The 144,179-nt window shown below is 36.7% G+C and overlaps 3 protein-coding genes and 1 long non-coding RNA gene across 4 annotated transcripts; 2 read left to right on the top strand and 2 right to left on the bottom strand.

Annotated features, from left to right (window-relative positions):
* Window positions 1–38,285: 38,285 nt before the first annotated feature.
* Window positions 38,286–45,212, top strand: LOC127557356 (interleukin-18-like). The gene is made up of 4 exons (XM_051990704.1): window positions 38,286–38,373; window positions 38,918–39,043; window positions 42,001–42,137; window positions 44,964–45,212. Exons 1-4 carry the CDS (start codon window positions 38,286–38,288, stop codon window positions 45,210–45,212), a joined length of 600 nt encoding a protein of 199 aa, XP_051846664.1.
* A 20,177-nt stretch (window positions 45,213–65,389) lies between these two features.
* Window positions 65,390–74,935, bottom strand: TEX12 (testis expressed 12). Its single transcript, XM_051986986.1, has 5 exons — window positions 74,838–74,935; window positions 72,189–72,270; window positions 68,881–68,995; window positions 68,729–68,780; window positions 65,390–65,650 (listed from the first exon to the last, which is right to left on the bottom strand). The coding sequence occupies exons 2-5, from the start codon at window positions 72,249–72,251 to the stop codon at window positions 65,506–65,508; spliced, it is 375 nt and encodes a 124-aa protein (XP_051842946.1). The 5' UTR covers window positions 72,252–72,270; window positions 74,838–74,935; the 3' UTR covers window positions 65,390–65,505.
* A 12,379-nt stretch (window positions 74,936–87,314) lies between these two features.
* On the bottom strand, window positions 87,315–91,482 carry LOC127554998 (uncharacterized). Its single transcript, XR_007952117.1, has 2 exons — window positions 90,788–91,482; window positions 87,315–87,678 (listed from the first exon to the last, which is right to left on the bottom strand). It is a non-coding gene; the product is annotated as an uncharacterized LOC127554998 (long non-coding RNA).
* LOC127554992 (interleukin-18-like) lies at window positions 90,486–107,107 on the top strand. Its single transcript, XM_051986980.1, has 5 exons — window positions 90,486–90,678; window positions 99,425–99,523; window positions 100,538–102,519; window positions 103,397–103,533; window positions 106,500–107,107. The coding sequence occupies exons 3-5, from the start codon at window positions 102,354–102,356 to the stop codon at window positions 106,713–106,715; spliced, it is 519 nt and encodes a 172-aa protein (XP_051842940.1). The 5' UTR covers window positions 90,486–90,678; window positions 99,425–99,523; window positions 100,538–102,353; the 3' UTR covers window positions 106,716–107,107.
* The last annotated feature ends 37,072 nt before the right edge of the window (window positions 107,108–144,179 follow it).

Raw genomic sequence — 144,179 nt, 5'->3', positions numbered from 1 at the left:
TGTAACCAAGCCAATATTTACTTAAAATTTTAGATATATTTACTTAACCAGAAATGATGACATTTATCCTTGTTCAATGTTATCAATATTTAGATTATTAAATGCTGTCAGCTCAATAATCTGAAGTTTGAAGGTCTGACAGATGATTCCTCTCGGAATCAAGGAAACAAAGCATTCTGTTCTAATCTGCCTTTGGCACCAATGTTTAACATTCAATTACGGGAGAGGGCACCTATTTGTCAATGCTTCCCAACCTATGATGTAATCCTTTGTAACCAAACCAATAAAAACCGTATATCTTTCCTAAATCTTTAGCCCTTCTACTGCGAGCTTTCTCTCTTTCCCTCCTTTCAGTGGAATTGCTCATTCTCATGAGAATTTATTAATAAACAACTTTTCTGCTTTCTACTGAATGATTTCTGAGTAGTCATTTTGGGTAAGGGTGTTCACAAATTGCATATGTTTAACCTGTACTGAATTACTTGCTGTCTAGGGGAGGGAAAGGATGAGAAGTGAGAGAGAAAAATTTGGAACACAAGATATTACAAGGGTAAATGTTGAAAACTATCTTTGCATGTATTTTGAAAAGTAAAAAACTAACATTTTTAAAAGTACATCTCATTCTTCAACCTGAGCCAGTCACCATTCTGTTTGGAGTGGGTAGAATTCTTCATCAAGAATCCCCTGGAATCGTGGTTGGTCATTGATCTGAGAGTGTTTCAAAGTTGCTTATTGTTTCAATATTGTCATCACTGTAAATAACTCATATGGAAATATGTTTTACATAATGGTACATGCATAAATAGTGAATTTCTTGCATTCTCAATGATACAGGAGGAGAAGGAGGGAATTTGTAACTAAAAATTTTTTAAATGAATTTTTAAAATTGTTTTTACATGTAATTGAGGAAAAAATAAAGTATTAAATGAATATCCATATTGTTATCACTGTAAAAATTGTTCTGATTGTATTCACTTTGCTTTCTATTACTTCATGCAAATCTTTTCAGGTCTCTCTCCCTTTCATCAGTTCTTACCACAAAATAGAATTTTTTTCAGTTGGTGACCTCATCAGTTCCCATGGAATTAATTATCAACTCATCTTGTCTATAACTCATATTTCTCCCCTAATCAAATGAAATATTTGTAAAGCACTTAGCACAGTGTCTGAAACATAGCAGGCACTTAATAAATCCTTCTTCTCTTCCCTTTCTTATATATCCTCTCAATCCATCGCATTCTGGATGGCCTTTCAATCTCTCAGATTTACAACCTCAATGTCATTCCCAATTCTTCACTGTCATAGCTACCTACAAAAACTGAGGCAGGGAAGAGGAATATAATTTCTATTATTAGAATGAGGTATTAAACTTGTTCTATTTAGCTCTAAAGGGAAAAATTAGGGAAATATGTTTTTTATTAAACATAAAACAGAATATCCTAACAGTTAAAACAAACCAAAATAGAATGGGCTGTCACAAGAAAAAGTAAGTTAATTTCTCAAATGAGATTAGAGTAGTCATCTCTGAGTTCTCTCATAACTGGAACTCTGTTAGCCCAATAATTTTGTACAAGAAAAAATTTTTTACCAAAAGAAATACCCCAGATCCTTTGAGATATTTATTTCTCATAGTATTGGTATTCCTTTAATTATCTCTCCTTGACAAGTAGGAGGACTGGGCTAGAGACTCTTCCTGGAGGAAAGATTGGTCCAGTCATCTAATTATAGTCTTCATCCACGTCACGAGGCTTACTTAGGCTCTCCGGAGAACTTAGTCCATTACTTGCGCAGAAGCCTGGAGGAAGGTAAAAGTCTCTGAAGATCCATCTATCCAAGGACACAAGGTAGGGCCAACCATTCAATACTTAATGGGTCTCAATGGGAGGATGTGTGGGGCAGCTAGAGATACTGAGCTGGGGATACCAGGCTCACAAGAGTCCATGAATTGTGCATCCAGACAGAGAACTTAGTCATCTACTTGCTCCTCTTAACTTGCTATCAGCTATCTGTTCCTTAAAGATTCTTGTCCTACTCCCTGTCTTGCCAAACTCTTGAGTATATCTAGAAAATACTGTTTCCTCCTCTGTTCTGGAAACACTAGGCGAGCAGTGAGGATTCTAGATTCATAGATTGTTAATGGTGGAAAAATCTAGTCCAAATCTCTGATTTCATAGATGAATCAACAATTATGGTCAGAGAGACCATAAAATCAGAGAATTTACAACAGGAAGGGACTTCAGAGATTAAGATTATCTAGTTTAGCCTCTTGTTTTACAGAAAAGAAAACTGAGGTCCAAAGAGGTAAACTTTCTGAGGAGAGCAAAGATAGTAAGTGACAGAACCCTTCCTGACTGGGGGATTCTGATGGGCCAGCATGCCTTTTGCTTTAACCTCCTAGGGAAAAAAAAAATCAGTTAAGGTGGAAACTTAAGCACATTAGGTGCTTAAAATATTCCCCAAGAATGTTAAGGCTGTCTAGATTAGTTGGAAATAAGTGCTTCTCCATTCCCATACCTAAACCATTCTCAACAAACTCTTCCAAAGCAGTCCAAGTCCTCACAACTCCACAGAATAATTCAAGAATGGCTCCATCATTATTACATCCTTATGGATCCTGAGACTTCCAGGATTCCCTTTCTACAGCAGGAGCTTCTATAAAGATAAGTCAAGGTGGAAGAAGTGGCTCCTGTTTCATACATTTGTGGGTGCCCTCTTATTATTTCAGAAAGAATATTTCATCACTGCAGTTCTAGGGAGGCTATACATAGCAGCTTTAATGGCACAGTGAGCCTATGAGTCAGGAAGATATGATTTCAAATCCAGTCTCAGGTACTAGCTATATGACCCGGGGGCAAATAACTTAAATTCTGTTTACCTCAATTCCCTCATCTGTAAAATGGAGATAATAACAGCATTTAGTTTCCAGGGTTGTTTCAAGAATCAAATAAAATAATAATTGTAAACTGCTTTACACAGTTACATAGTAACCATTACATAGATGTTAGCTATTATTAACTAAAAAATTTATTTTAAAAAAAGGACCCAATTATTATTATAATTATTTGGCCCATTCTGATCTGATATTTTATTTGGGTATTACTGAAAATGACCCAGAGAAACCCAAATAAATTCAACTGAGGCAGAAACTTCTACTGATCTAGATTTTCCCAAAACTTTACTTTAAATGATAGATTTTATTTCTTATGTGAAACTCTTACATGTGTTTGAGTGGTCAAAATTTTTTTAAGTTTAACTAGGAAACATATTCTCTCTCTGCCAAAACAATGTATTGGTCTGACAAATAACTAAAATTTTTTTCTAGTCTTTCAGAATGAAGGAGAGCTACACCAGATAACAAATATGAAGAAAACACTATAGAGCCCTGATCTTTATTTCTTACTCACATATTGAGAAACAGAACTATTATAAAATAAGCAAATTGGAACGGAAGCCCTAAGTTCAAATTCACAATCATATATTAAATACCTGTTATATATCAGGATCTGTGCTTGGCACTGGGGAAGCAAAGATATAAACTATATAGTCCCTGCTTATCAAGTTTTTTATTGGGGAAAACAATTTACAAGAAAAATGTATGCAAAGTAATCTTTCAGGGAAGGGCACTGACAAATGGGGCTATCAGATGAGGTTTTCTATTGGAGATAGTGACACTTTACCTGAGTTTATAGGGAAGCTGGGGATTCTAGGAGGCCAAGAAGTGAGAAGAGAATTCCTTCCAGACATGAGTGAAAACTTATATAAAGGCCAAAAAAGCAGGAGGTGGAATGGCATGAATAAGAAATTGGCTACAAAGACTGTTTAGCTAGACTATATATTGCAGAGATATTGCAGATTCAATTTCAGACCACCACAATAAAGTGAACATCACAATAAAGTGAACATCACAATAAAGCAAGTCACAAACATTTTTCTGTTTCCCTGTGCATATGAGAGATAGGTTTATACTATATTATAGTCTACTAAGTGTGAAATAGTATTATGTCTTTTAAAAAAAGTATATGCCTTAATTTAAAAATACTTTATTGCTAAAAACAAAAAATACTAACCATCATCTTCAACAATTAATAATCTTCTTGCTTGTGAAAGGTCTTGTGTCACTGTTGATGGCTGCTGACTGATCAGGGTCGTGTTTGCTGAAGGATGGAGTGACTGTGGAAATTTCTTAACAAAAGACAACAATACATCAATTACTTCTTCTTTTCATTTGAATACATAGAGGCAATGGCAGAGTTATCAAATAACCTAATTACAATACTATTGTGACTTAGGAAATAAGGAATCTAGATAGGAATTACAACATTTATTTATTTTGTCATGCCAACCCATAAAGGTGTGGGTCATAGCATCCCAAAATAATTACAATAGTAACATCAGTGGAGGAAAGATGAAAAAAATAATAAAATAGAAAATTATTTAAAAAAAAAAAGAAAAGAAAGCAGAGAACACAAGAAAACCTACAAGGAAGTAAAGGAAAGATGGACACTGAACACAATGTATAGTATTCATTATAGAGGCTTCTTGAAATGGAAATTTATTTTTTCATTTTTTGAATCTTCTCTTATATTTTACTGTATACATGACAATGTTTGTTTTTTTTTTGTTTTTCTATTTTGTATTTAAATTTTAAATAAGTTTTTAAATTTTAAAAAAATTAATAGAATTTAATAACAAAAAATTAGTTACATCAAAGATCCCTGATCACAAATCACCATAAAGACACAATAATCATAATGAAAAAGTTTGAAATATTGCAGGAATTACAAAATGTGACACAGAAGCACAATGTAAGCAGGTATCGTTGGAAAAATGGCACCAATAGACTTTCTTGATTCAAGGCTATCATAAACTTGTTATAATTTGTAAATAAAATAATTTGTAAAATAAAAACAAAACAAATCAGAAACAATATCACCAAAGTTCAATAAAGTAAAACACAATGATACAAGGTACACCTGTATAATATTAGTGAAGGGAAGTAATATGCCAAAGCTCTGGAAGGGGTAGTGTTGTGTCAGATGTGAACATTATTTTAATGTAAAGGCAAGATAGAGCTTCTTGAACTTCAGCTGAAAAATGACCGTGTGAAAGACAGATTGAAGAGGGGAGAGCCTATAAGGAATTAGAACAATCAGATACTATTACAATACTCTAGAGGGGTGATAATGAGAGTCTGAAATAGGGAAAGGGATAGTTTTATGAATGGAGGGAAGAGGATGGATGCAAAATATATTGTGGAAGTCAAATTGTAAACTGATTGACTGTGATGAGGTTGAACAAGAAAGAAGAGTTGGGATAATTATAAGGTTTCTAACCTGGGTAACTAAAAGTTGTAAATGTCTCAACAAAAATAATTAGGAAGACAGAAGAATTTGGAGATTAAGAGAATAAATTCTATTTTGGATAAGTCGATTTTAAGATACTTATGAGATATCTGATAGGAGATGACTAATAGGCAGTTGATAATTCAGGACTGGACATATCTGATTTTGGAAATAAAACTGCATCAAGAATGGATCAGGTTACATATATGCAGGTCTATACCTGTATTCATGAATTGCTTTATAAATGGACCCTTGACACGTCATATTCAACATATCCAGAATCAAATTATTGAGGTGTGAGATACCTTAACCACAATGGGGGTCCCTAGGCCAGTGTCACAGATTTTGCAAAAGAATTTGCAGTCGCAGTCTCCAAGCAAGATTTGGCAAAAATGGGTTTATTTTCGCTGAGCTGTCTCAGTGGGCTAGTTCCTAATTAGGAAGTTAGCAAAGATTGGGAAACAGAGTCTTGATTTTAACTTTCTATGGCTTGGGGCTAGGGAATGATGAATTTACCAGGTCACTAATGAGTGATGATTATTCCCCAGGCCAAGATCTACAAATGAATTGAGGGTAAGGATTATTGTGAAAGTTTCCAATGGGAACCAAATAGGAGGGTGGGGAAAGAGTTGAGATTCAGGTAGGGATCATTTTAAGAATTTCCCCAGGCCATGTGGCCTACCTTCCACAAAAATCAGGGGGACACAGAGTCCTATTACATCATTCCCCCCTCAAGCGGTCACCTCCAAATTCATTTGGAGCAAAGAGTCAGAGATCTGATGTCCCTATGCTCAATGGGGGTTCAGGCTAGGAGGGGAAGTGTGAAATCGAAGATGGCAGCAGCACTATCTAGGGGAGGTTGAGTGACCAAGTCAGCTGTCCCATGATTTTCAGACTGAATGAGTAATTGGAAGTTCATAGCTTGGAGCCTAAAGGAAATAAATCTCACAAGCAGGTTAAAAATGGGGTGGTGTCCAGAGTGGAGATGGAGACATCTGGGAATGCAAATAATGCATCAGGCCCCATCTGTGGGCTGCCTTGAGGATGCTGATGGCCCACCCAACACTCCTCAATGACCCCACTACCCACAGAGCTCCCTAACTGAAAGGCTAAGAAGTTAACTACAGGCAATGACTACTACAGTCACAGAACGACTATCAAGAAAAGTAGGAGAGAAAATGCTAGGAGCAAAGTTCTCATTCTTGGAGTGGGAAAAAGTAAGGAAGAAGACTAGAGTGAGAGAAAGAAGGACACAGACAATTTCATCCTTCTTTCTCCAGAATGGTTTCAGGGGTCCTGCGGAAGAGGAGCTTTAAGTCCTCTATGGGTTCACAGGAATATTCTGAAATATCTGAAGTAACAGAAGCAGCATTTTTAATCCTAGAAATGTGAAACCAGCTGGGGACGCTTCCAGTTTGAGCGATGGACGTTGGAGTAGACAGAATGACCTTATATGGGCCTTTCCTTATACTCAGAGGGTCAGCACCTTGAGGCTTCCAAGATTTCAAGTACACCATGTCCCCTGGATCTATAGGGGAGGCAGTCTGAGCATGAGCATCTGTGGGTTTAGGGAGATGCTCCTTTGCTTATTCAGAAAGGGCCTTCCGGACTGCCCCAGCTGTGTGAGAAACTGCGTGACGTGATGCTGTTCTGGATCTACAAGAATGTCAGAGGTGAAGAAGGGCCTCCCATACAGGAATTCAAAGGGGCTCAGCTTATTGTTCTCCCGAGGTGCTGCACGGACTCTAAGAAGCCCTATAGGAGATTAGTCACCCAGTCCTCTCGAGTCTCCAGACACAATTTAGTCAGGACTCACTTGAGGGTGTGGTTCATTTTCTCCACCTTCCCAGAGGCCTGAGGACCCCAAGCAGAGTGGAGGTGGTAAGTGATTTTGAGGGCTTCAGCTACATTTTGGGGTTACCTGGGAAGTGAAGGCCGGGCCATTGTCTCTCTGTAAGGAGCTGGGCAGGCAAAAGGGAGGTATGATCCCTTTGAGCAAGCACTTTGATTCCCCCTGAGCTTTCTCAGTCCTGCAGGGAAAAGCTTCTACCCAGTTAGTAAAGGTGTCAACAAAGATGAAAAGCAACTTGAAATCTCCGCAAGCCGGCATATGTGTAAAGGCTATTTGCCTGCGTCAGGAGAGGGGGAGGTCTAACAACTCCTTCAGGATTTACCTGGGCACAAACTGAGCAGATCTGGCAGACCTTCCTGATCGTTTCTCCCAGCTTGTCATCAGGGAAAATGTGTTTCACCAGGGATCGGGGAGCATTTCTTCCTACGCAGGTAGCTTGGGGAAGAACAAAAGTAAGTTTCCACACACTTGCCTTGGGGATTAAAAGTTGGCTTCAAGGGGTTTAAAACCAGCTAGAAGGAGAAAGGCTCTGCCCACTTCCTTCTGTAATGGCTTGTTCCTGTGAGCTATAGGAAGGGGTATAAGAATCAGGGAGCTGGGGGACTAAAGGTGCCATGGTCAGGGGTAAATGGGCAGCAGCTCGAGCAACTGAACCTGCAAACCTATTCCCCTTGACCTGAAGTGAAGGTCCCTTCTGATGTCCTTTACAAAACATGACTGAAACCTCTCTGGGTTTGTGGACAGTTTGCTTTCAAAAGTCCCTTTTCTTTCCATATATTCCCATGAGCATGAAAAATATGAAAAGCATATTTGGAGTCCGTATAGATGTTCACTTTTATTCCCTTCCCCAGTTCCAAAGCGCTGGTTAGGGCAATGAGTTCAGCCTTCTGGGCAGAAGTCCAGGAGGCAGTGACTTAGCTTCAGGGTGCCATTGAGGGTCACCATGGAATAACCTGCCTTTCTTTCCCCATTTTCAAGAAAGGGCGACCTGTCTGTAAACCATTCACCATCTGGGTTATCAAGGGGAATGTCACTTAAGTCAGGTTGGCTGGAGTAGACAGAATGCAAAGCTTTCTCACAATTATGAATGAAGTCTCCTGACTTGAATGTAGTCAGGGAGTGGCAGGGTAGAGTGTGACACACCCGGAGATACAGGTCGGTAGTATCTATTAGGAGAACTACCTGCCAAGCCTCCTACCCTCAAGCCACTGATGCCTTTTTGCTTTGAAAATACTCTGGGTGGGAAGTTAAAACCTTCAGTGGCTACCCCAAGATGAGTTTTGAGGCTTCTTCAATTAGAAAGACTGTAGCAGCCATTGCTCTAAGGCAGGAGGGTAGGGAAACTGAGTCCAGTTTCTTTGAGAAGTAGGCAACCAGTCAGGGGTCAGGTCCCAGAGCCTGAGTTAAGACCCCCAGGATGCCTTTCATCCATATACAAAATAAAAGGCTTTTCTAAATTAGGGAGAGCCAGGACAGGGGCAGAGGTCAGTTTGGCTTTTAGGGTCTTAAAAGCGTGGCCTGATCAGGGCCCCAGTCAAGGGGAAAGTCAGGGCCTTAAATAAAATCGTAGAGGGGCTTGGCAATTATCCCAAAATTAGGTATCCAAATTCTGCAGAAATCAGCCATGCCCAGGAAAGTACGCTTTGAAGCAGGGTCTGTAAGGCATAAAAAGGTCTGCTTTCTCTCCTTGGGGGAGAGGTAGGGAGAAAGAGAAGTGGGGATAAGGTTATGGCCCAAATATTTGAAAAACTGGCAGGCAATGTGGGCTTTCTGTAGCCCCTAGAGGCCAGAAAATTAAGAGTTTTTAATGGCTGCATCTAGGGAAGCCTCTCTGGTGGGGCTGCAGTTCAAAATATCCACATACTGGATGAGATGGTTATTAAGCAGCTCCAAATCCCTTAAATCTTTAGCCAATGCTTGTCCGAAAATGTGTGAGCATCTCAGAAGCCCCAGGGCAGAACTCTCCATTTAACTGATGGTGATACTCCCCTGGCTTCACCCACTCAAAAGCAAAAAGAAATTGTGAGTCCTTATATAAGGGTTTACAGAAGAAGGCATCTTTAAGATCTAGAGTGGAACCACTTTGTGTCCCCTGGGATCTGGGAAAGGATAGTATAGGAATTGGGCACAATGGGGTGAATCGGAATAACTGCTTCATTAACTACTCTGAGGTCCTGTACCATATGAAATTCCCCATTCAACTTTCTAACAGGGTGAATTGGGTATTGCTGGGAGGCTCAAAGGGAACTAAAAGTTTGCGCTTAAGAAATTTCTCAATCAAAGGCTGCAATCCCTCCTTAGCCTCTGGCTTTATTGGGTATTGGTATTTATGGGGGAATATACTGGGGTCTCGCAGCTTAACTAAGGTTGGGGGGGACGTGAATGGCTTACTCAGGGATTCCATAGTCCCAGACAGAGGAATCTCTTCTCCCAGATTTCAGAGGGAATATGGGAAGGCTTTGAAAGAAGCAGAGAAAATTGAGTCCCCAATTTCACCATTAAGTCATGTCCCAATAAAGCAGGAAAGCAGGAAAGGAGGTAATAATAAGAAACAAGTGTTTAAATAACAGGTCACCAACCTGGCAAGACAGAGGGAATGTCTCCAAACAGTTTTTAAATTTTCCTTCAATCCCCATTATCTTATGGGGGAAGAGGCGAGTGAGACCAGAATATTGGAGCAAGACAGAAAGAGAGGCCCCTATATCAAAGAGAAATTCAGTGATCTTACCTGCTACATCTGAGGATACCCGGGATTCGGCTGTCGTGATGGAGCAAGGGAGGACCTGGCCAAACCCCGGCCCCATCACTCCTGGTCCTGAGGAGACCAGAGGGCAAGGCCTGAGATGGACAGTCTCTCCTCCAGTGCCCCTCCTGCTTGCAGTCAGGACAAGAACGGAGATTTTCCTCTGAGGACAGTTGCAAGCTCAGTGGCCCTCTCCATTGTTTCCCAGATATAGAAGCAGCTAAAATTTGGGCCTATTCATTGTTTCTTGCTTGTTTCTTGTTTCTGCGGTCTTCCTCCTCTGCTGCCGCTCAGTCCCTTTATTAAAGACCCCAAAAGCCTTTTTTCACAGTTGGGTCTGGGGAGTTTGAGAGCCCAGGGCTAATTTCTACAGCTTCCTCTGTGTATCTGGGGCAGATTGGTTAATAAAATGCAAGCTGAAGACAGTGGTCCCTTCTGAAGGAAGTGGGTTCCAGATTAGTGTATTTTCTTAGAATTTCTACACGGCAGCCCTGAAAGAGGGCAAGATTCTCCCAGCAACTTGAGTAACTTTCTATGTCTGTCATAATTAGCCTGCTTCTTAATTCCCCTCTTCATATCTTCAGTGAGTCAGGGTAAGAGGTGATCCCTTCTCTATCACTACTTCCTTCCTGGTAGGGAAGGGGTCCGAGACAAGGACAGCAACAGTCCCTGAGGGGTATCTAGTAGAGAAGGAAGATGTAGCCATATCATCCCCAAACTTTTGGGCCAGATCCCAGATTCTCTTTTTCTCCTTTAGGGTACAACAGGAGATATCATTAACATCTCCCCAGGAATGATCAAATTGGAAAGCAATGGCCTTAAATCCCTCAATATACTTGGTGGGGTTCTCAGAGTAATGGCCAAGTTTTTCCTTAATCCGGGAATTTAAAAAGGTACCTGTCTCCTGAGTGTCACTCCCCAACAGTCTGCTATTTCTCTCAGGGGGCAGAGGTAGATGAATTGGGATCCTGAGGAGGAGAAAAAGGGGTCCCACTCCTTGTATGACAAGAACTGAGAAGTTGGGGCTGGGAAGAATCTGGTTCAGGAGATGAGGGGGATTGAGTTGGACCCAAGGTCCTGTCTTTGATAACGGAGTAGTTCTAGAAGGGATTCACAGGCCTCCTGATAAGGACTGCATGGGGGTGCAGAGGAAGAACTCTGTGTCCCTAAAGCAGTGGAAAGGAGGGGGTTATTTAAAAGATTAGTATCTAATTTTGATTCCCCTCCAGTAAATTTTACCAGCATCCTGCAATGCTGTCTTAATTTAGGATCTTGAAACAAGGTCATGAAGGCTTGAACATAGGATACTTCAGTCCATTTGCCTTGCCTTCAGCAAAACAAATCAAGCTGCTGGATAGAGCTATGGTTAATTGAGCCAGTAATTGGTCATTTTTCCTGGTTTCCCAAAATATATTGAGGCCAGGCAGTATTGCAAGAGAAAATGAGTTTCTTAGTTTTGAGATCTTTCAGACCAATTTGTCTCTGTTTTTTAAGAGACAACTTAAGGGGAGGGATAGACAGAGAGGTGGATTGTCCCACTTTGCCACAAGTATTAGATTTTCCAAATTCTATAGGGCCCCAACCTCTCAGGTGACAAAAGTTCCCTGGTTAAGGGTACTTCTGATAAAAAATGCAGGAACTCTGAGGCTAGACATTGCTAGTCAAGGCAGTCTGCTGAGCAGAGAGTTCCCCAAAACCCCAAACCTATCCAGGTGTTTGGGTTGTCCTTTGCTATAGAACAGAGACAACAGAGGCAAGATAAAGGTTTATCTTGGCCAGGAGAGTGTAAAATTTTGGGGATTCCCATATGGACCGCCAAATGTTGAGGGGTGAGATACCCTAACAGTGATCGGGGTTCCCAGGCTACTATTGCAGATTTTGCAAAAGAATTCACAGTCCCAGTCTCCAAGAGAGATTTGGCAAAAATGGGTTTATTTTCACTGAGCAATCTCAATGGGCTAGTTCCTAATTAGGAAGTTAGCCTAGATTGGGATAAAGAGTCTTGATTTTATTCCCTTTCTATAGGTTGGGGCTAAGGAGCAATCTCCAGATGAATTGAGGGACTAATTTCCAGATCAATAATGGGGGGGTGATTATTCCCCAGGCCAAGATCTCCAAATGAATTGAAGGTGAGGAATATTGTGGGAGTTTCCAATGGGAACCAGGTAGGAGGGTGGGGAAAGGGTTGAGATTCAGATGGGGATCATTTTAAGAATTTCCCCAGGCCAAGTAGCCCACCCTCCACAAAGATCAGGGAGATATAGAGTCATATTCCATCATAACATTATCTAATTCAGGACAAAATTGTAAAAGGCAACTTTAGTCTTGACATCTCCAGTCTTTCTTTTGTGAGTCCTTTCTTCCCCTTCAGTGATTCTTTAGACCCTTCTCCCCTAAGTTCCTTGTACCCTCATACTGCCCTTTCTTGTTCCCTTTTTAAATGTTTTGTTGAGTTTCCTTTTTGAACAACACTGTCATTTCCCAATAATTTTCTTGTTAAATTTTCACAGTAGGCATTTATACACCATCTGAAATCTATAAATCGAGACTTGATTTATTATTTTATTGATTATCTAAACTTAACAAAATGTTAATGATATAGACTAAAGTTAATAGTATGTGTGTGTGCACATTTTTAGTTTTTTGTTTTTTATTTTTTCCTGGAAAACCCAGTTGTTAAATCCTTACTAGCAGACCTTTGAATTGCCCTATAAACATTGCTTGATCTCATCAAGAATATAATAGAAGGGGGAGGATTCTGGAAAGATGAAAGTAGTAAGTCAGAAATTTTCAAGCTTTCAAGACTTTTCCCACAACCAGAAAAAAATTTATACTTCTTGGCAAACATAAACCAGTGAAAAATAAAGAATACCTGGGGGAGAATAAGGGTTCTCCTGGGACAACCCAAAAAAACTCAAAGAAAGACCCCAAGACAGAGGTTTAATTAGGTAGAACAAAGAATAGGATAAGGTGGGGTAGGAAAGGATATTTAGATTTATGGCTGTGGAACAAGGTATATAGATTAATGGTCAAGGGATTAGGCAGGGTATAGAAAGGTGTGTAGAGTTATAGCAGCAGAACAAAGTGTGCAGAATAATGGGAGAGATAAAGAGGGGGAAAAGATAGGAGAAAATAAGAGAGGGATTCATAAGTGAGAGAAACTTAAATAATAGTGAGGCAAGTTAAGAAGTAAAATTAAGGTAGTAGAGTTAATCAGCATAAGAAATATAACACGACAAGGATCAGAAGTAAAATTTATTAGAAATAAAAAGTAGGGTTAATAATTGACCTCAGACTAAGTGAAACAAAGATTCAATCAAGAAAGAAATCTACATTATATGTCAATCTATTGGAGTCCAGCTCCTGTAGTGATGAAGGATGTGACAACATACTGGAGTCTCGATTATGGACTCTTTGAAGTTTATCGATCAGAGAGACAACTATATATACCTCCAATGCTCATAGGTTTGATACAAAGTACACTCTTTTAAAATTTCTATCGCCTAAGAAAATCTACTATGACGTAAATGATTAAACCCCTTAAACCCCAGATCTTGGTTGCTTAAACAGAGATGTAAATAGTTGAGATACATCAGAGTAAAATTTATTATACCATTATCTCAGGTATCTTTCTCCCAAATATCTTTAGTTTCCTTGTGGACATTCTTTCCTGTCCTAAGTTCAAAGGTTTAGCTTTTAACCAAAGAGTAGTGTTTGCATTTTGCTTCATTTGCTAGATTATTAATTTATTATATTGACAAGCAGTCTCTGCTATTCTAATAAGGGAGTTTTGGTGAGCCAAGTTACTGTAAGACTCAAAGCCTGGAATGGAGTCATACCCCCTGGCCCTCTACAATTCTTCCCTTTTAAAATTTAAAATGAAGTCTATGGAATTTGGTTCTCATAGTTGAGAATGATTGCAGAACATACTTATTAGCACAAAGAATCAGTAGCAAAATAAAACATGTGAGAGGAACAAAATGCAAAAGCATAAAGGTCAGATTATTTACAGGATTTATCTTTTTAACTACTCTAATATTTGGTTAGCTACACTATCAAGATCAATTCCATGGACACTGCTTCTTGCCATGTTTTTTGCTAAAAAGTTAGCTGTAGTTGAGATTTCAAATTGTTCACATGATTCCCTAATCATATTAACGATTGTTCCACTAAGTTTAATTCTTGTTTTAACTCATAATCTATATTAATTTGTCCTAAAAAACTTATGATATGCTTTTTGCTGATTTATCAGTGAAGTGAGCAGTCTGAAGTTTTTGTAAGAGCTGTAGCACTTGCTGTTTTAGCATCTGTTAGAATTCCATCAGTGATTATCCCATAAATCTCTTCTACTCCTACTATTTTCTAATTTTCTTTGATTTTTGTCTCAAACCTATTCACTTGTTGACTTGTACCAATTGTGATTAATCTTATTAGACATTATCACACAGGATGGATGTTCCATAATAACCATATGTATGGAATTTGACAAACATTTGAATAGAAGTAAAATGTTGGAATAAAATACAATTGTAACATTTTACAATATATCCTTATAACACATTCATGATTTGGATTCTAGTGCCATTCCTTAAAACAGTATCTGTAGTTAGAAATATCTGTGGTTATTTTTAAACATGCTGTACAGTAAATCTCTGAGGGATTTAAAAACATCATGTAATCCCATATCTGAAGAGTGAAAAATTGTGCCATTCTAAGTCCCAAATACGTTGTAACAGGAGACCCATCCAGAGACTGGATACTTTGGGGTCCATTCACCAATCAGTTCCAATTCCCCCCTTTAAACAAATGGGGCTCAAAGCCACTTGGGTGCCAGGGGGATGATCTCATCTTCTGAAATCGCTTTCTGCTGGGAACAGGTATAGATTTGAGTCATTGCAAGGTCCCATCTTTTTATGGAGGGGGTGACAAGTTTGGACTGAAGTGTCCAAAGGTTGATTTAACTCCTTGAAGCTGGCCAATGCAACTGTAATTGACCAAAATCTAGAATACAAAACAATTCTAACAAATACAAGTTAGGATGATCTGAGATAAAAAGACAAGTCCACAAGGCCTTCTATAAGATGTACAAAGAACAATGTATATGGAGCAGTAATGTTCATACAGTATATACCAATTTTAAAGATGTTTCCGTTTTAGTTTCAAATGAACAATAAAATAACAATTCATTCTTATGGACAATCATGTTAATTGTTCTTACATTATTTTGGAAACCTATAAAGAAGTTATTTCACCAAATATCTATATATCTATAACAAATAGATGACTAAGCCAAATACTCATTCATCAAATTCTTTAGGATATATTGACTACATATTTTCCTATTGAAAACAAGAAGATATCATATACTTGAATTCGTGTTGACCATTTGCTCTTATCATAGGAATTTGTCATAAAAGGAAAATATGGAGGTATGAAATACAATCAAGACTGATTTTTTCAGGCTCAGACTGACAGCACACACATGACAAAATAAAGCTTCCTTAGTTTAGATTGATATTTAATTCTAATAGTTTTACTTTATCAGACTCAGGAATGATCAAGTATGGAACAAAGAAACAGAATTGGGAAACTGAGTCAGAAAGATCTCACTTTGAGCAAAAGCCCCCAACTTTTATCCTATTAGACTCCTATTTGTTCAGGGTCACATTTCTCTAATTAGCTTATGAAATTTCTCTCAAGTGGTAGGTTACTGTCTTAATGATCAGTCAATCAAATTCAAAACTCAGAAATAATATATCAGTTGCTATCCCAAGAAGTTTTATCAAATTCTACTAACTGCAACTTAAGGCTAGATAAATTATCTCTTTTGCCAAAATTCACCAAAAGTTTACCAAACTTAAACACCTAAAAGATTGTTTAACTTGTTTCATATGTTAAACTCATCCTGGTGTAAAGGATTGATCATTAAATGAACTTACAGAATTTTTGCATATAATTTCCTTATTATATATGTTACTATATCTCTTAAACAGGCTCTTTTCTCAGGACTGATACTCTTATCTATCCTGAAAGTTTAAGAAAACTGACAAATTTAGAATTAAAAGGTTGGGCAGTGGTCCCAGGGAAGGATTTGAGCTGTTTATTGCCCAACTCCCACCCTTCATCGTGTTTTGATGAGCTATGCTGTATACAGTAATTATCAGATTTGGTTTAATGATAACAATAGCTCCAAATAACTTAGTTAACAAAAAATTTTTTTTTTTCCCGAGAATAACCAAATAGTTTTTGTTGTAATTTTTCTATTAATTTTCTAGTGGCAGTGAAGCACACCTAATTCCTTAATTTACATTTACAAAATAATTTGAGATAGGATGAACAAGGCTAAATAGACTTTTCACCTTCTTAATAGTTGCCATATTTATTCTGTCTCCAAACTGCTGATCTGAGAATCTCTCAGAGATGATTTTACATTATCTTAAATAATTTTACTTTTTTGTTTAGAGAGAAAGCAAAGCAATGTATGTATGTATGTATGTATATATATGTAGATACATACCTGTACTCACACACATATATATGTATACAAATATTTTTTGTTAAGCTAAAACAGATTTTTGAGATTTATATGACTTTAATTCATGAAATTTCATGAATATCAATGAAATGTTCCTGACAAACTGAATTTCCATTTTGAATATTTTCCATTTTTATACAAATCATTTTTCCTTGGTGAGCCAGGAAAGAATTAAGATGTAATTTTTTTGTGTTTGGACCCTATGAAGTCTGATTCTAGATAATTCAAAAGCAGGCTGATGTTTTGACAGTTTTTAAGTTAACTGTGAATTGCTTTTTGGTTTTCCTAAAATTAATGCAAATAGATTATAATTTATATACTCTCATAATGGACTTTGATTAAAGTTTCTTTAAATCACTTTTATCATCATATCTCAAATAACAAGTATATATATTGCATTATGCATATTTTCTTTCTCTCCCTCTTATTTCTTCTTCAGATCAGGGGAGGAAAAAGGAAAAAAAAAAAAAAAGAGATTCCATACACTATCTTCCTAGACCTAATGAGGCCTAGTTGAATTTGCTTAATATAATTTACATACCCAAAAAATTATATTTCTCAATATTAGCACTGCATATTGGTCACATCTAAAAACTCATAGAGTTATCAAAATATGGAGCAATTTAACATTCATAGATCATTTTTTTTTTGTTAAGCAACAATCAATATTAGTTCTCTTTACAAATCAGAAAATTGGTCAGATATAAATTAATTTGCCAGAGATTACATAGCTAGTCCATTTCTATAACTGAAATAAAGAACGATGAATTTACTAAAAAAGAAAAGATGTTGAGTGTCTTGCACACTCCACGCTGCCATGCTGAGCGCCTCCAGGAACATTCAGATCCTTCTCAAGCAATGGCTGGACAGAAGCTGATTGTAGTTGGGGTGGCTGGAGACAGGATTCTGAGGATGGTGGAGTTGACCCCCACCCCATCTGCATTCCTCAAGCTTGGTTGAGACGGAATTTTTTGCAAAGTTTTTGAGTCTATCATTATTCAGGCTTTTTCTACAATACTTTAACATATGAGAGAAGTTAGGAAATAATGATAAGGAAAACAATAAGGCCATCAGCAATTCCTTACTCCCTCCTGGAACAGGAAATGACTCCAGACAAAATAAGATTCAAAGAAAAGTTAGTAAAAATCGCTATTTTCTTAATTGTTGTTTTTGACTAATTTCCAAATTCCATAATCAATTTTCTCAAAATTCTGATACTTTTACTAAGGTGTTTTGCTCATGAAACTTTTGGGAATCTGTAAGATATTATTTTAATTTTATTTTCTAATCACTTTTTCTGTGCATTTTTTCAACCTTTGGCCAGAGTTTTAAATTCATAGAGAAAAGATTAGAATCTTTTTCAGGAAATTTTTCAGCATACAAACAACAGCACAGAGATTTTTCCTAGCTGGTTACCTATCACTCTTTTCAGATAACAAATTTACACACATGTATGCTGTGGACATTCTGCTCAGAAACAAACATAGACGCAAACAAAAATGACATGGAAGAGAATTGTCCCAACTGTGTATAATGTCATAAACTTGAAAAATAAAAACCATCTTATCCAGTTATTATCACTTGTACAAACATCAACTATTCTTTTACCTATTCACACACACAAAAAAATTACTGTTAAAAAATCTTTTAACCAACAGAATATTTAGGATTTGGACTGTTTCAAAAAACAGCAAATTTGCTATCTGAAAAATATTAAGAAGATCGAGAGTGATATACAGTGCAATAATAATTGCATAAAACTCCTACTGTGTATTTTCAAATAAAATATTAAAAAACATATTTAGTAATAGTGTTCAAAGACAAGGGTAGGAAGACAGATCTTAAATGAAGTTTTCATTGTTTTTTTTATGCTAAAGAGGGTTTTCACAAAAAAAGAGATAAGGGTCTTTTTAGGTAAGCAACAAAGGTTTGGTATTCCTGGGTCATTTTAAGTTTAGGGTTTTTTTCAAGCTTCTCAAACCCATCTTTCCAGGGGATTTAAGACACATTCTACAGTCCAGATAGATGAAATACACATACAAAGAGGCTAACTTTTGTTAGTCAGTTATGAAAATATCCACTGATGCCTAGTCACAAATTGTAAAATTAATAGCTAAAAAATATTATCAATTGGATTTTAGTACCTATTCAATAGAACTTGCCAATCATTAAAGCTCTTTGAATCCATATCACCACCATCTGAAGGCAAACAGAAAAGCCCTTTTGAGACTGGTATAAATATACCCATGCTATCCAAGTATCAAGAATTTATTGCTCCTCTCATTGCTTGCAACTGATCTCAACTTACTTGGTAAGATTTCTTTTTAAATTTGGATTAGGCTATCTTTATAAAATTTGAAATAATTTTGTCAATTCATGTGTTCTAAATTTCAAATACAGTTTTATCCAATTAATATCCCTCTCTAATCCCTGATTATCATTTAGAGTAACCAAATTATCCCCTTCAATTTCCATTTTAGAATTAACCTAAAATGAGTGATAGATTGCATCCAGAATACCTCCTTTCCTATGTTCCCCAAAATTTTCATCACCCCAAATTTTTTATTTTTATATACATATTTTTAAATGTTTATTTTTGTGCTTTTCTTATTTTTGTAAGATATTATTAATACTGTGCTATTTTTCTCCCCCTATATATTTAATAAAAATTACCATAGTAAGAAGTGATATAGCAAAGAATACACATTTTCTTAAAAATTCAAAATAACCTTAAACCTTGGCAATGTCTGTAAACTGCATCCTAAAATAAGACCTAGCATATCAGAAGGAAGTGGACTTGAGTGGGTCTCTAGTGGAAAGAAAATATATTTCATGTTAAGTTTTTCTGATTTTTTAAGCAGTTCCTTGAAAGGTGGAAGTAAGGTATTTTTATTTTTCCACAGTTAATGCCCCCTTAAATTAGTATTGCCATTTTTTAAAGGCAGGTTGCTTCTTTTTTTTTTTAATTTTATTTTATAATAACTTTATACTGACAGAATCCATGCCAGGGTAATTTTTTTTACAACATTATCCCTTGCACTCATTTCTGTTCCGATTTTTCCCCTCCCTCCCTCCACCTCCTTCCCTAGATGGCAAGCAGTCCTTTACATGTTAAATAGGTTACAGTATATCCTAGATACAATATATGTTTGCAGAACCGAACAGTTCTCTTGTTGCACAAGGAGAATTGGATTCAGAAGATGAAAATAATCCGGGAAGAAAAACAAAAAAGGCAGGTTGTTTCAATGGAGTTTTAAATTGCCTCCCTTTACTGATTTAAAAAAAAAAAAAACAAAAAAAAAAACTGGCTAATGTCTTTTAAGGAGCTAAAAAGACTATTTGTACTTTGAAAGGAATAGACTTTTCTCTTTCTTTTAGTTCTTTTAAGTGTTTCCTGAACTAGTTCCCTAGGTATAAGAATTTGACTTTTTTTTTTGGGGGGGTCTGTGTCTATGAGAGAAATCCAAATAGAAGCCTAGGGGAGGGGAGAAGGTGCTACTTCTTCCCCTCTTCCAGCATTTATACTTCCAAGTCTCTGCCTTCCTGTCTTCCTTCAAGGTACTGATAAGGTAAAGTAAGGTACTTACTTTAAGGATTTAAGGGAACTGTCTCTGAGAGTTGGAGAAATACACCAAAATAGAAAATACAGAAATTGGAAAATCTCCCAGTCCTTTTCCTTTTAATTAATTGATATTTTCAGATACTATTCTCAGTCCCTGCTATTTGATTGATTTTGCCTAATTCTGAATTCAATATGTATACTATATCAATATCAGCTGGACAATAACCAATATTATAAACTATCTTATATATATATGTGTGTGTGTATATATATTCTTATATGATATCTGATATTTTATATTCTTTATTTATTTGATATTTGATATCTTTCCCCTGTGTCAGCTTGGTGATAAACTATTTCTAATGACAAATTATTTTCAGTGATCAAGTGCCTGTTGGTGATCACCTTTTTTTTCCACTTTATCTTCACTTTTTATTATTTAATTCCCCACTTATCTGAATTGCACACATGCGTCTAAGTGGGCACCCTTCCATGGAAGCTCTGTTTCCATCCCCAGTTTGGCCGCCACTGTGGGGAGTCCAGCTCCTGTAGTGATGAAGGATGTGACAACATTCTGGGGCCAGGCAGAAAAAGTCAGATCAGAGAGACAAATATATACACCTCCAATGCTCATAGGTTATACTCTTTTAACATTCCTAATTAAACCCCTTAAGCCCTGGATCTTGGTTGCTTAGACAGAGATGTAAATAGTTGAGATACATATCAGAGTAAAGCTTATTATTATGTCAGGTATCTTTCTCCCAAATACTGTTAGTCTCCCTGTGGACATTCTTTCCTGTCCTATATTCAAAGGTTTAGCTTTTAATCCAGAGTGGTGTTTGCATTTTGCTTCAGTTGCTAATTATTACTTTATTATATTGACAAGCAATCTCTGATATTTCAATAAGGGAGTTTTGGTGAGCCAAGTTACTGTAAGACTCAAAAGCTGGAATGGAGTCCTACCTCCTGGGCCTCTACATCAGCCATATAGTTTTAGACACATGTTTACATATTGTAAATACATCTGTATATATATGTATGTGGGTGTATGTGTATATGTATGCATGTAGGTGTTAATATATAGCTATCTGTATGTGTAGGGTGTGAATATATATATATAATTTATATATAGATATATTCATGCTTGAGGGAGGTAAGGAGGATGAAAAGGGAAAAAAATAAAGTAAAAAGTGCCCAGCAGAAAACAAAAGTATAACCTACAAGGAAGTAAAGAAAAGATGGATAGTCATGAATATAATCTCTTGTATTATTATATATTCTTTCTTGAAAGGGAAATTTATTGTTACATATTTTGAATCCTCGTTGATGTTCTGCTGGGCACATGACAATGTTTTGTTCTGTTTTTATTTTCCTTTTCTGTCTTTCTTTTTCTATTTTGTTTTTTCTCACATTGTATTTAATGTTAAATAATTTTTTTTTTTTTTTTTAAAGAATGCATTGGAAGAAATTACCTCCAGGCCCTAATTTGGTTACTGTAGACTAATAATAATAGTAATAGTAATAACTGGCACTTTAAAATAGTAGCAAAGTATTTTACAATCATTATCTCATTTGAGCTTTACAAAACTCCTGGGTATGAGATTTACTTCATCATCAGTCCTCTAAAGTTGATTCTGTCTGTTTTTTTCCTAAAGAAAATATTTACTAAATTAATTCAAACTAAGGCATGAGACACAATTTTGAAACTCAAATTGTTGCCCCTCGAACCTATGGGATGAGAGAAATAAGACAATTGACAATACAACTAAATGAATTCTTAAACTAATGGAAATTATGATGATATTCTAGGCCTAACACATCCTTTATTTTCACTGTATTTCTCTGTCATCTTTGTCCCATTCTTTTCCCTTACCCATACCTATTAGTGACAATGTCTAATTCATTCATTTCCTAAAATATCTCCCATCTCTCATTGCATTCCCATTGATCTCACCACCCCACCTGAATTGTTACATGGTCTGTTTGTTGATCTTCTAATCATCCTGCCTACTGTTGCCAAACCAACTCTCTGATTTCGTAACATTTTTCCTTTCAAGATCTTACCTATTTTTATCTTCTACCTATTGGCAAAAGTCCACACTTCCCACTCTGGCATTAAAAATTCTCCAAAACTTAGTCTCATCTTATTTCACATTCCATTCCAGTGAGGTCTAGAATGTCCATTTCTATCCCCTTCCCATTTGAACATTATTCATTCTCAACTCGGAGCCTTTGCTCACTCTTATCATGCTATTCACTCTATCTAAACTCTCCTACTTTCTACACCATTTAAATCCTACACCATTTAAATCCTACTCATCCTCCAAGATCTAACTCTGCCCCCGTGGGCTGAGGCCTTTTTGCAAAACAGAATAAATATCCTGATAAGGAGAGCGCTCAGGTATTTGATTCATCTTTTGAACCCACTAAGTTTAAGACTTAATTATTTAGTCCATAGTTCTAGATGTGAGGGATGTAGAAGACCCTTACCCAAAATGATTACTCAGAGATCACTCAGTAGAAGGCAGAAAAGTTGTTTATTGAAAACCTCCGGAGGATGAACCGTCCCATCAGGAGATAAGAAAGAGAAAACCCGTAGTAGGAGGGCTAAAGAAGTAGTAAAGATACATAGCTTTTATACAAGAAATTACATCACAAGTAAAAGAGCATTGAGAAGGGAGGGGGAGGCATCTAATTGATTGTTGCTATTTGGGGAGATTGGAATGGAAGGTTTCTGTTTCCCTGAAATCTCCTGATTTCTAGGAAACAGAAAGTCAGGCCTTCAGGCTTAATCAAGCAGACAGTGGTCCAGCTAATAGACTAAATATCGATAAATGTCAAATACCAATAAATGTCATCAGCTCAGGTTAAGCAAATAAGTAAGCTGGCCAAGGCTCAAGTAGATATGAGCCTGCACATATTATACAGGTCATAAGAGAAACACAGAAATAATAAAATACAGAAAAAGAATTCATACATTCCTGTAAGTTCTTCACCTTATCTATTCCCCACATAGATAACTGTCTCATTTAAGACTAGGAATTCTCAAACTCCCTTTGATTTCTCATACAAATGAAAGAAAGGGAAGGGTGGAGGAGGAAAATGAAATCTTAAGTTGAGTCTTTCTGAATCATCACTCTCCATTTCAACTCTCTGTTTCAAATTTTTACTTTTATTATGTATGAAAGGCTAGAAACAAGCTGCTAGGTTAGAGACAGAATAGAGGACAACTAGACTAAGAAAGCTAGAACATGGAGGAAAGAAAGCAGATGATTGATTACTGAAGTAGGATTCTGGAGATGGGAGAAAATTGAATCAAGAACAAGGACAAATAGTTTTGCCTTAATAAGGAATAGGGAAATCTATTCTGAGACAAGAGTGAGGGAGGTAACATGGACATCCTGTTGAGAATGTGAAAAAATAAAAAATGGGTTTTGAGGAAGTTTTAAAGTTCCAAAAACACAACTAAATTAACTAAATTTTACACTGTTGCTTTTCAATGTCTGTCTATTTATAATTATGTACACTCAGAATTGGTTGAAGGACAAGACTCAAAGAGCAAAAATTAATGGGGCAGCTGGGTTGCCCAGTGGGTAGAGACTTGACCCTGGAGTCAGGAGGCTCTGAGTGAGTTCAAATCTGGCCTCAGACACTTATTAACTGTGTGGTCCTGAGCAAGTCCTGTTTGTCTCAAGAGAAAAAAAAAGAAAGAAAAAGAGTAAAAATTTTGAGAGAAATGTTAACAATTCTTAAAGTAACTATAACTATCTCTGTTCTGTCAACATTTTTAGAAATGACTTTGTGTGGGTCAGAAACCATTTAATAAAAAAAACTGGAGAGATCTCTAGAAGCAAAGCACTTTATTATACATTCTGAAGAGAATCGGGCGTCCTACCCATCGAGCAGACAATCGAAGGGTGGAAGCACCGTAGGGGGCAGAGTCAACACTTTTAATCTCTAACGCAAATTCCCCTCCCACCACTGACCCTCATCCTTATTGGCTGAGGATCTTACATTCTAAACGCGGGAACTGCCCAAGAAATTGAACTTAACCAATAAGTACATAGTTGCCCATATTTGGTTGAAATAGGGAGGATAACAAGAAGGGGACTTAAGTATGTCCTTAGGGAGATAACAGGGAGGAGACTTTAAGTATGTTCTTGACTTAATGCTTAAAGTCCTTCAAGCCTACTCAAACTTTGAAATAGAGGAAGCCTTACTCGATTTTTCACAACTGTCTTGAAAGATCTCGCCTTATCTCGTTCAGCTTGAATCAAGGTACAATAAATGGAGCTTTGAACTCAAAGTTAGGAAGACATGAGTTCAAATAGGATTTCAGAAAGAGTATGACCCTGAGCAAATCACTTAACTTGTTTTGTTTCCTCATCTGTCAAATAGACATAATCAACAGTACTTACTCCTGGGTTGTTTTGAGAATCAAATAGGACAAAAATTGTAAAGCATTTGGCATAGTGTCTGGTATATAGCAAGTACTCTAAAACTGTTAATTATCTGGACAACAGAGTGAGGATTAAAAATATCTAAACAGGAATGAATGTAACAAAAATCAATGGAAAAAAGGTTGAATTTAAAAGACTACCCTGGCTTGAAAACATCACTGCAAAAGTACAGAATGTATGAGACAAAGCTAAACAACAAATTTCATGGGGAAATTATATACATATATACAAACATACATATATACATATATAATTCATCAGTGTTGTCAAGGAAACAAAGAAAACAAACATCAACAAAAATTTTGCCTTTCTCAATCTATATTAATGATTGCATCATGTCCAGAACAAAGGTTATAGTCACCTAAGTATTCTACTTTGATTATTTCTCATCAGTGAAACACTGTCAAGTTTCCAGGATAGTGAAGAAAAACTATTTTATATTAGTATCAATTGAAGAAACTAAGTTATATTTTATCTAGATAAGAGACTACTTAGGAGAAACATGGCAGTCATCAATTTGAAGGCTTGCCAGAGATAATCAGCTTATTTTGCCTGACCCCAGAAAGATAAACTCATGTTCAATGTAAGGTAAACCTTGCTGACATGCTATCCAAAAGTAGTTTGGGCTACCTTGGAAGGGGGGCACATTGTCTCTCACTAGGGGATTCCAAGCAAAAATCAGATTTGTCAGGGAAACTGCAAAGGGAATACTCTTGTTCAGATATGTGTTCAAAGTTCCTTTCTAAGATGACTTGTACCCCAAGTTACAGAGACACTGCTTATTATGGCATGTTTATTATGTACATAGTTGAGAACTTACTTATAAGCAGGGCCAGCCCTAGTTATCAGCAGCTATGACACTGTAGAACAGCCAACACCTGTGTAAAGTAAAAATTCCCCTAAAGATTCCCTCCCCACTTACCTTTTGTTTCCCTACCAATCTGAAGAAATACCACCTTTCTCTCATCTCTAATCCAAATTTCCTACTAATAAGTGAGAGTAACATTGACTGAGTCATTGTTATAATACACATGTGACCCAAGTCCTTCCCTCTACCTAATTTCTCCATTACTGTCAAGGCTACCACTATCCTCCCAATCACCCAGCTCGACTCCTTACTCCCATCAACCCCCCCACTCTCCATATCTAATCCTTTGTCAAGTAATGTCATTTCTTTCTTTGAAACAGCTCTCATATCCTGCCTCCTTCTCTCTAACACTGCTACCATCCAGGACTCAATAGTCCAGTAGCCTGCTGATGACTCTCTCTGACTCAAGTCTCTACCCACAATAATTCATCCACTCAGCTATCAAACTGATCTTTCTAAACCATAGGTCTGGCCTGTCATCCCACTAATTCAACAGGTTTCTGTGACACCCTATTATCTCAAATCTAAAAGGTAAAATTCTCATTTGACTTTTAAAGCCCTTTATAAACTGGATTTTTTTTGCCTTTTCAGTATTCTTAACTCATCATCTTCATGTAATCTATGGTCCAGAACATTGGCTTCTTTCAAGTTCCTCAAACATAAAACTCTAGCTCCTGCCTGTGAGCATTTTCACTGATTGTCTAAAGAAAAACTCTCTCTTAGCCCATCTCTACCTCCTTGCTTCCCTGTCTTCCTTCATGTCTCAGCTAATGTCCCATTTTCTGTAAGAAGCCTCTTCAGGTCTCCTTATAATTAATGCTTTCCCTCTGAGACTACCCTTAATTCATTCTGAATAGATCTCATTTGTATACTGTTTCTCCTAGACCAGATCAGAGATTGTTTTTTGCCTATGTATCCCCAGCACTTAATATAGTATTTAGTATATAACAAGCACCCAATAAAAGCTGATTGACTGGATTAAAGATCTTTTAGCCTCTCTTGCTGACTTATCATCATGACTTGGTTTATGTAATTAAACTCTATGCTTTTAGATATATTCTCCCTATGCTTGTAATATCGACCTCCAAATCTTTTAATCTTTACCTTCTTTCAAGATTCAATTATATGTTACATCCTATGGGAAGATCTAGGTCCTCTAGTTGTTGTTGTCCTCTCCAACCTCAAATTGATCAAACCTTGATCCAGAAATATTACTAATGATGATCTTAACTTTGGTGGTCTGTTGGTATATATAGATATGTTGACAAGAACATTGTTCTTCATAGGAAAAGTAAAATACTTACCTATACTTTTTTTGAGAAGCAACTGGGGGTCACACAGCTAGGAAATATTATCTGAGGTCACATTTGAACTCAGGTCTTCCTGAATTCAGAACCAGTACTCTATCCACTGTGCCATCTAGCTGCCCCCATCCTTACCTATTGTATAATTACTATGATACTGCTATATTTTACTCTAGATCTGCTCCTGGCATAGATGCTCTTACATGAGGCACCTTTATGGCACCTCACAATTTGGCTAAAGATGAAGATGACTGGTAATATAAGAAAATAGTAGTGTGATACCTTAACAGATATGATTTTATCAATGTATTTCTTCCAGTCATATATTTCACAAGGTAGATATAATATGTTGCTTAAATTATTGTTGAAGCTTTGCCAACTTGGTAGAATCCAAAGCTTTCAATCCACTGGAATAGATTGGAAAAACCTAGTGTTATATTCACACCACAATGGAGCATCAGAATAGGACTTTGGAGGTGGAAAACAGTGAGTCACTGAAATCCTGATTCACATCCGGGTATTGTCACTGTTTTTAATTCTGTATCACATTAAGTATGCCATGTCCCCTCCCTCCAATCATTAGCTTATGTATTTGAAAAATGAACAATTATTTATCAACCAACCTACATTTATTATTCATAGTGTCATTGAAACCTTTTTATGAACACCTTTTGTTTTTACATCATCTTCATTTCTGAATAGATTTCTTCTTTCTTTTTCTGATGAGCCTAATAACATTTAAAAAGAATGGAAGAGTATATGGTTCAGGAGAAAGAATATGAATTCTAGAGCTGAAAGACTCAGATTTAAAATCTACATTTGATACTTTCAAAGTGAACTTAGATAAGTCACTTGAACAACTCTGGACCTTAGTTATCTCATCTATAAAATATGGCCTCTGAAGTTATTTCCAGCTCTAGATTTTTATCTGTGATCTAACAGTTAGTATACCTTGTATCCCATAGCCCCACAGAAGACATCAACAAACATTCAACTAATACTTATTAAGCACCAGGCATTAAAGTAGGCACTGGACAAATTATTTGTTCACTAAATGGGGGAGGAATGGCTTGGACCCACCTAAACTGATGGGATTTAAAGTTTTAGCTTCTCTCCCAATAGAAAGAAAGAGTACATGGTTTTAGAATGGAAATGAGACTGAAAAACAGCCTTTGAAAGGAGAAAACCCAGCCCGGTCCCAGACTCTAGCCTGTTCTCAGGCTGGGCAGAGGGCAGAGGCAAAAGCTCCTCTGTAATTAAGCATCATCCTTAGACCTCCAGGAAAAGGTCTGAACAGTCAACATTGCTCTTTATACTAAAAGACACAGAGTTCCAACTCAGCAACCAAGCTAAAGAATCTTTATGGTCAACAAAAAAGCAATCAGATAGCGGACCCTTCTTTGAAGGGGACAGGAGGAAAAGATGACAGAGTGAAAAAGTACACAGTGAGCTCTTCCCACAAATATGTTCTCTCCTATCCGGAAAATGCACCGGCATCCTGGCAGGACAATCCAGACAGCACACTGAGCCCTTTGTTCAGCTCAATTTGGCCCAGGGAGACTGATGGGGAAGTCTGTGGACAGTGTGGATGGGCAGGTTACAGCATAAAGCAGGTGCAGCAGGCTGGTTCCCAAGGAAAGAGAAGGTCTCCACCCCATCCCAGGGCATGATGCTATCGGTCAGCTTTGTCACCCACTGCTTAGCCCCAGGGTAACCTGCTCGTTTGGGAAGGCTCAGGTATACACAGAGGAAGCTCAGAAGCCGGTGGCAGTGGCAGCAGCAGTAGTTTGTCTCAGACTTAACAGGCCCCTTCTGAGAAACAAAGCAAAGAGCAAACAAAACAACAACAACAAAAGGGAAACTGCTGTTCTCTGGTCCACACTCAGTCCCCACAGACCTCTCTCCGGACGCAGGTGGCTCGCTCCTCACAAATCCATTGGAAATGGCCTCAATTACCTCACTGCTGAAAAGATCAGAACTGATTAATGTACACTCTTGTTGTTGCCATGGCAATGATTTCCTAGTCCTACTTACTTCACTCAGCATCAGTTCATGTAAGTCTCTCCAGGCCTCTCTGGTCGTTTCTTATAGAACAGTAATATTCCATAACATTCATATACTACAACTTATTCAGCCATTCTCCAATTGATGGGCATTCACTCTGTTTCCAGTTCCTTGCTGAAGGTAGATTTGAACTCAGAAAGATAAATTCTTGACTCCAGACCTGGCACTCTGTGAACTATGGCGCTACCTACGGGCTCTTGGTAGCTTGTTCATTAGACAGGAACAATGAGTACAGTTATCCCTTTCTCACTGGGATTTTCCCTATAACAGTCTTGATATATCGTGCGTTGGTATAAAAAGGCCAGCAGATGACACAGAATTTGACCAAATAAATTAACCCAAATTTTACAACAAAGTACTGTAAGTAACCCATAAAAGAAAAAGAAAAATCCTGACTTCTTCTCTGATAAGAAGGGAGGATTAAAATTTTTTACTTGGTGTTTTGGGATTACTGGGGTACCGTGCTCCTAACCCCCATCATGTGGGAAGGATAACTGTAATTTTGTTTTGCTTGATTATACGTGGCTATAACAGAGATTTTGTTTTTCTTGCTTTCTCAATGAGGAAGGGGAGAAAAATGGGAGGAGAGAAGGTTGATCTTTGAAAAATAAAATAAAATTTAATTAAAAATAAAAATAAAACTACAAAATGTTATTTTAAAAAATTTCAAGGAAGCACAAAAGTATGCTACACAAAGATAAAAATTAAACATTCCTTGCTCTCAAGGAGCTTATAAATAAATTCTACATTGGAAGCAATTTGTAGATACATATGTATATACTATATACTAAGTTTTTTCAAGGAGAAAAAAGCACTAATGATTGGCAGAGAGAAGATTCATAAAAAGGTTTTACATCTTAACTATAAAGGTCTGAAACTCTGAATAGGTGCACTGGAATCAGACAACCGAGAACTTAAGGCTAATTATTTATTAGACAATACTCTATTAGCATATGCTTGGAAAATGGTCCTTCCCACTATTCTGTGCTAGCATGATCTTTTGGTATATACAGATAATTGTAGGAGGGATTAGGGGGTTAAGTAAAACAAGCTAGAGTCACTTTTGCAGTGGATGAGGAGAAGGGAGGTTGTGGAGAGCTTGTGTCCATTTCCCTTCACTTCTACCCCTAAAGACCAAGAATAAAGACCAAGGACTTTTGCTTATCCTGACTCTGGCTGACTCTAAAGCATCCAGGATGCTAACCCGAACCTCACACTTAACATAATGCTTAGCATTATATGCCTAGCATAATTATAATAAATATTTAATAAATGCTTTTTGATTGATTAGTTAATTCATTTTTTAAATGCCTTTGAACAAAACTAGAGATTCCAAAAGGCAAAGGAGGAGAGGGTGAACATTCAGGCACAAGACAGTTCAGGAAGAGGAACAAAATAGAAGATAGAATGGGAAAAGAAGGAATTCACATCAAATGTTTCAACATTCTCAATAAAAAAGAAGCAAAGTCCTTAGCCAAGAAAAAAGGGACAAGAACATTTGAGACAATTGAAAAAAAAAGAGAAAGCTTTTTAAAAGTTTTTTGTGGGGAGATAATAAATCAATTAGAGATCAATAAAAGAATTACCTTGCTGAACCAGGGACCAGTTATGGATGGATAATATATATTTATAATGTTTCTCATCAGCATCTACGACTTCCTTCACGTCTATTCAATAGTATTTAAGTAGAAAAAGAGGATGCAAATGGTGAGAGTGATCAAGGACTGAGATTTAGAAACAATGATAGCACAAAAAAAGACACAGCATTTCAGAGTAAATGACAATATATAGATAAGATAATTAACTATTGGGTCAATATTGGTGAAAAAGGGAAATGAAGTCAGAGCAATGGTCTAAGAAAGTACTAAGGAATGAAGAAACAATGTGGACCAAAAAAAAAAAAAAAAAATGTGTTGATGAATGGGGCAAAGAGCAAGACGGAAGGATCGGAAATTGAGATAAAGGATATCAGAGTTTTTAAACAGAGGAGTTGAACTTGTGAATATGGTGAGATTAATGTGTGTCCAACCCCACATGGCTGATGTGGAATGAAGGGGTAGATTATGAGATTAAAACAGTTTGAGGAAGTATTAGTATAGATGCTGGAATTCTTTAGTATGAGGATAGCTGGGGAGAAGAGGATGATTAACAAGGTACTGAGCCTTCTGAAAAAAGAGGGAGAATGTTCTGATTCCTCCAGAGTGATGTGTTGCAGAAAGGAAAGCAGACATGCTTTGTATCCTGAGGGATCCTCTTCAAAACAGCCCTCCTTTCTTTGAGATTTTGGCTCCTCATTTCCAGTTCAGGATCTGAAAATAGGGCTAATAACTATCCTACATTTTCACAATGCTTCAAGAAGGTCACTGTGGGCCCAATGAGCACCAGCCACTCTCACAAACCTCCTAGACACCCCAAAGCTAGCCCTGCATGTAGCTTTGACCAGACTGGTCCCCTTTGTGACTCCATCATCAATCATCATGTCCCTAAGACTGAACTGTGGAGCCAGCTTCCCATCTTTTCTGGGAAAGCCATCATCGTGGGTAATCATGGTCTTTGGGGAAGCATTTCACTATGAAGTCTTCCTTTTGCCCCACTATCCTAACTTGAAAGTCTTGAGAAAGTAGCCACTTTGACAATTAAAGATTCTTATCTAGAAACTGATCCTAAATGACCTTGTCAGGCTGAGTAAGATTGTGAGCTGTCAGACACTTAATAATCTCCTTTAGATGTCCACCGAGGTCACTTTCTCTTGTTTTCTTTCTTTTCTGTAAACCTTCCATCTAATGGTTGCTCCCTCTCGAAATCATGTCCTTTCACTATAATGGCCTGATGCTCTAGAGAGCTTATTAATAGCCCATAGTTACTGTCATATGTATCCTTAGGCTGTAACTCAGCCTTTTTTTTTTTGTTTGTTTAGGCAATTGGGATTAAGTCACTTACCCAGGGTCACACAGCTAGGAAATGTTAAGTGTCTGAGGTCAAATTTGAACTCAGATCCTCCTGACTTCAGGCTGGTGCTCTATGCACTGAGCCACCTAGCTGCCCCACTAGTATTTTTTTGCTCTTATAAATAACTGTTTAAAAAAGACCAACTAAAGACCACAAAGCATTCTGTGGCCAAAACAGGGTAGGAATGAACAAACACAGAAAAAGAGATGGAGAGATTGAGAGAAGGAAAGGAGAGAAAAGCTATTGAGAGAGGGAAGGTGGGGAGAGACAGAAAGAGGTATGGAGGAGTGGGGGATGGAGAAAGAATGAGAAAGAGAAGGTAGAATAACATGGAGGAACATATACAACAATCACTATAGCCTAAACTGAGTGGAAATTGTTGATGCTGTGAAATTCAAATACCAATTTTAATACTATGAAAACTTGGATATTAATGAGGGATAATAGTAAAGGGAGAGTCTGGTATCAACAGTGGGGATCAAGGAGCAATCAAACCCTCTTCCCAGAGCTCAGATGTGTGGGGATAAAGGCACAGGCAGTGATGGAGAGGAGGACCACAGGTGTCCTATGTATTATCAGATAGGAGCCAGCTCTCAGTGAAGACTAGCAAATAGAAGGAGGAGATGAAAAAAAAAAAAAGTTCAGTATAAAGAGAAATCTGATGACTGTTTTAGATGGCACAATGAAAAAAGTGGTCAGGCAAACCCAAAGACCCCAACTTTGGGGATAAGAATTCATTGCTGGGAAAATTGGAAATTAATACGGCAGAAACTAGGCACCAGACCTACACTTTACACCATACAGAAAGATAAGATCAAAATGGGTTCATGACCTAGGCATAAAGAATAAGATTATAAATAAATTAGAAGAACATAGGATAGTTTACCTCTCAGACTTGTGGAACAGGAAAGAATCTGTGACCAAAGAAGAACTAGAAATCATTATTGATCACAAGATAGAAAATTTCAATTATATCAAGTTAAAAAGCTTTTGTACAAACAAAACTAATGCAGACAATATTAGAAGGGAAGCAATAAACTGGGAAACCATTTTTATAGTCAAAGGTTCTGATAAAGGCCTCATTTCCAAAATATATAGAGAATTGACTCTAATTTTTAAGAAATCAAGCCATTCTCCAATTGATAAATAGTCAAAGGATATGAACAGACACTTTTCAGATGATGAAATTGAAACTATTTCTACTCATATAAAAGAGTGTCCCAAATCACTATTGATCAGAGAAATACAAATTAAGACAACTCTGAGATCAGATTGGCTAAAATGACAAGAAAAGACAATGACAATTAAGTAGCAGGGATGTGGGAAAAATGGGACACTGATACATTGTTGGTGGAGTTGTGAACTGATCTAACCATTCTGGAGAGCAATTTGGAACTATGCTCAAAAAGTTACCAAACTGTGCATACCCTTTGATCTAGCAATGTTTCTACTGAGCTTACATCCTAAAGAGATCTTAAAGAAGGGAAAGAGATCCGTATGTGCAAAAATGTTTGTGGTAGCCCTTTGTGTAGTAGCTAGAAACCAGAAACTGAGCAAATGCCCATCAAGTAGAGAATAGCTGAATAAATTATGGTATATGAATGTTATGGAATATTATTGTTCTGTAAAAAATGACCAGCAGGATGAATACAGAGAGGCCTGGAGAGACCTATGTGAACTATGCTAAGTAAAATGAGCAGAACCAGGAGATCATTATATACCTCAATAACAATACTATATGATGATCAGTTCTGATGGAAGTGGATATTTTCAGCAATGAGATCCAATTCAGATCCAATTGGTCAGTGATGAATAGCACCGGCTACACCCAGCAAAAGAACACTAGGAAATGAGTGTGGACTGCTTGCATTTTTGTTTTTCTTCCCAGTTTATTTTTACCTTTCTAAATCCAATTTTTCTTGTGCACTGGGGTTGGGGGAAGGAGAAAGTAAGAAGAGAGATTAATCCAGATAAGTATTTCTGATTACAATCAGGTCTGCAAGCTACTGGCAGCCTTCTCTCATTATATGGTAGCAATAGTCTGATGTGTCATTTAGTGGGCACCCACCTGCAATGACTTCATGTCTCACTTGTCTGGCTCCCTGATTCCTCTACCCAGCACTCCTTCAAGTTCAAAGTCAAAGACTGGGACTCCAAGATGAAGAACATCCTAGATTTAAAACAACAATAAAACCACTCTTGCTGGCAGGGCAGAAAGCAAAGTTTCTCAAGTCCCCCAAATCATCCCTGTATAAGGTATAGAGAGATAAAGCAGAGAGTAAGCTCAAGATATCAGCTCTTCAAAGATACAGGAAGGGAGAATTAAAGGCACAAGTAGAAGGGATATATTCTTAATTTTTAAAAAAAGCATGATGAGAAGGGAGGAGTATATCTTAATGGAGGAAGGGAGGGAGAGAAGAAAGAAGAAGGAGAGGAAGGTAGGAAGGAAGGAAGAAAGGAAGAAAGGAAGGAAAAATTTTTGTAACACTTACAATGAGCCAAGCACTGTGCTAAAAATTTTCATTTTATCCTCATAACAATGTCAGAAGATAGGTACTATTATTATTATTCCTATTTTACAGTTGAGGAAATTGAGACAGATGGAGGTTGGTGACTTGCAAATGACTTGTCCAGAGTCTCACAAGTAACGAAAATATATGAGGTTGTATTTGCATTGAACTCTTTCTGATTACAGGTTCAGTCAGTGTTCTATCTGCTTCATCACCTAACTGCCTTTGATCAAAAATTTAGAGTTGGAAAAAACCATCTAATACAAATTCTTCATTTTTACAGATGGAGAAACTGAGCCCCTGGAATGTTAAATGATTTGCTCAAAGTCACTAAGTAGTGAACATCAGCAGTGGGATTTGAAACCAAGTCCTCTGACTCTACAGTGAGGATAGAGATATATGGAAAGCTAGGAGATGAGAGTTAAAGAAATTTCAGAGTTATGTATGGATTATGCAAATGAAACACTTCTAAGGAGAAATCATGGCCATAAATCACAGAGCATGACTGAAACAGAGTAAATGGAAATTAAGGAGGATGATAAATGGGAATCTTTCAGCAACCATTCCCCTTCATATATCTCTATTAAAAAAAAAAAAAAAAGCCCATGGAAGTATTATAAGTCTTTTCCAAGGAGAAAAACCCATGCTAATTTATATACAAGATGAGGAAAATGTTATCCTTCCCCCTCTCCTTCCCTTTTTTGTTTATTACACTTAATTCTTGTTACAGATGTGAAACAAGAGGTTCGTAAGGAAATCCTCTGAACAATTTAAGGAATACCACCCCCCCCAAAAATCCAAAAGCCTGATGACATTATAAAGCCATGAGCTTTTGTCAAACGAAGGTACTTCTATTGATCTAGACACAGGCCCTAGAGTCTTGCTGAGAGAGGACACAAGGAACTCTTTGAATTAGTCACCAATTACTGAGGCTATTTCTTAATGATTAGTTGACTGAGGTCCAGGAGAACAGACCCCAGTCAGAGAACCATCCTCCCTGTGGTCTATGAGACCTTGGTGCCAATTTCTCCCTTGGGTGACGAGTGGACAGATTTCTGGTTCTGAAGTCAGGAAGGTCTGATTAGATACTAGTGTGAACCTGAGTAAGTCACTTAATTTCCACCTGCCTCAGTTTCTTCAACTGTATAATGGAGATCATAGTACCATCTATCTCACAGTGCAACTGTGGGATCAAATGAAATATTTGTAAAGTGCCTAACAAATAATATTCATTTAATAAAAGCTAATTTCCTTCCTTTCACCTTCCTTGGGTTTCCAGACCATAGTGAAGGAAATTAGGGAGAAGGGGGATTGCTCGCTGCCTTCCTTTCAGAGCACTTTTATAGAAGCACTTGGCAGGGGGAGACTTGATTTCACGAAGACCAAGAGGAAAGTTTGGAGGCACTGTTCCATATGAGAGGAATTTTGAATTCCCTTTGCAGTATGATCACAGAACCTGGAATCCTAGAAAACAGCACCAACTTTGAGAATGGCCTCTTGGGCAAATCCTAGAATTCTTCAGTCAGGTTTCATTATTCAAGGGAGAATTCTTCACAGTAGCATTTCTCAGAGGAAAAGAAGACCACGACCAGGAGGATCCTGTAGCTGGAGGGAAAAAATCATGACATAGAAGAAAGGAAAGCTGTTCCTTGGCACCCTCCATAATATTGCTAGGAGTTGTTTTTAAGTCTTAAAGGTCCAACATGAAGGGGAATATTTATTCAATGGAAAGTATCTTTACTTTCTTAGGGAACCTAATGAGCAATTTGAATGTTTTCTATTTCTTGTCTTTATTCAGGCATATTTGTGAGATCCTTGTGTTTTGTGCATTTTCTATGGTGGAAAAAATGAAAAGCAATCTCATATCTGATTTTATTATGTTCAATCATTTTTCAGTGGTGTCTGACTGTGACTCCATTTGGAATTTTCTTGGCAAAAATACTAGAAAGGTTGGTCATTTCCTTTTCTACTTCATTTTATAAAAACTGAGGGAAGCAGAATTAAGTACCTTGCCCAGGGTCACTCAGCTAATAAATCCCAGATTAGATTTAAATTTAGGTCTTCCAGACTCTGGGTGCAGTACTCTATCCACTGCAAACCTAGTTGTTCCTAAAGCACACTGGTAATATATAATTAATGTGTACAAGGGCATCATACAATACATCAGTAAATATGACATCAGCATTGCTTTTGGGGCAGTTACATTTTTATACCTGGCAAATGCTGTTGCAGCCAAGTAAATGTCAGCCCTTGCCACTTATTGCAAGGAGACCAACAGAACTGAAGTCATTGTGAGCATCTGCAGGTTTTATGTGGTTGGATCACTACCATTCTCTGGCATAAGTTGAGACTTACAAAACCATTTCCAGTGTGAAAGGGGCAAACTCCAGCACATATGAATACAGCTCTCAAAGAGTTAGAAGATTTACCCCATCTTCTTTAAAAAAAAAAAAAAAAAAAAAAAAAAAAAAAACAGCACTCCCTTTTTCAAGGCAGCAATAGTCTGCCTTGGCCCCAGCATGGGTCCGAGGAAACAGAGTAGGAAGTGCCAAAGATCTTTATCTGGAAGAGGAATGAATCCAACAGACTTGACTGACAGCCTAACATAGCAGCAGAGGACATGTGTACTGTCCACTTCAGGTCTGGTCTTCATCAGCTTGTTTTTTCAGTCATGTCCAACTCTTCGCGACCCCATTTGGGGTTTTCTCGACAAAGATAGTGGAGTGATTTTCCACGTTCTTTTCCAGTTCATTTTATACCTGAGGAAACTAAAGCAAACAGAGTTAAATGAATCACCCAGGGTTTAATAAGTATCTGAGGCTGAATTTGAATTCAGGTTTTCCTGACTCCAGCGACAGCACTCTATCCACTGAGCCACCTAGCAACCCCTCATCAACAGCAGCCCCCAATGAATTAGGAAGACATCTGAAGGGAGTGGGGGTGACTGGAGGAGTGAGAAGCCCTGGGACACAAAAACAAATGAGCAGAGTAAATGATCTCATAAGTGGGCCAGTGATGGATGGCCAGGGTCCTCCTTTAGCCAAGACTATAGATAAGACACTACCTTTTTGCCTAATCTCTTCTTTACTTTTGAAGCAAAAAAACTATGCTATGTTATGGAGTAGCAAGTTCTTTCTGTTGCTGGAGATTCTGATCATCCTCCTCACGAACTGCTTTCCTTTGCTCTCCTTCCCATTATAGCACCCAGTTGATAGGATGAACTTATTATTTCCAAATCACCTTCTTCACACCTTCCCTACTCATGAGTTCACTCCTCCGGATTAGTGACTGTGGCAAAATAACTCCACCCAATTTGGGACAGGGACAGGACTTGATATTACATTTGTAATCATGGCAAAAACAGGTACACTCCCACCAAGTGACTCACCACCTTAGGTGAGAAAGAGTGCCCAAAGAGGCTAAATAATTGTACAATGGACTTCATTCTGTAAGAGAATGAACTCTTGCAGCTCCCTTACAACCTTTAAAATCCTGTGATTCAGTTAATGTTTAACATTCCTTCCTTCCAAGTAAATAGCAAGGCTATTAGCATAAATGGAAGAAAATCCTTAAAAGGAAGCTAGTGTAATATAGAATATTGGTCTTGGAGTCAGGAAGTCCTGGATTCAAATTCTTCCTCAGACACTTACTAGTGACCATGAAGAAATGACTTAAACCTCTTGTGCTTCAGTTTCCTCATCTGTAAAATAAGCTGGAAAAGGAAATGGCAAAACACCCCAGTACCTTTGCCAATAAAATCCCAAATCAGATCATGAAGAGTTGGACACAACCAAAATGACTTAACAATATGAATAATAAGTTCTTTTTCTTTTCCTAATATATTAACTAGCTACTATGTGCAAGGAATTGTCCTGGGTGCTAAAGATTTGTTTAAAAAAAAGGAAAATGAGGTACTCCTTGTTCTCAAAATATAATGGGGTATGCAGGATGAAACACATACAAAAATAAGTTTGATACAGAAGAGAATATGATAAAGAGAAAGGAGGGAACAGTAAGAGAAATATGAGGAAGGGAAAAACTGGGAGGGGTACAAAAACATCACGAGAATCTTGTTAGCCTTCCACTAGGTTCAACGATGGCAGCTCCAACTAACTACCCAGACCCTGCCACAGAAGTGACTCCTGAAGCAGACCCTAATTCTCTCAAGATGATGACGCCAGAAGGTAAGTAGCCCTTTGTGTTTATTTAAATATAAGAGAATTCTATGAGATCCATCCACATCTATTCCATCAGGACTGTCTTAGGCTTGTTATGGGAGGAAAAAAAGAGTTTATATACAATGTTACTATTATATGTAAGCTAATAATGATCATCACCATCAAAAAAACATGCATTAACTACAAAATGTCTAGATTCTAGGCACTATGCTAAATAGAAATCCAAAAATAAAAATAAAGACCATTTATTACAAAACTTCTAAATTTTGTCCAATCCCTGCCTTCTCATAGTTAACATTCTGAAGAATGATAAGCTTACTAATCTTGTTGGCGGAATCTATAAATATTAAATATATCCCTTAAAATGCACTTTTCTCCCTAGTCATAGTTTTCTTATCAGTTAAAAGAAATGAAACAACTTTTTCCCAGTTTCTTTTGGAAAAAGGAAATTAATGACACTAGAAACCTGAAGTCAAAGGGAAGTTTACTAGTACAGACCTTACTCTCATTTATATGGTGTATGTTGAACTTGTGCATTTATTTAAAATAGATAAACCAATATACATCAAGATCGAGGAGCCCCTTTGTATCATCATACGGAATATAGAAAACCGAGTTCTCCTGCTAAAAAATGATAGCGCTGTATTCGAGGAGATGACTGATGGTGAAATTTGCGGTATGTTTTCTGTTTAAACCACCACACCATAGCAGAAATATGAGAATCCCAGAGCTTGAGAAGATCTTCAAGATCATTTAGTCTAAATTCTCACCTTACAGATTTAAAAAAAAAACCCTTTCTTAGAATAAATATAGGTATCCTAGTTCCCAAACAGGATGAGCGATTTGTCCAAGATCATATAGTTCATGAAGGAACTGGAATTAGAAAACCAGATGTCCTGTCTTCTGAATTCATGCTCTCTCCAATGCCTTGAAGAGACAGCATGGGGTAATGTGGAGGGTATGGGATTTGGAGTCAGAGGCTCAGAGTGTCACTTACTGTTCTTGTGACCCTGGTCTTAGTTTCCTCATTTGCAAAATGGATGGCTTCTAAGATCCTTTCCAGCTCTGTGAGTTGCCTTAATTTTTCCCATTCCATTTCAAGTCTCTAAGTCAGGGTCTATGAACTTTTAAATTTTTATATATATATATATGTCAGGGTCTATGAACTTTTAAATTTATTTATATATATATATATATATATATATATATATATTCTGATAACTATATTTCAACATAATTATTTTCCTTTGTAATTCTAAGCATTTTTTTATTTATTTAAAACATTATTCTAAGAAAGAATTCAGAAGCTTCACTAGACAGGAATCCATGACTCAAAAAAGGTTAAGAACTACTTCTTTCCCAAACCATAAAAAGGGACATAAGTAGATAGGATCCAACACTATTTATGACAAGCTGCAAAAAAAAAAAAAAAAAAAAGTTTACCATGTGTTGTCATATTGTTTGCTGTCTTGGGGAGGGAAAAAGTAAAGGAGGAAAAGAGAAAAATTTGGAACACAAAGTCTTACAAAAATCAATGCTGAAGTCTATCTTTACATGTATTTGGAAAAATAAAATACTATTAAGAAAAAACCTTTTAAGTAAAAAAAAAAAAAAACAGTAAAGGTTATCCTTTTTTCCCTTTATTTATTATTGGGGACTTTATTTAGGAATCTGGAGTTTATACATGCAGATCATTATACAGGATATGTATTGTGGGTGTTCAAGAAAAAGACTTTGGAGAAAGAACCTACTCAAAACTCCTCACAGTACTGAAGAAAGTGGCTGGAGCCTAGATCTGGGAGAGTAAGAAAGAGCACACATTACATATAGATATGTGTGTGTGTGTGTGTGTGTGTGTGTGTGTGTGTGTGTGTGTATGTGTGTGTTGTCGCCTTTTATTGCAAAGGGAACATCTGGAGGCCAGGGACCATGTTTTTGTCTTTCTTGTATTCCTACTGCTTAGCACAGTTCCTGGAATGTATTAAATCCATCATAACTACTTGATGACTATCTAGCATATATATACATACATACATGTTTGCATATGCATTTAGGTACTACACACATATATATTCATGTACACATGCACATACATATGTTATAATATAAGCTCAATGAAGGTAGGAACCTTCATTTTTTTAATCTTTAAATCTTTCATTTTTAAATCATTAATTATTCTTTTAATCTGTGCCTAGAATATAAAAGCTTGCTGATTAATTGGATAGCATGCAATTTACATCTTTATCAAAGTCATGAATTTATATATTTAACCTGTCCCTTTAATTTGACACTGATCACATTAATCAACACTTTTTGATTTTTACTTACCATTATTTTAGCTGATTGCAAAACCAACTGGTCATAATTCTGCCTATCCATCTTATCCATAATGATATAATAAGAGACTTGTCAAATAAAATAGGAAATTAAGATATTCTATACTACAGCATTCTTCTTTGTATAATGATTTAAGAAAGGATAAGGAAAGTGAAGGAAAACATGAATTTGTTAAACACCAAGCACTATGCAAAGCCCTTTACAAATATGAACTCATCTGCTCCTCACAACATCTCTGTGTGATTATCCCCATTTTATAATTGAGGAATTGTATTAGATTCCAATGAGCAGATTGAGTTTGAGTGACTTGTCCAGAATCACATAGCTAGGAAAGGCTGGATATGAAGTTAGGTTTTTCTGACTCTAAGATTGAGATTCTATCCATTGCACTACCTAGCTAACAAATAAAGAAAGAGGATTCAATTTGGCATGACTTTTAAATGAATGTAAATTATTTTCTGTATATCACTGTTCTCTTTTAAGAGTTTAAAAGCCTTCTATTTAATAATATATCCTAAAATTTTGCTGCTTTCCATCTTGTAAAACATGGTCTCTGGCCTCAAGAAGCTCACTTTGCAATTAAAGACAGTATGATGTAAATAGTGATATAGATAGATAGATAGATAGATAGATGCATAGATATATATAGATATACAGAGAGAGAGAGAGAAAGAACGAGAGAGCACGCTCTGACTCACTCTCCCAGATGGAGGTTCTAGCCCTGTTCTACAATACTGTAAGACGTTTTGAGTAGCTTTCTTTTCTAGAGCCTTCTTTTTGAATACCTAATGTCGTGCTGGATATGAAGTCAAGAAGACTTCAGTTCGAATGTGGTTCACAACATAGCATTTTCACTCTTTTTGTTGTTGTTTGGTTGCAATTTATTTTGCTTCTCTCTTTTTTTTTTACTTGTTTGATTTGATTTTTCTTGTGCAGTAAGATAATTGTATAAATATGTATGCATATATTGGATTTAACATATATTTCTACCATGTTTAACATATACTGGACTACTTGCCATCTAGGGGAGGGTGTGGGGGAAGGGGAGGGATATTGGAACACAAGGTTTTGCAAGGGCTAATATTGAAGAATTGTCCATGTAGATGTTTTGAAAAATAAAAAGCTTTAACAAATAAATAAATAAATAAAATGAGGTGGTTAGACTTTAAAAAAGAAAAGACTTCAGTTCAAATCCAGCCTCAGACACTATTGTGTGACCCTGAACATGTAAAAAACTGCTACATTAAAAACAATTATTTCAAATAGAACTCTAATTTTATGAATGTTTATCCTCAGACAATGCATACCAGACTCATTTTATAATGCAGCGTTATAAGGACCCTGACCGTACACGTTTGTTAGCAACCATCTCTATAAAGACGGCAGAAAAAACTTACACTATGTCCTGCAAAGACAAATCCGTTTTTTTTAAGGTAAGACCACCCTTTCATTTGTTCTTAGTTTCATTTTGAGGAAAATCTTAGCATTTCCTATTCTCCTCTAGAAAAGGAGGAGCAAGATGCAAAGTTAAAGAGCAATATTAGCACCCATTTCAGCACTAGAACCATCTGGACAAATGGCCAACACATTCATCACAGGGTACATGTACTCAAAGTTGCTGGACTATTTTAGGGAGATAATGCTATGTAGTAGAAGTTTCAGGAATTAATCTTGCTTCTGATTATTAATTTTTATTTGGGGACTCATTTACACATTAGCCTAAGTTAGGGATAATTAGCAAACTAAATGGGCCACAGAAGAATGACATGAACACAACAGAACACCGATATGAGGTTTTTTGGAGGGCCTCCTCTTTTAGATTAGCAGCCATAGCAGCCAGGTCCAGATGTTGAAAAGCTGTGGGCAAATCCTATTATGTGGTTCTCCTTCCTTTCCCTCTCAAGCTTTTGATTCAGGGGAAATGGAGATGAGATGAATACCAAGATTGAGCTTGAAAGGAACAAGAATAATGACAGCTGATATAATATCTCTATAGATCTGGGAGTTAAAAGGCATTTCCTATTAATTATCTTATTTGGTTTTCCCATTGGTATAAGAAAACAGACACAGACTTTTAGAACTAAAAAAGGAACTTAAAAATGGCCTTGATCAAGTCCCCATTTTACAATGACATAAGAATAATAAAAGCTGATTTTTATAATAGCACTATAAGATTTCCTAAGGACTTAAAATACCTTATTTCATTTTAACCTCACAACAAACCTATGAGGCTAGAAGAAAAAAGTGTTTATTAAATGCCTAGTGTGTACCAGGGTCTGCACTAAACACTTTACAACTATCTCATTTGATCCTCACAACAATCCTGGGAAGTAATTGCTATTATTATCCCCATTTTACAATTAAGGAAAATAAGGTAAAAGTTAAATAACTTGCCTAGAATAACAGAGTTATTAAATGTCTGAGACTGGATCCAAATACATCTTCCTGACTCTTCTGGAACTTTATCCACTGCACCATTTTGCTGCCTAGGAGAGATTATCTCCATTTTACAAAAGAGGCTCAGACAGTTCTGAAGTATCACAGATAAGACTTGGACCCATATTCATCACTCTGCATCACACTGCTTCTCTGTGATTTAAGAACTCAAAAGTAACAGTTTAGAGACTTATCTAAGGTCCCACCAGTCTGCTGGCTGGTCCAATCACTTGAAACTTATACCACATGGTGAACTGCTGTGCCACTCAAAAAGTACAGCTAAAGGGAGATTTCTTGGAAGAATGCAGGGATAAATAATGCCTCTGCAATACAAGGGAATGGACTGATTGTATGTATTTCTGGGTTCTTGTCACTTGATTTCAAGAAGCCACACAAAAATCTGTTTCTTTATCTTATAAAAACCTTTGCACATAGATGGCAGAGCAACTATCCTCTTCCCTTCAGTTTTATCACATAAAATAAAGTCATCATCCAAAAATAAGTAAGACCAGCTGCCCCATTCTTTGGATCCTATTCAGTTTCTAAGACACTATTCTCTAACAACAAGAAGGAAGGAAAGACGACTATTATATTTCTTCCCCCAGCCTTTTTATTTTATGCATTTAAAAAAACCATTCTGAAAAGGGATCCATGGACTTTAGCAGTAGACTGCCATGGCACTATAAAGGGGAACAATCCCTGGTCTAGAATATAAGGGAAAGTCTGTGAAGAAAAAAGCACCCACATAAAAGAGCAAGACAACCCCAGACTAACTTCCTCATCTTATTAATGAAGAACCAAAGACTGAAGAAGAAAATTGCCCAACGTTATAACAAAAGTCAGAACCAAAGGATTAGGGCCAAGATTTATATTCCACCACATGGGGCAGGAAGCCCTGTGGTTATAAGTTGATTCTTGTCTCCAAGCACTGGGACATAGAAGGTTGCCACAGAATTTCCCAGTGATCTGCATAACCTAAGATAACTAAGTCTCTTGTTGTTTGTCCTTCTTTCTGGAAGAGGCCATGACATCAGGGAGGTGATGCTGTGACATGCAAGTGAATAGGAGTTAAGTGAGGGAGGGCTGGGCAAGGTCACCTGCCTCACTTGATCCTCCAGAGCCATCTGGTCCACATATAGATCAGGATGACTGCAGATGGTCCTGGATGCAGTGGGAGACTTGGACTTTAAGCTAAGGTATTCAACAGGTCTCAGTTTGACTGAGGCAACCTCCCATTCAGGGAGCAGCAAGATCATGAGGACTGTACCTGGGCTGAAGGATGGGGAGCATTGAGGGGCTCTGACTCCTGCCAACAAAGGATCCTTCTATGAAGGGACTATTGTCTGCCTCGGACCAGATAAGGATCAGCCAGGTGGGAGAGGGGAGGTTGAGCAGTCCTAGAAACAATCAGGAACAAGAATGCCCAAGAGACTCTGCAAGCAGATGGAATCATGCATGGCTACAATAGTACTCACATATGTGAAGGCTTTTTTCCCCTAGAGAAAACTCCAGAGATTCTTAACCTTTTTAGTACTATGGACCCCTTTGGCAGTCTAATGAATCCTATGGACTCTTTCTCAGAATAATGGATTTAAATGCATAAAATAAAATTCATAGGTTTGCAAAAGAAACCAATTATATTAACATAAAGATGCAATTTTTTCTCATTCAAGTAGACAGACTCTAGAAATCTATTCACAGACTCTTGAATAGTAAATGATCCTTGTTCTATCCTTGGCCCATTGTGATGACTATGTAAGAAACTAAGTCCTTCAATGGACTCCCTTAACATCATCTTGGATGTTTTCTCTTTACTTCTCTAGGAAGAAGCTGCTCCAGACACCATTGTTGATGAAAAAGATATCTTATTCTGTATAGAGAGTCTCATTGGCTATACAACCAAAAAGCATTTTAAGTCTTTCTTATACCCACAATACTATCTGGCATATGAGAGAAAAAATGTGATGGATTTACTCATTTTGAAGTATGTTGAAATAGATGAAGACAAAGACAAACTTACAGTGTTCTCGACCCATAACTGTAAGAAATTTGGTCCAAAAAAAAGACCCTAAAGACAAGTTGGGGGTCCTTAACCAATAAATGTCAATTTAAAATGTCCTTAAGCCATGTTCAATTGATAAATGGTCAAAAGATATGATCTGTGCCCAAAAGACTATAAATCCACGTACATCCTTTGACCTAACAACACCACTACTAGGCATGAATACCAAAAGAGATTTTTTAAAAAGGGAAATGACCTATAAGTACAAAAAAAGATTCATAGTAGCTCTCTTCTCAGGGCAAAAGAAAAATTGGAAATTGAGCAGATGCCCATCAATTGGGGCATGGCTCAAGAAAATATGGTATATGTTTGTGATGGAATATTGTTGTTCTATGGATGTACTGTATACAAAGTAATAGCAATGTTCTGAGATTACAAGTAATCTATTATAATAAGTATATCAATTATATAATATATAATAAGTAATCAGTGATTAGTAAATGACTTTGCTATTCTCAGCAATACAATGATCTAGGACTATTCTGCAAGATTATGATGAGAAATTCCATCCATACCCGAGAAGGAACTGATTGTGTCTGAACAGTGATTGAAGCATTCCCTTTCTTCCCCCATCCCTCTCTCTCTAACTTTATTTATGTTGAGGGTTTTTATCATTAGGGTACGCGATATTTTCTTTTACAACGTGACTTTTATGGAAATGTTTCACATAACTTCCCATGCTGTTTCTTAATTATGTGTAAGGATAAGAGAGAGAACCTAGAACTCAAAAAATTTTTTAAAATGTAAAAAAATTGTTTTGCATGTAACTGTGGGAAAATATTAAGTAAATAAATCTAATAAAAATGTCTTTAATCAAAAAGAAATTATATATTTTACATAATTGCATGTGTATAACATATCTGATTGTTTAGCATCTCAGGAATGGGGGAAGAGAACGATGGAGGACTAGAATTTGGAACTAAACACTTTAAATAAAAATGTTGAAAAATTGGAAGTAAAAAGAAATTATATAAATCAATACTTCTGGGAAAATTGGGTAATAATATAGAGGAAAATATATTTAGACTTTTATGTGTGGCACTAAGTACTAGTACTAGAAATGACTAATTTAATTTCAATTGTATGTAATATAATTTCAATTACATGTAAATAGGAATAGTAAGGCTAAGGAATATGCTCACTGAGCTAACAAATATCAGAACGAGAACATAATTCTGATTACAATTCCAGTATTGTTTCTACTGCAGAATCCTATATCTCCCAAAACTAGCATTGCTCATCTTCTTTCTAGAAGTTAAAATGCAAAGTTGCCTAAAATCCAAAGAAACTGAAGAGACCTAAAGAGACTCCCAGACACAAAGAAAGTGAGCCCTACCTCTCTCACTCTCACACCTAGGCATAGGACATTCATCTCCAGCAATGAGAAGAAAGTCCTATAACCAGGTCGCGTCGTTGGGACTCAGGTTATATTCATAAGTGTTACTGTGATAGAAAAGTAATACAGTCTCCAAGGAGGAAGGAAAGAAATGATAAGTTACAGAGAGAGAGATAGTGTGACACGTGCAAAAGTGTTTGTGGCAACTCTATATGCCGTGGCAAGAAACTGGAAACTGAGTGACTGTCCATCAGTGGGAGAAATGGCTGCATAAGTTATGGTATATGAATGTTATGGAATATTATTGTTCTGTAAGAAATGATAAACAGGATGATTTCAGAAAAGCCTGGAGAGAATTACATGAACTGATGCTGAGTGAAATGAGCAAAACCAGGAGATCATTGTACATGGCAACAAGAAGACTATACAATGATCAATTCTGATGGACATGTCTCTCTTCAACAATGAGATGATTCAGACCATTTCCAATGACCAGCTCCAGTGATCTTGTGATGAAGAGAGTCATCTACACCCAGAGAGAGGACCATGGGAACTGAGTGTGGTTCACAACACACATTTTCACTCTTTTTGTTGTGGTTTGCTTGAATTTTGTTTTCTTTCTTGGTTTTTTCTTTTTAATCCAATTTTTCTTGTGCCACAAGATAACTATATAATATATATATATTAGATTTAACATATATTTTAACATATTTAACATGTATTGAATTACCTGCCATCTAAGGGAGGGGACAAGGGAAAGGAAGAGAAAATTTGGAATACAAAATTTTATAAGGGTCAATGTTGAAATGTAAATTAAAAACTTTTTTAAAAAAATAAAAATTAAAAAATAAAATAAAAAACAAAGATAATGTGACAATATATGTTGGTAACGGGATATAAATAATCCAGATAGCTCCTACTAGAGCTTTCTCTGTGAAAAAGTAGAGTTGCAAGTAATTTTTACTTACCTTAATGATTAATTTTTTTTTTACGTTGGAGGGAAAAATTCTGGACAGGATTATGACCATTAATAAGGAACCAACTGCCAAAATATAAATAAATGACAGAAACCTTAAAAGGGAAGAACCAGTACACTTTAGAACATGGGATACAGATAAGCTTGGGAAAGTCAAGCATTTTCTTCCAAAGGCATCCCTCAACAAACTCTAGAGTACTAAGAAATCAGATTAAAATGTCATTGGAAAATGTTTAACAAAATAAATAAAAATACATTAAACATAATGTTAATTTGTGTTTTTTCTCATACAATATGCCAAAGGTAAGGATCTGTTTCTATTTGAGTTTGGCACTAATAGTTTACCAAACACTTCTGATTTTTTTTTCCGTCTCATATTTCATACTCAACTCTCTGCCCACTGAGCGGCTGGGGAAGGGGAGAAACGGGAAAAACCTTCATAACAAATAGAGATAGTCAAGCAAAGCAAATTTCCTTACTTTGTTCGAAAATGTATATCTCATAATACATTTTGAGTCTATCACTTTTCTGTCAAGATGTGGGCAATCCAGAGCTTCATCTTCTGTCTTCTGGCACCTTGATTTGTCATTGAATTGCTCAGAGCTCTCAAGTCTTTCAAAGTTACTTTTCCTTTATAATGTTGTCACTTAACAAATTATTTCAGAACAAGAGACAGAGTCCCAAATCTTACCGACATCTCTAATATAGTAAGCTGAAGAAAGACATGATACAGACTGAGAGGCTCCTCTCACTTTCTTCCTAGAATCTTTCTCTTGCTTCAATAACCTGAAGAGGTTAGCAATATCTCCATCAAAGCTGAAGACTGAAGAACTCAGGATCTCTCTTCTGTCTTGCTCTCACCAATTTCACTCTGCTCCTTGTGCAGACATGGTCATTTATTTCCACCAGTGAAAAGAGCATGAAAAGAGCATTCCATAACAATGGCTTTGGAGCTTAAATTACATTCTATTATATTCAGCCTTCATTCTAGTTCATTGAAGAACATATTTAATCCTGACAATTGATGCACTGGAAATCCCAGTTTTGTGTCACCTGTAAATTTAATAAGCAAGCCTTATGTGACTTAATACAGAACACTGAAAAAAATGTTGAATAGGCAAGAATTCTGTTGCACAGGGGTAAATCTCTCTCTCTCTAGGCTGATGTCAATCCATTCATCAAGTAGTCATTCAATCACTTCTGAATCCACCCAATTAAAAAATAATTCAGCCTACATCTCTCCATCTGATTCTAACTACACAAATATTTTGAGTAATTTTATCCAATAGCTAGCTAAAATCTAAATATGCTATGTTTACAGTTATTTCTCTGATCTAGCAGTCTTATAATGTCCCCAAAAAAGGAATTGAGATCAGTCTTATCATAACTGACAGTTCTTGATGTTCATATCTGGCCTCATAGGAATCACTACTTTCCTTTTAAGTGCCCACAAATCATCTTTTTAAAAGTCTGTCCTATAGACTGGGCTTTGCTTAGCAATTCAGTGATCCAAGGTAATACCAATAAACTTTGAATGGAAAATGCCATCCATATAGAGAGAGAGAACTATGGAAACTGAATGCAGATTTCTACCTTTTTTTCCTTTTTTTTTTTCTTGTGAGCTTTCCCTTTTGTTCTGATTCTTTTCTCCCAACATGACTTATATGGAAATGTTAAAAAAAAAAAATGAATGTACATGTATAATCTAAATAAATGGAGAAAATAAGGGAAAAAAATCTGTCCTAGAATTTTGTCAGCGATTGATGCCAACTTCATTAACCTAGATTTTTATGAATCTACAATACAAACATCAAATTGGAAGAAGGAAATTGATGATGAAACAATATCTGTTGAAAGTTTAGGAAACTGCATATTTTCACTTCTAAAATACTTCTCAGTTTCCTTGTGACTACTTAGAACACTGACAACTCTGGAGTCATATCTATAAATCCATTCAGTAGTTTGCAAGGCACTGTGCATTGAGAATTAGATGTGAGTTCAAATCTTAATTTTTAGTTACTATTAGATGACTCTGGCCAAGTCATTTCACTTAACTGAGTCTAAATTTCCTCATCTATAAAATGAAGTGAATAATACTTGTCTAATCTACCTCCTAGGATTGTTCTGAGGCTCAATGAGATCAAGTACTTATAAACCTTAAAATGTTAAATAAATGCTAGTTATCATCTTCATTATTCCTACTTCTGTTGTTCTTTACCCAAATGCTCTTTGCCATGCTTTCCTACCACGAGTGTTTAGATTTCATCACATCCTAATATTCAATGTTACCCTCACTTTCTCCTTTCCTATTTCCTTTTACTATAATTACCATTAGACTACTATTATAATTAATTCTAACTTAAGAGTTTCTTATCCTTAGAGACTCTCATATATTGTTATTTTCCTGTAGGTATAATAAAAATGTCATCCCTTTCTTCCACTATTTGATTTCACCAGGTTATAATCTAAGCTTTTTCTACTTATTGTTCATTTTGTTGTTAATTGATTTTTAGATAAGAATATCAATAAACAAAAATATTTGTATAATGAACTCCAAAAATCCATTCAAACACTAACACTGAACGATTATTTGGGCCTATTTCTTTACAAGTTTAGACATTGAACTTTGGAATTCAATTACATTTTACAATCTTTCTTTAAAAATCAGTTTGATATGGAAATATTTTATGTGATTCTACATGTATAATTGCTACCATATTGCTTGCCTTCTCTGGATAAGAGAGAAGTTGGAGAATTCCAAAAATTTGAATCTCAATTTTTTAAAAAAAGGAATGTTAAAAAATAATGTTTAAAATATGTAAAAAAAAAAAAAAATCAAGCATAGCAAGGAGTTCAATCAGACCTTACAAAGAACAACACTTGATAAACTGTGCTAGAGCCCTTGATTAAAAATGTATTCAGTTATTTTTCAGTTGTGTCCAACTCTTCGTGACCCCATTTAGGGTTTTCTTGGCAGACATCCTGGAATAGTTTACTGAAAACCATGTCATTTGAAATAGTTCCTTTCAAATAAAATTATCATCTGGCTAGTCCTTCAAAAATAAATGCCAAGTTGAGTAACCAGTGGGTGAGTGGGGGAATTTGTTGGGGGATGAGGGAGAAAGAAATATGAAATAAATTGAAAACAATCTTTTCCTAGAATTCCTGGAGACTTACAACAGAGTTGATAAGACCATATATATGTATCCACAGAATGATCCAGGAACAACATGATGCATCTGTGAGTAAAAAGTATGGTAGAAATGAAGTGTTATGTATGTCTGAGGAGACACTGAGGAGTGCTTCAAAATATGGGTTTTCAGCCCTCCAACATGAGTTTTCAACTGTGGACCTGGATCTATTTTCTCCAGACAGAGATAAATAAAGTTTTCCCAATGTAACCTGAAAAAACAGATAAGGAAAATGGGCTAATTTCCAACTTCTAGGTATAGGATAGAAGGCACCAAAATTCAATTCAATTCAATCCAACAAACATTAATTAAACGTCTATTATGTATGAGAGGGCAACTAGGCATCTCAGTGTATAGCATGATGGACCAGAAGGACTCATTTCCCCGTGTTTAAATCTGTCCTCAGTAGCAGTGTGACCCTGGATAAGTCACTTAACCCTGTTTGCCTCAGTTTCCTCATCTGTTAAATGAGCTGAAGAAAGAAATGGCAAATCAATCCAAATCTTTGCCAAGAAAACCCCAAGTGGGTCACAATGAGTCAGATATGACTGAACAACAAATTACTCATGGAAGGTAGATAGGGAGGAAGGACAGGAGAGCTGGAAGGTTCCTTTTTCATTGGCTTGCTCAGTCACACAACCACTTAATGCTTTAGACTATTCTTTAAAACTAGATTGCACAAAGAATGTTTGTGGCAGCCCTCTTTGTAGTGGCCAGAAACTGGAAACTGAATAGATGCCCATCAATTGGAGAATGGCTGAATAACTTGTGGTATATGATTATTATGGAATATTATTGTTTGGTAAGAAATGACCAGAAGGGTGATTTCAGAAAGACCTGGAGACACTTACATGAACTGATGCTGAGTGAAATGGGCAGGACCAGGAGATCATTATATACTTCAACAACAATACCATATGATGCTCAATTCTGATGGACGTGGCCCTCTTCAACAATGAGATGAACCTAATCAGTTCCAATGGAGCAGTAATGAACTGAACCAACTACATCCAACGAAAGAACTCTGGAAGATGACTATGAACCACTACATAGAATTCCCAATCCCTCTATTTTTGTCCGCCTGCATTTTGATTTCCTTCACAGGCTAATTGTACACTATTTCAGAGTCCATTCTTTTTGTACAGCAAAATAACTGTTTGGACATGTATACATATATTGTATTTAATTTATACTTTAACATATTTAACATGTATTGGTCATTCTGCCATTTGGGGGAAGGAGGGGAAAAATTGGAACAAAAGATTTGGCAATTGTCAATGCTGTAAAATTACTATGCATATAACTTGCAAATAAAAAGCTATTTAAAAAAAAAGACTGGATTGCACATTAGGCAATACAAATTACAAATTACAAAATTACAAAAAGGCATTGGTAGAGAATTTATTTCTCTGAGATTTTCCAATCCCAATGAAAAATGGCAATTAGAAACTTATAAAGACAATAAAAATAGTGGCATTCTATATTACATTCACAGAAATGATTTTTTTTTTTTAAAGATCATGATGTAGAAGGTATTAAGTATCACCAAGTGAAAAAGGGGTTACTAGTGTGGCCAAGTATGGGAAACTTTCTGCTACCTGTCCCCAGCATAAGCCCGGGAAGAGGACATACAAGTGGCTGGGCACAGAGTCCCAAGAGTACATCTGAACCCCTGCCTCTCTCTACTGCCTTGGCTTGCTTCTAATTGCCCAATCTGGGGTTTAAAAAGTAAAATCATCATCATTCAAACATCTCATTGGTCTATCAGAATTAGCCTCTATTTCTCACAGATCCGCTTTTTTTTCAAACAAGCATTTATTAAGCACCTACTATATGCCAGACATTGATAATGATAATAGCACAGTTATATGATCTTTATTGTGTGCCAGGTACTGCTAAGCACTTTATAAGTATTATTTGACCTTTGCAACAATCCTAAGAGATAAAAACTGTTATCTCCATTTTACAGATGAGGAAATTGAGTCAAACAAAGATTAAGTGACTTGTCCTGAGTCATAGTCAGTGTCTTAAGTCCAAATTTAAATGAAGCTTTTCCTGATCCCAAGTCCAAGGTTCTATTCATTGTATCACCTAGCATTTTATTCCTTCCCAAAATAAATGACTCAAAAGGAAAACACGCATTCGCATTATAGTCTAGAATATAATTACTGAATGAAATTGGAATTTTAAAAATAGTGTTCTGACTCTTGGTCATTTCAAATTCCATGAAAAATGTAAAAATGTCCACTCTCCCCATTTCCAATCTTCAACCATGCAAGTGACCTTTCAATAAAGCTCAGTCCCATGTTCCACTTTCATGGTCAATAAGGAAAAGGGAAGAAATAGTCTCAGCATCCATGGCTCCCCACGACATGGGAAGCAGTCATTGGAGAATTCTGGGTCTGAAGCCATCTTGGTCTTCCAGGATGGGTCTCCTGTTGTTTACCTTAGGGCAATTTCTGTTCAGCTCCCTAGACTCTTAAATCCTCCTGACTGCCATCTTTATTCCAACTCATTGTATAATATACCCTTAAACTGACCTCCACCCACAACTATTCTATCTCTAGGTTCCATGAGGCCAAAATTTCTCTCTGACCAAGGTGGTCACACAGAATGACCTTCCTTTCTTAGTCCTTTTGCCCCACTCCCCTTAAGCCTATTCTTATTCACTATGCCCCTTAGTCCCTCCACCTCTTCCTTCCTAGACTATTAGCCTTATGATAGCCTCCCTCCTTCTTAAGTTTTAATCCTTTGGTTCAAAGTTTATTTTGAATCCCCTATCCTCTTTCCTGTCTAGGATGGCTCACACAGCTCAGTCTTTAGATGGCTTCTCCTTTTTATTTCTCATCAGAATAGTTTTCATTTGTGTTATAAATTCCTCACTCTTGAAAGTTTCCCATTCCTTTTGGCTAACTTTCCTACATGATTTTCGCCCACAAAATCCTCCTCATCTTTTCTTTGAACCCTTTGATATCCATTCTCCCAAAATCTAGGACATAACATGTTGTTTAACCTATATTGGATTGCTTGCTGTCTAGGGGAGGGGGAGGAGGGAAAGGAAAGAGAAAAATATAGAACACAAGGTTTTGCAAGGGTGAAATTTCAGCCGATGCTCAACTTTTTCCAGCATTACAAATTCTAAGAGACAGCAGTTATTTCCCTCTGAAATTGCCATTCATTTCCACTTCAGCAACCATTTTTTCCTTGTTAGTGAAATCCAAAGTAGCAGTTCCCATTTTCACTTCTTCCATCTTTTAAAGAATAAAAACAATCATTTTAACAAGTCAAGAATTTAACAGAACTCTCTTTTTGGTAAAGTGTTGGAAATGGCTAGAAAACCACCATTACCTTATCATGAGTAAATTAGGTTTATGATGCTTTCTAAATTCCTCATCCATCTTGTCCTCCTGTCCAAGTGGTCTGTACTATGTCATCGTGGTGTTCTGCTTGTGTGTCTTATGGAATGATAGAATTTAGGAGTTGGGCAATCTTGCCCAATCTGTACACAAAAGGGGAATTCCCAACAACTGGTATTTTATAGCTTCACTGAATTTTTACCATGTTTCACTCTTACCCACATCCTTGAATTTCCTCACAGTTGTAAATTGACCCTATTATATTATAGATAAAAATCTATTCTATTCCAACTGAATAGGTACACCCTCATCAGAGGTCCCATCCTACACCAGTCTCATTCACACCTGTAGAGTCAAATATGTTTCCTTGCTTTAGGATCTCTAAGCATATTTAATTGCCCATTCTGTGGAATTCTTCTCTCTACCCACATTTTATTGCTAGGTCCCTTTTTGAGCATAATCTCCTACAAATTACTGGGCATTTCTACTGATCTTTCTATTCTATGTCTGATACTTCCTGTGACTGTGTAACACGGTCTTGAGTCAGGAAGGATTGGTTTAAGTCTCATCTCTAAAATATCCTGATTTTGGGAACCCTGGGCACATCACTTAATTTGTCAATCAATGCCCGAGCCACTATGATGTACCTCAATTTTTTTTAATTTAAATGTAATTGTTACATTTTAAGTTCTAAACTGTCTCCCTCCCTCCCTCCTTCCCCACCCCACATTAGTAGGCCACCATTTGATACAGATAGTGATAAAGATATATAAAAAGCCATACTATGGCTTTTTTGAAAATTTATTTATCATTCTTTCTCTGGAGATGGATTGCATCTTTCTGCATAGATCCTCTAGAGTTGATTTGAGTATAATACTCAATAATTTAATTTTTCTCCAAGCAATATTGTTATTACTGTATACAACATTCTCTTGGTTCTACTTATTTCATTCTTAATTGTAAATCCTTCCATGTTTTTCTAAAACCAACCAGCTCATCATTTCTTATAACACAGTAATATTACATCACAATGATATATTACAACCTGTTTAGTCATTCCCCAATTGATGGGCCTTCCCTCAATTTCTAATTCCTTGCCCCCTACAAAGAAAGCTGAGATAAATATTTTAGAACATGTAGGGTTTTTTGTTTTCCTGGTCACTTTAGAAAGAGATCCAATAGTGGTATTACTGGGTCAAAGGGTATATACAGTTTTATAACTGCACATAATTCTAGATTGCTCTTCAAAAAAGTAATGTCCCAATTTTTTTACATCTCCTCCAACATGTCATTTTCACTTTCATTTTAAGCAATCTGTGATAGACATGAGATGTTATTTCAAAATTGCTTTAATTTGTATTTTTCTAATAATGCTTTAGAACATTTTTATGAGAACATATATAGTTTTGATCTCTTCATCAATAAATTTCCTCTTCATATCCTTTAACCATTTGGCAACTGGGGAATGACTCATTCTTATAACTTTGACAACGTTTTCTATATATTTGAGATATAAGACCTTTATCTGACAAACTGACTACAAAAATTACCACCACCCCCCCCCCAATTTTCTATTTCCTGCCGACCTTGGCTATACTAGTTTTATTTGCACAAAGTCTTTTTCATTTAATGTAACTATATAAAAGTATCCATTTTATATATCACAATGCTATCTCATGTATTCATAAAATATTCTATTCATAAAATTTTTCTAATTTCCTTCTCTTTTTATCTATGGTACATATCCATTTTGACCTTATCTTGATAAATGATATAAGATATTGATCTATGTCCAATTTCTGCCAGACTTGTTTTCCCAACATTTTTTACTAGTGAATTCGTATCCCAAAAGCTTAAACTATTATGTTTGTCAAACAGATTACTAAAATTGTTTTCTGTTGTTTATTCTATTCTATTGATCCACCTTTTTATTTCCTTAGTACCAGATAATTTTGAGAATTACTATTTTACAATATATTGCTAAATCTCTACATTTTTTCCTTAATTCCGTTGGTATTGTTGAGCTTTTGTTCTTCCAAATGAATTGTTACTAATTTTTTTAGAGCTCAATAAAATAATTTTTTGCAATTTAGTTGGAATGACATTGAATGAGAAGATAAGTTTAAGCAGAACTGTTATTTTTATCATATTGGCTCTACCTACCCATAAACACTAAAATATTTATCCAATTATTTAAATCTGACTGTATGCAAAAATTATTTTATAATTATGTTCATGTAATTCCTGAATTTGTCTTGGCAAGCAATATTCCCAGGCATTTTATTCTGAGTACAAATTATTTTATTTGAAGTATCTCTTACAATCTCTTCTTGCTGGGTTTTGCTGGTGATAGAAATGATGACTTATGTGGATTCATTTTATGTTTTGCTATTTTCTTCTCATTGTTTCAAATAACTTTTTAGTTGACTAAGATTTTCCAAGTATGCAATGCAGCTACCTCAAAATTAATGCTTTACAAGTAATCAAAACCATCTGTTACTAACTAAGAAATAGAGTGGTAGTAGATTAGTGGAATAGGCTAGATACACATGACACAATAATCATTGGTTGTAGAAATTCTGTTTGATAAACCCAAATGTTCTACCTTCAGGAATAAGAACTCACTATTTGATGAAAATTGCTGGGAACACTGGAAAATAGTAACATATCAGATTCAGGATAGACCTACAGTTCACACCCTATAACAAAATAAGGTCAAAATGGGTACATGACTTAAACATAAAGGGTGGTACTATAAGCAAATTCAGAGAGTCAGATCTTTGAAGAAGGGAGGAATTTATGGCCAAAGAAAAACTAGAGAACATTATAAAATGTAAAGTAGATAATTTTGATTACATTAAATTTACAAGGTTTTGCACAAACAAAACCAATACAGCCAAGATTAGAAGGGAAACAAATCCGGGGAGGTGGATTTTACAGCCAATGTTTCTGATAAAGGCTTCATTTCTAAATATATTTTTTAAAATGACTCATTTATAAGAAAAGACATTTCTCAATTGAGAAATGGTCAAAGGCAGCAGGATGAATACAGAGAGGACTGGCGAGACTTACATGAACTGATGCTAAGTGAAATGAGCAGAACCAGGAGATCATTATACACTACGACAACGATATTGTATGAGGACATATTTTGATGGAAGAGGATTTCTTTGACAAAGAGACCTGAGTTTCAATTGATAAATGACGGACAAAAGCAGCTACACCCAAAGAAAGAACACTGGGAAACGAATGTGAACTATCTGCATTTTTGTTTTTCTTCCCGGGTTATTTATACCTTCTGAATCCAATTCTGCCTATGCAACAAGAGCACTGTTCGGTTCTGCAAACATATATTGTATCTAGGATATACTGCAACATATCCAGCATATAAAGGACTGCTTGCCATCTAGGGGAGGGGGTGGAGGGAGGGAGGGAAAAAAAAAATTGGAACAGAAACGAGTGTCAATATAAAGTAATTATTAAATAAAAATTAAATTTAAAAAAATATGCTAAAAAAAAAAAGAGAGAAATGGTCAAAGGATATGAACAATTTTCAAATGAAGAAATTAAAACTATCTATAGTCATGTAAAAAATTCTCTAAATTAGTATTGATTAGAGAAATGCAAATTAAAACAACTCTGAGGGAGTACCTCATAGCTATCAGATTAAGACGACAGTCATTTTGGAATCAAAAAGGTCCTTCTCAAAGCAGCTGAAATTTGCTTCAATCCAATCATCGAAGCCACTGTTTACTGAACCTTTTTACAATACATTTTTTGAGAGCTGAACAGGGAAAGGGTTGTATTTTATGCCCTCCTAATGCTGCCTCCCTCTAATTCTCTGTCATTTTGTGTCATAACTGACCTCTGATGTGATGACTCATCTGAAATCTGGCCCTTGTTTGAGCTAAGATATTCAAACTGTGGTGCTTCTCTGTTCAAGAAGCCTCATCATTCTATTCTGTAAGGGATAGCATTCAACCCCCAAAACCCAGATTAGAAATTAAAAATGTATTAGCTTATATCAGTACTAAAATGTTCTGAAAATATTAAGAATCAGGTAAATATTTCTTTTATAAAAGAAAATGTTATAATTGTATTTCATTAGTAAAATATTTTTTCTCTATTTCTTGGTTTTCTAGAAGGCTTAGTTAAAATTTCAACTTCTGAAAGCTTTTCCCTCAGTCTTCCTTATACTAGCCTTTCCTCTAAGATTATTGGTAAACTAGTCTGTATTGAACTTGATTAAAGACAGTTGTTTACATATGTTTACTTTTCATTGTAAAGTGAGTCAACAAATAACATTCAAGAACAACAACAAAATAAATAATTTGCAACAAATAACTTCAAAAATCAATCAGCACTTTTGAAAAAGTTATCATGGAGCAAACAAATAGAAAGATACACAGACAAGGGGAAAATATCAAGCTATAAAACTGAACAAATATCTTCATTTGATTAAAAAAAAAATTCAAAGCATTGTTTCCAGAAGGCTCCTATTAAAATGAAAGCCTTAACAATTTTGGTGCCCAGGACAAGGTACAGAAAATATATCCTCAAGTCACTAAGTCAATCAGCATTTATCATGTCTTACTATGTATCAGACACTAACTGATGCAGGAATTCAGGCCTCAGACCAGTAAAGGTTGTATGACCTTGGGCAGAACACTTAACCTCTCTTTCTCAATTTCCTTAACTATAAAATGGGGATAATTATGATACCTACTTCCCACAATTATTGTGAGAATCAAATTTAGCACAGGGCATTTAATAAGTGCCCGTTTAAAAAAATAAATAAATAAAGCACTAAGTTAAGCACTGGTGATAAAAAAGAATGGCAGTTCCTGCCCTGGAAAACTATATATTCTAATAAGGGGAATAAATAACATGTACATACAAGATACAGATAGTAAGTAGTAGATAGAAGGTAAGAGAGTCTCTTTCCTTTCAGAAGATGGGATCTGAATTGAATCTTGAAGGAACCCAGGAAAAATAAGTTAATACATAAAAAGAAGTAATAAATAAATTTATTTATATAAGATAAATTTGTGTAAAATGGGAGATCCTATGTCACAAATTCCTGTTTAAAAAAATCCTGAAACACCCAGAGGCCTTTGATGGGGAGACTGCTACCTAGGAGGAGGCATTACTAGTAATTCCCCTGGAACTTACTCGTAAAGTAATTCCCCTGGAGTCCAAGCCATTTAGACCTACCAACTGAATGTTTTAACTACTTATTCTTGCTAAGTGCTAAGATAAATTATCTCTGAGCTTCTTGAAAAGAACAAGCGATTTCAAAATGTAAATTACCTCACCCTAGTGCACAGGCAGCTGCTACCTAGGTGAAATACTGAATAAAATGATATTCAGATTTAGAAAAAGTTGACTCAAATTCTTATTAGATGATCAACTCTAGGGAAATCACTTAATCTTAGTTTGCCTCAGTTTCCTCATCTATAATATAGATATAATCACAGCACCTACTTTCCAGAGCTGTTGATGGGATAAAATTATAGCATTTGGAGGGAAGAGGAATGGAAAAGGAACTGCTAATAATAGGGCTCAGTCCTGGGAGTTTGTGAATGTCTGGTGAGCCATGCAGTAAATCTTTAACAGTTACCCAACAGTGAGACGAGGCTTTTCAAATTGTCTTCTGAGCCTACATACAAAAGCCTCTAACTCATTTAGTTCTTCACTTTGGCTGTCTATGCCCAGGTGAAAAAAGAAGCTTATTCTATGTCTCTGGAAACTAGTGCCTTCTCCTCACCGAAATAATTTAAAGCCAGCACACATGGCTTTTCTGCTGCTTCAGTCCTGTTAAATCTGTTTTTTCTTGCTTTGAGCAACACTAGGGATGGAAGAGATTAGGTAGTAAGTATCAATGATAAGATTCCTACCCAAGTTCTCTGACTACAGAACCAATTCTTTTTCCACTGTATCATGTGTGCTCCTTCCCAAGACTAAGCACGTAGTAAATAGCTCTTCATTCTCGAGACTGTGTCCCTCAAAAAGCCTTAGGAGCAGAAATTGTTTTTGCCTTTCTTTGCATCTCTGCTTAGCAGTGACCTGGAACATAAAAGGCACTTGACAAAGGCATGTTGACTAGACTTCTATACAGATAATTCTTAAATGTAAATCTCTGAATCACTCTCAATTTCAGGCCTACATGTCCAATTGCCTGCTAATCTTTTCTACTTCACTTTTCCATTACCATTTCTAACTCAGCATGTCTAAAAATGACCTCACTTTTCCTAAATCAGTCTACTCCTGATTTTATTTCTATTCACAGAGTTTTATCAAATTTGTATCATGTCATTCCTCTACTCAAAAATCTCTTCTGCCTAGAAAAGAAAATTCAGACTCCTTAATTTGGTATTCAAGATATTTCACACTCAAGAGCCCAATAAAGCTCTTCACCTGATCCTTAAACTCCAGCTAACCTACTCTATCCACTTTTTCCTGAAACACTCTTATACTTCCATATGTCAATATATGTTTATTTCATTCTTCCTAGGAATTTCATTCATTCCTAGGGAAATGCTATTTCCCTACTCTATGCCTTTTAAAATTTCATTCTTTCTTTAAAATTTCATTCTTTCAAGGCCTAATTTTTATCCTATTCCAACTTTTATCCATCCTGACTGCCCAGTCCAAAATGATTACTTTCTTTAAAATCCTGTAGTTCATATTGCCTATACTTTATTTGTCACTTATATATGAACTTTTTTATGATTAGTAATGGGAGTTACAGATGATAAACCTAAGGAGACAAGTCAGGTGCTAATTATATAAAGATTTTAATACTGATCTATAGAGATTGGATTTCTAGCTTGTAATAAATTAGGAGGTATTTATCATTTTATGATCTGTGGCTAATTATTTCACATTTCTTATTTCCTTGCTAGCTTATAAACTTTGAGAACAGAGGCAATGTCTTCTATTTCTTTGTATCCCCCATAGTACTTAATACAGTGTCCTACAAAGAGAAGATAATAAATATTTCTTGAATGGATTATTTTTAAAATCAATTATTTCATCAGTATGATCAGTATGAGAGTAATCTCTCTCACATGTAAAAAGACAGTCTTCATCATATGTTGTGGCCAAAAAAAAAAAAAATCAATCTTTTGTGATCAGCTTCAAGGCAAATATCTTTACCTGATTAACAAAGACTGAGCATTATCTCCAGCAAACTACTATTAAAATCAGAACCTTAGCAATTGTAGTGCCCAGAACAAGATGAAGGAAATGTACCCCTTAAATCAGTACATCAATTAGCATTTAACAAATGCTTACAATGTACATGGTAATTAAATGGTACAGCTGCTACAGCTCTGGACCTGGAGTCAGAAAGACCTGAATTCAAATTCAATCTCAGACATTTACTAGATGTATGACACTGGGCAAGTCTCTTAACCACTATTTGCCTCAGCTTCCTCCACTGTAAAACTGGGATAATAATACAGGGTTGCTGTGAAGATCAAATGATACATTTATTTTTAAAAGTAAAAATTTGCATAGTACTTGGCCCAAGTCAGCTTTCATTGCCCTCCTAGGCCTGGCTCTTTACTTCCAGACTTCAAAAACTTGTTTCTGCCATTGTCCCCTGCTGAAACTTTCCTTAATGCCTGAGGTCTCCTCTTCCTAGAACACCCTAAGCACCCCTGCAGTCTTCTCAATCAGTAATCTCCCTCCACAAAGTCATTCCCCTTCTATTGGTGAATTCTTTCTGGAGCATCTACTTTCTAAGGGGTCCAAACCACTGCCCAGTCCTATTCCCTTCCTGAGCTGGGTACTTACTTTGAAACTTCAAAAACATCCCAGCCCCTTCACCCCTCTACTCTTCCACCTCCTTGTCTTTTCAGTTCCCTTTGTGTGCTTTCTCCCTCTGTTGGAATGCAAGCTCCTTAAGGACCTTTCTTTTTGCTTGTATTTATATCCCCAGTCTAACACTGTTTTAAGTGACACATGGTGAGCACTTTATAAATGCTTGTTTTCTTCCTCCCTACTCAGATGCTACAGAAAAAGGCAAAAAAAATGAAACAATGGAGATTTAGTGAGTAAATAATAGGGTGAGAATATCCAAGAATCCATGTAAGCAAGGGACAATACTATAGCATGAGAACCATTACATCAGTAAAAATCCTTTAATAAATAATTCCTCAATTTTGTGAAATATCCCCACCAGGTAATCTCTAACTTTGCACCTCTTAATAACCTGTTGAGATACTAGAGATAAAGGTGCACTCGATTTCAAGATCCAGTTTACTTCAACCTCTACCTTATTCTACCTGCCCCTGAAAAAACAGTGAATAATGTCACCATGTAGACTGAAGTCTCAAAAGACCACTCAGCCCTCCCTGAAACATTCTTATCCTTAATGAATCTCTCCCACAAATTGAGAGAAGCAAAATTGAGTGAGGAAAAGAGTTGATCAGGAAGGAAACTGAGAAGGGTTATTTACAGAAAAGGCTTCACCTATGGCAAGGAATTCTTGAAAAATCATATAATCCATTATCATGCATTTCAATCATAAAAACATTGTTGTACCTCCAGAACATTATCAGTAAAAATAATGCTTAACCTCTCAAGCATTATTTTTAATAGATTCAACTGCACCATTTTCTACATTGCAGAATATCAAAATCAAAAAGCTGAGGCCTAATGGATTAGCCACCCACCCTATGAATTAAATTCTGTCATCATTCAGCTTCAAGTAGGTCTATTAGACCTGATCTACCAGCAACAGATTTTTTAAATGCCGACATACAAACTCAGTTGTCTGCACTCTACAAAGGCATGCTTAAAGGAGTCAGTGTCTAACGGGTTCCTATATCTTCGTTCTTGCCTGTAGGTTTTTTTCCAGCAAAGTTCAATGGGAAATATCCTAACTTTGCCATGATAGCCTAATGGCAGGTTCACAGAGGCCTATTCAAAACCTCATATGCTATCATTCTGGACTACTGGCATATCAAGTCCTTTGAAACATATACCAGGGCTAATAACCTCATGGACAACATTGCTGCAACCCCTGCCAAAATCCCTCTGTAAGTCAAGAATCCTATTCTGACATAATTCATACCCTAAGTGACCATCACATTTATTTCTTTTGAAAAAGTATACTGATGAATGTTATGGAATATTATTGTTCTGTAAGAAATGACCAGCAGGATGAATACAGAGAGGATTGGCACGCATTTACATGAACTGATGCTAAGTGAAATGAGCAGAACCAGGAGATCATTATACACCTCAACAACGATACTGTATGAGGATGTATTCTGATGGAAGTGGATTTCTTCGACAGAGATCTAACTCAGTTTCAACTGATCAAGGACAGACAGAAGCAGCTACACCCAAAGAAAGAACACTGGGAAATGAATATAAACTGCTTGCATTTTTGCTTTTATTCCCAGGTTATTTATACCTTCTGAATCCAATTCTCCCTGTGCAACAAGAGAACTGTTCAGTTCTGCACACGTATATTGTATCCAGGATATACTGTAACCTATTTAACATGTATAGGACTGCTTGCCATCTGGGGGAGGGGGTGGAGGGAGGGAGGGGAAAAATCGGAACAGAAGTGAGTGCAAGGGATAATGTTGTAAAAAATTACCCTGGCATGGGTTCTATCAATAAAAAGTTATTAAAATAATTAAATAGATTTTTTTTAAAAAAGCTGGAAAGGCTTCAAAAGAAAAAAAAAAAAAAGAAAAGAAAAAGTATACTGATAAGAGCAGGGCAATACCATATGAAGAAAGTCATAGAAATGTATACTGAAAGAGTCACAGAGTATGGAGCCCAGGTCAATGTAGTTATCTTTTGCAAATGTGTTTTCTTAAAATAAATCTTGTATTAAAGTTCAACTCTTGACTGCCTCATAATTGCTTCTGTCACCTCTAGATTAAAAGCTAACCAGTCAGTACTAGGACATCAGAAGCACAGTATTTTGCCCACAGTATATGGAATAAACAAGGATAATTATCACTGTTTGAATGTTGCCAACTCCTGAAAAAAAAAAGTTCATGAACCTCTAAAACTCTACAAATATCGCACAAACCACAAACACAAGACAAAACAGCCTAAGAGGTCATTTTCTATTCATTATATCAAAATTATGCTTTCATATTAATGCCCAAAAGTCACATATAGTTAATATAAGTGCCCCAAAAGTTGGTAGAGTCAGTAAGCTATCAAGGGTAAAGGGTTTGGGCCTTTCACTAAAAGCCAGAGCATAATTGGTCAGAGTATTAAAAAGGCTCTATATTAATGATGGAGTTTTAACTTCCTGCCCTTCTTCTTAGCAAATAGTTCCAGACTCTAGCAGAAGAGACAAAGGTCCAAATAAGTCCAAATAATACCATACTTTTTCTAAAATTCCTGCAAACCCAACATTTCTGGCATTGAGAATAAACAGATCTAATTAGCTGATATTGGTTCTTCCACACAATTATATCACATATGTAGAGATATGTTTAAAAAAAAAAAAGATTTCTTTTTTTTGTTGTTGTTTAGTCAAGAGGGAACATAGCACAGCAGACAGAAAAAATTGGTTTCAAATCCCAAGAGATGTGCCAAAGATCACACAGCTTGTGCCAGAACCAGAACTTAAACCAGTACTCTATTCAGGGTAGAAGAATGCGTAAGATCTGTCCAAAAATAGAATGAATTTTTTCAGAAGTATTATATTCACTTTTCAAGAAGAAATCAAATATCAAACATATGTCAGGAATACTGTAGAGAGAGCCATATGTAGTAGATGACCTCTAATATTCATTCTATCTTTATGGAAGATTATGATTTTATGAGAATTATTTCAGTAAAACACATGAATTTAAAAGCATCTTTGCTAAGTCATATACACTAACTACTAATGAAAGCAAAGAGTGTTCCTAAATAACATATGGAACTCAATTTTAATGTGTACTTTGGATCAACTTTCTAATAAAGCAATAACAAGAAAATAAACCATAAAACACATCTTTAAAACTGTCCCAAGAAAACTGTCAAGAAAATGATACAAGTTGAAAGAATTACACAAATATGATGAAATATTATCAGATTCACTTTCAAACTGGTTTGTGTTCATTTATCCTGAGAAGTCCTCTTTAAAATGATAGAAGTTTTAAGACAAACAGAAAATTACCCACATGTGATTAAGCTAACAAAATTTTACATTTTTATGAACTATGTCAGTTATTAACACTTCAAGATAAAAACCAAATATTTGAAAGTGATACCTAGCTTAAAAGCTCTATCAAATCCAACAAAAAAATCTTGAATATTCCCTTTTATAAATGAATTATATACATTTTCTATAACTATAACTAATTTTAGGAGATGAATATTATATTTTCAAAGCACATATTATCATTTTAAATATACAATAGATATGGTGTATAAAGAGCTTGGTATTTCATGTTATTTTGCATATATATTTCATTTTAGCTTTGCAGAGTATTTGCAATCATTGTGAATCTTTGCCTCAGACTTTCTCTTTTTTGTTTCAGAAGATTTTCTAAAGTACTGGCTTCTTTGAAGATTGCATCAAACTCTTCAATGTAAGAAGCATCCACTGCTGCTCTCTCACTATTAAGGAAAACAAACCTAAAATTAAAATATTATAAAACCCAATCATAATCAATTTTGATGGATTTTTTTAATATGTTGCTTACACATTTCTTTCAAATATCTTTCTGTGATAAAGACAATTCCATAAAAGTTACTTTGTTTTCTTGACACTTTAATAAGTATATACTCTAAATTTATAACTTAATATTAATATTTGTTTTACACATTCACATAAACAGGCATGTTATTTGATAGTTTATATGACTATCCTGTATTTGATACCAAATTATTAAAGTACTCTTGAATTTTTCTGAATACATTTTTAAAGATTTAAAATTCAAAAAACTCTAAATGTCTTTAACAATTCAAAAGTATTTTTCTTAGAAATACCTACATATAACCAAATATAATTCTATTTAGCACTAAACTAGGTCAAGATGGATCAAAATCCCAGTTTCTACCACTTATTATGTGACTTTAAGCAAGTTACTAAATCTCTGAACTTTGGTTGCTCAAGAATAAAATATGGAGTCTGATTTGATGACCTCTGAAGTGCTAAAGTGCTATAATTTCATAAATCAAAGATTCAATCCAGTTAAGTAGAATCGCTAACAATGGCACCAAATGGAGGATAGCCCAAAAGCTACTCAATCTGAATTCACACAGATAACTGGTTACAAATTGGTAGTTTTTAGATAATAGTACCTTCTTTGGTTCAAGCCACCATTCACAATTCCAGTTTAGCTGAAAATCTCTGATATGTAATCTAAGATGTGAGTTTTCAAAGAATATATGCATTTTTTAAAAAATTTAAGGCACTAAAACAATAAAAGAACAGAGAAAACAAGATCAGTGCACACACTTGGGTGTCATACCCAAATAATGAAAATATATATCCTCAATGTCATTCTCTGGCATGGCTGTACCAGAAATCTGGAAAGATCCACTCATATAAAAGCTAAATCTCAAAAGCATCTGTAACTCTCCACATTACCAGGTGTAGCAAGGAATCATCTTTCTCATTGAGTATTCTTCAATATTATAGAAGCTGGCAAAAAGGTGTATTCTATTGTTCCCCTTCCTGAACCAATTAAAATGACAATTTCTTGCCACAAAGATTCAGTTGCTGTCCTAATGCAATCATCCTAAGGCCCAAAACACACAATCTTTGGAACTGAAGTCCCAGGAATATCAGGATTCTTCTTGAGGCCCAAAGCTTCCATCAATCATGTATTTATCAAGTGGCTACTATGTACCTCAGTGCTAGTAGGCAAGAGTCCTATTTTTGTCTTAGTACTTACTTAGCACAGTGACTGGCACATAACAAGTACTTTATAAATGCTTGTTTATTGACTAGGCATAACAAAACAAACAAGAAACTATCCCTGTCTTCAAGGAACTACCATACTAGTAAATATAAGTAAATGTAGGCAATAAAAAAGCAAGCAAGGTAACCTTGAATAGGAAGGCATTTTAATGAAAACCTGGTCAGGCTTCCTATAAAAGGTGGCACTTGAGCTAAATTTGATGCAAGCCAGGGACTTCAAAGGGCAGAGGAGAGAAGGGAGAACATTTCAGACTTGGTGCAGACTGCTCAAAAACACAAAGAAAAAATATGGGAGCATCATGTGTGAACCACAGAAAGGTGGCCAGTATAACCAGACCAGAGAATGTGTGAAAAGGAGTAATAAGTAAGGAAAATTGAAGAGGTAGAAAGGTAAGTTGTGAAAAGTTTTAAACCCCCTCCCTTCCCAAAAAAAGTAAGCAAATGAAGTCAGAAGTAAGACGTCATTGACGTTTACTGACTAGAGAAAATACAAGGTCTACTACAGACCTACAATTTAGGAAAATCACTTTGGCAGGTATAAGGAAAATGGATTATGTAGAGAAAGGAATGAGGTAAAAAAGTCCAATTAGGAGGCTATTAAAATGATACAGACAAGAGGTGATGAGGGCCTGGACTAAGGTAGGACTATGTCTATAGACATAGAGAGAAGGACATATGCAAGGTAGATTTGGATACAGAACCAGGAAGGTTCAGCAACTTAACTGGGCATGTAAGGTAAGAGTGAGGAATTAAAAATAACACTAAAACAATGATCCTAAGTTATCGTAAAGACAGTGGCAATCTTAACAATAAACTGGAAAGTTTAGGAGATTTAGGGATTTGGGGGAAAATCTGTTTGGGTCATGAGCTTAAAATGCCAATTGGGCATCACTCAAGATGTTCAATAGGCAGTTGACAAAACAAGACTGGAGTTCAAGAGATACTGGATATATTTAAGAGTCATCTGGGTAGAGATTACAATTTAATCCATGGGAGCTAATGAGGTCTACAAACAAGAAAGTGTATAAAAGAAAAAGGGACTCAGCATTGGTAGACATGCTCTAAGAAGTGACATGAATGATGAACTAGGAAAAGAATTTGAAAAGGAACAGTAAGATAGACAGGAGATTTACATCTTGAAAACCCAGAAAGAAATGACAGTCCAGGAAGATAGAAGTGACCTCCAGTATTGAAGGGTAGAGAAAAGATAAGACAGATTAGGATGTGGTTTGCGAAAAAGCCATGTTTAGTTTAGTCCTAGTCCCTAAAATGTGTCTCTATCATTGCAATGATGCTGGAAAGTTCCCCTATGGTGGCCATTTAGCAGGATTTTTGTAGATTCTCCACCCCCTCATGCTGGAAACCAAGCTAAAATTCATTTAATTAAAGCTCTTTTTACTACTATATTTTGTTTTTCATCCTGTTGTTCCCACAAATCAAACCCACAGGCTATTTGGATCACTTAAAAAGAATATTGATGTTAATTCATTAGTTGAAAAGGATTTGTCTCCCTCCCACTTTACATCATCCACAATCCAATAATGTCCTAAAAAACATATAGTCTCTGAACATCATTAACTTCCCACAAAGAAAAGGTATGGTAGACCTAAGGCTTCCAGATCCTTATGATAAAAATAAATCTCCAGTCAATGTACCAGTTATTTCTATTAACTTTTCAAAATAAAGCTTAAACTTAGTTATTAAATCAACATGCATTCTTAGACAAAAGGCTTTTCCAATCTATTAATTTATATATTAAATGTACTTGCCTTAAAATCTGTGCATATTTAGTCAACAGTAGATTAATCTCCTTGTTCATATCTGCTAATTAAAAAGGCAAAATTTTGAAATTACACCTTTGTACATAAAATAAATTGCTCTTTCATTCTACTTTTGAGAAAGATATGTATTTATACATCACCATTTAAAACTTTCTCCAGAACTTCAGCTTTATAAAATGATGGCATAGCACTTTCAGAAAAAGTAGAATCTGATTTTGGAAGGGAAGACATTTGTGGACTCATTAAAGTTTCATTCTATTAAAAGAAATAAAATAAGAGAGACAGTAAGATTCCTAGAACTACTATCTATACATATAAAACAAACTATGAAAAAATAACTAAGGATAACAAATTTTTTTCTGCAATACAAAACCACTCTATTAGATTCAAAGGAACTGGAACAGCCCTTAATTTAATCCCTTTATTCTAGTAACTTGAAAATTCCCTAATTTACAATCGTGGAAAATTTTAAATAACAGGAAGATTAAAGCTCTATATATTCATTCGTATTTAAGTTTTTGGTATCTGGTATTAATAGCTTTATAATACTTTTACTTGAAAACAAATATACCTGATAAAATCTATGGTTAGTTCCACAGCATTTCAATACCAATAGTCATTTATAAACCTACTATACTTGTAGAGACTAATTGTAATATATATCCCACAATTTTTACAATGGCAAAAAGTTCCCCAAAAATGTTCCTCAAAAACCATTTGGATTATTATTTTCAACATATTTTAAAATTATTTGGGTGAGTTAATGTCCCACAGCTCAAATCCTAAAAGGCCTTCAGATACTGACTCTATTCTTTGTCTAGATGTTTGTTTGCAGATGAAATTGTTGAATACATCAAACCCCAGAATACTACAGGTCTTAATAGATTAAATCTGTAATCACTTAAAAATGTTCAACCTAACAAATCCAAGAAAAGTAAATGAGGAAAGCCTATGACTGAAACTAAGATGTGGTTGTTTGGGTAGTCCCTTATCTGTGTCCATCAGTACAAATCTGGGACAGATATTACAAACAGATTATAAGGTAAGCCCAGAATTGAATAAGTGGAAGAATGAAGGTTGAATTGTCTTTGCTAAAGTCAGTGGTACTTTCAATGTAATTTGTAAGTTTAATTCAGTGTAAGTATAATTTGCAACTTGACACTGAAAGCCAACTTTTTCCCATATTTTCCCATAATGGTGTACAACTGTGAAATGTGGAATATTACAATAAAAACTACAGACAATAATATAAAGGACAATGAAAGGACATATTTTGGGTTTAAGCAGGCTACATCAAATGACCAACAACTATTTGCAAAAGAAATAACAAAAGGGATATCATACTAAATGTGAGTGAAAAGGGATGTGGGCAAGTAATACTGTAAGAGTGAGAGGCATTAGACTTTACAGTATGAATGTGGTATTGATAAGAATTGTACAAGATACACATGAGTAATAGGTTTGAGGAGTTCCCACAAAGATGAGATCACTGCTCTACTAAAGAACTAAATTGTGGCTTTGGATCATGCTAGTGCTTAGAAAACAAAATTTACATAAGAAATTAATGTTTGGGAAATCATAAAATTCAGAATCAAAAGAGGTCTTCAAGGACAAGGTTTAACACTCTCATTTTATTAAAGAGAACACTATGGCTTAAGAGATTTGATTAAATGGTTTGCCAGGGTAACACTAATTATGTCTGGAGCAGGATTTGAACAAGGTCTTCTTGGCTTCAAGTTCAGCTCTTTAACCAATAAAGCATGCTGGTTGGGGTGCTTAGCTTTTGAATGTAAAGTTATGAAAATCTAGATATCAATTTAAATTTATTTATAGGAAGAAATCTAAGTAAATGAAATGTGAAAAATGGTGCTCCTCAAGGTTTTGCAAGGATTATCCGTGCATATGTTTTAAAAATAAAAAAATTTAATTAAAAAAAATTTACAGCAACCTTAAAAAAAAAAAAAAGAAGAAGAAGAAGAATTCACATACTATAATGTCAATAATTTTTTTAGGCCAGATATATATTGGATGATAGAAGAATTAGGAAGCTGCTGAAGAAAGTAAGGACTGGTTATACATGATTCTGTATCTCAAAAGTAAGAGTAAAGTGGAAAAGAAGAGCGACATATCCAAACAATATTTTAAAGAAAGAATAAGAAAGTTTATGGGTTTGAGAAAGCAATGAACAATGTCACGTTAAGAATTCTTCAAGACTTTAAACCTGGACAATAGGAGAATGGCAGTATTAATGACTGATAGAAGGATAGAGAGGCAGAGACAGAGAAGAGAGGGGGAGAGACAGGAAGACAGACAAAGACACAGAAACAGACACAAAGAGAGACAGGGGGATACAAAGAGATGAAAACAGAAAGACAGAAATTTCAGAGTATTTTTGAGATCTACTGAGATTTTTCATACTTATAAAAATCAAAGATTCAAAAGTATGAGACCTTAAATATTACCTAGTCTAATCCTTTCATTTACAGATTAAGATATTTAAGACCTTAAAATCACTTGTTCAGGTTCATAAAGTCATTTCATTGAAGAATGGAGCCAAGAGTATCTTGAATTCCTAACCCCTGAAAATGCATGATCACACACTATCTATCTTAGTTATTAATTTATGAAAGAACAGGTGATAGAGCATGATATACTAACAGTACATCTTGTAAACACAAAGATAAATCTTTTCAATATAACAAATAAAATATTTCAATGGGGGCAGCTAGGTGGTGCAGTGGATAGGGCACCAGCCTGAAGTCAGGAAAACCTAGTTCAAATCTGGCCTCAGACACGTAACAATTCCTAGCTGTGTTAGGTCAAGTCATTTAATCCCAATTGCCTCAGCAGCAAAAAAAATAAAAAATAAAAATTTCAATGGATCAAATGTAAAACAAGAGGACTGATGCTAAGTGAGATGAGCAGAACCAGGAGATCATTGTACACTTCGACAACGATATTGTATGAGGATGTATTCTGATGGAAGTGGATTTCTATGACAAAGAGACCTAACTGAGTTTCAATGGATAAATGATGGACAGAAACAGCTACACCCAAAGAAGGAACACTGGGAAACGAATGTGAACTATTTGCATTTTTGATTTTCTTCCCGAGTTATTCTTACCTTCTGAATCCAATTCTCCCTGTGCAACAGGAGAACTGTTTGGTTCTGCAAATATGTATTATATCTAGGATATACTGCAACATATTTAACATATATAGGACTGCTTGCCATCTTGGGGGGGGGGGTGGAGGGAGGGAGGGAAAAAAATGAAACATAAGCGAGTGCAAGGGATAATGTTGTAAAAAATTACCCTGGCATGGATTCTGTCAATACAAAGTTATTATTAAATAAAATAAAATTTTAAAAAAATGTAAAAAAAGAAAAGAAAGAAAGAAAAAGAAAAAATGATACTCCTTAAAAAAACATATGATTAACTGTACTCACCTCCATCTCTCTTGGGCGCTTACAACTTTTATTCTCTGCAGATTTCACTAGCTGACTTGCCATAGTATCTCATACACAATTTCTGTAAAGTCAAAAATAATGCCTAATTTAGATGCAAATTATCCCAAAGCTTAGATCACTGAAATATGAAGGTCCTTACTAAAAAAATCTGAAATAGAAATATTTTTAAAACTCTACACTTTTTAAAAGCTATAACAAAGGACTAGGCACATTAGGTACCAAAATATGTTATAAGGAATTTGATATCACAATACTGATGTTTAAAAAAATCATTTTTGTCTTGTTTCAAGAGTGACTCATATAATTCTCTTATCTTCTGAGAATCAAAGAATCTTAAAAATGAAATAACCTTAGAGATGATTTTCTACTCCAAACTCCTCAATTTTAAATTAAAAAAAAAAAAAAACTAAAGTTAAATGAGCCAGTCAAGGCCACAAAGCTAGCTAATCCAGTGACACAGATAAAATTTTTTAAAAGTCTCCTTATCTCCTCATTGAATTCTATTTCCACAACTACTTTCAAAGAGTTTTATTTTTTTTTATTAAAGATGAATTTTCTCTTGCAATTTTGAAGTTTCTTCTCCACACAAAGGTGTTAATTTATTTCTTCTGGCAATTTATTTACAGCACAGTCATGCCCTCAATTTATGTATTTACCTATTGGGAGATCACAAATTCTTAGCTTTAGAGCTAAGAAGAATCTTAGAAAACAACTAATCATGCTCCCTTATACTGCAGTGAGAAAACAGAGGTACAGGTATTAACTGATTTGCCCATTGTCACAACAGAAATTAGTAAGAGCCAAGTCCTGCAATTTTCAGACTCTATCAATTGTACCCCACCACATTTCAGATGAGAGACACTTTAAAATCTGTCTTTTCACTTTTCTTATTCTTAAGCAGACTAAGTTGTTTATATTTGATATTCTTAAATATTAAAATAGAAAAGATTCATAATATTCAATATAGCACTCAATTACTGTTTGTTCCTTTAGACATTGTTTCCTTGCTCTAGCAATCTAAAAAAAAAAGAAAGAAAGAAAAGAAAAGAAAAGAAAAAGTAAGAAGTAGCGACTGCTGGGAGGCAAATTAAGATTCCTACATTTGCTCTCAGAGTAACAGTGGTATTTAGTGTCAGGAAACATTAAGTCACTGAGTCTAAGCCCAAAAAAGTTGGGGCTTACTATTCTTTCTCTAAACATTCTGTCTTTTTCCATTTCCCATATTTACTCTCCCTTCCCCTTCCTGAGTAGGCAAAATGGTGCAGTGGAAAGGTAACTGCCATTAAAAACAGGAAAAGAAACTATAAGAAAATACTCATAGTTACCAGACTTAGAGTGGCAAAAAAAAAAGTTCCAAATTCACCCAGCTTATTAATTATAATACATTAACACAATGGTATGGTATCAAAAAATAGTAACTATGAAGAATACAAGGAAATTCATAAAGGTCTGGTGTCAGCTAGGTGGTTCAATGGATAGAGAACTGTGCTTGAAGTCACAAAGATCCAAATGCAAATCCATTCTCAGAGACTTATAACTTTGTTACCTTGGGCAAGTTAGAACTTCTGTATGCCACTGGAGGAAAAAAAAAATAATAAACTGCTCCAGTTATGTTTGCCAAGAAAATCCCACAGATTTCCAGAAGTCACTAAGAACTTTACAACTGAAGCAACAAATGGTCTCTGGAAGATCTGGGTTCAAATCCCATTTCTGGTGATTGGGGAAAAAAAAAGAGAGAAAGAGAGAGAGAGACTGAGCTTTTTTATGAAGCTTCGACCCTTTCCAAGTCTAACTCTGTAGTCCCGTATCCTTTAGAGATGAAAACAGTTCAATCAGAACGACAGATACAACATTCATTTTTTTTAAAGTAATACAGACCCCAAAGTTGGTACAACTTCAGGTTGGTCTGAAGGAAAAACCCTATCCAAAGCAATTTTTCAACGTGGTCTGTGTACTTCTTTAATTCTCCCTTAGAGGCTGGGGCAGATTTTCACTTTGTTTTATGGGCTGACTCGATGGCTGCTGACTATGAAGCAAATAAAAAACAGTTTCTAAAGGAAAAGGGCCCTAAGCCGAGCCTGAATAAACTGCTTTAACTCCAAGTTCCTCTTTTCCAATTACTTAGCTGACACTGGAGTCAAGGCAGGTGAGCGGCTCTGTTTCCTCATTTGTAAATGGCTGACCTAGTCTGAAGAATCTCTAGCATTCTGTCATCTCGCCACTGTCTGACCTTCCCCCTCTTTTCTCTCGGGAACGCTTCCTCTTTTCGTCTCTCTTCCTGTAATGTGTTCTCTTATGTCCACAACATTTAGCCCTTCATTATTAGGCATCGGACTGTCCCATTTCCCACCGAAGTCCTCCCTTCTCCTTCTCCTCCCCTCGTTCTCCCTTTCCTTACTCGCCCCCACCCGGCCCGGCCCTTTCTCCATCCTGGATGGGTAGCTGAGGCCTAAAATGACACCATACCTAAAACCATACCACAAACCCTCAGCGCTTCCTTCCCTCCTCTTTCTTTCCCATCCTCCCCTCTCCCCGCCAGGATGGCCTTTAGGACATAGCTCTGCAGTCCTCACGGGAACGAGGGCCTCAGACGCCATCCTCTCTCCCCTCTTCCCACGTCCAATTTACCCTCGGGCTCCAGTGTCGGCCTGAATTCGCCCTCTTCCCAGCTCCAGCACGGGCCACGCGCCCTGGCACGTGGCAGGGCGGGTGGAGAAGGGGCGGGGCCCAGCGTGCCCCGCTCAGGTTCCGCCTCCGCCGGTAAGCGCTCGGAGAGGAGCATGCTCAGTGCGGCCCCGCCACTCCCTACGTAACAGCCAGCGTGACCATGAGCGAAAAGCGGTCATTACCATTCCTCCCTACTTTGTTTTTCCACCCTATCCTGGAGCTGGAGGTGTTTGTGAGATTTATGGACCCAAAGGAATGACGATAAATTGTGGAATTTTTTGTTGAGTCGTTCCAGTGGAATCCGACTGTTAGTGACCCTATTTGGGGTTTCCTCGGCAGATACATTTCCTTCTCCATTTCATTTTATAGAAGAGGGTGAAGTGACTTGTCCAGGCTCACATAATTAGTGTCTGAAGTTGGATTTGAACTCATCTTCCTGACTCCAGGTCCAGCACTCTATCTTCTTCTACACCCAACTGCCCACCTAATACCTTGTAACATTTGGAAGAGGACCAATGATAATCATGATTGACGGGTTGACTTGCACCTGACACTGGATTTAAGTAAGACTGAGTTGCACAAAGTCACTGGACTCACTTTCTCTTCCAGAGTCGTCAAAGTCCGGTGGCAAAACAAAAGCTAAGATGATGCAGATGATCTAGGATGCAATGAATTTCATCCACTTCCGGAAAGCTCTAAGCGATACAAAGCACAGCCCCCTTCAGGGTGGCTGGAAGAATTATTTTTACCCAACCATTCTACCTTCACATAGACTTCCTCCTCAATGGGTTTGAAAAGTATTGGCAGAGTTGTCATAAGACAACTCTGAGATACCACTACACCCCTGCCAGACAGGAAAAGATAATAAGGAATGTTGGAGGGGATGCGGGAAAATTGGGACACTGATGCATTCATTGTTGGTGGAATTGTGAACGGATCCAGCCATTCTGGAGAGCAATTTGGAACTATCCTCAAAAAGCTATCAAACTGTGCATAGCCTTTGATCCAGCAGTGTTTCTACTGGGCTTATACCCAAAAGACATACTAAAGAAGGGAAAGGGACCTGTATGTGCCAAAATGTTTGTGGCAGCCCTCTTTGTAGTGGCTAGAAACTGGACAATGAATGGATGCCCATCAATTGGAGAATGGCTGGGTAAATTGTGGTATATGAATGTTATGGATTATTATTGTTCTGTAAGAAATGACCAGCAGGATGAATACAGAGAGGCTTGGAAAGACTTACATGAACTGATAGTGAGTGAAATGAGCAGAACCAGGAGATCATTATACACTACAACAACAATACTATATGATGATCAATTCTGATGGAAGTGGCAATCTTCAGCAATGAGATGAACCAAATCAGTTCCAATGGAGCAGTAATGAACTGAACCAGCTACATCCAGTGAAAGAACACTAGGAAATGAGTGTGAACTGTTTTCATTTTTGTTTTCCTTCCCAAGTTATTTTTACCTTTCTAAATCTGATTTTTTCTGTGCAACAAGAGAACTGTATAAATATGTACACATATATTGTATTTAAAATATACTTTAACATGTTTAACATGTATGAGACTGCCTGCTATCTAGGGGAGGGGATGGAGGGATGGAAGAGAAAAGTTGGAACAGAAGTGATTGCAAGGGTCAATGTTTAAAAAGTACTCATGCATATGTTCTGTCAATAAAAAGCTATAACGATAATAAAAAAAAGAAATGTATTGATTACCTTCAACCCAATCTAGCCCATCTTGCAGGAACAATTTTACTAGTTGTGGCTGCTTCCTGTGCTACAGGAGCCACAGGTGAGAACAGAATGTAAGGCAGACAACAAAAGCGGACTAGTAGTCCTGAAAAAATCAACCCTCACACCAGAGGGGCCAGTCTTCCCTGCACACCCCATACAGCTAGTGGAAATTTACAATGGCATAATCATTCATTGTTATTGTCCTAACTGTGATTTCATTGGTGAATGGATTTCTGTGTGAAGCTGCTTCTCCTAAGGAAGCTCTGCAATTTGTTCTGTTCCTTAGGATCATAAAACTTGAAAAAGAAGGCACCTCAGATGACCACTTTTCCAACCTTCTTCTTTTAGAGAAAGTCTTAGTGAGTAGGTTGAGGCACTGAGACATTAAATAATTTGTCAGAGTCCCACAGCAGGTATGAAACAAGACTTGAATCTAAGACCTTTTTGACTCCCAAGATGCTTCTATCTACTATCCCACTTTGCCTCTTGTAGTTATTTAGATACATATAAGTGCTTGTTAAAGGAATAATCAAATGAATGAGTGAATAATTCAAAAATCTGTAATGATCATTCCCACTTTTACTTTTTAATATATTTTGAAAGTAATGGGACTTCCCAGGAGATCATTATATACCTCAACAATGATACTGTTTGAGGATGTATTCTGATGGAAGTGGACCTCTTTGATAAAGAGAGCCTTAATTGATCAAAGATGGACAGAAGCAGCTACACCCAGAGAAAGAACACTGGAAATGAATATAAACTGCTTGCATTTATGTTTTTCCTCCCGGGTTATTTATACCTTCTGAATTCAATTCTCCCTGTGCAACAAGAAAACTGTTCGGTTCTGCACACATATATTGTATCTAGGATATACTGCAACCCATTCAACATGTAAAGGACTCTTGCCATCTGGGGGAAGGGGTGGAGGGAGGGAGGGGAAAAATCGGAACAGAAATGAATGCAAGGGATAATGCTGTAAAAAATTACCCTGGCATGCGTTCTATCAATAAAAAATTATTAAAAAAAAAAAAAAAAAAGAAAGAAAGAAAAGAAAAGAAAATGCTATCTACATCCAGAGAGAAAACTATGGAGACTGAATGTAAAAAAAAAAAAAAGAAAGAAAGAAAGTAATGGGACTTCCAGCCAAGATGGCAGAGAGAAGGCATACAGCTGCGTAAGCTCCACGTTTTCTCTCAGAATTCATTTCATGACAAGCCTCTGACTTAATGTTTGACTGAAAAAAAATCCACAAATAATTATCAAGAGAAGACATCCTTGAAATTCGTCAGGAAAGGTCTAGTTTTGCTCGAGGGCGGGGACCGTTTTAGATCGGGTGCAGGCTGAGGGCAGGCAGCGGCAGCGAGAGCGCAGCAGGCAGCTCACAGCGAGCAGACTGGAGGAAGGTGGGGTGTGATCTCAGCCATCTCTGTGGGGAGAACTTTGCTACAGGATTGGATACTTAGCCCTGGCAGCAAGCCAGCAGACAAGCAGAGAAGCTAAAAACACTGAGGGTGAAGAATACAACCCAGAACAGCTGGAGTCTCTCGGGACCTGGCCACATCTCGGAGTCTCAGAGCGCAGGCACAGCAGAGCCATCACTGTCCTGTTAGGGCCTCGCTGCTGCCCCCGCAGTCTGTAGAGGAAGGTCGGTAACACCACCCAGCCCAAAAAAGAAAGCAGATTCTTTTTGGGGTTTTTTTCCTTTTTTTCTTTGCTTGTTTGTTTTTGATTCTTCTCTGACAAAATGAGCAAAAAATTGAAACGGATCGTAACTATTGACAGCTTCTATCCAGATAGAGCAGACTCTAAACTCTGAGGAGACTAAAAACAGACTGTCTCCAGGTGAATCCCCAAAGGAGGAGATCATCTGTTCCTCAGCGCAGATGAATCTCATGGAAGAAATTAAAAAGGCTCTCACAAGAGAGCTAGAAGAAAAATGGTAAAAGGAGAGGGAGGCTTGGCAAGAGAGTCTGGAGAAGTCATCTCACTCATTTAAAGATAGACTGGACAAAGAAATCAAATCATTGAAAAACAGAATTAGTGAACTGGAAACAGAAAATAGCTCTCTAAAAAATAAAATGGGTGAAATGGAAAAAAATTCCATAGAACAAAAGAACTCAATTGGACAATTAAAAAAAAGATATTTAAAAAGTGAGTGAAGAAAATACTTCATTGAAAATCAGAATCGAACAAATGGAATTGAATGACTTGAGGAGACAACAAGAATCAGTCAAGCAAAACCAAAAAAATCAAACAATGGCAAAAAATATGAAATACCTTCTTGAGAAAACAACAGACCTGGAAAATAGATCTAGGAGAGACAATCTAAGAATTATTGGACTCCCAGAAAAATATGATGAAAAAAAGAGCCTGGACACTATTTTCCAGGAAATTATCAAAGAGAACTGTCCAGAAGTCATGGAAACAGAGGGCAAAATAGACATTGAAAGAATTCATCGATCACCTACTGAAAGGGATCCCAAAATCAAAACACCAAGAAATATAGTGGCCAAATGCCAGAACCCTCAGACAAAGGAAAAAATGCTGCAAGCGGCTAGAAAAACCCAATTCAAATATAGAGGAACCACAATAAGGATTACCCAGGATCTAGCAGCGTCCACATTAAAAGATCGAAGGGCCTAGAATATGATATTCCAAAAGGCTAAGGAACTTGGTATGCAACCAAAAATAACTTACCCAGCCAGAATGAGCATCTTTTTCCAGGGAAGAAGATGGACATTCAACAAAATAAGCGAATTTCACCTATTTTTGATGAAAAAAAAAAAACAGAACTTAATAAAAAGTTTGATCTACAAATATAGAACTCAAGAGAAATCTAAAAAGGTAAAAAGAAATCTTGGGAACTGTATTTCTGCTATAAAGATGTATAAAGAATACATGTCTACCTTGTTCTAGAAACTAGAGGAGGAAAGGACATTGTACCAGAAAAAGGGTAAAGTGGCGGTACTACATCTCCTGAAGAGGCAAAGGAAACTTATTATATCTGAGAGGAAGAATGGAGGGGGATGAATATAGTGGATATCTTACTGCCATCAGAATTGGCTTTAAGAGAAAAATTTTAGATATATTCAATTTATGATGAAACTTCTCCTACCTCATTGAAAAGTGGGAAGGGAAAAGTGAAAAGGGAAGGAATAAGCTAAGCGGAAGGGGATACGGAAACTGTGAGGAAAAGGAGAAAATAACTACACATTTTAAGGATTAACACATTCTTAAGTATTCTTAAACATGCCTCTAACTCTCAAGTACTTTATTTGAGAATTGCATCTCCTCATTTAATAGATAAGAAATCTGAGGATAAATGGTTTAGCCAGAATTGATTCTGCCTCCATTCTCTCTCTCCAATCTACCCTCTTTCCTCCATTCTCATAGTTCTTATTTTTCTCTGGAAACAAGAAGACCCATTACCAATTTCACATGTTGAAAGTAAATGTACAAATGAGGAAAAATGGATGAAAGTAACATATATTTCAATAATTTAAAAGACTGATGAATTACATGGGTACATCATAATAATCTTCATGGGTTATTTGGATATGTGTGTGTGTGTGTGTGTGTGTGTGTGTATGTGTGTGTGTGTGTATGTACATATATACATACTAACTCTTGGAAGCTAAGCCTCTAAGAACTTAGGATTGCTCCTTAAATGACAGAGACAATCTGTCAGTGTCCCATATTCAAAGTCTTTCCATCTTAATAGGAACTCCTAGAATTTGCACTCCATTGACATAAAATTTAAGGACTTGGGGTCATTGGCTGCCGCATTAAGGCATCTAAATAATTAAAGAATGGGATACATGTTCAAGAAAAACTATACAAAAAAAAATTCCAGTAAAGTTTAAGAAATCAAGAGCAATCTTTTTAAAAATTCACATTTTTTTATTTAATAGTAATTAATTTTTCAATCACATGTAAAAATTGTTTTCAGCATGCAACTCTGTAAGATTTTTGAGCTCCAAATTTTCTCCCTCCCTCCATTCTCCCCCCTTCCCAAGACAGCAAGCAATCTGATACAAGTAATACATATACAATTACATTAAATATATTTTCACATTAGTCATGTTGTGAAAGAAGACTAAGAACAAAAAGGAAAAACCATAAGAAAGAAAAAAAAAGTGAAAATAGTATGTTTCAATCTGTATCTGGACTCCATGGTTCTCTCTCTGGATGTGGTCAACATTTTCCATCACGAGTCCCTTAGAATTATTTTGCATCATTTTATTGCTGAGAAGAGCTAAATCTATCAAAGTTGATCATTACATAATGTTGCTGTTACTGTGTACAGTATTCTTCTAGTTCTGCCCATTTCTCTCAGCATCAGTTCATATAAGTCTTTCCAGATTTTTCTGAAATTTGCCCAAGAGCAGTTCTTAATCTTTCATGTGTCATAGACCTCTTTAAGCAGTCTGGTGAAGCCTATGCACTGCTCAGAATGATGCTTTTAAATAAGTAAAAATTTATTAAAAACTTATTTTAAAAACCATGTATAAAAAAAAGAAATGTATATTTCACATTAAAAAAAAAAGTTCATAGGTCCTACTGGCTGCTTCCTTTATTGCCTGAAAGTATGCCCTAATGTCCCCTACCCTTGAAAAATCTTCACTTGATCTATCTCCATGATTTTCCTGGGTCTGTCCTCCTTTTTTAGAGGCTAACTCTTTGAGAATGCCATCTAAATGCATGCCTTCTCTTCCTTTCCTCTATCTTCTTAATTCTTTGTGTGACTTCCAACCTCTCATCATTCAACTGAAACTGCATCTACTAATAATATTTTACAAATTTTAAGATCTTTTTTCAATCCTCATGCTTCTTGACTTCTCAGCAGCCTTTAACATGGTATATCACCCTTTTTTCCTTGATATCATGTTTCAAGACATTAGTCTCTGCTGGAGTTCTCCTACCTATCTCCTTCTCTAAGTCTTTTGCTGGATCTTCATCCATATCACACTAATAGTCCTTACTCCATCCTGAGTCCTTACTATTTCACTTTGTTTTCTCATCAGCAGGATTCAATTATCATCTCTTTTGTATCTGACTCAGATCTCCAGCTATTATTGGATATTTGGAGCTAAACATCCCATAAACATCTTAAACTCAACTTGTCCAAACTTGAACTCATTATCTTTCTGGCCCGAACCTTCCTGTCTGTTATTGTCAAGGTAATAGCCATTCTACAGTCACTCGATCTGTCTAGAGCTTGACTCTAACCCTTCCCTCTCTGCCATTCCCTATGGCCAATCTGTTTTCACCTTCACAACATCTCTCATTGGCCCCTTCTCTCCTCTGACACATTGACACCCCGGTACAGGCCCTTAGCCCTCAGGCTGACTATTAGAATGGCTTGTGGTGATGTGTCTGTTACAAGTCTCTCCACGCTGGTGTATCAGCCATTCATCTGTAGGACACAGGGTGTGTTCGAGGAAGACTAGTAGCTCTGGCATGAAGGCTGCCGAGACATTTTCAGAGCTGCTTTCCACTTCTGCTGTACACCTCGTCTGCCTCATTCTCACCAGTGACTCCAAGAAGCCAACATGTGCAGGGGCCATGTAAAGGGATTCAGCGAATAGGCTAACTCAGACTGAGGGTAACTGAGGGATCTCAAACCTATTGGTGAACTATCCGGAGCATGTGAAGACTTCCCCTGATGGAATGGGCGGATGAGAAAAATGCGTTCCAACAGTCATGAAGGTAGCTGAAGAAGGCACAGTGGAGCTCTCAGAACCTGGTTTCTCATAAAAGACAGACACCAAGAATGAACTGAACCAAGGCTGTGTGTTTGCTCCCATGCTTCTCAGCATGATGTCTTCAGCCATGTTGTCAAACACCTTCAATGAGGATGAACAGATCATCAAAGTCAGGTACCATTTTGATGGTAAATTCTTCAACTCGAAAAAGCTACAAGCCAAGACGGAAGTAAAAGGAAGCTAGAAGGGGCAGTAGATAGAGCATTGGCCCTGAAGTCAGGAGGACCTGAGTTCAAATGTGACATTAGACACTTAACACTTTCTAGCTATGCTGGGGAAATTACTTAACCCCAATTGCTTTGCAAAAAGTAAATAAATAAACAAAAAACTAATAATAAGGCCTCAAGTGGAGGCAGTATTGGTGCATGTTTTTTTGTTTGCAGGTGATTGTGCACTCAATGCAGCCTTCAAAGCTGAGATGCAACAAAGTATGGAGCAATTCTCTGCTGCTTGTGCTAGTTTGGGCCTGACAATTAGCACCAAGAAAACAGTACTCCCCCAGCCAGCACCATGCCCATACATGGAATCATTGGTTACAGCAAGGGAAAAATTTTGTATGCTGTGGATAAGTTCACTTACCTTGGCAGCATACTTTCCAGGGATGTGCACATTGAAAATGAGATTGATGCATGTATTGCCAGAGCTAACTCAGTGTTTGTAGTCACAGAAGGAAAGTTTGGGAGAAAAGACTGACTGCCAGCCTGAAGGTCCACAGTAGTGTTGTGTTGACCTGTGAAATCTGGACTTGTATCAGCATCATTCCAGGAAGCTGAACTGCTACCATTTGAATGGTTTTAGGAGGATTCTGAGGATCCCTGGCAGGATAAAGTACAAGACCCTGAAGTCCTTTCTTGAACTAAACTAAGAGAGCACAGCTTCAGCAAATTGGCCATGCTGTCCAAATGCCAAATGTATGCTTGTCTAAAAGACTTTTTTTTATCGAGAACTCACACTAGGAGAGAGCTCACATCACAAGGTGGTCAAAAGAAGGGATACAAGGACACTCTCACGGTCTCTGAAGAATTTGAGAACTGATTGCATGATCTGGAGATGCAGGACCACCCACTAAGTCATAATCAGAGAAGGCGCTGTGCTTTTTGATGGAGCAGAACTAAAGTAGCTCAAAAGCAGCACAAGATGTGCAGAGTTAGAGAATCCACTTCTCACAAGCTATTTGTGCCCAATGTGTGGTAGAGCATCCTGAGCTCATATCAGCCTGGGCACATTGTGACTTGACTCTAATAAGTGATGTCATTTTGGTCCTCTTTGAGAACCTAGAACAACAGCCACTATTCGGCTGTCAAAGCAATCTTCTAAAACCAAAGTCTGAGGTCTGGTCAAGTCACCCTCACTTCACAAACTCCCCTGGCTCCCTATCACCAGGCTCATAAAATAAATCCTCTTTTTATGCGCAAAAGCTTTTATAAAGAAGCCCCTTCCCACCTTTCCATAATTCTTATACTTACTGCTCCTACACATACTTTGGGATCAGGTGACTGGCCTCCTTGCAGGTCCTAGAACAAGGGATACTCTGTTACTCACGTAGGAATGTTTTTCTCCAGCTTTGTCCAGCCTCCAGCCTCCCCATGCCAGTAGTATGGGGGTGTGGTGCATTGCTGGAGACAGGAAGACCTGAATTCAAATTGTGCCTCAGATACTTCCTCATAGTGTTACCTTGGGCAAGTAATTTAATCTCTGTTTGCCCCAGTTTCCTAATCTAAAAAATGAAGATAATAATAGCACTTAACTCCCAGGATTGTCAGGATCATTTTGGAGTTTTCTTGGCAAAGACACTGGAATGATTTGCCATTTCCTTCTCCAGCTCATTTTACAGATGAGGAAACTGAGGCAAATATATTTAAGTGACTTGCCCAGAGTCACACAGCTAGTAAGTATCTGAGATTGGATTTGACCTCAAAAAAAACGAGTATTCCAGGGCCAGCATTCTATCTGCTGAGCCACTTAGCTGCACTCAAATGGGATGATAACTATAAAAATTCTTACCACACCACCTAGTACTTACTAAATAGTAATTGGCTGACAGATCCAAGGTTAAGAATCCCTGACTTATATAGTAGATAGCATATAATAGATGCTTTTAAAAAATTGTTGAATTGAATTATAATCTCACCTGTTGCTGAAGAACTAATTGGCTTTTCCACTTCTGAAAAAGATACAATTTGACAAGCCAAATAGAACAAAGAAAAATTCTCCTTTAAGCAATATTTAAGAAACAAAAAATACATTCACAGAACCAGGGTAAACCCAAGTTTCTGATCATTTCTTTGTATCCTTTCCACCTTTATAGTTAAAATACTATTTTCTGCTATATTAACAAATTTCTCCAGAAAAAGAACTCATTCTCATTTTTTCTTCTCCTTTCCCATGAGAAGCAGTGTGATATAGTGGATAGTTTGGTCTCAAATGCAGGAAAACCTAGATTCATGCCCTCTTCTGACACCTGTTGGGTGTATGACTACAGGAAAGTCATTGAACTTCTCAGTTTGGCAGGCAGTTTTCATGGACATTAAATGCTGACCTGAACTGACAAGAGCTAATGTTTTTACTTGGCGGTCCATGTATTAATGAAATCATAGATCCATTCTCTGTTCTACATCCCTATTTCCCTTTGGTTATTCAAACAACCTAGATTTTATTTTATTTAGAGATTGTAGCTACTTTTGTCAAAGTCTGTCACATCACAGTTTATTTTGAAATAAGCTATTTTTCACTGTGAGAGTTCTAGCACAGTCTTTCCATTGCTTTTTGTTCAGGATGGCACAGATGTCTCATTGTATAAAGAGTGATTTGTAGACTAGATAAACTTCTTTATCATCTACGATTATCTTTCTATTAATTTTTCAAGTTGTAATTTAGTATGAACTTGAACTAGTTCTTCAAGATGCCTGTCCCCACCCCACCCCGACCTGCCTTCCTTGAGCTCAATGAGCCTATTCTAATTTCCTGTCGGTATAATCATTCTATCTACCAGGCAGCTGTCCCAAAAAGTGTTTTATAGTGAACATATCTTTAATTTTTATCATTGGCCCCAAGTCAGGTTTTTTTTTTTTTAAAGATTCTGTCCTACTATTGGCATGATAAGATGTCTCAAGCTTATGTCTTAATTCAAGTAAAATTTTTTAAAACCACAAAAAAAAAAGCAATATTATCTTATTACTTTTGTGGTCTCAAGTAAGTGGTCATTTTCCCTCAGTTTCCTCATCAGTTAAATGAAGGCATTAGATCAGATCATCTCTAAATCTTATGATCTCCTAATACTAATATCAATAACACACCTCAAAGGTGATCCTTGGCCCATTTAACTAGCCATTCTTTCCATTTTAAGAGCATAAAATATTACAAATACCTCCAACTTTATTTGATTTTAATGAAGCCTCATAAAGATATATATATGTATGTGTGTTCATCTTTGCATATAATTGACAGCTATAATATGTAGTAATAGCCTTAAGTTGACTAGCACTGGAAACATGGACACAAATCATAAGATCATAGATTTAGAGTTGGAAGTGAACTCAGGAAAGAAATTTCATCCAACCCTTATTTTATAGATGAAGAAACTGAGTCCCAAAGGCTAAATATGATCCTCTAAGGTTGATTCTCTCTCCACACCTCTCACATTCATCAGCACTCACACAGATACCTCTCACCTAAAATGTTTCAGTAGCCTTCTACTCTCTCCCTTATCCTTTCTCCATCCATCCTTTCCACAACCATCAAACTGACAATCCTCAACTATAGATCTGCTTTTATCACAACCCTTCCCCCAAATTTTCCTTTGTCCCCTAGGATAAAATTTGAAATTTTCAGTCTGATATTGAAAGCCTTCTGCAACATGGTGCCCACTTATCAATCGCAGTTCATATGGTTTCCCTTCAGAAATTCTCCATTCTAGGCAAAGTGACCTACCTATTTGCTATTTCTCTTATATCTGATCCCCACTCCTTTGGGGGTCCCTTGTCTGGAATGTATTAACTCCTCATCCTTCTAAGTGGTAGTGTGGATCCAATCCAGCCTCAGATAGGAAGAGTCAATCCGAAGGGAATTGAGAGGTTGAGTCCAGCTCTATTTAGGTGGTGCAATGGATAGCGTGCTGGGCCTGGAATCAGGAAGACTTGAGTTCAAATACAATCTCAAGCCACTTAACTGCTGAGTAATGCTGGGCAAGTCACTTAAGCCTTATGTGCCTCAGTTTCTTCAATTGTAAAATGGGGATGATAATAGTGTCCTCCTAGAGTTATTGTGAGGATTATGCTTATTATTCAACATGTTTGCTTCTTTATGACCCTATTTGGGGTTTTATTGGCAGAAATACTGGAATGGTTTGTTTGCCATAGCCTTCTCATTGAGGAAACTGAGTTAAGTGACTTGCCCAGGGTCACACAGCTAGCAAATATCTGAGGTCAAATTTGAACTCAGAAAGATGAGTCTTCCTAATTCCAGACCCCAGCATTCCAACCATTGTGTTACCTAGTTGCCCTAAATGCTTGTTCTTATCCTTCACTATTTAGAGGCAAGAAGAGTTTAAGGAGAAAAATAAGTTCCATAATAGACATGTTGAGTTTAAGATGTCTAGTAGACATCCAGTTTTAGATATCTAAAAGACAGTTGGGGATATGACATTGGAGAGCAACAGAAAAGTTTTTTAAAAAGGAAAATTAGTACTTCCAAAAAAAAAGAAAATTTGAGTATTTATGTTCTTTTTGGCAAAGCAACTGGGGTTAAGTGACTTGTTAAGTCACACAGCTAAGAAGTAGTAAGTGTCTGAGGCTGGACTAGGGACCTCCTGACTCCAAGGTTGATGCTCTATACACTAGCTGCCTCAAATATTTATATTCTTTTTTTGTTGTTTACATATGTACATTTGTTTTTTACATATTTCTATATGAGTCATCTTAAGAAGTACTTATATTCTTTTTTAAATTTTTTAAAGTTTTTTTTATTTATTTTTAATAGAAAATTGTAGAGGGTCAAAAACTCTGAAAAGGTAGACTTGAATCAAACAATCAAGCACTTAAGGCCAATTGCCTATTCGATATGAGACAATGACTCTATTAGTATATGTTTGGATAGATGGCTCTTCTCACTATTGATGCTTGCTCAATGTTTGGTGTTAAGATAATCAAAGGCAAGGACTGGAAGGCAGAGAGGGGCACAGTCACTTTGCGGCCGGATAAAAAGGAGAGTGGCTGGTGACTCAGGACTCCAGAATCCAGGAGAGATCTTTGGCAAGCCTCATGGCAGTTTGTCCGTCTTCTTCACTTCTCCCCCTAAAGACAAAGGACTTTAATTTATCTTGACTCTGGCTGACCCGGAGGCCTTCCAGGAAACTAGCCGTACTCCACAGAAAATAAAGAGTAAATAAAAACAAAACAAAACAAAGCAAAACATTGTCATGTCCCCAGAAGAATGTCAGTGAGGATTCAAACTATAACAATGAATTTCCAGTTCAAGAAAGAATATATTTTAGTAAAAGAAATTATATTCATGAGTATCCATCTTTTTTTACTTCCTTGTTGATTGTTCTTTTGTAAGTCAAGAATTTCAAGGGAATTAATGAAAAAAATGCTAATGAAAGTGGTCTAAATGTGCCTAAATATTATAAAGTAGGGGTCATCAAAAGCATTTGGTACTGTCTAAGAAACAGAGTAGTCAATCAATGGAATAGGTTAGGATCACAGGACAAAATAGGCAATAACTATAGCAAGCTAGTGTTTGATAAACCCAAAGACCCCAGCTTTGGGGATAAGAACTCACAATTTGACAAAAACTGCTGGGAAAATTAGAAATACCACATACCAAGATAAGATCTAAATGGATTCATGATTTAGCCATAAAGAGTGATATTATAAATTATTATAAATTAGAGGAACATAAAATAGTTTACCTCTCAGATCTATGAAGAAGGAAGGAATTTATGTCCAAAGAAGAACTGGAACTCATAACTGAACACCAGATAGACAATTTTGATTATATTAAGTTAAAAAGTTTTTATACAAACAAAACTAATACAGACAAGATTAGAAGGGAAGCAAAAAACTGGGAAAACATCTTTACATTTACATTCAAAGGCCTCATTTCTAAAATATATAAAGAACTGATTCAAATTTATAAGAATCCAAACAATTCTCCAATTGATAAATGGTCAAAGGATATGAACAGTTTTCAGATGAAAAAATTAAAACCATTTCTAGGTATATGAAAAGGTGCTCTAAATCACTACTGATGGGAGAAATGCAAATTAAGACAACTCAGATACCACTACACATCTCTCAGATTGGCTGAGATAACAGAAAAAGATGATGACGAATGTTGGAAGGGATGTGGGAAAACTGGGACACTGATACATTGTTGGCGGAGTTGTGAACGGATGCAACCATTCTGGAGAGAAATTTAGAACTATGCTCAAAAAGTTATCAAACTATACATACCCTTTGATCCAGAACTGTTACTACTGGCCTTATCCCAAAGAAATCTTAGAGGGAAAGGGACCTGTACCTGCAAAAATGTTTGTGGCAGCTCAAGGAACTGGAAAGTGAGTGGGTGCCCATCAATTGGAGAATGGCTGAATAAGTTATGGTATATGAATGTTATGGAATATTATTATTCTGTAAGAAATGACCAACAGGATGATTTCAGAGAAGCCTGGAGAGACTGACATGAACTGATACTGAGTGAAATGAGCAGGACCAGGAGATCATTGTACAAGGCAAAAAGAATACTATATGACGATCAATTCTGATGGACATGACTCTTTCCAATAATGAGATGATTGATACCAGTTCCAATGATCTTGTGATGAAGAGAGCTATCTGCACCCAGAGAGAGAACTGTGGGAACCGAATGCCGATCACAACATAATGTTCTCACTCTTTCTGTTGTTGTTTTCTTGCATTTTGTTTTCTCATTTACTTTCCTTTTTGATTTGATTCCCCTTGTGCAGCAAGAGAATTGTATAAATATGTTTATACATATTGGATTTAACATATTTTAACATGATTAACATATATTGAATTGCTTGTCAACTAGGGGAGGGAGTGGGGAAAGAGGAGAAAAATTTGAAACACAAGGCTATGCCAGGGTCAGTGTTGTCAAATTATTGCTGCATATGTTTTGAAAATTAAAAGCTTAAAAAAAAATTGTTCTTTTGTTCTCTACTGTGCACTTTTTTAACTTAATTTTTTCCCTTTCATCTTCACCTCTTCCAAGCAGGCTAAGCAGAGCTATATTTAATAGAAATACATATACACACATTCAGATATACACACACACATATACACACACACACACATATATATACATATACATTCATACCCATCCATAGACTCACACTCATATACATATATCTGTATAAACACATATAAAGAACATGCATACATATCTACATACACTCAAACACACCCATATGTAAACATGCAACTAAAAACAGTATTAGTATGACTAACATATAATGTACATTTCTCTTAATTGAATCTTCAAGCTTGACTGTGTCTAAGATCAATGACTACGAGTCATACTTTTTTTTTTTTTTTAACAAATTTGACTCCTGATTTGTCGAGGCGTTTATGCACTTCTCTTTCCTGTTTCTGCTAAATGTTGTCCTTTAATTCTGCCCCTTAACTTGCCTTGCTATTATTTAACTTCCCACCACTCATGGATCCCTTATCTTCTTCCTCACTCCTTTGCATCCCCCTCTGCCTCTCTCTCCTCCCTCATTTCTTTATAGATTTTGGGGAGTGCTATATATCCTCCATAGGATATATTTTTCTCCTCTAGCGTTCCTAAGGAACGTTAACGTTTATTTTAAAGTCCCACTCACTATATGGCTGACAGTAGAATATCCTCCCTTCCCTCCCCCCAAAATAGTGGGAAATCCACTAAACAAAAATAGAGCTGTGTGTCTATTTTTCTTAAATCTTCGTGGAATGAATGGATGAACAAATTTACTAGTTAATTGTGAACTGAGTACAAATGAATTTCTAAAAATGTGAGATTTCAATGAGAGAAATTTCTTGCCCAAGATGCCTTTAAAGTAATGGTTCTGCATAAGGAGAAATTCACCAGACTCTTAGAAGGATAATAACCGTTTCGGAGTTTAGTCCTAATCAACAGTCTCGGGAAAGGACCGGACCGATTAAGGAGGTTAGGAAAGGTTCCAGTCATTTCAACACTATTTTCTCCTCCCCCTTCTCTCTCCTCCCCGCCCTCCATTTCCGAAAGTCGGGGGAAAGTCTCGTTAGTTACTTGAGTGCCGACCTGTCTGGAGGAAGGTAGGAACCACGCCTCTCCCCAGGGTTTGGAGGGGAGGAAGGATGGAGACTGGAAGGAGGGGAGGAAGGATGGAGACTGAAAGGAGGGGAGGGAGTTTGGCTCGCGCACCTGTCCGCGGCCGGAGCAGTCTCTGGGAAGCAGTCTCTGGGCTTGAGCACTCGGTACTTCCTCCAGAACTTTCTTGCTTCGGCGGAGCCCTCAGCACGAACCTGGAGCGGGCCGCGGTGCCCTGCTTCCCGCCTAGGTTCCCCTCTCTTACCCCTGCTGACCTGCCCCCACTTTGGACCTACCTAGAAATGCTGCTTCTGTGTTGGCAGAAAGCAAAGTGTCTGTATCTATGTATGTAGTGTGTGTGTACAGTTAAGGAGGCTTCCGTGAAAGAGGCTGGACGCTAGATCTACTTTACTGGCGGCCTAACAAGGGAGAAGTGCATTTATTCGTGTGTGTGTGTGTGTGTGTGTGTGTAACCTTTTTTCCGGGTAGTAGGAACTATAAAGTTTTACTGGGAAAAAGAAAAGTTCAAGCTTCTGACGCACAGTATTATTATAAAAGCAGATTCTTGTGCTAGGTCTGTCTTTCATTATTTTACAAGGAAACCACCGTTGAAATCCTTAGAGGTTTTCTGACAGCCAACAACCAAAATAGCCTTTAAGAAGCAGGATTTTCTGTAATCCAATCCAGAGTCATTAGAAGAATAAGCACAAAAAAATCTGTTTTATACAAAAACTGGCGAAAGCCTTGCACTCTCAACAGAGGTGTTTATCGTTCAGCTCGCATGTCTCGCATCCCCCGCATCCCCCGCATCCCCCTCCCCGATGTCACGGTCCTCTGACAATGAAGGGGTTGGAGCCCTAGAATTGGGGTCAGGTGCTGAGTTCTGTGCTGCTGTAGACAGTACTTCTGTAATCGGCTGTCACCAGACCTCTACTAAATGGGAACAATGTAGCATATGTTTCTCTCATAGAATTGTTGTGGAAGATGTGGATTGGAGTGGGGACAGACTTGAGGCAGGAGAGACAAGAGGAGTTAGGGAGCTATTGCGATTGTTCAGGTAACAAAGATGATTAGATTTTTAAATATATAAATTGAGTTGAAGACTTAAAAAAAAAAAAAAAAGCTACACTTGCTAAACAGTTGCTAGAATTTAAAGTCCATAAATGGGGTCAGAGGAATGTCACCCAACATCTGGTCTATATGTTTTGCACATAATAGTTGAGTAATAAGTTATCTTTGTTAAATGTGATAAAATCAAGTTGGGGCCAGGAAGATAGTAGCAGACACGATTTTTCTGCCTAACTTTAGGTATTGAGTAACAAAAGTGAAATGGTGAATAAACTGAGAAAAAGTTAAACAACATAAAACAAAATTGTAACAGGTGAGATTTGCTCTGAGTAGTTCCAACCTGAATGCCCTTCTTTTTTCAGTTTTCCATATGCTCTTTCTAAAAAATGTCTGACAAATTAATTTTACCAAAGTATTGTCTTAATGTACTTGAGACAATGTGTACGAGACAAATTTGTGGGAGACAGTTTATTTAATTTGTTACCCCAAATAGTAACCTTTATATTTAAAATGGACATAATAGGGCAATGGTTAACCCAGAAGAATAGAATTTCAATTATCGTTAAGGAAGATATTTTGGGACTGTGGAATAGTGTATATTAAGAAATAATTTTTTACTATACTCTCTGAAGATATGCTAAAATCAATTCCTAACCTAGGAGTCATCTTTGACATCTCTTTCCTGGAATGCAAACCTGTAAATTCTTTCATTTAAAAAGCCTTTCTTAACCATTTTTTTTTGTACCAAGCACTGCACTATATAAACAAAAATGAAAGTCTTTTCCCACAAGGAGTGCATACTTAATCAATGCAAGATAATTTCAGGTGGTGTGGAAGACAGAAGCATGCATGATTAGGTAAGACTCCCCACAGAGGAGCTGGCATTTGATCTGTACTTTGAAGGAGTTTGGAATGCTGAAAGCCAAGGAGGAGTAGGGAGTGGTTTTTATACTTGGGGGGGTGAGGGAGCAGAGAAGAATAGGAAAGGCATTGATACTGGAAGTGAAATGGCAAGGTCCAGGAACAGCAGAAAGCCAGCTTGGCCAGAAAGTCGATAGAAAGAAAGCAGGGAGTAATGTACATATGGAATATGCCTGGAAAAGTACTAACGACTTTTAATATGAAGTTGAAGACTTTGTATTTGATTCTAAGTGTAAAAACCATTGGAATTTACTTAGCAGGGGAGTAACATATCCAGACCTTGGTTTTAGTAATATCATTTTGGTGATTGTGCATAAGATGGGTGAGATGTTGGAGAGATGAATCAAGATCAATTAAGAGGTTATTGCAATAGTCCAGACATGAGGTGATGAGGACTTGAATTGGGATGGGTGACAATGTGAATAGAGAGAAAGAGCTATCGTAGATATAGAATCAATACAGAAAGGAGAGTACATCTATATGAAGAAGATAGGGTGGGTGGTTAATAGTGTCAAGTGCTACAAAGAGGTTAAGAAAGATTTTGGGGGGGAAAGAAATTAATGTTCATTTTGGAGAAGACAATGTCAACTAAAGTAGTAGCTAAAGTGCAAGATTAGAAAGTATTTAGTAGAAGAAACAATGAGAAAAGACAATTTTTTTCTACAAGTTTGGTAATACACAAGAAGGTGACTGGGAGATAATTACAAGAGATGGTGAGACTGAGTTTTATAAGAACAGAATTGGGAATGTTTGTAGGTAGCTGTGACTGAGGCAATAAAAAGGAAGCATTGAAGATCCCAGAGGAGAGAGACAATGGTAGAGTAATCTGCCAAAGGAAATGGGAGGGAATGAGATCAAGGATACTCCCTGAGGAATTGGAGTTGGTGAATCAAAGGACCACCTCTTCCTCAGAAACTGGAATGAAGGATATATCCTTTATATCTTGAATAAAGGATAATATCAACTATTTTTGTTTTGTAGCCTTCTCCACAATATCTTTTCTGTGCATTCCCTTCACAAAGTCTCTTATGTGCAATCCCTTCACTTCACCATGTAGTTAAGGCAGTATAAATGAAATACCCATGAGGAAGAGTGGTTCAAATTGTGAAGAACTCATGAGACCTTTATCACAGCCACAAAAGATGCCATTTATTACATGAAACAACTCATGGGCTGAATCAGCTATGATTAAGCACAGTGAGAAGAGCAGTGGAAAGCTTTTCAGATATGCTAACAAGACAGTCTGAGGAATTTGGCCTACTTCTGTGTAAGACCTAGGGAACAGGATGGGATTAAAAGTCTGATAGCGGGACTGATTCAAGTTCTGGTTCCATATTTACCATCTCCGCTCTAGGTCAGGCTGCCATCGCTTCTAACTTGGGCTATCACAATAATCTCCTATTTGGGTCTTTAGGCCTTTCTCCACTCCAATCTATCCCCTCAACTAACAAAATCTTTCCTATAGCACAGGTAACTATACGACCCCGCAATGACCATCTCAAACTTGATGTCTCATAGATATGTTCAGTTATTTTTCAGTAACTTTTTGTTCCCACTTGGAGTGTTCTTGGCAAAAATACTGCAGTGGTTGGCCATTTCCTTTTCTAGCTCATTTTACAAATGAGGAAACTGAAGCAGAATGAAGTAACTTGCCCAGGGTCACACAATATCTGAGGCCAAACTTGAATTCAGGATGATATAGCTATCTATCTACTTTGTCACCTAGAGGTCTCATAGGTCTCATCTACAGGTCAAGTTCTATGTCCCAAACCAAACTCATTCTTTTTCCACATAGCCTCTCCCCAACCCCTTCCAGGAAAGGTTTAAATAGTGCTAATAAAATCTAATTTGTAGCTAAAAAGGAAAGGATTAGATTCTATCCCTATGGGTGTAAATGCAAGAATAAATATGAGATTTGTAGTCAAGAAACTTGGGTTGAGATCCTGGCTCAAATACCTACTAGCTATGTGATGACTGGCAAGTCACTTATTTGATCTTCATTTTTTTTAGTCTGCAAATTGGATAATAATGTTTATATTACCTCAAGAAGTTGTAGGGAAGATGCTTTGTAAATATTAAAGGTCTATGTAAATGTAAATTATGATAATAATTATGATTGACTTCCAGATAAGATAAAAAAAATTTAGTTGTAGCAAAAAAATTCAATTAGCTTTTTGAGACATTCAATAGTATTATGGCCATAAATCCGATAGTAAAGATAACCATTAATATACAAATAAAATAAACTTTATATAAGTGCTGTGGGTTCTAAGTTTTTATTAATGTTCTAATTTACCAAAAATCTTATTTCTTTAAAATATGTCAACAACAACAATTACATTTGAATCTACAATGTGCTGGTGGGCCTTATGCCACATATAAAAAGTAAAAAGTGAAAACATTCTTCCCCTTAGGGAGTTAATTCTACTGTTTCCAAATAGATCTGATCCTTTAGGAATATATTAATTTTCACAATATGAAATGAGTCAGATCCTCACCACAATTTGAATCCCTCTTCTGTGTTAGAAAATGAGACACTTGGGCCATATTAAACTATATGGCCAAATTACACTTGTGTCAGAGACTCACCCATGACCCAAAGGACCTGAGTAAAATTTGGGTGGTCTGTCTCACTTTCTAGGTCAGTGTCCAAGAATTGAATGTGTTGAAGCCAGTCCTAACCGTTAGTGATTGTTAAACTTTCATTGTGAGTATTTAGACCTCAGAATCTACAAATTACAAATCAGGACTTAATGTATTGTTTTGTTGATTGTCTAAACATAAGAAAGTGATGGAGAAAATATTTATAATGTAGATAATAATTAAGTGTGTCAAGAATACATGTTTCCCTCCCAGAGCCTGTTAGACTTTCCCCAGCATACTGCTGCCTATTTTCCCACTCAGAAAACATGGAAAAATATGTCTGTTTCTATATATGCACACACACACACACACACACACACACACACACACACACACACCCCATATTAAGGCAATTTTCCAGTTATACAGCATAGTTTACAAATTTAACAGAGATAAATATAAAGTATTATACTTTGGTTTAAAAGTTGACTTAGATAATCATACATTTGGAGCTAGATGAAACCTTAGATCTCAACAAGTTTAAGTCTCATCTAGCTGAGGAACCTGAGGCTAATTAATTTGTCCAGGGACAAGGATTTGAATCCCCATCCTTCCAATCTAAACTTGGTACTCTTTTTGCTGTTACACTAATTCTGTGAGGAAAATTCCAGAGGGTACTCTTCTTACTTTGTCCTGTTTTCTTACCACAGGGACCACTCCTTGTGATGTACAGCTTGCTTTTCTGGCTCTACAGGAATTTCTGTAGTTTCTGATGCATGAGTCCTGTCATACAGAGTATCTGTGTTCATGTTGCATCTTTGTAATCTGCTAAATTTCCTAATTCGAGGAAATCAAAGTTAGATAGCAGCTAGTTATCCATATTTAGTAAGTAGCATCCAGTTTAGCATCTTAGTATCCCTCTAGATCAGTGGATTTAACCTTTCAGTGAACAATCTACTTTGAAGCACAATACAACAAATTCTTAATGGGATAAGGGTGACTCACTATTGGTGAGTCATCAGCTACAAATTAAATAAGTTTCTGGAAACCATTGCTTTTCTCTTACAAAATTCCAACTAGCCTATTTAGGCTAGAAACTAATTATAAAACAAAGAGATGGTTTGGTGTAGCAATTTAACACTATTAGCAATTAGCTGTTTCATCACATTTCTCAATCCAGCTAACACCAAAGAGTCCCAAGAGATCAAGTCTAATACCACCCCTTCTTTGTTTAAAGAGCTATTTATTTATTTATGTGTTTGTTTATTATTGTTGTTTTTTTTGTGTATATATATATATACATATACATACATATATATATACATATATATATATATATACATGTACATTAACTATTCAATACGCATTTCTTTATGAATCACGTTGGGAGAGAAAAATGAGAACAAAAAAGAAAAGCCACAACAGGAGAAGAAAAAAAAAACAGAAAAAAAACAAGTGAACATAGCATGTGTTGATTTATAAATTCCATCTCCATACATCTCTTTCTGGATGCAGATGGGGTTTTCTACCCAAATTTTATTGGGATTGCCTTGGATCATTGAACCACTGAGAAGAACCAAGTCTTTCATAATTGACTATCGCACATTCTTGCTGTTACAGTGTATGATGTATTATTGGTTCTGCTTATTTCGCTCAACATCAGTTCATGTAAATATTTCTAAATTTTTATAGAACAGTAATATTCCATTATTTTTATACCATTACTTATTCAGCCATTCCTCAATTGGTGAGCTTCTACTCATTTTCCAATACTTTGCCACCACAAAAAAATTGCTACAAACATTTTGGCGCATGTGAATCCTTTTCCATCTTTATGATTTCCTTGGGATACAGACCAGCATTGCTGGGTCAAAGGGTATGCCCAGTTTGATAGTCTTTTGGACATAGTTCCAAATTGCTCTCCAGAATGGCTGGATAAGTTTACAACTCTATCAGCAAAATTTTAGGGTTCCAGTTTTCCCACATCCTCTCCAACATTTATCATTATCTTTTCCTGTTATCTTAGCAAATCTAAGAGGTGTGAGGTGATACTTCAGAGTTGTTTTAATATACATTTCTATAATCAATAGTGATTTGGAGCATTTTTTCATATGATTATATAGATGGCTTTGATTTCATCATCTAAAAATTGTTTGTAAATATCCTTTGATAGAGAGTTATTTCTAACTCTTCCTTCTACTCTTCTGCCTGTGATTTCTTCCAGAAAGAACCGCAGGCAAGATCTTTTTTTTTTTTTTAACTTAATTTTATTTTATTTTATTTTATAATAACTTTATATTGACAGAATCCATACCAGGGTAATTTTTTTACAACATTATCCCTTGCACTCGCTTCTGTTCCAATTTTTCCCCTCCCTCCCTCCACCCCCTTCCCTAGATGGTAAGCAGTCCTATATATGTTAAATACCTTGCAGTATATCCTACATACAATATATGTTTGCAGAACTGAACAGTTCTCTTGTTGCACAGGGAGAATTGGATTCAGAAGGTAAAAATAACCCGAGAAGAAAAACAAAAATGCAGATAGTTCACATTCGTTTCCCAGTGTTCTTTCTTTGGGGGTACCTGCTTCTGTCCATCATTTATCAATTGAAATTCAGTTAGGTCTCTTTGTCAAAGAAATCCACTTCCATCAGAATATATCCTCATATAATATTGTTGTTGAAGTGTATAATGATCTTCTGGTTGTGCTCATTTCACTTAGCATTAGTTCATGTAAGTCTCGCCAGTTCTCTCTGTATTCATCCTGCTGGTCATTTCTTACAGAACAATAATATTCCATAACATTCATATACCACAATTTACCCAGCCATTCTCCAATTGATGGGCATCCATTCATTTTCCAGCTTCTAGACACTACAAACAGGGCTGCCACAAACATTTTGGCACATACAGGTCCCTTTCCCTTCTTTAGTATCTCTTTGGGGTATAAGCCCAGTAGAAATACTGCTGGATCAAAGGGTATGCACAATTTGATAACTTTTTGGGCATAATTCCAGATTGCTTTCCAGGATGGTTGGATTCCTTCACAACTCCACCAACAATGCATCAGTGTCCCAGTTTTCCTGCATCCCCTCCAACATTCATCATTATTTTTTCCTGTCATCTTAGCCAATCTGATAGGTGTGTAGTGATATCTCAGAGTTGTCTTAATTTGCATGTCTCTGATCAATAGTGATTTGGAACACTCTTTCATATGAGTGGTAATAGTTTCAATTTCATCATCTGAAAATTGTTTGTTCATATCCTTTGACCATTTATCAATTGGAGAATGGCTTGATTTCTTATAAATTTGAGTCAGTTCTCTATATATTTTGGAAATGAGGCCTTTATCAGAACCTTTAACTGTGAAGATGTTTTCCCAGTTTGTTGCTTCCCTTCTAATCTTGTTTGCATTAGTTTTGTTTGTACAAAGGCTTTTTAATTTGATATAATCAAAATTTTCTATTTTGTGATCAGTAATGGTCTCTAGTTCATCTTTGGTCACAAGTTTCTTTCTCCTCCACAAGTCTGAGAGATAAACTATCCTATGCTCCTCTAATTTATTTATAATCTCATTCTTTGAGCTTTGAGGTGTTAACAAGGTTTTCCACCACTTTCTCATAATGGAGAATTTTATTAGCTTGAAAGCCAGAAAGACCTGGATTCAAGACGCATCTCTGACACAAGGCCTGTGTTATTGTAGGCACATCCCTTAACCCCTAAGTGCTGACTCTCAAAGACTACAAGGTCTGATCTGAATGGGCTGCCGGATTCACATCATGAATTCCCTATGCCTATGAAAATGTGATTCTGGACCACCAAAAAAAATCACTGACAGAAGCTATTAGTTCTTTCTCTCTTCTCTGAGTTAAAACAAAAACAAAAAATCTTTATGACCTTTTTTTCATGAGAACCCCATTGCTTTTAGGATTTTAGCTTTTTTTTTTCTTTTCTTTCAATTTTCTTAGTTCTTCCTGATTTCTCCTAAAATGCTCTTCTCTCTCTCACAAACTGCTAACCAATAACAATGTTAGATTGGAAGTTAAGGAACTTGATCACCTGCTCATGGCCTCAGCTAGTATGCTCCTTAATATATTTTTCTGGCTTCTGATAGGGAGGTACTACAAAACATACAGACACTGCAATTGTCTCTCAATAATCTGTTCTATACTTCCAGTAGGTGGAAAGATGGCTGATAAAATGCACTGTGATACGGATGACAATGTTGTCAACCTTGTGGAGATGGAGTTTCGAGATGGTTCACTTTACTTCAAAGGTAAATCTGCATTCAGTTCATCATGTGCTCATCCAAAAAAGTTACTGTGAGGTATCTCACTGAGTAAATCCTGTCTCCTCTTTAACTTCCATTCTAATATTTGAAAATGTTTACTTTATTAAATAAAAAACAGTGGGCATATTTAGATTCTCTCTAAAACTTACAGTATAAATATACATATATGCTGTCAAGTTCCATTCAATAAACATTTACTAAGTACTATGTGAAATGCACTCTCCGGGTGCTAAAGGACCACTTCCATTAAAAAGCTTATAACCCAAAAGAAGAGATAAGATAGGTGCACAAGTAATTAAAATTAAAATTTTTCATCTTGACAGTAAAAAAGTTACAAAATGCTAGTGGAGCTCAAGATGAGAGAGATCACCTCCAGTAGGTTGGTGAAAGATGAAGGGAAATTTGGGAAAGGCTTTTTAGAGATGGAAGCATTTAAGCTGGGTGAATTGATAGACTATAGAATGCCAAATTTAATAAGTTTGCAGAGCATTGTTCCTTAAAGCAAAATTATAGCATATAGCATGAATCCCTTAAGTTTTAAATTCTCAGGAATTTCAGCAAAGGAAGGACTACGTGTATAAGTGAATAGATATTCTTATAAGTTGTAAAAAACAACATTTTTATTGTAGACTCTATGGGAAGCTTTTAATTCCATGTGCCCAGTAAAATATCTTTACCTTAAGAGTAAACATAATTATTTTAAGAACATTAACATTCGACTGTGAGAAATCTGAGGTTTTGAACTTACAAAACCTATTTTTAAATTATTACATTTCCATTTTCTAAGATGCCAGTATAAAATACCTTATTTGGTATAATATTTTTGACTATCTACATTTCCCAGTGGCAACTGAGAATGAGGAAAGAAAGAAAGGAGTAAACAGAATAAGTAAATTTGGAATGAACAGATTAAGTAGATTCTAGGTGAAAGTAAAAAAAATTTTCCTTTGAAGCAAATTGTAATGACATTTTTTTCTCTCTGTCTTTTTTTCCCTTAAGCTGAAGATGATGGTAACGTATGACTATTTCTCTGCTTTGGATCATATCTACAGGGAGTTTTTTGAGAATGCTTACCCACATATACCATCTTTACCAACGTGCTCAGCATGGAAAGAGATGGACTTGACATTGTTCAGATTTGGTTTGGAAAACCAATATTCTTTCTGAAATGGTTGTAGTCTATATAAGTGCAGTATTTTTCCCATAAAGTGAAAAAGATAGGACTACTACTAAGTGTCCTCTGATGCTTTGGAAATTCTGCAACTCCTTAAAAAACATTCTAAGCAAAAATAATATATACCATTAAGGAATGATTAATCCAATTGGAGAGCACATGAAAATGGAGCAAGGGATATTAGAACCACTCTTAGGGAAAAGGGCAGGGCCCCCAGGAGGAATGTATGGACATCTAGAACACAAAAAAGAAGATTCTCCATGCTGCTGCTTCTATCTCCATCCTCAATGGTGCCTCAAGGAGAGTGGCTTAAGAGAGACAAAAATCCAGACTTATATTGCTGGGCTTTTGGTCTTTAGACAGTCAACCTCTATAAATAAGTAGGCCCCTTTGGTTGAAGTGAAGGACAATTCCCTTATCTATTTCTAGTTTTCCAACTAGCCATTGATTTTTCAGATTCCTTTTTTCTTTAAAATTTTTAATAATAGCATTTTATTTTCAAAATATATACAGATAGTTTTCAACATTCACCCTTGCAAAACTTTGTGTTACAAATTTTTCTCTTTTCCTTCCCCCCATTCTCCTCCTCTAGACAGAAAGTAATCCAATATAGCTTAAACATGCAATTCTTCTAAACATATTTCTACATTTATCATGTTGCACAAGAAAAATCAGATCAAAAAGAAAAAAAAGCATGCAAACAACAAAAAAGGTGAAAATACTATGTTGCAATCCACATTCAGTCTCCATAGTCTTCTTTCTGCTTGTAGATGGCTCTCTCCATCACAAGACTATTGAAATTGCCTTGAAATCGCCTCAGTGTTGAAAAGAACCACGTCCATCACTATTGATCATCACATAATCTTATTGTTATTGTGTACAATGTTCTCTAGGCTCTACTCACTCCCCTTTGCATCAGTTCATATAAATCTCTCCAGGCCTTTCTAAAATCATCCTGCTGATTGTTATAAAACAATATTCATGTACCGTAACTTATTCAGCCACTCCCTAACTGATGGACCAGATTCCTTTTTCTAAAAGTAATTTAAGAGGATGAACAGAAAATTCCCCAATTTCTGGCACTGGGTTGCCCCTCCTGGCTCGAGGCAAGAGTTCTGACCTCTTTCTGTGAAGGGTGTGCTGCTCAGTTGCTCTAGAGTGACTGATCATCAGTGATGCTGGTTGCGACAAAGACAACTGACCACTGAATCAGATGAACCGTCCACTCTGTAGTGTATAACAAGGGAAAAAACTCTTTTGTTTTCTTTTGATTCCTCTTTCTTGAACTATCAGCAAGGGGACAGACCCTCATAGAAAGAAGCCAGGATACATGCCCAGCTCCACAAGCAGTGCCCCAATCAGCAGTTTGGAGTACTCCTTATCACCTTCATTATAGAAGCAGTGGTCCTCTGTGCTTTGGACACACATACTCTACACCAGATGCCAAAGAGAATCACAATCTATGGGAAAATTTCCTCTTCTCTTGTATTTCTGTAGTCGCCCTTTGCATTTCTTAAAGACTGAACTTCTTTCTATATTTAGGTCTCTTGTTTAGAGCAATTAAAAGCAATAAGTGACATCATCACTGATAATTACTGTAAGAGGCTGTTAATTTTTCAATAAGAAACTCACATTTCTTTGATGGGTAATTCAATGCATGTTGTAGATTACTTGGAATCAGATGATTTCCATAAGTTGGAAGAACCCAAAAATGCAGTCTTAAGAAACGTGGACAATCGAGTTGTCATGAAAGAAAGTAAGATGGACACAGCGGTGTTGGAGTCCATGACTGATTATGAGGTTCAAGGTACCTTTTTTAAAAATTATTATTACTAACATCACTGCCTTGGTTCTTCCTGCTCTATTTCACTACTTAAGCTTTTCTTAGACTAACACCTTCTCCAAAAATAATGGAAAATAAATTACATGTATTAGCAACAAACTTCTCCCGAAATTAAATTTTTGGTTGTTGTCCAATTTTATTGGTTTGAGCAAAGTATTGAATCTCCATGTCAAAATGTAGTAGGCACAGGTCATTCCTTATCTTACCTATTATAGAGTTTAGCTAGTAACAAAATTAGAAAAGCTAGAACAAAAATTGCTCTTATTAGATTTTTTTTAGCATGTTAAGCCTTTCTTTATAATGCTAATCTTTGCAATGAGATTTTACCTGAATAATAGAACTTATTCCTTTCTCATCATATTTTTTTACATGGCTATAAAATAAAATCTAAGTCCAGCAACATTTCAGATAATTTTACTTTTAACTAGAATCTAATTTTCCTCATAAACTGAAGTAAGCATCCTAATTTTCCATTCATCTGGGAATTTCAAAAAGAGCTGATGGATACGGTGACTGTTCCCAACCTATACAACTGTTTGTCCCTCAGAGATCCAGTACTAACTTACACTGAGACTAGCAGAGTAACTCTGAGTTTGAAAATGAAACCATGGCCTACCTGAAGGCTACAGTCATATTCTTCAAGTTGGGGATAAATCTTTCTCAAAAAATTATTGCAGGTGTATTGCAAAATAAATTCTTTATCTCTAATTACATATTGGTTGCTGAAACAACATAATATAAGATTGGAAAAGGGTCTTTGTAGAAATTTCCCTTAAATATTTAGTTAAAAACATTTTTTCCTAAATAGGATTCTAATTTATATATAAATACTTGTCCTCAGCAAATGCATCCCAAACTACATTCATAATACAAGCTTATAAAGAGACTGTACCCAGCGGTTTGCCAGTAGCCCTCTTGGTGAAGAGTAAAAACCAGATTTATCATCTATCCTGCCATAATAAAGAACTTCGATTTAAGGTAAGACTGGACCTCTTACGCTTGTTTTATTGATGGAATATTATGAGAAATAATAAACAAAAATGTTCAAGAATCCTAACCTAATACCAAGTAAAGAAATAACAAGAGGCAGAGAGAATAGTAGAGAACAAGCATGAGGCTTAAATGAGATTATTAATATTGTTGTTTCTATCAGCTAGTGATGACTTCATTTTCTGGACCTTCTACTGCTCTTGCTGAACTCAAGCAATGTTTATAGAGCAATACAAAGGTGTAAATGTTTAACAAATAGACTCTCTTGTGGGGGGTGGAAGGTAGAATGTACACACATACATTTAAGTTTAATATACATTATCAACATTTTCTCCATTACTTTTTAAAATCTAGACAATTAACAGAACAATAAATTAAGCCCTGCTTTGTAGAGTTTGCTGATTTCTGAGTAAATACATTGAAAATTTCACAATTGGCAGCTGGTTAGAGCTGGTTCCAGCATACTTGAGTGATTTAATGTTGTATGGAGAAAAAAAACTGAATTTTGAGTCAGTAAACCTGAATTTGATTCCCAAACCTGCTACTTATTCCTTGTGGGATCTTGAGTGAGTCATTTGATTTTAGGAGAGCCTCAGTTTCCTTTTCTGTAAAATGAGGAGCCAGATAAGATAAGCTCTAAGATCCCTTTCCAGATCTAAATCCCATGAACTCCTAAGCCTAACAAGTACATTGTTTGTGGCTGCATCCAATAATACTGTATATTAGTGATGTCCAAGTCAGAGAAAAATGGGACCATACATAAAGATCTCTAGGGTTTGCATATTGACTTAGAAAATCATATATTAACATTATGTTTTATAATATATTTACATATTGTTTTAAATATTTCCCAATTACATTTTAATTTGGTTCAGAAAGCTCTCAGGAGTTTTGTGGACTTCAATGCAGCCTGCTATATGTTGATACCTCTATTGTACAAGATTTAACAGTATACAGTACAACTGAATAATGTATAAAGCATACAGTGAGCTACCATGTTATGCTAAGGCTGGAATATGGCTCTTCCAGGAAGGAATCCTATTCTTTATACAGTCAATTCTTAATTAGCTCCATGTTTGCACTGGATCTAGCTTAAACCAATTCTTGAGAACCACTTGTTAAATTTTCAATGCAAGTATTTAACATCTTAGAAATCTACAAATGCTACAAGATGGGATTTGTTTATTGTTTTACTGATATCTAGACAATACAGTAATGGAGAAAATTTTATAATGCAGACTATTTTAAGATGTGTAGCATATGCATTTTTCCTCTGCTTGTTGAATATTTACCAGTACACTTCTGGCTATTTTCCTATAGGAATAGTTTATTTTATGAATTATCCACAATATCACATAAACCTCCAAACTATCTTATTACTCCCAACCTTACTTCTTATCAACCTTCCTAGATTTTAGTTGGCATGTATTTATTCATTTTAATATTAAGTAAAATATAATTAGCAAGGAAAATCTGCCATAATCAGAAACATGTAATGTTTCTAGGAATTGAGCCTAACCATATATTTTTTAAATGCCCACCCTATTTCTCTTCTTCCCTAGCTAAACAATAGTCACTTGTAGTTATAGATTAATTTTAAGAATATGCCTTCCCAAACTTCCCAGTACTTTCAGATAAAAGGACAATTAATGAAACATGTTTCTTGTACTTCCTCTGCACTAGCAAATATATCTTCTGGCTAAACTGCTGGATCATAAAGATGGCACATGGAAGGGGGGAAGGCAAGGAAGAGAGATACCTTCATGGTCACCTGAACTGCTGCTGAGAGGGGTTGGCATTGCAGTCTGCAAGACACAGAGATTAACCCAAGTCTCTGTCACACTTGCTGGAACTCTCTCTCCTCCTAAACAGATGTGAATTTATCTGGGTAGCAGAGGAGATACAAATTTAGCTAGGTTTGAGAATGTCCTAGGCGTAAGTCAAGGTAGACTTGGAGACTGAAAGGTATTCCCATTGCGAGGAAAGAAAGGATGTAAACTAGCATATAAGGTTTGGAGTTAAGAAGAAGCAATTATAGTCTAGGCACCCTGCTAAATGCTACAGATACAAAGATAAACATAAACTAGTCCCACCCTTCAAGGAGCTTACATTCTAATGAGGAAACAACACAGATGTGTATATACATCCATTACTTTCTTAAGTCAATAAACAACAAAACAAAGCAAAGGAAAAATGAAATATTAACTAAATACTGAATATAAATAACAAGATACAAAGTACAAGCAACTTGTGAGGGTGTGGAAGAGTGAGATGAGCTTTGAAAGAAGTCAGAAATAGGGGCAACTAGATGATGCAGTGGATAGAGCACCAGCCCTGAAGTCAGGAGGACTTGAGTTCAAATCTGTCCTCAGACACTTAACACTTCCCTAGCTATGTGACCCTGGGCAAGTCACTTAACCCCAATTGCCTCAGGGGGAAAAAAAGTCAAAAATTCTATGGAGATTAGGAGGGAGTATTTCCCAAAAGAAAGAAAATCATGTGCTACAGGATGGAGACAGAAGATAAAATGTCACAAATAGGGAATTGCAAATTGTCTAGTTTGGTTAGAACAGAGAGTATATGAAAAAGATCAATGTGAAATAAGTCTGGAAAGAAAAACTGAAGCTATGTTGTGACAGATCTTAAACACCAGAGAACTTTGCATTTTATAGTAGAGGAAAAGAAAGTCAATGGAATTTTTTGAGGAAGACAGTGACATGGTCAAACCTGTGCTCGAAGAATATCAATTTGGCAGCTCTATGAAGAATCTATTGGTGAGGGGGATATCTTAAAAAAAAAAAAGTATTTTTTTTTGTGAACAGAAATAGTTTTTCTCTATAGTAGATATCCTTTCTTAACTCTGAATCCGTATGGTGTTTATACATAAATTGTACACACTCAGACTATCTGGAGCCTAATATAAGGTATAACTTTTTTTTTTTCTTTCTCCATAGGAAGGTGATGTTCCAAATCATATTGCAGCTCCAAAAAGTGATTATATATTCTACCAAAAGAAGGTTATAGGGCACAATAAGATGCAATTTGAGTCTTCAATGTACCGAGGATATTTTCTGGCTTGTAAGAAGGAACAAGGCTATTTTAAACTTGTTTTAAAAGAAGGTTGTGAAGGAGAGGATGAGTTAAAGATGTTTAGTGTTCATTTTTGTTAAGTTTCAATGTAGAAAAAAAGCATAAAACCACTTGGGAAAAATTTCTTGGGGAAAAAAATGTATGAGTAGAAAATATACCCTTTAGTGACTTGAGAAGTGAAAAAAAAAATTCATCCACATAATTAAAATGGTAAAATCAAGAAATAAAAACCCAATATAATGAAAACAATGATATAAACAAAATAAAGGTGTATACACTTATTGCATCACTACTAGTCACACTCCCAATGTGACTTTGGGCAAGGGCAATTCAATTAGCCTTTTTGGGTTTGGTTTCCTTATTCTTACCTCCTCACAAACTATGTTTCAAGCAAACAGAATCATTGTTTCATGAAATGCCATTTCTTATCTGTATGAATCATAAGTAAATAAAGCATCTCCCATATCTAAAATGCATTCTTTCCTAAACTCCACTTTGTTAAACTTGCCTTTTCTTCCATCTTGGTCCATTTCAAGTGCCTATGTGGATGCTCTCCTGCAACTGTAGTAATTTTCCCTTCTCAAATATTCTCAGAGCACTTCACCTGATATCTCCTTTATCTATAGTCTTCTGGATCAATAGACTCACTACCCTGATGTCGTCTTTGACCTTCATTTATTCAAAAAAGATTTTTTATTTGATCATTATGTGTAAGGCCCCCATCTGCTTCATTGGTGACTCATATTGAGAGTCATATTGAGAGAATTTGTTGGCAAATGTTTGGCAACTAGCCCTCTGGGGGAGAAAAGTATGTATAATACTTAAGTTTAATATTGAACGAGATAAGGCGAGATCTTTCAAGAGAGTTGTGAAAATCGAGTAAGGCTTCATCTATTTCAAAGTTTGAGTAGGCCTGAAGGACTTTAAGCATTAAGTCAAGGATACTTTAAGTGTCTCCTCCCTGTTATCCCCCTAAGGGCATACTTAAAGTCTCCTCCCTGTTATCCCCCTAAGGGCATACTTAAAGTCTCCTCCCTATTATTCCCCCTAAGGGAATACTTAAGCCCCCTTCTTGCTAGCTCCCTATTTCAACCAAATATGGGCAACTATGTACTTATTGCTCAAATTCAATTTCTTGGGCAATTCCCGCGTTTAGAATGTAAGATCCTCAGCCAATAAGGATGGGGGTCAGTGGTGGGAGGGGGAATTTACGTTAGGGATTAAAAGCCTTGACCCTGCCCCCTACGGTGCTTCCTCCCTTCAATTGTCTGTTCTATGGGTAGGATGCCCGATTCTCGGGAGAATGTATAATAAATTTTGCTTTACTTCTAGAGATCTATCCAGTTTTTTTATTAAATGATTTCTGACCCACACAATATTATTAACATTTCATCCATTACTTTCTGAACCAAATTAGAACAAAGCAAGCCCTGATTTGTAGCATTTGCAGATTTCCAAGGTGTAAATGTTCACCCAGAAATTTTAACAATTAGATGTTGCAAACTGGTTCAAGCTGGCTCCGTCACACCCCTATATCAAGATTAGGACAATATAAACATAACTGGTCTCTCTATCTTTATCTCTCCTCTGCCCAATCCCTCCTGTTGTTTCCATCAAATTAACCTTCTTAAAATATACTGTTCTTAATTCATCACACTCCTAATCAGATATCACCAGAGGTGCTCCATTGTTCACAGAATAAAATCCAAGCTAACCAAACTGACATTCAAGGCTCCTGAAAACAGCTCATAGTTGTCACGGCTGTGGCCAAGTGACTCTCATGTTATTTATCAAGAACTAACTACTTGTCCATGCTCAAAAAGGAGTCGCTATCAAACCACGATATGCTTCTGCTGCCGGTGGCCATAAAAGTTGGCTTCAGGGGCTTTTCTCAGGGCCTTGCTGCTTTAGAAATGTGTCCTCCTTGGAGGGGATGTGGGAAAACTGGGACACTGATACATTGTTAGTGGAGTTGTGAACGAATCCAACCATTCTGGAGAGTGATTTGGAACTATGCCCAAAAAGTTATCAAACTGTGCATACCCTTTGATCCAGCAGTGTTTCTACTGGGCTTATACCCCAAAGAGATACTAAAGAAGGGAAAGGGACCTGTATGTGCCAAAATGTTTGTAGCAGCCCTGTTTGTAGTGGCTAGAAACTGGAAAATGAATAGATGTCCATCAATTGGAGAATGGCTGGGTAAATTGTGGTATATGAATGTTATGGAATATTATTGTTCTGTAAGGAATGACCAGCAGGATGAATACAGAGAGGCTTGGAGAGACTTACATGGACTGATGCTAAGCAAGATGAGCAGAACCAGGAGATCATTATACACTTCGACAACGATATGGTATGAGGATGTATTCTGATGGAAGTGGATTTCTATGACAAAGAGACCTGAGTTTCAATGGATAAATGATGGACAGAAACAGCTACACCCAAAGAAGGAACACTGGGAAACGAATGTGAACTATTTGCATTTTTGATTTTCTTCCCTAGTTATTTTTACCTTCTGAATCCAATTCTCCCTGTGCAAAAGGAGAACTGTTTGGTTCTGCAAATATGTATTATATCTAGGATATACTGCAACATATTTAACATATATAGGACTGCTTGCCATCTTGGGGGGGGGGGGGTGGAGGGAGGGAGGGGAAAAAAACGAAACATAAGCGAGTGCAGGGATAATGTTGTAAAAAATTACCCTGGCATGGATTCTGTCGATACAAAGTTATTATTAACTAAAATAAAATTTAAATTAAAAAAAAAAAAAAAAAGAAAAAGAAATGCGTCCTCCTGGGGAATCTTCGGTCCTGACTATCTATATGGCTCCAAACCCACATCAACTATAACTGAACCCCTGGATTTCCCACTAGCACTTCAAATCGACCTTTTCTAAAATCGTGATCTTTTGCCATGAAATAGCCCAGGCAATAAAATTCAAGACAGCCACAATGAAGAAAATTTAGAATTTATTTAGTACCGAGCTCAGGAGGGAGTTCTAATCGAATTCCGTACCTTACAGAACTAAAGACAGCCTTATAAACATTTTTTGTTCGAGCTTGTTACATTTTAATCTGTGATTCGCATTTTACAACAGGAAGATAGGGGGTTTTACAGGATAAGAGGAGAAATCCCACCAGGATTAGATACATAGATAGATGGTTTTGGGTACCACCCTCTCGGTACCACTCTCCCGGAACAGATATCCTTAAGCATATTGTTGAGCCGGCCTTTTGGAATGCAGAAGAAATCCCCCAATCTAGCTGAGCAAACTTTCTTCTGCTGGCCCGAGGTGGACAGAAGGGCTATTTGTCCATTTCAGCCCAAAGCTCCTTTCTGACTTCCCTATTTATGCTGGTTACCTTATCCACCAGTCACCAGTTACCAGTATTTGAGTATTTAGTGTTCTCTTTAGTTCTTCCTTCTCTCACTTTCCATATCCAATCAGTTGTCACAGTGACCTATCAATTTGGAGTCAGCAAGTGGCACAGTGGATAAAATGCCAGGCCCAGAATCAGGAAGACCTGAGTTCAAATCCAGTCTCAGACACTTAATAGCTATATGACCCTGGGCAAGTCAGTTCACCCTGTTTGCCTCAGATTCCCCCTCTGTAAAATGAGCTTAAAAAGGAAATAGCAAACCCATCTGTTATCTTTGCAAAGTAAACTGCAAATGAGGTCACAAAAAATCAGATACAATAACACAATCAGTTTTGCCTCTAGCATTTCTTGAAACTGCTGCCTGTATTTTGCTACTACTATCACCCTAGTCTAGCTTGTCCTTATCTACTATTATTGCGGTAGTCTCCTAAATGGTCCTTTTGTCTTCACTCTCCATTCGATACTGTCTTCATACCACTTTCAAATTAATCTATGGTATGAAGAGATAGAATGTTATTCCTTTTCCTCAAATATTTAAAGGAATCTCTATTCATTTCTCAAGAACAATTCTCACTGGCACTCTTCAATAACAAAGGATTGAATGTAAGGTGGGATAGAACACTACATTTAGCACCAAAAAGAACTGAATTCAAATTTTATTATTTGGGTGACTGAGTAAATCAATGAACCTCCTTATTTATTAATGAGTTTTCTCATCAATATGTGGGGTAATATCAGCATCCACCTTACAAGATTGTGAAGATTAACAAGATAACATATATAAAGATAACATACACAAACCTTAAAGAGCTATATAAATGCTAGCTGCTTTTACATTAAATCAGATCTTGCAGATTTATCATCATTGCCACTGTGTTCAGTAGTAAAAATGCACAGGACACGTTCAAGGGGCAGATAGTGGTTGGTCCTGAAGCAGCATATGCTCTTGGCACACTCTGGCAGGAAAAGGACAAGGTGGACGACATACTGTGAGACCTTCTGGTGGCAGCCAGAGTCACACAAACACCCCCAAAAAAGGATGAAATGAACCAAAACAAAAATCCAGATCACATCAGCTAATTGGCTTCCAGCTTTTCTGACCCTCACTAGACCGTTCTTTTTCCCACACCCTGAGTTTGCCGTGAATCTTCTGAAAAACCAGCTTGACAGGAGTACGGCAGCACTGAATGAAGTTCCAACCTAATCTAAAACTTTGTCTCGCTTAATTCAGGGGTGGCTGAAATTCACCCCGGTGATGAGGCTCTGGCTATGTTCCTCTGCTTTAGCACCCCTTGCCAACACACACCTGGCCACCTCGTACCAGATCTCATCTTGCTTTCACAGCTTCACCTCACTTGATTTCCTTACATAATCCAGCAAACATCTATTAAATACCCACTACATGCCATATGCTCTTTGTTCTGGTTAAGTCATATTCCTGAATGTTCCCTATACATCTCTGTTTCTGCACTTTTACAATAGAGACATCATTCTCTGTTGTTCTCACCCTCTTCCCCACATCTATCTTGGGAAATTCTGCCTGTTTTTTATGGCTGAGTTTGAACACCGTTGCCTCCACTAATCCTTCTATAACCTATTCAATCAGTTTCTTCTTAGATGTAAAAAATACTTTGTGTTTCTCTTACACATTTTTACTACATCATCAGTATTTACATGTGTCCTATTCCCCTACTAGATTGTAGCCTCTCCAAGGATAGAAACCTTATGCTGTTTATTCTTGTTTAACCCCCACAATCCTGCACATAATGCATATTTCGTGAAAATTTGGTCAAGTTGGGGAATGGAAGGGAACTTCTGGGAGAGGAACCAACAAGGGGAAATTTCTTCCTGCTCGATTCTCACTTTAAAAAGGGAACTGGTTTATGAGGCAGAAATGGTGGGAACTTTGGGGGAGAAGTGATCACTATTTCTTTGTTAGTATGTAAAAGAAGAGGGGAGAGACAGGGATGATCTTATATACACCCGAGATTTAAGGAAGATGAATTTCACTGAGTTCAGAGAAAAGATAGGTAGGATTCCATAGACTAAATGCAACTGTAATGCCAGAGAAACTGAGGCAGGAGAGAGATTAGAGAGTTTTAATATTTTATTAATGGGAGAGTAAGATTGACTGGACAAAACTCTCATTTGGAATTATCCAGTCAGACAGAGATAAGTATACTGGGACCAAGGAATTCATGTTGGTCCCAGGGCTGGAGGAGTCCAGCATACAACTGCCAGCAGCCATACTCCAGCCATGAATGGAGGAACCCCAACTTCTTAAATATCTTTTTGGAGACAAAGAAGAGAAAGGGAGGGAAAGTTTTTATTAGGGAGGGGAAGCCATAAAATCCTAAAAAATCCGGAGACAAAGAAGTAAAGATATCGTGTGTTATCTTGGAATATTTTAAGCGATATTGTAAATCCATAAAAGAATCAGGAGATCTACTCTTTTATCTTGCTAATTTATAACCTGAGAGCGAATAATCCTTAGTTTTACTGGGTCAGAGACAGAACAGTTAAGGAAACTGGGACAAGGGAACTTGTACAGGGAAACTGAGTCAGGACAGTTAAAGAGAACTGTGGCATAACAAAACAAATAAATAAGATATATAGACTAAAATTCTATAGAGGAAACCAGCTCATGAGGATAGGAAACTTATAAGACCTCAACAAAGATACTGTATGAGGATGTAATCTGATGAAGTGGATCTCTTCGATAAAGAGAGCTAATTCAGTTTCAATTGATCAAGGATGGACAAAAGCAGCTACACCCAAAGAAAGAACACTGGGAAATGAATATAAACTGCTTGCATTTTTGTTTTTCTTCCCGGGTTATTTCTACCTTCTGAATCCAATTCTCCCTGTGCAACAAGAGAACTGTTCAGTTAGGCACACATATATTGTATCTAGGATATACTGTAACCTATTTAACATATAAAGAACTGCTTGCCATCTGGGGGAGGAGGTAGAAGGAGGGAGGGGAAAAATCGGAACAGAAGTGAGTGCAAGGGATAATGTTGAAAAAAATTTCCCTGGCATGGGTTCTGTTAATAAAAAGTTTAAAAAAAAAAAAAAAAAAAAGGAAACTTATAAGAATGAAATTCTGCAGACACAAAGGAAAACAATTCTGAGAAGGGGAGAAAAGTTGGCATTTTCACAAAGAATTCACCAAGCAATTTAGATTTGAAAAAGATAAAAAGGTAGATAGAAGCTAGGGCAGAGAAGAAAAAGAGATTGCCAAAGTATACCACCCTCCTATAAAAAAAAAAAAAAAAAGTCTCATGAATGTTAATACTCAGATAAGTTGACTGATAAGAAAAAGATGAACAAAAGAGTTGGGTTCTTTGTTGTATTTAAAGCTATCTTGGGGAAAATTCAGAGAATCATAGAAAAGATAAGACTGCTGTTTAGGGCAAAGAGGACAATGATAACAGACACCAAAGAAAGCAGAGCTGCTCACTTCTAAATTCTAGTCTATCTTCTTTGCCAAGAAGAACACAACCAGAAATAGAGAGTTAATATCTGCATATAAATAAGGAAATCCTAAAAGTGCACATAGCTGTCCTTAATAGATTCAAGTTATCTGGTTTAATCTTGTACTAAATGAACTGGCTCATGTGATTATTGAAACATAATCATTGATATCTGAGAGAATGTGAAAAATAAAAGAGGCACCGGAGGACTGAAATGTTGATTCACGTCTCAAAAAAAAAGAAGGAAATAAAATAAAAATTTTAAACCAGTGAGCTTAATTTAGATTCCTGGAAAAAATTCTAGATTGAATTACTAAAGAGGAATAGGTAATGAACACCTAGAAAAGTCAGTGATTTTTTACAAACTGCCAGAGAAGTTTTATCAAGCTTAATCTTCCTTCTCTACTCTACCTATTCTGGTCAAATGATATCTCAGAATTGGATTCAATTTTGGGCATTCAAATCATCATTTGGGAAGACATTGAAAATCAACTAGAGAAGGGCAATATAGAGAGAAAAACAAGCATTTATTAAGATCTTATTATGTACCAGTTCCTGCATTAAGAACTTGACAAATCTCATTCGATTCCTACAAGTGAAGTAGGTGCTATTAAGATCCCCATTTTACAGTTGTGGAAATTGAGGCAAGACATTGGCCAGAGTCATACAATTAGTACATGTCTGAGGCTGCATTTGAACTCAATCCTTCTGACCCAAACCCAGTTCTCTGTCTCCTACACCACTAGCTACCTGACCAGGATGGACCTTAAGTCTGTGTCAGATAAGATCAGGTAGAACTGGGGAAGTTTAGACTCAATAAGAGAAAACTCAGAGGAGCTAGTATTGATAGTAATAAATATTTGAAGGGCCATCTTGTGAAAGGACTAGACTTGTTGTATAAAGCCCTAGAACACAGAACCTGGAACCATAGGTAGAAGTGAGGCAGATTCAGACTTGAGTCCAAGAGAACCTCCAAAACTATCAAAACCATCCACAAGTGCAAGGTGCTACTTCTAGAGATAGGGAAGGATCCCCTCACTAGAGATTTCCAAGTGGAACTTGTATGAGAATTCTTTTAGAAATTTGGTTTAATGAAATGAGCAGAACCAGGAGATCATTATATACTTCAACAACGATACTGGATGAGGATGTATTCTGATGGAAGTGGATTTCTTCAACAAAGAGCTCTAACTTTCAATTGATCAAGGATGGACAGAAGCAGCTACACCCAAAGAAAGAACACTGGGAATTGAATATAAACTGTTTGCATTTTTGTTTTTCTTCCCGGATTATTTCTACCTTCTGAATCCAATTCTCCCTGTGCAACAAGAGAACTGTTTGGTTCTGCACACGTATATTGTATCTAGGATATACTGCAACATATCTAACATATATAGGACTGCTTGCCATCTGGGGGAGGGGGTGGAGAGAGGGAGGGGAAAAATCGGAACAGAAGTGAGTGCAAGGGATAATGTTGTAAAAAATTACCCTGGCATGGGTTCTGTCAATAAAAAGTTATTTTAAAAAAAAGAAAGAAAGAAAGAAATTTGGCTTAAACCAGATGACCATTCCAACCCTAAAATTCTGTAAATCAGTTGAAGGCTAGTCTGAATAAATTCCTAAGAGTGGAGTTTTGAGGTCCCTTGTATCTCAGTAGAGAAAACTACAAAACAATTCACCCAAAGATTCCACAATTCTCTTAGGTTTGAATACATTCCTGCTTCTCTCACCATGATGTTAACCCTACCAGTAGTACCAGAGAATGTGGTTAAATAATAGACTCAGGTAATTTAAAAACCTATGATGTCATAAAGTCTAAATTATAAACAATAACACCCTGTATAATATACCCAACTGGTCACACAGCCTATGTTTGAAGACCTCTGACCATTATCTCTTGAGGTGGTCCACTCTATTTTTGTGGGAGTTAAAGAGTTTTTCTTTTCAACAATATTAAATTTGCTTCTTTGCACTTTCCTTTTGTTTTCCTAGTTTAGTCTGCTGCAGCCAAGACTTTATCTAATCCCTTCCAGCTTAAAGATAGCTATCATTTCCTCTTAAATCTTCTCTTCTCCAGCCTAAAGATTCCCCTTTCCTTCAATTAACCCTCACAAGGCATTATCTAAGGTCTTCAACTATCTTGCTGGCCCTCCTCTGGAAAATCTCCAGCTTATTCTTCCTAAAGTGTGGGACCCAAAACTGATCATCTAGATAAAAGAAAATAGATTTTGCTCCTTTTCTTTATGAATCACATTGCACACATATATCCTATATCAAATTGCTCTGTTTAGGAGAGAGGAGAAAAGAAGAAAAAGAATTTGGAACTGAAAAAAATTTTTTAAACAATGTTTAAAATTATTTTACATATAATTAAAGGGGTAAAATAAAATATTATTTAAAACAAAGTCATTAATTTGCTAGAGATTGAGATAAATGTTGTTAGTATTGTAGTGCCGGAGAAACTGAGGCAGGAGAGAGATTAGAGAGTTTTAATATTTTATTAATGGGAGAGTAAGATTGACTGGACAGGACTCTCGTCTCAGATTATCCAGTCAGACAGAGATAAGTATACTGGGACCAAGGAATCCATATTGGTCCCAGGGCTGGAGGACCCAAAGAATCCAGCGTCCAGCATACAGCTGCCAGACGCCATTCTCCAGCAATGAATGGAAGAACCCCAACTTCTTAAATACCTTTTTGGAGACAAAGAAGAGAAAGGGAGGGAAAGTTTTTTTATCAGGGAGGGGAAGCCATAAAACCTAAAAATTCCAGAGACAAAGTAGTAAAGATATCATGGGTTGATCTTGGAATATTCTAAAGGAATATTGTAAATCCCTAAAAGAATCAGGAGATCTACTCTTTTATCTTGCTAATTTATAACCCGAGAGCGAATAATCCTTAGTTTTACTGGGTCAGAGACAGAACAGTTAAGGAAACTGAGACAGGGAAACTGAGTCAAGACAGTTAAAGAAAACTGTGGCATAACAGTATAAGAAAAGTATAAAAGGAAGCAGTCCAGAAATGGTCCAACCAGAGTACAGGATAGAGGATTTGCTTCTCAATGGAAACATAGCTTTTGCAGCTACCATATCACATTACAAGCTCATTTTAAGTTTGCAGTCTACTAAAACCGTCCCAGCACAGAGTCAGCTTCTCATCCTTCCAGGAACAGATCAACACCCAATCTCCACCTGAATTCTATGAACAGGGAAACCTAGGGGAGTCTGAGCTATTAACCTTTTTGTTGAAGTCCTAGCAATGATTTAACATCTCTTAAGAAATAAATCCTTTGTCTCATAGGACAAGCCTGGAAAGGATGACCATACAATAATTCCTAAGGTGAAAACCTTCTATCTCTACGTGGCTTGGTTCTGATTCTGACCAGAGCAAGAGGTAGTTGGGTCTCCAAACATAATTTAGTCAGTTGCCATTTTATTTCCTGATTCATCCTTTCTACTTTCCCAGAAGAGGGAGGAAGCCAAGGGGTGTGGAGATCCCAAGTGATTTCTAAAGCCCCATCACATTCTGCAACACCTGGGCAGAAAAATGTATTCTCTGATCCGAGTCTATCCTCTCCACTATTCCATATCTGGGAATAATTTGTTCTAATAAGACCTTACTGTTGAGGCAGTTGCTTGGGCTGAGGGGAATGCCTCCACCCATGAGGTCAGATGGTCCACTATGACCAGCAAGTGTTTGAGGCAACCCACTGGTGGCAGCTCAGTGAAGTCCACCTGGATGCTTTGGAATGGTCCGATTCCCGGAGCTCGTCCCCCTTTTGAGATCTGGCGTTGAGCAGCCTTGTTAGTCCTTCGACAAACGAGACAGCCATCCACCAGTTGTCAGGCCATTGTATATAGGCCAGGGGAACATACCTTGTCAGCACAGCATCACACAGGTTTTGGACATCCGGAGACTGCCCTGGGGCAGCTGCTGAAGGACCTGCCTCTTACTTGCTTTGGTCAGTACCTCTCTGCCAACAGGTAAGAGCCATTGTCCTTCCGAGTTCCCAACTGCTACGAGAGTCGAGGCCTTCTCTTTTCCTTCTGGTAAAACTGGGAGAGGACAGACTAGGGGGAAGTACAGGTATCACAGTCATCATGAGAAATCTCCTGGTCTTCAGCTCCCTTGGCCGCCTCATCTGCTAATCTATTTCCCCTTGCCTCAAAAGAGCTTCCCATCTGATGCTCCTTTATATGTATTACTGTTACATTCCTAGGGGCCAAAATGTTTTCCAGCATCTCTCTAACTAGTGTATAATGGACCAGTTCTTCTCCTTTACTATTTACAAATCCTCTTTCCTCCCAAATCCTTCCAAATACATGCACCACACCCTAAGCATATTTCGAATCAGTATATATATATATTCCCATCTTAGTCCCTCAATAACTTTAAGGTATACAATTCACAAGTTTGAGCCCACCAATGGGCAGGTAGACTGCCCCTGGTAACAGTGGAAGCCCACAATAGCAAACCCATTTTTCCTTTTCCCATCTACCACTCTAGAGGATCCATCTATAAACCAATTTACTCCCCCAGGCATTGGGGATTCTTGTAAATCCTCTTACTTTCATATGAAAATCAATTAACTCTAAACAACAATATTCCTCTGCAGGGGTGGTTCTGTTCCAGGGGACAGGAGGCAGGATCAAGATTATCAACATTCTGAAATCTGTGAGCTATTTCCCAGCCCTCTGATTTAATATAGTTCTTACTTGGTGTGGGACACTTACTATAATACTGCCTCCAAAGGTGAGCTTCCTATTCTCTTCTACCAAGAGAGTGGTAGCAGCTACTGCTGGTACACAGGTCAGCCATCCTTTGGCTACCGGATCTAATACTTTAGAAAGGAAAGCCCTGGTCAGGAGTCTTTGCTCCAGCAATGCAACATGGGCAGCTGATCCTATAAGCCTTCTTCCCTTCACCTAGAGTGAATTCCCCTTGATTTCATTTTCTCCCCGTATTTAATGGGGAATTGTTTGGGTGTCGAAAGTTCTGTTCTCATATAGCCCTGCCCCCCCATGATCATGCAAAACATGGGTTCCAGAGATAGCCCTGCCTTCCATCAACACACAGTGTAAAAGGTTTTAGGCCTAAACCTTAGCCTAATCAGGGCGAAGAGATTCCCAGCTTTCTCAAAGGCAAGGTGGGAGTGGCCCCAAGTACTTGGGCGAAGTAAACCTTTAGATAAAGAAACTCTAGCCCCAGGAAGTAAAAAGGTTAAAAGATTCATAGCAGCAACCAAAGTCTGGCTGCAAATTAAAATATCTATTTAAGGCAGTTTTACTTCAGGTAACTGTCCTTAAGCTTTAACCATTCCACCTTATGACCTATGCAGTCACACCTGAATTCAAAACTCCCAGCAAATATTAGCTGCAGTCCCAAAGGATTTTATCTTCTACAGCAATTATCATTAATCAAGGCCTTCAGATGAATCTAGTTCTCAAGAATCATAGTAAAGGGTTTACAGCTTATACAGCTATCTTTCTTATCTAAGTAGATAGTTTTAAATTTAACATTACACAGATCATTTGCCTTTAAAATACTCAAAATACAAAGAAAAAAAATTCTAAATCGCATGTTGTGCATCCCGTTTCTACATAAAAGAAACTTTTAAATCTTTCAGATTTAACATTAATACTCTCTTCATTCTAAAAAAATTTTTGGAAGTAACCCTATCAAATTATCAGATCAGATTAAAATCCTGCTCTAGATTTTTTTATCATCTTCCTTAAACAAGGAGACTACCATGCACGTAAATAAGCATTAACTTACAGTTCCAACAAACTTCTTAGAGCAGACTTGAAAAATAAAAATAAAACATTCAGTTATTAACACCATATAAATGTAGGCTGTTCCTTTAAACAGTAGAAGCAATTGATATCCAAACCAGCAAGGTGTTGCAGCCACCATACTTAATGGGGAAGGGGGATTAAATCACCTGACAAGGTCCCTCTCCATATGGCCACCCTTCCCCCACTCCACCATGCTCCCAACCCTAACTTATCACAGTTAACTTTTTTGAGGGTGCCATTTCCCCAGGATTCAATCTACCAGCTCAAGACAGGCCCCAACCTCATGGGATATATCTCCTTTTCCCATGGCAAATGGCAGATTCACTAAGGAATTGTGCCTTTTTTCTTCCCCATTTCTGGAGAGCTATTTTCCTCTTTTTCCTCTCACACCATCTCTTCCTGTCCCATCTCTCTCCTTCCAAAGCTTATTTGCTTAAACCTTCTCCAACATATGTTAAACACTCCCAAACCAATACTAGATGCTCCATTTAAATTATTGATTGCTTTTGCAAATCAATCTTTCTTGTCCCTTGTCTTTAAGTCAAAGAAAAAAAAATTTTTTTAAACTTCAAGATTTGCAAATAATTGAACTAAATTTCATAAAACTTATTAATTGTCCAACAGAGATGACAAATTTTAAGGCATAACTCAGTTACAAATTACCCAATGCCTCTAGAAAACACACCATCTAAGTAGGGAGATACAACCCCAACCTCCCCTAAGGTAAACTACCAGCATTTTGTTTTAATAACCTACATTTTAACTTAAAATCTCAAACATGGCTTTAAATTCGCAATAATATAAAACCACTTTGGCCATCCTATTTAAAATAATGAATTTCACCAAATAGCAGTTTCTTTCCCTTGGTCCCACGTGACCCTGCTGCAGTCAGGACCCCTGGGAGGGAAAGGAAAGAAGCCACCATCTTCACTCTCTCGATCCCACAGACTTCCCCGATGTATAGGGTGATTGTGATTCCAATTGGGCTCTGCTAACGGGTATTTCTGATCAGCTTAAAACTACTCCTGCAGCTGGAGGGTTTCTCCTGTCCCACTCCTTCATAGCTGCACCTCTAATTAGCCCCCTCTTCTCTAGTGAGAAGAGAATTCTCCTCCCGGCCCCAAGGGCCCTTGGAGGAGCTAAAGGAATTAAATCCTTTCCTTCTCTTTCAGGTACAAATTCAGTCTTTGGCACCCCAGTCTTCAATAGTGCCTTCACCAATATCTTTGTCACCCCAGACAAAACAACAATACCTTATCATCTTTTTCTTTTTCCTTATATATTTTGGTAGTTCGTTCCAATCACTTAATTTATCTCCCAAGGGACTATCTACCAGTATCATTTCTCTCATTTCTCTCCGAGAGGGCTGGCTGAGACTGGGCCACACCCATTGAATTTGGAGGGAATCTAAATTCCAAAACACCCAAACATGCCAATTGTCTCCAGTCACCCTAGAAGGCCTAGCCAAGCCTATCCTGTCCAGAGACACAGAGTTTAAGACTCCAGGCCTCACAGGGTCCTGTCTAGAGACCCCCTCCAGAGTTTAAGACTCAAGGACCTCACAGGGGGCTTACCTCTGGGTTGTTGCACAACAAATTGCTTGACTGATACCTGTCCTCCACCAACCGGTTGGGATTTCTATCTTTTACTGCGGAGTTTCTCTCCCTTTGCTTTGCTCTGAATTTCTCTACTTCGGGCCCACTGTACGTTGGGGAATAAGGAGAAGCCCTGGATGCTGGCAGGCTGCTTAAATCAGGGCAGAGCGCCACCCCACCAGCACCCCAAGGGTTCACCTACTCACCACAAGTTGTGTAATCCCGGACGAGCCCCCAAGACTGTGTGGGTCAGAAATCATTTAATAAAAAAAACTGGAGAGATCTCTAGAAGCAAAGCAAAGTTTATTATACGTTCTCCAAGAATTGGGCGTCCCACCCATCAAGCAGACAATCGAAGGGAGGAAGCACCGTAGGGGGCAGGATCAACGCTTTTAATCCCTTATGCAAATTCCCCTCCCACCACTGACCCCCATCCTTATAGCTGAGGATCTTACATTCTAAACATGGGAACTATCCAAGAAATTGAACTTGATCAATAAGTACATAGTTGCCCATATTTGGCTGAAATAGGGAGGATAACAAGAAGGGGACTTAAGTATGCCTTTAGGGAGATAACAGGAAGGAGACTTTAAGTATGCCCTTAACTTAATGCTTTAAGTATGCCCTTGACTTAATGCTTTAAAGTCCTTCAGGCCTACTCAAACTTTGAAATAAATGAAGCCTTACTCGATTTTCACAACTGTCTTGAAAGATCTCACCTTATCTCATTCATTATCAATTAAGCAAAATTAATTGTCTATTATGTAACAAACATTTTGCTGAACTCTAAGGATATTAAAAGAGGCAAAAGACCATACCTGACTTCAAGGAACTCACAAACTAATGGATTGCTCTAATTTTTCAAGCTCGTTCTAGATTCTCACTCTGTTCCCCAATTTGTTAGTAATCCCTTCTAATTGTATGTCACAGATTTCATAATATATAACTTTATCTCCAATTTCTCCCCTACAAAATCATTCTTTCTTTACTGTTTTCCAACATGCCCAAATATCTCCCATACTATTTAGGATATTGCCCTATATTTCTCCTCTCTTTTTCAGTCAAACTCCTTGAAAAAAAAATATTTACAGAGCAGATAAATGATGCAATGGATAGAACACTGGCCTTAGAGTCAAGAGAACCTCAGTTTAAATCTCTTTTTTTGCTGACTTTATAACTTTTTTTTGTAATCTGACTTTTGACATTATCACTTAATTAAAACTATTCCAGAATTGCCAGTGACCCTTGATTACTGAATCTGATGAGCTTTTCTCTGTTTTAATCCTGTTCAACCTGTCTGCTGCTTCTGACACTGTTATCACACTATCTTCCTAGACACTCTCTCCTTTCTGAGTTTCCTGACATTATTTTCTCTGGCATCGCCTCTTATTTGCTTGGCTATTCCTCAGTCCTCTTTGCTGGATCATAATGTATTCTCTAGGGTTTTGTCTTGTTTTTTTCCTGTTCCCTTTATATTCTCTCAGTAACTTCATCAGCTGACCTCGGTTTAATTATCACCTTTGTGCAGAGGTTTCCCAGACACATATATATTCAGTCCCAGTCTCTTCCCTAAGTTTCAGGGTCAGATCACCAACTTGTTTTGGACATTTCCAACCAGATGTCTCAGAGATGTTTTAGGCTCATCATGTCTGAAATTAATTTCATTAATCTTCCCCTTAAACCTTCACCTTCTTCAAATATCCCTTTTTCTATCAAAGGCACTACCATCTCTCCAAGACTTCAGGAGTGTAATCTCAGTATTAAACTGGACTCCTCATTCTCCTTCGCCCCACCCATCCCATCAGATGTCAAAGCTTGCTGTTCGCAACATTCCTTGAATACAATCTTTTCTTTCCATTCATACAGCTACCACCTCAGGAAAAGATCTCATCACCTCCTGCCTACATTATTGCAACATCTTTCTAATCGTCTGCCTGCCTCAAAGGTTTCCTACTCCTGTTCCTCCCATTTACTGCTGTCAAAAGCAATTTTCATTAAGAGCAGATCTTTGTGACTCCAACTCTAATGACTTCCTGTTGCCTCTCTAGTTTTTAAAGTCCTACACAGTCTGACAGCCTATCTTTCCAGCTTTGATAGACATTATTTTCCTTTTCATACTCTACAAGGCAGTCAAACTGGCCTTCTTTCTGATCTCCAGCCTCCTTGCCTCTTCATTGTCTCCCCTCTGTCCCCCAGCCTCAGAGAGACAAAAGGGTCTTCTTCACTTTCTTTAAGACTGAAATTTAAGTGAGAAGATTCTGGGAAGAGTAAGACAGAAAATTCCAAGCTCTCCAGATTTTCCCCCAAAACAAAATAAGATCATTCCTCAGGGTGAACATAGACTGACACAAAACAAGTGAGTAGGACCAGAGCAGTAGCCCTCCTGGGACTACCTGCCTGAAAGGACTGAGATTTGACCAGTGTACAATGTAAACACCCCCAGGCTAGCTCCTCAGAAGCAGGCCCTAGACCCTTGGGTTGGGAGGTAGCCTCAGCTCCAGAAATGGGAACTTTCACTTCCCAGACAGTGTGAGAAATCTGGGGTGTGAATCCAGGAAGACTGAGGGAACCTTTGTTGATATGGAACATCAGGCCCAGTGGTGCTGCTGACACATGGCCCTGTGCAAAAGGAACCAGCTGAGGCCTGGTGAATGCGGAAGCAATGGGGCAGGGAAGCTGGGACAGCAACCACTTCCAGAAGGGTGGAGTGCTTGGTTTGGGGTTTCAGGCCAGAGGGGAGAACTGAAGAAAGACCTGAAGCCAGAGGCAAAATTCCCCCCACCCTCTACTCTAGGACCAGAGGTGATTACACTGACAAACTCTTATTTTTAAAAAAATAATAAGTAGACAAAGTTGAAAGAACCCAACTATAGAAAATTATTATGGGAGTAGAGAAAACATGGATTTTTTAACAGAGGAAGATATTGAAGTTAAAAAAAAAAGTCTTTCCTAATTCAAAGAGTAATGTTAAATGGTTACCTGACCAAAAAAAATTTATAAAAAAAAAACTCAAAAATGACTTTAAAAATCAAATTAGGGAGGCTGAGGAAAATCTTTTTAAGAATAACAGAAATCCAGGAAAAACAAGAAAATTATGGAAAGAAAATCAAACTAGAATCCAAAATATTAGGAAAGAAAATGCTCTTTGAAATTAGGATTGGGCAAGGGAAACCAGTAAAGTTATAGCGTGTTTCCCTGATAATAAGACTTACTATTTTTTTTGGACAGAAAAACACCAGAGGGCTTATTTTCAGGGGAGGGCTTATTTTAATGAACATTGACAGCAATTTTAATAAACAGGTAAATGTGAACAAAAAAAAAGTACCTTTATTCAATAATGATCATGTCATCTTCTTCAACAACATCGTCATAAGTGTCCATACCCTGAATTCCATCCTGGATGTCTTGCGCCTCTATTTCCTTCAGAAGAAGTGGACCCAATCTGTCATGTCCAGCAATACAGCTCTCTTTAAATGAACATGTCTTGTCCAGGTAACCTGCTCGTAGTGCCTTGGCGACACAGCTGTCAGTAATTTTATCCCATGACTTCTTCACCCAAGTCACGACTTCTTACAGACAGGGCTTCACAAAGTTTCCACGCTGATTTCTTTCCATTCTATTTGCAATGTAGTCATTGACTTCCATGCACAAATGGTCCTTCAATGGCTTGTTTATTGCAATATCAAGAGTCTAGAGATAGGCAGTCATTCCTGTAGGAATCATTACTTGACCTCTTCTTCTTTCTGCAAGGAAGTTCTTCATTTCTTTAGCGCGGTGAGTGCTGGCTGAGTTCTTCTTTTATCCTCCATCATTCCCCTTTTATCCTCCATAATGCTTCCTCACTCCCGCTTACATACTGGGCTTTTATGTTGTCCTGCCTCAGCTCTCCTCCGCGGCACTGCTCTCAATGGCGCCAGCAAGCAAATCACTGGGGAAGAACAGGATGACGCGCTCACTGCTGCAGCTCTGATTGGATGCAGATTGGATGCAGCTTGGAGCGTGGCGTGTGTTTCACCCGGGGGGGGGGGGGGGGGAGAAAGGGAGGGACGGTGCCTACAGAGGGTACCATAATGTAGCGTGTAGTGCAGGGGATCACCTTCACTACAGCAGCAATCTCAATAGGGCTTATTTTCGGGGGAGGGCTTATTTTAGAGGAATCTTACACAGTAAGGGGAGGGCTTATTTTCAGGATAGGTCTTATTATCAGGGAAACACGGTAAGAGACCAAGAAATAACAAAACAAAATATAAACAATGAAAATAATGCAAGAGAATGTAAGTATGTCATAAGACAAACAACAAATCTGGAGAACATTTCAAGAAGAGAAAACATAAGAATAATTGGACTATCTGATAGCTATGTTCCCCCCCAAAAAAAAAAAAATTAGCTTGATACAATAATATAAGAGATAATTTTAAAAAAATAATAAGTAGACAAAGTTGAAAGAACCCAACTATAGAAAATTATTATGGGAGTAGAGAAAACATGGATTTTTTAACAGAGGAAGATATTGAAGTTAAAAAAAAAAGTCTTTCCTAATTCAAAGAGTAATGTTAAATGGTTACCTGACCAAAAAAAATTTATAAAAAAAAAACTCAAAAATGACTTTAAAAATCAAATTAGGGAGGCTGAGGAAAATCTTTTTAAGAATAACAGAAATCCAGGAAAAACAAGAAAATTATGGAAAGAAAATCAAACTAGAATCCAAAATATTAGGAAAGAAAATGCTCTTTGAAATTAGGATTGGGCAAGGGAAACCAGTAAAGTTATAGCGTGTTTCCCTGATAATAAGACACTGTCTTACTATTTTTTTGGACAGAAAAACACCAGAGGGCTTATTTTCAGGGGAGGGCTTATTTTAATGAACATTGACAGCAATTTTAATAAACAGGTAAATGTGAACAAAAAAAAAGTACCTTTATTCAATAATGATCATGTCATCTTCTTCAACAACATCGTCATAAGTGTCCATACCCTGAATTCCATCCTGGATGTCTTGCGCCTCTATTTCCTTCAGAAGAAGTGGACCCAATCTGTCATGTCCAGCAATACAGCTCTCTTTAAATGAACATGTCTTGTCCAGGTAACCTGCTCGTAGTGCCTTGGCGACACAGCTGTCAGTAATTTTATCCCATGACTTCTTCACCCGAGTCACGACTTCTTACAGACAGGGCTTCACAAAGTTTCCACGCTGATTTCTTTCCATTCTATTTGCAATGTAGTCATTGACTTCCATGCACAAATGGTCCTTCAATGGCTTGTTTATTGCAATATCAAGAGTCTAGAGATAGGCAGTCATTCCTGTAGGAATCATTACTTGACCTCTTCTTCTTTCTGCAAGGAAGTTCTTCATTTCTTTAGCGCGGTGAGTGCTGGCTGAGTTCTTCTTTTATCCTCCATCATTCCCCTTTTATCCTCCATAATGCTCCCTCACTCCCGCTTACATACTGGGCTTTTATGTTGTCCTGCCTCAGCTCTCCTCCGCGGCACTGCTCTCAATGGCGCCAGCAAGCAAATCACTGGGGAAGAACAGGATGACGCGCTCACTGCTGCAGCTCTGATTGGATGCAGATTGGATGCAGCTTGGAGCGTGGCATGTGTTTCACCCGGGGGGGGAGGGGGGGAAGAAAGGGAGGGACGGTGCCTACAGAGGGTACCATAATGTAGCGTGTAGTGCAGGGGATCACCTTCACTACAGCAGCAATCTCAATAGGGCTTATTTTCGGGGGAGGGCTTATTTTAGAGGAATCTTACACAGTAAGGGGAGGGCTTATTTTCAGGATAGGTCTTATTATCAGGGAAACACGGTAAGAGACCAAGAAATAACAAAACAAAATATAAACAATGAAAATAATGCAAGAGAATGTAAGTATGTCATAAGACAAACAACAAATCTGGAGAACATTTCAAGAAGAGAAAACATAAGCTATGTTCCCCCCCCCCAAAAAAAAAATTAGCTTGATACAATAATATAAGAGATAATTTTAAAAATTGTCCTGCACTAATACATGGTTGGTGGAGTTGTGAAAGGATCCAACCATTGGGAGAGCAGTTTGAAGCTATTCCCAAAGGGTTATAAAATTGTGCAACCTTTGATCCCGCAGCACTACTCTGGTTCTATATCCCAAAGAGATCATAAAAAAGGTGAAAGAATACACATGTGCAAAAATGTTTATAGCAGCCCTTTTCATAATGGCAAGGAACTGGAAACAGTGGATGCCCATCAGTTGGAGAATGGCTGAATAAATGATGGTATATGAATGTTATTGAATATTATTGTTCTACAAGAAATGATGAGCAGGTCAATTCAGAAAAACTCATATGAATTGTGAAGTGAGTAGAACTAAAAGAACGTTACCCACAGAAGCAGCAAGATTATGAGATGATCAACTATGAAAGTCTTAGCTCTTTTTAATAACGAGGTGATTCAAAGCAATTCTAATAGACTTATGATGGAAAGAGCCACCCACAATCAGAGAGAGAACTATGGAAATTGAATGTAGATCACAGCACAGTATTTTCACCATTTTTGTTGTAGCTTCTTGCTTGCTTTTTTCTTTTTCAGTTTTTTCTCTTTTTGATCTGATTTTTCTTGTGCAGCATGATAAATGTGGAAATATGTTTAGAAGAATGGCACATACTTAACCTATATTGTATTACTTGCTGTCTAAGGAAGGGGAGAGGGGAGAGGAAAGGAGAAAAAATTTGGAAAACAAGGTTTTTAAAAGTGAATGTTGAAAACTGTCTTTGTATGTATTTTGAAAAGTAAAAAGCTATTATTATAAAGAAAAAAAAGAAAAGAAAATTGTCCTGTAGTAATAAAACAAGAGGGGAAAGTGGAAATAGAAAAAAAAAATCCACCAACCACCAATTGAAAGAGATGCTACCAGGAAAACACACAAGAACATTATTGCTAAATTTTGAAATTCCCAGATCAAAGAGAAAATTTTATAAGTAATAACAACAACCAAAATTTTTTTAAAAATTCAAATATGCTGGAGCTACAATTATAATCATACAAGACCTATCAAGTGGCTACAATAAAAGACAATAGGTCCTGGAATATAATTATGCTATAATATAGGTTGACAATAGAGCTGTGGTTATAGCCAAAAATATTATATCCAGGAAAATTAAATATAATATTGAATGAAAAAAGAAATGGACATTCAATAGCTGTCAGATTTTCAGGATTTTGTTGCAAACAAATCTATATTTGCATATATACTATATATGTACAAACATGTGAACTCAAAACAAAATTTGACATATAAAAACCAACATGAAAGATTGATTTCAAGAGTCTCAATAAGGACAAACTTTATATTTTTTTATATGTGAAAATGTAAACTATATGTCAAAGATTATCATTAGTAATAGGTATAAGGAATCCTAGTAAGTCTCAGCCATTTCCCATGCATAATTTTTTTTTTAATTTTATTTTATTTAATAATAACTTTGTATTGACAGAATCCATGCCAGGATAATTTTTACACGACATTATCCCTTGCAATCACTTATGTTTCGTTTTTTCCCCTCCCTCCCTCCTCCCCCCCCCCCCAGGATGGCAAGCAGTCCTATATATGTTAAATATGTTGCAGTATATCCTAGATACAATACATATTTGCAGAACCGAACAGTTCTCTTGTCCATGCATAATTTTTTACTGAGAACATGAGAACATGTTTGCAATTATCTAATGAAATGTTAGGAAGCAGAGGAAGAGAAGGCTACCCTCCCTGTGCTGTGATTAATAAATTTTCTTTTTTGGTGACCTGTGTTTACCTTGGAAATCTGGCTAATTCTCTGAGTAAATGCAGTTATCCTAAAGGAATAAACAAATATTCTCCTTGGAGGGTCCCTCAAAATGAAGCACCCTGCATTTGGAAAGCTGCTTTGTCTCAAGAGTTACAGAAATGAGAATACTTATTGTAGTGCCTTCTTTGTTCTCAGCCTATATAAATCCCTTAGGGGGAAAGAGAATCTCATGTAGGAGGGAATGTACATCTTGCCTGGAATAGTTTCCATTCCAACCCTGATGACTGTGACTAGGGATTTTCCCAGCCAAGAAACTCAGGTGCTGGTGAAAAAGATTGGGGTAGAGCTGAGCATGATACAATTATAAAAAGCAAAACTATGTAGGAAAATGTAAAAACAGTAATTGTGCTATACAAATGAGGTGCAAGAACAATAACAGACAGAGGAATTAGAGGGGATGAGAGGGCTCGGGGTTCTGAAATCCTGTTCACATTAGAATGACTTAAAAGGGGAACAATATATATACATATACATGTATATGTATGTATGTATGTATGTACATAACATCCTCCAAAATTTATAAAGAAGTAAGAGGGGGAGGGAATAGAATAAAGTATAGAGAGTATAAAAGAATATTTGAATTAATGGGAGTGGAATAAGGTATGCAGAATAATGGGAAAGGGTCAAAGAAGGAAGGAAAGAGTGGTGAGAAAGAATAGGATCGATCTTTGGAGAGGAAGGGGGAGAGAGAAGATTAAGTAATAACAAGGCAAGCTAGTCAAAAGAAGTAGAAGAGTTAACAGGGATAGGAAATAAGAAATAATGCAAATATATGTGTGGGTATATATATATACCCACACATATATGTAAACATAAATATATTCATGTTTAATATTAGCCTGCTTAGAGAAGATAAGAGGTGAGAAGTAGAAAATGGGAGGGACGAATAAAGTAAAAAGTGCATAGCAAAAAAAAAAAAAAAAAAAAGAAAGAAAATTTACAAAGAAGCAAAGAAAAAGTGGACAGTACTGAATACAATGTTTTCTATTATATATACTTTCATGGAATGAAAATTTATAGTAAGATATTTTGAAATCTTATGTTCTGCTATATCACATGACAATGTTTTTTTTTTTCTTTTTCTATTTTGTTTTTTTTTTTCTATTTAAGTTTTAAATAAATTTTTAAAAGATGAAACAAGAACCAAATTCTACCCAAAGTCTTTCCTGATTCCCCAACTGTTTGTGCTGTCCCTCCCAAAACACTTTGTATTTATCTACTTTGTGTATGTGTTAACTTATATTTATGATGTAAATAATTTTATATACATATTTCTTGTTTATCCATTATAAAACAATCTCATTTCAAGAAGGGAGAATTTCCTTCTTTGTGTTTATGTCTCTAACACCTAGCATCGTGCCTGGCATGTAATAGGTGCTTCATAAGTACTTGTTGATTTGGTTGGTTGATACTATAATCTATCCTATACCTGTTAACCTATTCTACAAGAACAAGGTGAGCGATTTTATCAAATGTGTAAATAAAATCTATGTAAACTCTATCTATCACATTTCTCCAATCCATCAAACGCTTAAACCTGTCAAGCCAAATCAATAATAATAAATGTATTAAATACTTACTATGTTCAAAGCACTGGACTGGGGACACAAAGAAGGGCAAAAATGTGGTCCCTCCCCTCAGAGAGCTCCCATTCAAACAACATACCAACAACTCTGTACACACCAGAGGTGATTTCTGAAGGGAAGAGAGTGTCTTTAAGGGAGATCAAAAAGGCTTCTTGTGGAAGTGGGGACTTGACTGACACTTAAAGGAAGCCATGGAAAGGGAAAATATTCCAGGCTTGGGGGCAGTTAGTGAAAAGCTACACAATCCACAGGTGAAACCTGCCAGAAACAGCAAGGAAGCCTGTTTTGTTGGAAGGTAGAGTACGTGGTGAGAAAAAAAATGAAAAAGACTGGAAAGGTGGAAGGGGGCCAGATTATGAAAGATTTTAGGTCAAAAGCAGAATTCCCACTAGAGAGGAAAGAGAGACAATTGGTTACAGAGATCTTATTCTTGGGCTTATATCCAAAGGGAAGGAGGGAATATGTATATGTATATCCACACACTTACATGCATGCATATATGTATACCCCATATATCATACATTATTTGTATTATTATATAATAAAACATTTATAGCTGTATTTTTCACAGCAGCAAAAATTTTGAAACAAAGGTTACTAGTTGTACAATATATACATATATAAATATATCTGTACTTAACTGTATACATAATGCATGTGTGTTTATATTCATATATGTGTGTGCATATCTGCATGCACACCCACACATACATCTACATACATACACATTTACACATACAGACATGCATCTAAAACAATATTAATATGGCTGATACATAATGTCAATTTCTTTCTTAATTGAATCTTTAAGTTTGACTTTGTCTAAGATCAATGATAACTAGCTCTCCTTTTTTTCCCCTAATAAATTCTAACTCCTGATCCTTATTGTAACATTGGGCTCTCTTAAATTGGTAGAATGCCTTGTCTTATAATGCTCAGAGATTACATTCAAAACATATTTGGAGCTTAAAAAAACCCAAAAACCTAATCTGGTTTTTTGTCTCCAATTAGAAATATACACCAAATTACATAAAACTGTATGAAACCATTTTAAGAATTCAATGAAGATATTCTTCAGCAAAAAATGAATTGACCACAGTTTCATGAATAAGGTGGCCAAAGCAGCTCCTTACAGTTTTACTGAAGCAGCAATGTCTCATCTAGCACTTGTGGCTGACAGATTAAGCAATAATCAAGGTTTCACATCCTCCCCCCATCCTCTTTAGGAGAAAACCATCCATCCCACGCAATTTACTTTTTGATCCAGCTGCTAAATGTATCAAATATGTTTCATGGTTCTTGCTGGTCTACTTCTCTATTCTATTATCTTTGTTGTCAAAAGATAGTAACATAATTATTAATTTTTTTTTTGGCTGAGCCAATTGGAGTTAAGTGCCTTGCCCAGGGTCACACAGCTGGGAAGTGTTAAGTGTCTGAGGTCAGATTTGAACGCAGGTCTTCCTGACTTCAGGACTGGTGCTCTATCCACTGCACCATGTAGCTGCCCCCATATCAACATTATTGAGCATAATTTCATATCTGAGTGATGTGGAATTTACAGGTAGAATAGGAATAGGTTGCATATCTAGATACCTATCTTCTTTGATAGATTAATAAAGCATTGTTTTATAAGAAAAAATATATTTCCTTTTTCTATCATTCATATTGTACTAAAAGATAATGTGGTTTAATGTATAAAATCCTGGACTTGAAATTAAGAAGACCTGAATTGAAATTCTGTCTGTGACACCTTTGTGTGACCATAAGCAAGTCACCTCTTCTCTTTGAGTCTCCAGCAACTCTCCAACACTATAATTTATAAATAGTTTCTCAGTGAACAAATCTCAGGTCCCTGAAGCATGTTGTACTAACAAATTCTACTAAAAAATTATTAAATTATATGTACTCTGACTCAGAAATGCTATTATTGCTTTTAGGCATATATCTGAAGGCTGTCAGAAACAGAAGGAAAGGTCCCAAATATGCAAAAAAAAAAAAAAAAAAAAAAAACTCTTTATTTTTGTCAAAGCAAAGAACCAGAAAGTGAGTTTTCATCAAATGGGGAATGATAGAACAAATGATGGTAAATAAATGTAATGATGTGTTATGTTATAAAATAACAACATTTGCAAAGAATTAAAAGAAACATAGACTTATATGAAGTGATGCAGAATGAATTAATAATGATTTATATGGCCACTACAATCATGTATAGGAAAACAACTATGAAAAATTTCTGAACTCTTTAATGGAGCAACCAGCCATGACTTCAGAGGACTGATAGTGAAACATGCTTCCCCCTTCTCAAAGAGAGATGGTGGAGTACAGGTTTTCAAGGAAGTGTTTTCTTATAGTGAATGGGCTCATTTGTTTTATTTGTTCAATTTTGCTCATCCCAAGCCTCTTGAGAGATTACAGTACAGAGGCCCAGTCATGTATTGGTGGAAGAGTGGGCCCCAGGTGTGTTGCTACTTTTCTTTTCACCCAATTTCATCGAGATCGTCTGCTTTAAAGTAATGGTGTCTTCCAGCTGACTAGTAAACATACAGGCAGGAGCTGCAGTTTCGTAGGGAGACAAACCTACAGAGGCCTTAATCCTGGCTAGCCTTTTCTGAGGGACCCATATCCAAGCAGTCTGAGTCTCCCTGAACATCATACTTCCCCCATAGGCCTGTTGGCTTTTTATATTGAAATATTTCCTTTGGCTTCTTGTCCCCAGGAGCCACACAGGGAGTATATTAGAATGGAAAGAGCAATGGATTTAAAGTCAAAGGATCTACGTTTAGTCTTCCCTATGTCTTTTACTGTCTTTTGACTTGAGTGTGTCACTTAACTCTTTGGGTCTCAGTTTCCTCTTCTGTAATGATTAAGTTGGACTGGGTGGTTTTGAAGGTTCCTTCAAATTAAAAACATATGAAACAAGGATATGAATGATATATTTTAAAGAATTTAATTTTCAAATGCCTAGAAGTTGTTCTCTCGAATGTTCAAAAAAATAATCAATTTTAACTGTTTATTGAAATTTTTGTAAAATAGTTTTTCTATTTCCCTATCTTATGCAGAGAATAATGAATGGATTTTAGATTTTTTTTTTATTTAATAGGATCACTTTGGACATTGGTCATAATAACCGGCTGTCATAATGATAATAATAATAAATAGAAAACTTTTATATAGCATTTAGAATTGGGAAGCAAAGGCCAGTGATGACCTGGGGTTACTGAGGTCTGCTCTTACACAATGTAACCACAAACTGCTGACTTAGGAATTTGGAGAGTCAGCCTAACCAGGCCTTTGCTTCCCCCATCATCACTAGACTGCCAGCTTCCTTTGTTGCTGCACTTGTGTCCCTTTTGCTTGCAAAATAGGAATATGACGTACTATTTAATGTTGAGTGAAGTGAGCAGAAAGAGAAAAGCATTGTACCCAGTAAGAGTAACTCTGTGCCATGATCAACAGCTCTTCTCAGTAATTCAGTGATCCAAGATAATTCCAAAAGATTCATGAAAGAAAATGCTACTTACATTCAGAGAAAAATTATGAAGTCTGAATGCAAATCGAGGCACATTTTTTTTTTTGTTTTTTGAGGTTTTTCCCTTCTATTCTGTTTCTTCTTTCACAATATGACTAATGTGGAAATGTTTTTCCATGATTGCATTTGTACAACCTAAATCAGATTGCTTGCTGTCCTGGAGAGGGAGGAAAGGGAAAATTCAAATCTCACAAAAATCTCACATATTTGTGAGATATATATATGCATATATATATCAGATTGATTAATATCTTGGAAGAGGGAAGGAAAGGGAAACAAAAAGAAAAATCTGGAAATTAAAATCTTACAAAATCTTAAAACTATTCTTACATGTAATTGGAAAAAAATAAAATATTATTAAATATACTATAAAAAATACCACAAAAAAGAATGAATTGGAGCAAATAATTCATTTTGACTATTATAAATACTCAAATTAACTATGAAGGACATGTGAAGAAAGATGCTATCTGCATCCAGAGAAAGAACAGATAAATAGATATACATGGAATAAATATATTCTATCTATTTATCTAGAAAAATAATCTATTTATGACTAACAATTGCTATCTCTGAGATGACAGGGAAGGAAGAAAGAAAAAAGAGGATGAAGATAACTGTAATGTATTTCAAAGGAACAACTGCACATAGTAAGTCTGTGGTTTCATCTACAATCATCTTTTTTATTGAATTATGTTATGTAAATGCTTGTTTTATTCTACAAATGTAAATAAATAAATTTAAATAATGTTTTTAAAAGATAAATGTTGAAAAGTATCTTTACAAGTAAAGAACACTGGGAAATGAATATAAACTGTTCGCATTTTTGTTTTTCTTCCCAGGTTATTTTTTACCTTCTGAATCCAATTCTCCCTGTGTTTGGTTCTGCAAACATATATTGTATTTAGGATATACGATGACATATTCAACATGTATAGGACTGCTTGCCATGTGGGGGAGGGGGTGAAGGAAGGGAGGGGAAAAGTCGGAACAGAAGTGAGTGCAAAGGATAATGTAAAAAAAAATTACCCAGGCATAGGTTCTGTCAATAAAAAGTTATAATAAAAATAGAAAAGTATTTTTACATATAGTGAGAAAAAATAAAATACTATTTACAAAAAAAGTACTGTTTAAGGTCTGAAGAAAGATCCTCTCCATCTGGAGATGTCATGATGCGATGGCATTTGAGGTATATCTTGGAAGTACGGATTTTTGTTGGTAAAGATGGTAGTGGAATAGGAAACAGTATAAACAAAGTCTGACTATAGCAGTCTTATTTTCCTTCAGGCTACAGTGCTGTAATGTTTCTCACCATCACAGCTATGGCCATACTTTTCTTATCAATTGACAAATATTCATTAAGGACCTATTATGTACCAGGCATTAGATTAAGCACTGGAGATACGAAGGGGAAAAAAAATGAAATTATGTCCGTCTTCCAGGAGCTTACATGGGAATCCATATGTATATGTACATGTACATACATAAACACATACAGATATATCTATAAATGTGTATGTGTGTATAGGTGTATGTAGACAAATGGAGACAAAATAAACCCAAAGTTATAAGACAATGTTGGTGGGGAAGAAGTATCCTCTTGGGGGAGAAAGATAAGGCTAGGCTTCGTGCAAGGTGTGAACTGAGCTTGGAAACTAATTAGGAATTCTAAGAATCAGAGATGAGGAGAAAGTGCGCTCTAGACATGCTGGACAAAGACAAACCCATGAGAGGGGAGACAGTGTTGTGAGTGAGGAGGCAGCCTAGAGAAGTATATAAAGCCCTGAATTTGAGTTAGAAGACTCGGATTGGGATCCTACAGCTGGCACCAGATGAATGACCCTGGCACTGTCCTGTGCCTCAGGTGGGGAAACTGAGTGAAGAGTTAAGAACGACATTAAGTTCACAAATGTAGGTGATAGAGTTCACCAAGAAAGATGTACTTGACAGAAACAAGGAAATTTGAAAGAAGAGTGAGCTTGGGGAAGGAAGATGGTGAATTCTGTTTTGGATAAGTTGAGTTTGAGATGCCATGGGACATCCAGTTCAAGATGTCTAATGTTATGATATGAGATTGTAGTTCAGAAGGAAGAAGAAAAAAAAGCTGCCAAAAAAAAAGTTATTTGCTCTGTTTCATCCCCTCAGGGCTCTATTTTCCAGGGTGTCAATTACAAATAGATAAAATGATAAGTTAACTTATAGTGAGACATAATTTTTAACAATGGCCTTTTTTATGAATGTTGGGGGAGAGGGATTTCATTCATCTGTGATTTCACTTGGATACCCCCACGGTATTTCCCCTATGAATGTAGATCTTCATCTGTGTTGCTACTTTACAGTCTTAACAGGGTTGTTTGGGGACATTGATGTATGATGTAACTTATTCAGGTTCACACAGCCAGCAAGTGAAAAAGGTAATGTTTAAACTCAGATCTTCCTGGCTTCAGGGCCTGCTCTTTAGGTAGTTAGTTGATACAGTGAATAGAACACTGGGCCTTGAATAAGAAAGACCTGAATTCAAATTTGTCTTAGACAGTTTCTAGTTCTGTGACACTGGACAAGTCACTTAATCTCTGCATTTCAGTTTCCTCAACTATAAAATGGAAATAATAAAAGGACCTACCTCCCAAGACTGTTATGAGGATCAAATGAGATAGGCAATATTTGTGAAGTGCTTAACACAGTGCCTGGCACATAGTAGGCTCTATTAATAAATGCTTGTCTCACTGTAATGGACTTGGTTTTTTTCAACAATGAGGCCATTACAATAGACATGATGAAACATGTCATCTGCATCCAGAGAGAGAATTATGTAGACTGAATGTGAATCAAAGCATAGTATTTTCACCTTTTTGTTGTTGTTCTTGTCTGTTTTTTATTTCTTTCTCATTTTTCCCTTTTAATCTGATTTTTCTGATTTCTTGCATGATGAATATGGAAATATGTTTAGAAGAATTATATATATTTAATCTATATCAGATTGTTTGCTCTTTTGGGTGGGGGAAAAGTTGGAACACAAGGTTTTGCAAAGGTGAATGCTGAAAAATATCTTTGCATGTATTTGGAAAAACAAATTTTTTAAAACGCTTGTTTCCTTCTTTCATTATATCCATCATGCCAAACTTTTATACCTAATGGTCTTACAGTCAAATAATTCCTTAAACTTGTAGAGCACTTTCACATTTCAAAACTTGATGTCATCTTAAGATATAAGAGAAATAATTTCTGTGAGACAAGTAGGCCTTCTGAAAACCATGCCCATACTTTTACTTTTCCACAAGAGTGGGAAAGGCTTCTGGAGAGAGGGGTACATAGTGATAATAGTATAGATAAAAAAAGAAAAGAAAAGAATATCAATGAAACTTTTTTTTTTTAAATACAGAGAAGAAAGTTCAGAAGGGGATACAAAGAATGAGGACACTTGTGTTACAATTATGTTGAATTTTCAATATTCTTCAAAATGTCAGTGTTCCATACACAATCTTTTTTTCTATTCTTTGTATATTGAAATACTCAAGTTTGGTAACAAAGACCATTTAAAAAACAAATTTGTGTTAGGTATTAGGTAGTGTGTTAGGTAGAAAGGAATGGAGGTTTACTTAGAGATATGATTTGTGAGAGGGAATTCTCAAATCACATTGTGAAAGTATTTGGCAACTTCCATTTGTGCATATGATGAAGATTGGAACTGGGGCTGGGGCTAGGACTAGAACTTATCACTGTTTATCATGAGAACCAGTTCAGCAGAACTGAGAGTTATGGAAAGAGGGATCTGTCACCTCCCAGGGCTATCTATGTACGAAGAGGTAGAAAACAAAGATTTGGATCTTATTTTAACCTGCACCTAAGGTATGCAGAGCAGCAGAATGAAGTGACCCCAGATCCCAAGGGGCAGCCAAGAACATTACCACTCATAGACTCAAGCATCCCATGAGTCCATCAAGGTGAATGTTTCCTCCAACCATATAGCTTACTGCCCACTCCCTGTCCATGATTTCCCATAAGTTGGCCATAGGGGAGGCCTCAATTTCTCCTGACACTGAGAGGACATACCCAGGATGTCACCCCATCTCCACCCCTGTCTTTGTACAACCTATGAAACAAAGAGCACTGGTGTATCTTTTTAAAAGGAAAATGTAAAAAACAATCTATATGGATGCTATGAACTAGTATTGTGTACTTTGCTAGACTTTGAAGGGAATTCTCTGCCCTAATTTTCTGGGTTAGACAGATGCTGGCTGGATTGCAAAAAAGTAGTATTAAGGCTCAAGTGCTTGAAGCTTTAATTAGCGAAAAAAACTGCTTCCTTAAGAACCCAGAGTAAAATCTGGATACTAGTATTTATTAATAATAGCTAGCTTTGTACACAGCTCTTTAAGGCTTACAAAGGACTTTGTGAGTCTTTTTTCATTTTAACCTCACAATAGCCTGCGAAGTAAGTGCGATGATTATCTCTATTTCACAGATAATTAGTCAGAAAGGTTTCAGTGAACTGACCACAGTCAGGGGAGGAAGCCTCAAGCTGGGCTCAGCGTCCAAATCTGGTACCCTACCCATTGCGCCACCTAGCTGCAGAGTGAGCAAAATAAGAGTGAACAATTAACTCCAATGCTATATAAATTATTTTTAAAAATAGGGATTGAAGGAGTCCTACCAAATTTCTTTTATGACACAGACCTGGTACTGATACTTAAACCAGGTAGATTGAAAACAGAGAAAGAAAATTATAGATCAATCTCCCTAATGAATATTGATGCTAAAATCTTAAATAAAATATTAGCAAAAAGATTACAGAAAATCATCCCCAGGATAATACACTATGACCAAGTAGGATTTATACCAGGAATGCAGGGCTGGTTCAATATTAGAAAAACCATTAGCATATTAATATACTATATTAATAACCAAACTAACAAAAACCATATGATCATCTCAATAGATGCAGAAAAAGCATTTGATAAAATCCAACATCCATTCCTAATAAAAACACTTGAGAGGATAGGAATAAATGGACTTTTCCTTAAAATAGTCAGGAGCATATATTTAAAACCGTCAGTAAGCATCATATGCAATGGGGAAAAACTGGAACCTTTCCCAGTAAGATCTGGAGTGAAGCAATGTTGCCCACTATCACCATTATTATTCAATATTGTATTAGAAACACTAGCCTCGGCAATAAGAGTCAAGAAAGAGATTAAAGGAATTAGAGTAGGTAATGAGGAAATCAAACTATCACTCTTTGCAGATGATATGATGTTATACTTAGGGAACCCCAGAGATTCTACTAAAATTAGAAATTTCTATTAGAAATAATTCATAAGTTTAGCAAAGTTGCAGGATACAAAATAAATCCCCATAAATCCTCAGCATTTTTATACATCACCAACAAAATCCAACAGCAATAGATACAAAGAGAAATTCCATTCAAAATAACTGTTGATAGCATAAAATATTTGGGAATCTATCTACCAAAGGAAAGTTAGGAATTATATGAGCAAAATTATAAAAAAACTTTCCACACAAATAAATCAGATTTAAATAATTGGAAAAATATTAAATGCTCTTGGATAGGCTGAGCGAATATAATAAAGATGACAATACTCCCTAAATTAATCTATTTATTTAGTGCTATACCAATCAGACTCCCAAGAAAATAGTTTAATGATCTAGAAAAAATAACAACAAAACTCGTATGGAAGAACAAAAGGTTGAGAATCTCAAGGGAATTCATGAAAAAAAAAAATCAAATGAAGGTGGCCTAGCTGTACCTGATCTAAAACTATATTATAAAGCAGCAGTCACCAAAACCATTTGGTATTGGCTAAGAAATAGATTAACTGATCAGTGGAAAAGGTTAGGTTCACAAGACAAAATAGTCAACTATAACAATCTAGTGTTTGACAAACCCAAAGATCCTAACTTTTGGGATAAGAATCCATTATTTGACAAAAACTGCTGGGATAACTGGAAATTAGTATGGCAGAAATTAGGCAGAGACCCACACTTAACACCATATACCAAGATAAGATCAAAATGGATCCATGATTTAGGCATAAAAAACGAGATTATAAATAAATTAGAGGAACATGGGATAGTTTATCTCTCAAACTTGTGGAGGAGGAAGAGATTTGTGACCAAAGATGAACTAGAGATCATTATTGATCAAAAATAGAAAATTTTGATTACATCAAATTAAAAAGCCTTTGTACAAACAAAACTAATGCAAACAAGATTAGGAGGGAAGCAACAAAAATAGGAAACTATTTTCACAGTTAAAGGTTCTGATAAAGGCTCATTTTCAAAATATATAGGTAATTGATGCTAATTTATAAGAAATCAAGCCATCCTCCAACTGATAAATGGTCAAAGGATATGAACAGACAATTTTCAGATGATGACATTGAAACTATTTCTAGCCATATGAAAAGATGCTCCAAGTCATTATTAATCAGAGAAATGCAAATTAAGACAACTCTGAGATATCACTACATACCTGTCATATTGGCTAAGATGACAGGAAAAAATAATAATGAATGTTGGAGGGGATGCGGGAAAACTGGGACACTGATGCATTGCTGGTGGAGTTGTGAACGAATCCAACCATTCTGGAAAGCAATCTGGAATTATGCCCAAAAAATTATCAAACTGTGCATATCCTTTGATCCAGCAGTGTTTCTATTGGGCTTATATCCCAAAGAGAAACTAAAGAAGGGAAAGGGACCTGTATGTGCCAAAATGTTTGTGGCAGCCCTGTTTGTAGTGGCTAGAAACTGGAAAATGAATGGATGCCCATCAATTGGAGAATGGCTGGGTAAATTATGGTATATGAATGTTATGGAATATTATTGTTCTGTAAGAAATTACCAGCAGGATGAATACAGAGAGGCTTGGAGAGACTTACATGAACTGATGCTAAGTGAAATGAGCAGAACCAGGAGATCATTATATACCTCAACAACGATACTGTATGAGGATGTATTCTGATGGAAGTGGATTTCTTTGACAAAGAGACCTAATTCAGTTTCAATTAATCAAGGATGGAGAGAAGCAGCTACACCCAAAGAAAGAACACTGGGAAATGAATGTTGTTGTGTTCTTTTTCTTCTTTATCTTAATGGTGTGGTGTTCTTTTTCTTTTAAATAAGTAGAATAGTTCTCTCTGGGGGAGAGAGCAGGTTTCTCGGGGGAGGTTTTCTTGGAGGCAGCCTTAGTATCAGTTCAGATCAATAATTACCCCAAATACAGCCAGCTGGTAAAAATACAAATGTTTATTTTCTCCTTCCAAAGTAGCCTAGTTAGTTGAGGCCCTCTCTCTCTGCTTGGTTCCAAGAGCTCCCTCCGAATGTCTCCAAATCCAAAGGTTTTGTCCTTCAGCCTCTGACTCTGCTTTCTTCAGCCTCCAGAGCCAGCACCAAATTGAACGTGTCTTGCCTCTGAGAGAGCCTTCTCAATCTTCACTGAACTCTCGACTCGTAGCTTCTTCCTCTGAAAACTCTTCTACTGCCACCAGCCAGCCAAGTGGAAAATATTCTTGAATGAATCACTCTTCACTGGTTTATATATGACACTTCTGAGAGAATGGGATTATGGGTTTTCTCTCATAGTGCTCTCTGGCCCTAAGAGCTTCAAGGGAGGTGTGAATTCAGATATCTCATACTAAACCCTGAAATTTCCCAAACTTGTGAACAACAATGAGTAAAGGTGCAAACACAAGCATTGTATCAATTAGTTCTACTTAGTACCTTGTTTCAGGTTCTGGTCCAAAACATCTTCTTGTAAGATCAGATCAATAATCTATCAACTCTAATAAGTTAGCAGTTAGTAAAGATTCCAACAGAATGTAAACTGTTTGCATTTTGTTTTTCTTCCCTGGTTACTTTTACCTTCTGAATCCAATTCTCCCTGTGCAACAAGAGAACTGTTCAGTTCTGCACACATATATTGTGTCTAGGATACACGGAAACATATTTAACATATATAGGACTGCTTACCATCTAGGGGAGGGGGTGGAGGGAGGGAAGGGAAAAATCGGGACAGAAGTGAGTGCAAGGGATAATGTTGGCATGAGCTCTGTCAATAAAAAGTTATAATTATTAAAAAAAAAAAAAGAAAGAAAGAAAGAAAAGAAAAGAAGTATGATTTGGTTGTATGTTGTCCCCTTACTTAACTTAAATGTAAAATTGTTGTTGAATTGTTCCAGCCATGTCTGATTCCCTGTGAACCCACTTGGTGTTTTCTTGTAGTTTGTCATTTCTTTCCTTACTGAGGTAAACAGGGTTAACTGATTTGTCCAAGGTCACCCAGCTAAGAAGTGTCAGAGGTCAAATTTGAATTCAGGAAAACTCATCTTCCTGACTCCAGGTTCCTTGCCCCAATATGCAGAATACATCATGTGAAATGCGGGGATGGATGAATCAAAAACTGGAATTAAGTTTGCCAGGAGAAACAGCAACAGTCTTAGATAAATAGACGATACCACTCAGCTGGCAGAAAGTGAAAAAGAATTAAGAAGCCATTGATGAGAAGAAAATGTCTAAACTAACTTAAAGTGTTATATTAAAAAGAAGAAAAGGACTCTTTTTTTTTTTTGGTGGTGGCAAAGAATTGGAAATTGAGGGGATGTCCATCAACTAGGGGAATGGCTGAACAAGTTGTGGTATATAAATGTAATGGAAAACTGTTGTTCTGTAAGAAGTGATGAGGAGGTGGATTTCAGAAAAATCTGGAAAGATTTAAATGAACTGATGCTGAGTGAAGCAAGCAGAACAAGGATAACATTGTGGAACAACAGCACTGTGTTATGATCAGCTGGTAGGCTTAGCTCTTCTCAGCAATGCAATGATCCAAGACAATTCTGAAGGACTTGTGGAAGAAAATGCAGACCACATCCAGAGAAAAACTATGGAGTATGAATGCAGATTGAAGCATACTGTTCAAGGAACACTCAAAATTCTTCTCCAGCACCACAATTTGAAACTATTGATTCTATGGCACTCAGCTTTCCTTGTAATCCAACTCTCACTAGTAGACATTGCTACTGGAAAAACCATAGCTTTGATTATAAGGACCTAACTGTAGTTTTTATTACATTCATATACCACAACTTATTCAGCCATTCTCCAATTGATGGGCATCCATTCAGTTTCCAATTCCTTGCCATTACAAAAAGAGGTGCTACAGACATTTTTGCACATGTGAATCCTATTCTCTCTTTTATGATTTCTTTAAGACACAGGCCCAGTTGTGACACTGCTGGATCAAAAAGTGTTATAGCCCTTTGGACATAGTTCCAAATTGCTCTCCAAAATGGTTGGATCATTTCCCAACTCCACCAATAATGCTTTAGTGACCTAGTTTTCCCACATCCCTCTCAACATTTGTCATAATCTTTTTCTGTCATCTTAGTCAATCTGATAGGCATGAAATAGTACCTCACAGTTGTCTTAATTTGCATTTCTCTAATCAATAATGATTGAGTCTTTTGACTATAAATGACTTTAATTTCTTCATTTTGAAATTATTCATATTTGGGGGCAACTAGATGTGCAGTGGATAGAGCACCAGACCTGAAGTCAGGAGGACCTAGAGTTCAAATTTGGCCTCAGACACTTAACACATCCTAGCTGTGTGACCCTGAGCAAGTCACTTAACCCCAATTGCCTCAGCAAAGAGAGAGAGAGAGAGAGAGAGAGAGAGAGAGAGAGAGAGAGAGAGAGAGAGAGAGAAGAGAGAGAGAGAGGAGAGAGAGAGGAGAGAGAGAGAGAGAGAGGAGAGAGAGAGAGAGAGAGAGAGAGAGAGAGAGAGAGAGAGAGAGAGAGAGAGAGAGAAAATGTGTTCATATTCTTTGGGGATATCCAATTGGGGAATGACATTTTTATAAAAATAATGAGGTCTTTATCAGAAACACTGGCTTTTTTATAAAGTGTTTCCCAGTTTTCTGCTTCCCTTCTAATCTTAGCTGCATCAGTTTTGTTCGTGCAAAAACTTCTTAATTTAATATAATCAAAATTATCCATTTTGAGAAATGTCAGTGATTCAAGTGGATTTATTGTGTATCCTACAACTTTGTTAAAGTTGTTAATTGCTTCAAATAGTTTTTTAGTTGGTTCCCTAAGTATACCATCATATCATCTGCAAAGAGTGATAGTTGTGTTTTCTTGTTGCCTATTTTAATTCCTTCAATTTCTTTTTCTTCTCTAAAATCCTAAAGCTAACATTTCCAGTACAATATTGAATAACAATAGTGAAAATGGGCATCCTTCTTCATTTTTGATCTTACTGGAAATGCTTCTTGGCTTATCCCCATTACTTGCTTGGTAATGGTTTTAGATACTGCTTTTCATTTTAAGGAAAATTCCA

This window comes from Antechinus flavipes, chromosome 3, assembly GCF_016432865.1.
Source record: "Antechinus flavipes isolate AdamAnt ecotype Samford, QLD, Australia chromosome 3, AdamAnt_v2, whole genome shotgun sequence".
In the NCBI taxonomy this organism is placed as follows: domain Eukaryota; kingdom Metazoa; phylum Chordata; class Mammalia; order Dasyuromorphia; family Dasyuridae; genus Antechinus; species Antechinus flavipes.
Note: the sequence above shows the minus strand (reverse complement) of the source record. Positions and strands in the feature narration are given on the sequence as shown.

Coding starts and splice junctions, on each gene's coding strand:
- LOC127557356 (XM_051990704.1), top strand. CDS start 38,286: ATGGCAGCTCCAACTAACTACCCAGACCCTGCCACAGAAGTGACTCCT. Junction 39,044..42,000: donor GACTGATGGTGAAATTTGCG/GTATGTTTTCTG, acceptor GTTTATCCTCAG/ACAATGCATACCAGACTCAT. Junction 42,138..44,963: donor ACAAATCCGTTTTTTTTAAG/GTAAGACCACCC, acceptor TTACTTCTCTAG/GAAGAAGCTGCTCCAGACAC.
- TEX12 (XM_051986986.1), bottom strand. CDS start 72,251: ATGGCAAGTCAGCTAGTGAAATCTGCAGAGAATAAAAGTTGTAAGCGC. Junction 68,996..72,188: donor AGCGCCCAAGAGAGATGGAG/GTGAGTACAGTT, acceptor TTCTTTTAATAG/AATGAAACTTTAATGAGTCC. Junction 68,781..68,880: donor TCTGGAGAAAGTTTTAAATG/GTGATGTATAAA, acceptor TTTAATTAGCAG/ATATGAACAAGGAGATTAAT.
- LOC127554992 (XM_051986980.1), top strand. CDS start 102,354: ATGGGTAATTCAATGCATGTTGTAGATTACTTGGAATCAGATGATTTC. Junction 102,520..103,396: donor GACTGATTATGAGGTTCAAG/GTACCTTTTTTA, acceptor ACTTGTCCTCAG/CAAATGCATCCCAAACTACA. Junction 103,534..106,499: donor ATAAAGAACTTCGATTTAAG/GTAAGACTGGAC, acceptor CTTTCTCCATAG/GAAGGTGATGTTCCAAATCA.